This window comes from Vigna unguiculata, chromosome 5 (assembly GCF_004118075.2).
Source record: "Vigna unguiculata cultivar IT97K-499-35 chromosome 5, ASM411807v1, whole genome shotgun sequence".
NCBI classification, from domain to species: domain Eukaryota; kingdom Viridiplantae; phylum Streptophyta; class Magnoliopsida; order Fabales; family Fabaceae; genus Vigna; species Vigna unguiculata.
Genome location: NC_040283.1, coordinates 16,933,904 through 17,045,924, shown reverse-complemented (window position 1 = coordinate 17,045,924; position 112,021 = coordinate 16,933,904). Strand labels below are relative to the sequence as shown.

The 112,021-nt window shown below is 34.7% G+C and overlaps 7 protein-coding genes and 1 pseudogene across 8 annotated transcripts; 6 read left to right on the top strand and 2 right to left on the bottom strand.

Moving 5' to 3' along the window:
- The first annotated feature begins 2,704 nt into the window (after positions 1–2,704).
- LOC114183737 (glycine oxidase-like) lies at positions 2,705–15,421 on the top strand. 2 transcript variants are annotated; one of them, XM_028070861.1, is made up of 10 exons: positions 2,705–2,721; positions 2,886–3,135; positions 4,079–4,228; positions 7,788–8,002; positions 8,157–8,227; positions 8,325–8,487; positions 8,782–8,953; positions 9,369–9,527; positions 9,650–9,738; positions 15,170–15,421. In XM_028070861.1, the coding sequence occupies exons 2-10, from the start codon at positions 2,964–2,966 to the stop codon at positions 15,272–15,274; spliced, it is 1,296 nt and encodes a 431-aa protein (XP_027926662.1). In that variant the 5' UTR covers positions 2,705–2,721; positions 2,886–2,963; the 3' UTR covers positions 15,275–15,421. The 2 variants fall into 2 exon arrangements, with proteins under 2 accessions (XP_027926662.1, XP_027926664.1); XM_028070863.1 differs by having other exon boundaries at positions 2,706–2,721; positions 15,182–15,421.
- A 6,047-nt stretch (positions 15,422–21,468) lies between these two features.
- LOC114183127 lies at positions 21,469–22,871 on the top strand. Its single transcript, XM_028070022.1, has 2 exons — positions 21,469–21,905; positions 22,095–22,871. Exons 1-2 carry the CDS (start codon positions 21,673–21,675, stop codon positions 22,855–22,857), a joined length of 996 nt encoding a protein of 331 aa, XP_027925823.1. The 5' UTR covers positions 21,469–21,672; the 3' UTR covers positions 22,858–22,871.
- Positions 22,872–35,102: 12,231 nt separating this feature from the next.
- LOC114186097 (epidermis-specific secreted glycoprotein EP1-like) lies at positions 35,103–36,548 on the top strand. Its single transcript, XM_028074117.1, has one exon. The coding sequence runs from the start codon at positions 35,103–35,105 to the stop codon at positions 36,447–36,449; it is 1,347 nt and encodes a 448-aa protein (XP_027929918.1). The 3' UTR covers positions 36,450–36,548.
- A 7,751-nt stretch (positions 36,549–44,299) lies between these two features.
- LOC114184057 (cysteine-rich repeat secretory protein 55) lies at positions 44,300–45,310 on the top strand. The gene has a single exon (XM_028071294.1). The coding sequence runs from the start codon at positions 44,320–44,322 to the stop codon at positions 45,094–45,096; it is 777 nt and encodes a 258-aa protein (XP_027927095.1). The 5' UTR covers positions 44,300–44,319; the 3' UTR covers positions 45,097–45,310.
- Positions 45,311–47,316: 2,006 nt separating this feature from the next.
- LOC114184413 lies at positions 47,317–55,067 on the bottom strand (annotated as a pseudogene).
- An 18,756-nt stretch (positions 55,068–73,823) lies between these two features.
- LOC114185805 (cytochrome b561 and DOMON domain-containing protein At4g12980-like) lies at positions 73,824–76,130 on the top strand. Its single transcript, XM_028073725.1, has 3 exons — positions 73,824–74,705; positions 75,381–75,635; positions 75,716–76,130. Exons 1-3 carry the CDS (start codon positions 74,070–74,072, stop codon positions 75,971–75,973), a joined length of 1,149 nt encoding a protein of 382 aa, XP_027929526.1. The 5' UTR covers positions 73,824–74,069; the 3' UTR covers positions 75,974–76,130.
- An 18,954-nt stretch (positions 76,131–95,084) lies between these two features.
- LOC114183295 (60S ribosomal protein L32-1) lies at positions 95,085–96,804 on the top strand. Its single transcript, XM_028070266.1, has 4 exons — positions 95,085–95,271; positions 95,781–95,877; positions 96,207–96,388; positions 96,488–96,804. Exons 2-4 carry the CDS (start codon positions 95,788–95,790, stop codon positions 96,615–96,617), a joined length of 402 nt encoding a protein of 133 aa, XP_027926067.1. The 5' UTR covers positions 95,085–95,271; positions 95,781–95,787; the 3' UTR covers positions 96,618–96,804.
- An 11,602-nt stretch (positions 96,805–108,406) lies between these two features.
- LOC114184144 (serine/threonine-protein kinase OXI1-like) lies at positions 108,407–110,371 on the bottom strand. The gene is made up of 2 exons (XM_028071401.1): positions 109,849–110,371; positions 108,407–109,638 (listed from the first exon to the last, which is right to left on the bottom strand). The coding sequence occupies exons 1-2, from the start codon at positions 110,253–110,255 to the stop codon at positions 108,708–108,710; spliced, it is 1,338 nt and encodes a 445-aa protein (XP_027927202.1). The 5' UTR covers positions 110,256–110,371; the 3' UTR covers positions 108,407–108,707.
- Between the last annotated feature and the right edge of the window lie 1,650 nt (positions 110,372–112,021).

The following is a 112,021-nucleotide window of genomic DNA, read 5'->3' as shown; positions in this document are numbered from 1 at the left end:
CAAGTCATCAACAACCACTCCATGCTCGTCACCTTCGTGCACTACATATCTTAGTTTTAAAACAATTGTATTTATTACAACTTATGAAATTGTCGTTGATTTACGGACAATTGTAATTACTGTTATTGACTCTCTTTTTTTTTTCTTGGGATATAGTTTTTGGTTTATGAATATAGCAATTTTTTTTATAATTGTTTGTCACTGATTAAATTCATTGTAGAATATTTTTGTGGTCAGCAATCCAGTAAAAATGGATTAGGGGATCAGTCCCTTACAATAGATCATATTGTTGTGCAAAATGTAATAAATAGGTCACGATTTAATATGTCAGTGGTGAGCAGTTAATGAATCCAGTTCATATGATGTTTGTGAAGTGTGAATTGTGGACCAATTAAGTCAGAGCAATTTTTATTATGTTTAATATACCTTTCATATATGTTACTAAGGTCATTTAATACACTAAAAATGATTTACATTTAAATTTCCTTAAAAGAAAGCAATAGTTATACTGTTATTCAAAAAGTATGGGTAAGTCACTAGTTAATATGTCAGTTGTCACCAATAATTCAATCCAGAGTTTACATATATGTGAACTGAATTTTATGGACCAATTCTCTTCCACCAATTTTTATTATGTTCAATATACCTTCCACACATGTTAAGAAGGTCATGTAATTCACTCTAACTGGTTTACATGCTCAGTCTCTAACAACAGGCCACAATTCATATTTTTGTGCAAAACATAATGGACAGGTCACCATGTAATACATCAGTGCTTAGTAGTTAATGAATCCACAATTATCATGTCTGTGAGGTGAGTGTTGTGGACCAATTATCCTAGAACAAATTTTATTAGAATTAAATATACCTTTCATACATGTTGTTAAGGTCTTCTAATACACTATAAATGGTTTACATGTGGATTTTCTTAAAATAGAGCAGTGGTTATACTACTATTCAAAAAGTATTGGGCAAGTCACCAGTTAATATATCAATGGTCACCAGTATTTCAATCTCGAGTTTACATATATGTGAACTGAATTTTGTGGACCAATTTTATCCCACTAATTTTTATTATGTTCAATATACCTTCCACACATGTTAGGAAGGTCATGTAATTCACTATAACTGGTTTACATGTTCAATCCCTAATGACATGCCAAAATTCATATTGTTGATCAAAACTTAATGGACAGGTCACCATGTAATATGTCAGGGTCACTAGTTAATGAATCCACAGTTAATATTTTGGTGCAAAATGTAATGGGCAGGTCACCATGTAATACGTCACGGGTCACTAGTTAATGAATCCACAATTAATATTTTTGTGCAAAACGTAATGGGCAAGTCACCATGTAATACGTCAGGGGTTACTAGTTAATGAATCCACAATTATCATGTCTGTGAGGTGAGCGTTATGGACTAATTATCCTAGAATAATTTTTATTAGAATTAAATATACCTTTCATACATGTTGTTAAGGTCTTCTAATACACTATAAATGGTTTATATGTGGACTTTCTTAAAATAGAGCAGTGGTTATACTACTATCCAAAAAGTATTGGGCATGTCACTAGTTAATATGTCATTGGTCACCAATATTTCAATCTAGAGTTTACATATATGTGAATTGAACTTTGTGAACCAATTCTCTATCACTAATTTTTATCATGTTCAATATATATTCCACACATGTTAGGAGAGTTATGTTTGTAACTATTTTACATGTTCAGTCCTAACGACATACAACAATTCATATTGTTGTGCAAAAAATAATGGACAGATCACCATGTAATACATCAAGGGTCATCAGTTAATGAATCCACAATTATCATGTTTGTGAGGTGGGGTTATGGACCAATTATCCTAGAGCAATTTTATTAGGATTAAATATACTTTTCATACATGTTGTTAAGGTCTTCTAATACACTAAAAATGGTTTATATGTGGACTTCCTTAAAAGAGAGCTGTAATTATACTATTATTCAAAAAGTATCGGGCATGTCACCAATTAATATGTCAGTGGTCACCAGTAATTCAATCCAAAGTTTACATATATGTAATGATCACCAGTAATTCAACCTGCCACCACACACAACCATCGAGCTGAATCAAACTAACGGAAAGCAACAACAACCCTAACACCACTCCAAGAACAATAAAAATCTTGGAACGAAATGGGATTTCGTTTAGGGTTCAAGAATAACACCAAAACTTGGAAATCTCGTCTTTCGTTTAGGGTCCAGAGCCTATGTCAGCAGCTCCTCGTTGTAGAAATCACCAATGCCGATTCAACATGAGTTGAAGAAACCGTTGCAGCCTCCATTGGTGGTGTAAGAATCGAGGTGACCTCTGATTATGAGGAGAGTTTCATTCACAGGATGACCCTTGCAAACTAGGTACGTGTTCTCCATGCATAACGCCGACTTCAACCTCTCGAGTCACATTTCGTCTTCTCCATCCTTTGTTCGTGTTCTACAGAAGAGAGAAACTCTAATTGTTTAGGTGTGGTTGAACATTTTCTCCCTTCGCTTTTCACCCGCTCCCACAATGTCTTTGCAAATCAAAACACAAATTAAAAAATTAAATACACATCAACTACCAGGTTACAAAATAAGAGAAAGGACGTTAGAATATCATTTTTCTTATTATAATTATTTTCATTCTGAGCACGCCGACTCCATTCCCAGAATCTGCACTTTTTGTTTTAGTGGCATAATGGTATATTAAATTTATAATTGCCTCTTCAGTGCATGAAAATGCTATTAACCTAAATAATAATTTAGCCTTTTAAAAGTAGATGAACGGTTAATTTTATTTCTATCATTTTCTTTTGTCGGTTACATATATATTTCTTCCCTGTTCACTGCTGTGATCTTGTACAGTGAGCAGACAGAGGAACACTTAAAAGAATAGGAAAATGAAGAGTGAAGAATGGCGATCGAAAAGCAAGCAGACAGAAGATGAGTGAGAGTGCGAGCAACGAAGTTGTGGCTATGGCTGACGCCTATGACGTTGTGATAGTGGGAGCTGGCATCATTGGGTTAACCATCGCTCGCCACTTCCTCATCTCTTCCGACCTCTCCGTCGCAATTATCGATAAGGAAGTTCCTTGTTCTGGTTCCACTGGCGCAGGTATACCAACCTCCATCTCTTATTTCCCCTCACCTTAAATCTAATCAATCTACTTACAATACTAAAAATTCACTTTAATCTTGTAAAAATTAAACTTTTATTTATTTACGTATAGTAATTTCATAATTTAAGAAGCGGTTGATTAATATAAGATTTTTAACATGATATGATTTTTTTTTAAATACCAAATTTTAACAAAAGTATGCCTACGTGTACATACATGCCTATACAAAACTTATTTAATAATATTCTTTAGAACTGTTGAAAAAATAATTCTTATACAGGTTTTTTATATAATTTTTAAACAGATGTAATAATTTATCTCTGCTTTATCGAATTTTATATGATAATTCATGATAATTCCTGCGATATAAGTCATGAGCTTAAGTTATAATTATTGGGTTAAAAAAAATAATTTTTGACACATTCAACCCATTTATGGCATGTGTAAGCATTGGTATAATTACAGAGTGCAGACCAGTATTCACACTGTCTGTAGGTGATGACAATGAAAGCCCATAATAGGTGTTCGTGTGTAGCTCCCATACTATTATTTCCTATAATTCACATATAAGTATTCTGCGTTTAAACTTCAAAAGGTAGTGTTATAAAATCATAAATAACTATTTATGATATATGTAATAAAAAATAATAGTAATATTGTACCATAATGAAAAAAAATAGAATTTTTTCGTTATAAAATATCTCAAGAAATAAATGAGATTGCTACTATTTCTATTTGTAGACAATAAAAAAGTGATTTACATTGAAAATGGTTTATAACTTAATTTGTTTTACCAATGTGAAAGAAGTATGTTGGTAATTGTATATTTTGAAAATGATCATTGTATCTAAGCTTCTTTCTTGGAAAAAAAAAAAAAACTCTTGAACAACGGTCATGAGCTTTTCCAAAGGTATAATGATAAATTTGAGCTGGTTTTAGGACAGGGATATTTGTGGATGATATACAAAACCCCTGGGAGTGCTATATGGGATCTTTCTCAGAGGAGCCATCAACTTTGGAAGATGCTGGCACACAGCATAGAAGAGCAAGGCTTGGATCCTATGGTGGAATTGGGCTGGAAAAAATGTGGTATGTGGTATGTAGTTCTATGTGTCTACAAATTTCTTTGTTTCACCTGCCATTTGGAAGGGAGACATTCAAATGTATCTCAAAATTTGAAGCTGCATATAAAATTTTGCATCTTTAATTGTAAGCCATCAGTGCAGTGTGTGTCTGGTTGTGTTACAGTCATGGTTTTTCCTTTTACATGCAATTGCTTTCACAGCACCTCTATAGAGAGAACTCGTAATCTTGAAGTGCTGACAGTGGAAGAGATTATGTGAGTAAATGCAAAATAAAGTTTGGTGGGATTCAGGTGAGATAAAAATGAAGAAAAAGTTTTAAATGTCTTTAGAAGAGAATGTTTCACGATTACAAAAAAAATCCAACTGCTTGTGTAGGGCTAGAGAACCCTCTTTCTCATTCGTAACAAGTAATCATTATAAGTGCTCTTATTTACTCAAGAGGTATTCTCTTGGTAAAACAAAGAGTGAACTATGGATCTTCTCATACGTTTGAGACTCAACTTATTATTTATTTAATGACAAATAAATGATAAAGAAAAAAAAGGCATAACATTATCTTCATCATACTTAAAAGATATTCTCAAATTCTAATACGTTTTCTTGAAATGTTTTCTTCAATGCCTCAAGTCTTGATCTTAGCAATTTGAACTTATCTTTTGGAAGAGCTTTCGCCATTATATAATGTTAAATGTTCATCAAAACTGCAATGCTCTAATATGATTTCTTCTAATTTTTTTTTCTTCCTTGACTGCATGATATTTCACCTTGATATGCTTTGTTCTTCTATGTTGAATGGGGATTTTGTTATTAAGGTAGTGGTGGGTTTAAAGCTAACTTAATCCTATAAAATTTACTTTGTAAGGTGAAGTTTACTCCCACTTATATATTATAATTTGGTCTTAACTCTAATCTATGTGGAATTTTAACACATCCCCTCACATTGAGGACATCGAGCATGAAAATCGAGGGGTGTCCAATTGTTGGTGGCATGATACCATATTAAGGTAGTGAGTTTAAGCCTAATTCGTGGCTCCATAAGGTAAAATTTGCTCCCTCTTATATACTATAATTTGGTCTTATCTTTAGCCTATTTGAGATCTCTAATACTTGTGATTTTCCCAATTGACATACTGAGTGACTTCATTCTCATTCGGTGTAAAGACTTATTTTAGAAGGTAACCATTAGTTCTAATGTACTATGGCTATTGTAGCTTGTTTCAAATAAGGTAGAGCCTTTTAAAGTTTGTATACCTTTTTATCATTGGTTTGAAATTCCTCTCGCTATTTAACAAAAATTTCTTCCTCAAAAGACTCATTTAGAAAGGCTAACAAGACATCAAAACGAAAAATTTTCCAATCCAACTTTGTATCTAAGGTTGTCAATAATCTTATAGTATCATGTTTAACTAGAGGAGCAAACATATCATAATAGTTTACTTCATCCTCTTGAAAATACCCTTTAACCACCATTCTAGTGTAGTTTTTTTACAAATCCATCAAAGTTTAGTTTGGTTATGTAAATCCACCTTACCAATTACCTTTTTACGTTTGGTTCTATTCATGAGTTGCCATATATTATTCTTCTCAATCTTATGTATCTCCTCTTGCATGGTAGTCTTCTATTCTCCACTTTCAGCTTTTTTAGCATTGTCAATAGGTTTTGTTGTAGATTTCATATCGACTTGAGATAAGACAAATTCATAGTACATAAGTAGAAACAAACCTCATCTTACAAGTCAGTTTTGTGGGGTTGAGTTAGACTTATAAGTAGATGCAAACCTCACCTTACAAGTTAGTTTTGTGAGGTTGAGTTAGATTTAAAAGCCACGTCTTAAGAGTCTCAATTGAAGCTTTCTTCCATCTTCAATATACATCTTATGATGATCTGGTGCCCCTAATGGGTACTTCAATATCATAGTTTGATGTCTATTCATTTGAACCTTCCACTTCAGATCGTTCAATGTCAAATAGACTTTGCCTTGATGATAGATATCCTTCAGAGTCTTTATTTGTACCTCTAAAAAAGTACAAATTTCTAACTTATGATATCACTTACCTCTTACCTCTTTTTGCGTATGCATTAAGGGCATAATAGACATAACAAAAGTCTTTTAAAATTTTCAAGGAAGGTTTTCTATCAAACCATGTTTTGAAAGGTGTTTTTTCTTCTAAGGTCTTTGTTGACAATGTATTTTGCATAAAAACAAAGGTGTGTACTGGCCCAAAAAGTCTTTTAAATACCATTTTCAAATACCAAACATTTGGTTAGTCACTGTTTAAGACCAAAAAGTCTTTCACTCCATTTTGTTGAGGATTCACCAATGCGGTCAGTGTTGTCTTGGAAAATTTTTTATTTTCTTCTAGAGAGGAGATTCTTTACTCAAACCTTTTAGGAAGGCAGACTAAGAGTTTTTCTACCACCATTGATCACTATCACTCAGTTTTTCACCATGCAACCTTATACATGAGACCACCTTTAATAGTCTGTGAATGAACTCTTGGACATTTCATTGTACTTCATTCTGACACTTTCAAACTCTTATATTTATAACTTGCATCCTCTTTGTTCTATCACTTCCTTGAAACTCCTCCTTCAACTGATCCCAAACTTCCTTGACAGTTTCTAGAGTAATGATTCTTGTATGATGGCAAATGCTTTCCCTTTGCCATTTCTTCATTGGGACTTTTGAGTTGTGTTATTGTTAAGTTTTCAAGTAATGGAATTTGAATACTACCATTTTAGCCATATCCTACACACTTTTGAGGTTTCAAGTAAGCCCTCATCTTTGCAACCCACATATGTAACTTCCCACAGAAAATGGGAGGTGAAGGTAACAAACTGTTAGAAGTTATTTTTATTTTTGAGTTTTCTGTTTAGAGGTTTTTATATATGTAAAAACAAAGAGTAAACTATAAGTATTCTCTGACTTTGTGGGAAACAATTTATTTTCATTAAATGAGCTATAAATGATGAAAAAAAGAACCATTAGATGGTAAAATCACAAGATGGTAGCTTGTCATATTGAAGAAATACTCTCAAATTATAACTAATAAGTACATTTAATTTTGTAGGGAGTATTTTAGATGTCTTCTTTTTGTTTGATAGAATGCATCAATGACACATGTGTTCTTGAAGTGTAGGGAACATTGTTCAAAGCCATTCCCTCTTCTATCAAGCAGATTTTTTGGTGCCATGTGGCTACATATCTAAACATTTCCTAAAAGCACTTTTTTGACATCAGAGAACCTCTAATTTGTATGTAAAAAGAGAGATCACTTTCTGTAGATCATGCTGATTTCCAAAGAAATGTAGATCTGCCTGCATAATTCTCTGGGTTAAGAATGATAGAAATTATTATATATGCTATCCTATGATTGTGAGCTTGAGATGCTAATTGGTTGCTATGGATTATCCTGAAACAGTTAGGGTGTGTCTATTGAATCTTCAATAAGTGTCATATGATATGCAGTATGCATAAGGCATTGATATTTATAATCATGGAAATTTAGAGCTCTTTTCCCTACGATCATAACAATGGTGTGGCATATCTTTTGATCTACAGGGAGCCTATTAATTGGTAGAACTGAAGAAGAATCAGACATGCTAAAGGGGTGGGTGAAACAACTTTGTGAAGCTGGGTTGAAAGCAGAGTACCTAAGTAGCAGTGAACTGATTAGAAAGGAACCTGATCTGTTGGTTGACAAATATAGTGCAGCTGCATTTGTACCAGATGACTGCCAATTGGATGCTCGTCGGACTGTTGCATATATTGAAAAGGTTTTGTATTCTTGGTTCATTTCTCCTTCCCTATCTTTTGCTTGCAACATGTAAATAATTATTACAGTGTACATTTTTCTTTCTACCATAAACTTGCAACATAGCTGGTATATGACTTCGGACTCATAGTTACAAATTTACTGCTGTTGTGTAGGCTAACAGGAGTTATGCAGCAAAAGGAAGATATACTGAATTTTACAATGACCCAGTGAAACGCTTCATCAGGTTTAATTTTTTCCCATTCTTTGGGTTGCACACTAACTCTGACACTGAAAGCAGTGAAACAAATTTTGTTTTTTGCTTTGCATCATTCTGTGGTTAGGTCAGATATCAATGGGGAGGTCAAAGCTGTTCAGACTTCCAACAACATAATATACAGCAAGAAAGCAGTTATAGTTGCAGCTGGTTGTTGGACTGGTTCTTTGATGCAAGACTTGTTTAGAAATTGGGAAATGGATTTACATGTTCCTGTAAAACCCAGAAAGGTGTGTTTATATACAGTTTTTGGAATTTTCATTCCTGACAATCCATTCTGTTTCTTGCTTGGAACCAAGGGAATGTGATGTATTGCTTTTGCATTATTATTTATTTTCATTTCAAGAAGCTTATGACTATTGTTTACTTGAACTTTCGGTTTAGAGCCTCTAGTTTTGGGTTTTCTGCTTCCATTTTAGTCTTGTCTTTGGGTATCTTAGATAGACTTCTTTATTTTTAATTTGTAAAAGGTCTTTCAGTAGATTCCTACATTCCTTTTATACATTCTTCTGTTTGGTGTAAAGGGCCATCTACTCGTGCTTGAGAATTTCAACTTCCTTAAATTGAATCATGGCTTGATGGAGGCAGCTTATCTCAAACATTCAACAATTTCTGGTACAGAATCGTCTGATCCTGAACAAAACTTATCTGTTTCAATGACAGCAAATATAGATGCAGCAGGGAATCTTCAACTTGGTAAACTTCTTTTCCATGACCCATATGCATCAGATGATTGCATATGTTGCTTTTGAGTTCTGACTATAATTTATACTGAATAATCTTTTGTATTTCAAAGTATTTCCTATCAAACAGTGTCTATGGTGGCTGTTATATGACTCATGGTTTCATTTGCATGTATACAAGATGGTGTTTTGTTGTTTATTGGGGAACAATGTCTTGGCGTTATTGAATTGTTCAGATGTGCTTTTGGATTGAAAAGTCTTATCTTTTGGATCAACATGACCAACCCTGTAATGATTTTCTTGATAAACAGCTATCTAGTTTTCATGAAACAGATAAACTTTTGCACTTGATGCAAATGCTTCTTTATTAGTTCAGAATTTTAGCAATTCTTTTACTTATTCAAACCAAAATCTTGTCTACTTTCTAGGGAGTAGCCGTGAATTTGTTGGTTTCAACACCGATTTGGATGAGTCTGTGGTAAGTCACATATGGAAAAAAGCTGGAGAATTCTTTCCCAAATTGAAAACGCTTTCCCTTTCAGATCTAAGTGCAAGTAGAAAAGTGAGAACAGGATTACGACCTTATAGTGAGTCACAATATCTCTTTGCTATCTTATGCAGTTGAACAACTGATACAGTATTTACATTTCCCAAATCTATGTACATAGAGACCATGTTATATTTGATTGCATAATCTTTTCATTGTCAGTGCCTGATGGAAAGCCAGTCATAGGGCCTGTGCCTGGCTTGTCAAATGTGTTCCTTGCAGCTGGACACGAAGGGTGTGGACTTTCAATGGTCAGTTCTCACTTCTCTGTTATACTAAATTCTTATGCATGTTCCGAGAAACAATGTATAAACACTTAAAATTATACTTTTCTTAAATTCAAAGTAATCCATACGTTAATTTATACGAAGGGTTAATTGATCCCTATAATACGATTTTGGTTTTTATCTCTTTCTCAAACTTTGATCTTGTTAGGATCCTATGTATGGATGCAGACCTTTTTGCTCACATAGTTCATTGTTTTGTGTCGTGACAAACAACAAATCATGTTGGATAAGTTCACAAGTTTTCCACATTGTTAGTGTGTAGGGGGTAACAGAAGATAAAAACCAGAGATAGAAATCATAATGCTTTATTGATCAACTCAATTGATACAGAGATAGAGACTTAGTTATATAGGGCTAAGCTCTGCAGAGAAAAAGGGAAAAACAAACCCTATAACGGCAACAACAGAAAACTAACTCAACTAACTCTAATACCCCCTCTCAAGGTGGGTTGTGAATATTGATTAAACCCAACTTGGAAACAAAAGCAGAAAAGGGATTAGGATGTAAAGCTTTGGTAAAAACATCAGCAAGTTGATGTTGAGAAGGAAGATGAGAGAGAACAATGAGCCCGTCAACTATCTTTGAACGAATGAAGTGGCAATCTACTTCAATGTGTTTTGTCCTTTCATGGAAGGAGGGATTCTTAGCAAGCTGGATAGTAGATTGATTGTCACAGAAGGTGGGTATAGGCAGTGGAATAGCCAGAGATAATTCGTCAGATATGTATTTTAACCACTGAATTTCACAGGCAACAGTAGCAAGAGCCCGATATTCAGCCTCTGTGGAACTTCGGGAGACAGTGGATTGCTTTTTGGATTTCCACGATATTAAGCAGTGGCCATAGAAAACACAATAACCGGTGACTGATTTGCGTGTTGTGCTGCAGGAAGCCCAGTCTGAATCGGAAAAAGCTTGAAGTCTATGAGGGTTATGAGCAGGATAAAACAGACCCTGGCCAGGAGCATTTTTGAGATATTTGAGGATGCGGAGGCTGCTTGTAAATGAGAAGTTCTTGGAGCTATCATGAATTGGCTGACTTGTTGAACAGCAAAGCTAATGTCAGGCCGTGTATGGGTGAGATATAATAACTTGCCAATGAGCTTTCGAAAAATCGTGGGGTCAGAGACAAGTTCTCCATCAGTGGTAGTCAACTTGACAGAGGGGTTGGCAGGGGAAGGGACAGGTTTGCAACCTGTTAAGCCAAAGTCAGAAATGATATCAAGACAATACTTCCGTTGATTAATAACCAATCCACGTTGAGAACGGGCAATTTCAAGCCCTAAGAAGTATTTCAATTCTCCGAGATCTTTGATATGAAAGTGATCATTAAGATAGGACTTAATGTGTGCAATGGTTTGAATATTTTTCCCAGCTATAACTATGTCGTCAACATATATTAAAAGAGCAGTAAAAGCAGCTGGTGTTTTCTGAACAAATAAGGAATGATCAGCGGAGCTTTGAGTGAAGCCAAAGTGTAATAGGGCAGAAGTGAGTTTGGCATTCCACTGTCTACTGGCTTGCCTTAAACCATATAAAGATTTATGAAGCTTACAAACTAAATTGGTGGAAGAATGGAGCAAACTGGGAGGAGGCCTCATATATACTTCTTCATCAAGGTCACCATTTAAAAAGGCATTATCAATATCAAGTTGATGTAAAAACCAACCACAAGATATAGCAACAGAGAGAAGAAACCGAACTGTTGTGAGCTTGACAACAGGTGAAAAAGTTTCAAAGAAATCAATTCCCTCGGTTTGAGTGAAGCCCTTGGCGACTAGGCGTGCTTTATACCTTTCTATGGAGCCATCAGCTCTGAATTTGGTTCGGTAAACCCATCTGCAGTTCACAACTTTCTTTCCTGGAGGGAGAGGAACGAGAGACCATGTTTTATTTCTTTCAAGGGCATCCAATTCAGCTTTCATAACTCTTTGCCAACAATCAATTTGATTAGCCTCTTTGAAGGAAGTTGGCTCATATGTACCAGAAAGTGAAAGACAAAAAGTTGTGTGAGATTGTGAACAATTAGAATAAGAAAGGTAAGAATGCAAAGGATAGGGAGTACTTGAGGTGACATTAGAGGAAGAAATGGTGGGACAATGATAGTCAGCCAAATAGTGGGGAGGCTTCTTGGAACGAGTAGAAACTCGTGATACACATTCAGTAAGCTCATCAGAATCATGTGATGCAGAACCAATATTAATAATATCATGCTCAGTGGGCTGGATGAAATCATGTGATGCAAATTCAATATTAACAATGTCATGTTGCTGTAAAGGAATACTTGAATTGTCATGCATTGGGGAAACAAAATTTTGTAAAGGAATGATACAATCAAACTGTTCAACAGTGGTATTTGTGTCTTGTGTGTTTGAATGAAGTGTATCATATGGAAAATGGGTTTCATAGAAAACAACATTTCGAGATATGAAAATGATTTTACTTGAAAGGTCATAAAGGATATAGCCTTTGGTACCCGGTTTAAAACCAAGAAAAATAGCTTTAGTTGCCCTTTTGTCAAATTTAGTGCGTCCAACAAGAATGGTGGAAGCAAAAGCCAAGCATCCAAAAACTCATAAATGAGTTAAATCAGGAGAGTGTCCATGAAGTAGTTCATATGGTGATTTTAATTTTAAAAAAGGAGTGGGAAGCCTATTGATAATGTGAGTGGCATGTTTAACAGCAAAAGACCAAAAACAGGTTGGAAGATGAGCTTGAAAAAGCAATGCACGACTAACATTGAGTAAATGTTGATGCTTTCTTTCAACAATACTATTTTGTTGAGGAGTCTCAACACATGTGGTTTCATGAAAAATTCCTTTTGTTGAATAAAAATCATGTAAAAGGAATTCTTTTCCATTATCAGACCGAATGTGTTGTAGTTTCAAATTGAATTGATTTTCAGTTTGCAGAATGAATGAAGGTAATATGGTTTTAACATCAGATTTGAGCTTTAAAGGATGAATCCATGTAAAATGAGTGAAATCATCAACAATAGTCAAGAAGTATTTAAAACCATCAATAGAAGATGTTGCAATGGGCCCCCATATATCTACATGAACTAATTCAAAGAACCTGAGGCTTTTTTTTGTACTATGAGAAAAAGGCAACTTCTTTTGTTTAGCAAAGTGACAAGTATCACAAGGTTGAACATAATCGAAATGTATATCAGTGTATATGAGAGACATGTGTTTCAAAATTTTGTTTGAAGTGTGTCCTAACCTAAGATGCCATAACATAGGCTCTTTATTGGAAACAACATTAGCAAACTGAGGTATAATACAACTAATATGAGAAACTGAATCACATGATTTCTGTTTGGCTGTACTGGAATGTTGAAGGTAGAATAAGCCTCGACACTGTTTAGCTGCACCAATCATCTGAAATGTTGATTTCTGCATGATAAAGCACATTTGTTCACAAAAAATAATCATGCAGTCAGTATATGAAAGGAGTTTAGGAATGGAAATAAGGAAGGCAAAAAAATCTGGTACGTACAAAACGTTTTTAAGAATCAAATTGCCAAGGTTAATTGTGCCAGAAAAGGAAGCAGTGACAGTGGTGTTATTAGGCAATTTGATATGTATAGGTGTGATAGGTGATAAAGATTTAAAAAGAACTTTGGATGGACAAATGTGATCAGTGGCACCACTGTCCAGAATCCAAGAGGAAGAGATGTCACCTGAAGGAGAAACAGAGATTTGCGTTGTGTTTACAGAAGCTGAAGCAGTTTTTGATTGTTGAAGAAGAGCTAAGATAGCTTGATATTGGTCCTTCGAAAAGGTAAACTGGTCATTCGTGTTTGCTTCAACCATTTGAGATTGTTGTGAAACTGTATCAGGATCAACTTCAGCCAAATTGGCAGAGGAGTTAACTCCAGAGGAGGCAGCACGACCAGATTTTTTTGTAGCCAGCAGGAAAACCAATGCGCCAGAAACAGGTTTCAATGGTATGATTTGTTTTCTTGCACTTTTCACAGAATTTAGCATTTCTAGGTTGCTTAGAATTTTGACTCCTGTTATTTCCATTTAATGGTTTATTGGAAGAAACAGATTTGGAAATCTCACCCGATTGAATAGAGAAAGCAGCTGAATCTTGAGGGGAACCAGTGGTGGCCATGGGAAGGAATTCTCTTTCATGCTGGAGAACCATGGAAAAGGATCTAACAATAGATGGCATGGGATCCATAATCATGATTTGAGAACGAACTTGAGAGTAATCATCATTCAACCCTCTTAGAAAACGAATAACACAGTCATCCTCCCTTTCTTTATGTAATTTTGCAAGCAAACCACACGAACACGATACGGAGCAGGTGCAAACAAGAACGCAACGATACAATTCTAATTCCTTCCAGAGAATCTTTAATCGGGTATAATATTTAGAAACACTAGAATCACCTTGTTTACAGTGCAAGATTTGATCTTGAAGATCTGCCACCCTGAATTTATCTGAATGAGAGAATCGGTCCTTAAGATCGATCCATATGTCTCGAGCTGTATCCATCCACATAACAGATTGCTTGATCGAAGCACTCATTGAGTGTATAAGCCAAGACATCACCATTCGATTGCAACGACGCCAGGCATCATGTAGGGAATCGGTGATGGGCGGACATAGAAGACTGCCATTGATGAACCCTTCCTTGTTCTTGGTTTCAAGAGCGACCATCATTTCTCTTTGCCACTGATGGAAGTTGTTTTCGGTGAGAACGGGTGAAACAAGGATGAGTGCTGGGTTTTCTCCGGGGTGGAGGTATAAGGGGTTTGCCGGATTTATGACATGATCCGGAGGGTTTTGGCTTGGGTGAGCCATGGTTGATCAGAGAGAAGAAGCAAAAAGACTGGAAAGGCAGAAACGAAGGAGGGTAATTACCAAACTGATACCATGTTAGTGTGTAGGGGGTAACAGAAGATAAAAACCAGAGATAGAAATCATAATGCTTTATTGATCAACTCAATTGATACAGAGATAGAGACTTAGAAAACTAACTCAACTAACTCTAATACACATGTCAACATCTTAAAAGTTCAGCGTAATTAACCATTTGTTACGTCAAAAAACAGTTAACATCATTGGATGTGTAGGATTGCATCCATGCATTTCTTTCTTAAGTAGGAGAACCTAACAACCTAATATGATCAAAATTTGAGATAGATAAAAAAACAAAATTACATTATAATTTAGGGAACAAAAATATAGTTAATCTTTATATGAATTTCTTCAAAATCTGTTTCTTAACTCAAAAAGTTTATAAATTTCTTGAATTGGATCCTAAAGTAGCTATATAGAATCAACTTACAGTGTATGATAATTTATTGCAAAATCACTTTGTTGCTTGTTAACACTAGCATGCACTCTGAACAAACATTTAGATAATTTTCTTCTGATTATGAAGAAATTATTGCAGGCTCTGGGGACTTCTGAAATGATAGTTGAGATGGTGCTGGGATATCCAGGAAAAGTTGATAGCACTGCTTTTGCTCTGCATAAAGTTGGTTAAAATTTGAAGAACTTATAAGTAATGGCTTAGAATGTGAAGGAATAAGGCCACTTGGAATTCTTATACATAATTTCTGACTGAGTTGTGTTGTGTTCCTGATGAATACACTAGTGACTTATCATTATTATTTGTCAACCTTAGACATCAGAACTTTCTTTAATTTTCTCATATTAACCCTTCTTTAAAGAAGATAATAACCATATGAAAGAGATTCCATAATAGAATTAGGATAAATTATACTTTTTTTTTTTCTCTAACTTATTTCTTTAACTTTTAAAATTTTTATTTTAATCTTTTAAGACTACTTTAAAATTGGCTAAAAGTTGAAACGTAAAGCTGAAATTATTTGATAAAACTAACTTAATAATGAATTTATTTTAAATTTCTTTATTTAATTTCTAAATAAATTAACTTTTAAGTAACATTTGTATAAAAAATTATTTTTGTTATAATTTAAAATAGTTCTCTCTTTTCTAAAATATTTTATTAAAAAATAAATAATACTAACAATAATGGAGCATTAAATCAATAATGTTTAGGAGTGTAACAGTAAAACAGTAATTCATAGTACAATAATAATTTAAAAAATTGTAATCATAAATAAAGTTTGAATATTAAGATTTATTATTTATTATTATTTCAAGAAATAAGATAACAAGATAAAAGCTTTATTTGAGTAGACTATTTAGAAACGTAAATATGAAGAGTTTATCGAAATAAGTTAAAAATTAAGAGCTAACAACACATTATATAATTTTATCTACGACTATAATTTAGATGAATATCTTATCAAATGTATACTAAGTTTGTAAAATGGTTTATTTTAATTTTTATTATGAAAATTTTAGCCTCTCAATATTTTAGACTTTAAATTAATCATAAATTAGTGTATATTGGTTAGATATTAATTTTTTTTATTAATAAAAAGTTCATCTACAAAGTCATATGATGTAAACGTGTAACAAGCCTTGACAAGTGAAAAACATATAATTTAAACATATATAATCATACACACATCAAACAAACTCTATCCTTTGATTCCATGCCACACGACCACCACCATGTTATCAATGTTTTACGCCTTTTGATGAATACCTCAAGATGCACTTGTTGTCACACCTACAAGCCACAACTTGTAGAACACGTGAGGGAACCTGCTACGGACCACACTCTGTAACACCAGGTGGAGTTCCCAATACGAACATAGTTCATAGTGTCCCAAGACTACCAAACTCGTCAGCTAACTACTGAGGAGGACAATCTTCTGGACCCATCCGTATGAGCTATAACTTGCACACTCAGACTGACAACACTCGCCAATCCGAGCCACAACTCAAGGATTTCTCGTGTTCATCCGTCATCCCGAGCCACAACTCAAGAGATGCTATTCTGAGCCATAACTTAAGGAATGCCACATGCTTAACCCTTATCCCGAGCCACAACTCAAGGGATACGTTCTGAGCCACAACTCAAGGAACACTCCACCAAGCCGGTCTTTAAGGTATAACCAAAGCCTTGTAGACCACGTACATAAAAAGCAAACAAGCATTCTACCTCTTTGTTATCGCCTGACGTTGCTCCAAAGTCGCCAAGAGAAATTCTGTTCCAGACCGCCTGGCGGGCACCACACACCGCCAGGCGCCACACGCCTTTAGAGCCTCTGATTCTACAACTATCGCCTGGCGAAACGAACCCTACCGCCAGGCGCCACACGCTTCCAAAGCTATTGTAATTGTAGTTATCGCCTGACGGTCCAAACCCCACTGCCAGGCGCTACACCAGTACAATGAATTGTTCTGATTTAGACACCTTAGATTAGATTTTGATCATTCTCAATGTCTTCACACACCTCGCATAATTACCAACACATAAGTCCTACTCCACGGTCCTGCAACTCACATATCTTATACCTTACTTTCATACTCATCGTCATTGATAGATTCACTCTCTTGACTACACAAGTCCCTTTGATTCAGCTTAGGACAAACCATATTAGTCAACTATAGGCTAGAGTCACAAACAAACTTGAAACCTATCACTGTGTTCAACTTGTTACATCAATCTCTACTCAATTACAAGTAACATACCAATTATACCTTACCTTAGAATTATAACACCTCTTCACCTTATGCGACTCCACCTCACAGCCCAACACTTAAATTAGATTATACCTCATTATTCAACAAGATTCTGGTTTATTTGGACCTCTACTACACTATTATTATATTCAAATCTTTTAACACAACTTAACAATTTAGAATTCCTTCTATTCTCACTCCATGTATTACTTAATCTTCCTAATATCGTAGCCAACATATTTCAACTCTACTTTTACATACCCAAAACTGCCCCACACAAACTCCTTATCTCGCTGCAATTCCAACTACTCAATGTCACTCATCTGGCATTTGGCAGTAAACATGGTGCCGCCAGGTAGTAGATACACATTCTGGAAATTTTACAGAATCTCCTGCACCTTAGAACCTTAAACTCACCATCATCATTGTTTTGCCAATTCATCAAATTTTAATATATAAAAAATCACTCTCAGTCCAATTCACGATAAAATAGATTCCTAAACCCAAGAACCCCCAATTATTCAATCCCTAAAACTAGAATATACCATAATATTCCAATTTCCCCCAATTAACTCATAATCACAACAAAATGTAACAATTTTTAGCATCCAACAATCAACCAACAGTTGCAACTCACTTTCCCCCCGATTAGAATCAACGCAGAAGCCCAAAACATAAAAAATGAGACAAAATTGACTCGTGTCGCTTGACGGGTTCTTATCACCGCCAAGCCCTTCATTCAAAAACCTAGAAATGGGGTAACGAGGTTGTGTCGCCTGACGGCCAATTCATGTTGTCAGGCGATTCTTATCAGGAACCCAGAATTCAACAGAAAATGACAAGCATCGCCTAGCGGCTTTGAAGACTCACTAGGCGGTTTCTGAAAATTTTCCAGAAACCCAGAAATTTAAGTGTTGACAGCAAATAATTCAGGCATAATCAGGCTATACATCATGCAATTAAATTCAAACTATAAAATTACGAGTTCCAGCTCCCCAAACTAAATGTGTACACATCCTTGAGTTCTTGATCTCAATTAACCTTAGCTCGTGATTCCTCCTTCAAGACTCCTTCTCAACTCTCACGTCTCTCTCTTTGCACGCACTCAACACAACCTCACCAACTCACTCTCAGTTTTTGTGCTAATTTTTTCTAGAAAACCCTTCCATTCTCAAGTTTTCAGCCATTTATTTCATTAAATTAATAAAAGGCTTAAATGGTCTTTTGGTCCTAGTTTAGGACGACTTTTTTCACTTTGGTCCTACGTTTGAAAATGTTTTCAATTTGGTCCTACTTTTGGTAATTTTTTTTCAATCAACTCCTTTTCATTAACTCCGTCTATATCGTTAACGGAACAGTGCTAGCGTGGGGATTTTGTGTGACGTGGATACTGTTCAGTGACGTGTCCGTTTGCACTGTGCTGAGCATTTAATTGAAATTGCGAATTCGTTTTAGGGTTAATATCTCATTAAATTGGGTTTAGGTTTAGGGTTATTTATATGGAATTGTGGATTTGGGGGTCGAATTAGGGATTTCGTCCTCGCTTTTTGAAATTGTGGATTTGCGGGTCGCATTAAGGATTCTGGCATTGTGGATTTCGTCGCTCATCTTTGGTCAATCGCTGCGGAGGGAAAAATGATTTCATCGTGAAGGTATGTCCTGCTTTAGGTTATTACTGTTTGTCAGAATTGATTGGGTTTAGTGTTAATGATTAGGGTTTTGTTTATGCATTCCATGGAATCTTTAAATTGTAGTTGCTTTTTCGGTGGTGCATTGTTTATTGTTTTCATTGGTGACCCACCATTTTTAATTGCTTGTGTTGTCGCTATCTGTGGTGGGGTGGGTTTCATGGTTAGTTATCGGTTTGTCGGTTTGTCGGTTATAGATGTAGTATTTGTTCCCCCATTTAAACATTGTTTACCATTTGCAGGTTTTTTTGTGTGTTTTTTGTGTGTTTCCAATGTCTGATGAAAGGTTTAAGGTTGTGGTCCACCACCGTGGTGAATTTGCTGAAAATGAGTGGTGTAAGTATGTTGGTGGAGAAACTACTCATTGGTCATGCGATCCTGCCACTGGAATTATTTTGAAATATTGGGGTCTCTTAAGGAAATGGGGTATCATAGCATAAAGGGGTTGTGTTATTGTGTAGATATGTTGTTGCACCCTTTGAATGATGACACAAGTGCACTTAATATGCTTCATATCACAAGGCATTATGGTGAAGTGCATATGTTTGTTGTGCATGGAGTTGATGAAGCCTAGGTAGATGATAATATAGTGGAACCTGAAGGAGATGCTGGGAGACCTATAGAGAGTGGAGAAAACAATCATGCTGTTAGTGAATTTGAGGTACTAGGAACTAAGATTGTAGTTTGGTCTACTCCACCTGAAGATGTAAGGTCTGCTCCACTTGAAGATGCTAGGAACGAAGAGACTGAAATTGGATCAGACAAAGATGAAGTGGTTGACAGTTTAAGGAGGTGTGCTTCTCCTTCTCCTGAGATTGTAGCTGACGATGTTGTGGGTGAAGGTACTGGGCATTTGGAAGAACAAGTGGGAGTTGAGAATGTGGGTACAGGTGAAGAAGAACTGGGAGTTGACAATGTGGGTACAGGTGAAGAAGAAGTGCGAGTTGAGAATGTGGGTACAGGTGAAGAAGAAGTTGGAGTTGATAATGTGGGTAATCCAGAAGTTGATAAAGGGTTGGATAATATTCCTGAAGGTGATAAAGGGTTGGATAATGAAAGGGATTGTGATGATGAAAGGGTTGAGATTGATAGTTGGATTGATTCTGATGCAGACTGTTTAGGAGATAGTGATGGAGAGGACTAGGGTTGTGGTAATGGAGGTACTGAAGGCGTAGTTGATGTAGAAATAGATGTTGATTATGGTCAAGGTTTGGGGTCAGGTGAAGTTGGTCCTAGTTCACAAAACCATTATAGTGAAGACAGTGCAAGTGAATCAGAACATGATGGGATGAGTAGAGATAGAGGACTGTCTGATAATAGTTGGGAGTCAGAAGAGTTGTGTAGCATTGAAGGCAATGCTAGTGAGACAGGACATGATGGGATGAGTGGTTATTTTGGTACATTTAAGAAACCAAAGTCTATGGCTGATTACAGATGGGAGGTGGGGACTACCTTTGTGGACAAGGAACAATTTGTTGATGGTGTAAGAACGTATGCTGTTCATGCTGGTAGGAACCTGAAGTTTGACAAAAATGACAAGGAAAGAGTGCGGGTGAGATGTTTAGGGGCTCAAGGGAAGTGTGACTGGTCCCTTTATTGTGGATTTCTGGTTTCTTGTCAAACATGGCAGCTTAGGAAAGTTCAAAACCGTCATAAGTGCAGTAGAGAATTTAGTATAAATTTGATGAATTCAAAATGGTTGAGTAAAACCTTAGACAACATATTAATAGAAAATCCTTATTTGAAGCTGGTTGATATACGTAATAAAGCTGCAAGGAAATGGAATACAAAGGTGTCAGTTTCAATGGCTCATAGGACAAAGTAACTAGCAGCAAAGGTGGTTGAAGGATCTTTTATAGATCAGTATAGAAGGATTTATGATTATGCTCATGAGATAATTAGATCAAATCCCGGATCCACAGTTAAAGTTAAAGTGGAAGATGTTAATGATGAGAAGATTTTCATGCGAATTTACACTTGTCTAAAGGCATGCAAGGACAGTTTTGTAAGCTATCGACCCATCATAGGCCTTGATGGTTGTTTTTTGAAAGGACAATATGGGGGTGAGCTACTAACTGCTGTAGGTCGTGACGCAAATGACCAGATGCTTCCTATAGCCTACGCAGTAGTTGAAGTTGAAAACAAAGACACATGGAGCTGGTTTCTGGAGTTGTTGATTGAGGACCTGAGAGGTGCTGATGTATGTAGGTTCTGCACATTTATGTCCGACCAACAAAAGGTAATATGTTTCCATATTTTTTTATGTTCATTGTACTTCTATTTTTGTAATATGAAAACTAACTGACTAGTATATACATAAGGTTTGCTTCCTGCCATACAAGACCTATTACCTGACGCTGAGCAAAGGTTTTGTATGCGCCATTTGTACAACAATTTCAGAAAAAAAGTTTGGAAGCAAGCAACTAAAAAGCTTGATGTGGAAGGCTGCAACCAGCACGCACCCAAGAGCATGGGAAAGAGAAATTCATAATATTAAAGAAGTGAACGAGGAGGCCTTCAAATACCTAATAGCAATACCACCAAGATTAGTTATCAATATCACTAATTCTCCAGATTAACAAAAGATTAACAAATTTGTTTTGGCAGATATTGGTCCAGGTCTAGGTTTACCATGCAAGCCAAATGTGACACGTTGGTAAACAACATTAGTGAAGCCTTCAACAGCGTTATTGTGGATGCAAGGTCCAAGCCAATCATCTCAATGCTGGAAGACATCCGTTTGTATATTATGAAAAGGTGGTCCAAGAATAGATCCAAGGTGCAGAAGTACGAGGGAGATATATGCCCTAAGATACACGCCAGATTATCAAAAGAGTCTGAACAAACTAAGTATTGGATACCAAGGTACTTTTCAATTTGGTCCTACATTAGGTTTAAAATTTTTCACTATGGTCCTAGTTTAGGGTTAAGTACTTTTCAATTTAGTCCTAGTTTAGGTTTAAAATTTTTCACTTTGGTCCTAGTTTAGGGTTAAGTACTTTTCAATCTGGTCCTAGTTTATGTTTATAATTTTTCACTTTGATCCTCCTACAGTTGGTCAGGTCAGAAGTTGTTTGAAGTTAGACATGTCTCATTAATTGGAGACAAGTTCACTGTCAACATAGAAAGCCAGGAATGCAGCTGTAGGAAATGGCTCATTAGTGGGATCCCATGCTGCCATGCAATTGCTGCACTGAACTTCCTCAACTTAAAGGCAGAAGATTACATTCCACATTGGTTCAGACGTACAACATATGAAGAGATATACAACTCCATAGTTCTTCCTGCCAATGGTCAACTTTTTTGGGAAACAACTGCCTTTCCTGATGTTCTACCACCACTTAAAAGAAGGCTGTCAGGGAGACCAAAGAAGAAGAGAAGGCTGGAAGCATGGGAACTTAGAAAAGATAACACCCAAATGAGGCCAGGTGGTCATAGAAAGAGATGTTCAGTTTGTCGCGCACTTGGGCACAAGAGGAACAATTGTCCAGCACTTCTTGTCCATGGCTGTGAAGAACGTCCCACTGAAGCTACAGCACCACAACCAACTCAACCCACACAAAGTGAACCACCACCAAGTCAACCACCTACAACACCCACTCCACTTGCAACACCCACTCCAGCTGCAGCACTAACCCCACCAGTTGCAACACCAACCCCACCAATTGTAGCACCACACCCAACAGTAGCAGCCCCAAACCCACCAGCACCAGGACCACCACCCAACACTGCAGTACAACAGCCCAGCCAACCAACTTATGGAATTAGAAAGATGAGGCCAAAAATGCAAATAAGAAGGCCACCACGTCCATCATGAGATTATTGATTGTATTTTGGGGGAGGGGAATATTTTGTTATGTATTATGAATGTGATAATTGGAAATCAGGATGTACTTTAACAATTTCTGGATTTTGATCACTGATATTTTGATGGAAGGCTTAAAAGCCTAATTAGTATTACATTATCATTTGCACTTTTCAGAATTTTATCTGCCTTCTTCATTTCCACTTTTCAGAATTGTTCGTTCTTCAGTTCATTCAAATTAAACAAAAAATTACAAACAATTTTAAACAGTTAAGAATATGTAATTAAAGATAAAGGAATATCATTCATTCATTCAAGCAATTCTTCAAGATAGACAACGACAATTACAACCCATAAAACCAACTACAATCATTACAATAAGAACACCTATCACAGCTAATGACAGTTGCATCTGTTTCTTCCAGACACGAAATGCATTCTCAATATAAGCAACCTTCTGCCTTTGCCTAGCGATAATGGCATCTCTCTCATTAACACCCTCTTCGTAACACCACTTGAAAAAGTTTCATCCCAACACATCTTCACCACATCTCTGCAACACAAAAAAACCATGAAGATGAAAGTGAAAGACTGAAAGTGAAAGAAACACCCAAACCCGAATAGTAAGAAACAAACATTAAAGTTCGCACAACCCCAAAATTGTTTACCCAAATTCTTTGTAGTTCTAGCTGTGCGCACCACTGCAATGTCTCCGCAATCGCAAATTGGGGGTGACCCTGAAACCCTAGAACCACCATGGCAGGAATTGCAAGTTCGGTGAACCCAGCTATTGCAAGAAGATGAAGATGCCCCACGAGACATTTGTTTTCAGCTGAACCGTTTAATGGAACCCTAAACCACAATGAACACAAACCCTAAAATTCAATTTAAAATCTGGGCTATGACAGTGCAAACGGACATGTCACTGAACAGTATCCACGTCACACAAAATCACCACGCTGGCACTGTACCGTTAATGATTTAGACAGAGTTAACGAAAAGGAGTTGATTGAAAACAAATTACGAAAGGTAGGACCAAACTGAAAACATTTTCAAAAGTAGGACCAAAGCGAAAAAAGTCGTCCTAAACTAGGACCAAAAGACCATTTAAGCCTTAATAAAAAAAATGAAAATGGATTAATTCATGGATTAATGGTCATTCAAGAACCATTACTAGGTGCTTTTCCAACCCTCTTGGCTGCCCCTTCTCACAACTTGGATTTCTAACCCTTTGCATCCATGTCAAAAAGAAATTTGGCAAAAAGGAAAAACTTAATTCATGTCTACCAAGGTTCGAACGCACTACCTTACCAATGTCAAGTCAATGCATAACCATTCAACCAATTCATGTTTAATGATAACCCTTATATATATATATATGTATATATAGGATTTTAATATCACTCATCATAATCAATTATATTATTAAAATAATGTACAATTAAAATAACATACAATTTGGCATACATAGGACTTAAACCCAAGTCCTCTCAACATAACCAAGTATGCTCAATCATGTGAGCTAGTACTATTTCACATCATACAAGTCAACATTTAATGTCATAAAGGCTTCCACTGCCCGCATTTATTAATTAATTAATTATTTAGTTAATTAAATTTCTTAGGTCTTACAAAATATAGGCAGAACCCATAATTGTATGCACTGCCTGGCGGCGCATGAACTGCCACTAGGTGACACATAAGGACAATAGTATATATGCTTTTTGTTCTGTGATTCACGTTCTTGGAGGTTTATTGGGTAAATTTTATGCATAATATGGATTAGTTGGGTAGAAGGTATGGAAAGAAACTCGCGAATGTGATATAAAATTGAATTATATATGATAATGTGATGATTGAGATTATAAGCATGTAAAACCTATGTTTTTCCTTAATTGTGATGTCATTCATGGCCTGCTGGTTACTGTCATGAAATGTAAATTGTAATGTTAGTTGAAAATCAGTGAAGTATTCTTCATTTGGTAAAAGATTAAGTTTAGGGTGAATTCATAACTAATTGAGAAAAGGCGTGATTTTAAATTGTGAAATGTTGGTAAATTGATGTGTGAATTGTGATTCAGCCATATGATTATGACTGGATGAGTTTGATTGATAATAGGAATTGTGTGTTGCGTGTTTGAGGTTCATTAGAACCTGTTCCAAAGTGCCAAAAAGTAGTAGCATTGCGCTACTAGTATGGCACCTGGCGACCCGGGACAAGACGACAAGCGGTAGGGACCCAAAACAGTGGCAGAGGCCATTGTACTCGCGTAGCGCTTGGCAGAAGGGATGGTTCTGCCAGGCGAGATTGGGTTGATATGAGTATTGGAAGGCGCATGGGGCTTGGCATCGGGCGATGCCCACCACGCGGTCTAGAGCTCGATTTTGTCCAGCGACGCAATGGAGGCGTTAGATAATTCCAGGTTCTACACAATCTTGGATGGAGGTCTTGATGCGATGCTTTGTTGGGGACCTAGTTAAGAGTGCAACTTGTATTGGGATAACACGTGGCCACTCAAGGTTGTAGCCTAGTGGTTTTGAAAGTCTAATGGAGTGTGCGAGATCGTGACTCGTACAGATGGATTCCAGAAGATTGTCCTCCTAGGTGTTATCCGACGAGTTTGGTAGTCTTGGAACAAATACGAACTGCAGTTTGTATTGTGGAACTCCACTTGGTGTTGCGGATTGTGACGGTGGCAAATTTATTCTCGCATGTGGACTATTAGGTGGTGGCCTACACTTAGAGGGGTGAGTAGACACTCGTAGCAGCAAAGATCAATAAATATAAAAAGGGTGTAGAATCAAGAGGCGTCTAGAGGAATATGTGAATGTTGAGTTGACAATTGGCTTTTACGTTAGAGTAATGGGTTTAAAATTAGTACTTTATTGTATATTGCATTTCTTTTTATTTGAGCTCACCTTATCTGTGTGTTTGGCAATGATCATGTAACTCGTTACATGAGAGCAGATGTTGATGCAGGTGAGCCCGTGGAAACTTAGAGTCGGAGTGGGGCTACATGGGAGTTTTTACATAGAGATGTTTTTATGAGTTTTATGGATTATTTTGTAATCAGTGTTATGAACAATTTTATTATTTGTAATAGGTGAATGCCTTTATGGATTTTTTTAGGGTTAAATATGTTTTTGGTCCCTTAACTTTCAATGAATACTAGAATTAGTCCATTTCGAAACTTTGGACCAATTTAGTCCTTTATCTTTCAAAATACGTGGATTTAGTCATTTTAATCAAATTTTGTTAAGTTTATTTGACATTTCAAGCGCGTCTCATAATAGTATTTGGCTTAACATTAAAGTAAAAATGTGTCAAATAGTATAAACAACTCAAATACAATCCTGAAGTGCATACGAAACATCAAATAAACCTAACAAAATTTGATGAAAAGGACTAAATCCACGTATTTTGAAAGATGAAAGACTAAATTGGTCCAAAATTTTGAAATGGACTAATTCCAAAATTCACTGAAAGTTAAAGGACCAAAAACATATTTAACCTTTTTTTTTATTTGGCGCGTTTGAAATAAAGTTTTAATTTTTCCCGCATTTTTGGAAAAAGTAATTTTTGGCTAGGATGTTATAGTGTTAGCCGACAAGTTTGGTAGTCTTGAGACAAATACGAACGGTGGTTCTTATTGGGAAACTCCACTTGGTATTGCGGATTGTAGTCCGTAACAAGATCATTCCCACGTGTGGACTATAGGTGGTGGCATGTAGTCGAAGGGCCGAGTAGACACTCGTGGCAGCAAGTATTGATCAATGTAACCATCAAAGGGTGTAGAATCAAGAGGCATCTAGAGGAAGATGTGAATGTTGGGTTTGACGGTTGGGGTTTTCATTAGAGTCATTGGTTTTTATGTCATTACTTTATTATATATTATATTTCTTTTAATTTGAGCTCACCCTATCTGTTTATGTTTGACGATGATCATGTAATTTGTTATATGGGACCAGATGATGTTGCAGGAGGTGCTGGTGAGACTTAGCGTTGGAGCGGGGCAGCTTAGGGTTATTTTTATTCCTATAGCTTTATATTATTTTTCTGTAATTTGGATTTAATTTTGGATTTGGTGATGTAAGGTTGAATTAAATTTTATGTTTTGAACATTTTGGCGCTTATAATAAAGCTTTTATTTCCCATGTTTTGGTAAATGTGTTGAATAAATGGTATCTTTTTATTTATTTATTATTAATTTTATTTAAATAAGTAATATCCGGCTAGGATGTTATATTTTCACAAAGTATGAGGTTGAGAATTTCATTAGTTTGAATGAGTTTAGATTATGTGGGTTGATGATACATGCTATTTCAATTCAATAAAAGCTTACTTTAAGCTTTGGAAGGTGAACCGAAGCTTGATGTAGCCATGGTGAAGAAGTTAAAGATGTTGTTGGAAAAAGGCTCACAGTGCAATTGTTCTTAGCTTTAGTGAGAAAATGTTAAGGCAAGTCTTTAAGGAGAATACCATAACGAGACTACGAACTAAGCTTGAGAGCTTGTAAATGACGAAATCCTTGGTGAACCTTTTATATATGAAGCAAACGTTGCACTCATATAAGATTAGTAGTGCAAAAACTAGATGAATCAACTTGTTGATCCTTGATCTCAAGAATATTAATGTTTAGATTAATGATGAGGATCACACATTTTTGTTATTGTGTTATTTGCCTAAGATTCATGATCATTTAAAGGAAACCTTGTTGTATGGGAGAGAGACGAAACTCAAACAAGAAGTTTGGGGTCATGGCATCTAGTCTTAGATATGACCATCTAGAAATGGGTAAATTGTTTATCACTGATAATAGAGGAGCTCAAAATCAAGGATAAACAATGGTGGAAATACATAGTCTACTAAGTGCTACCATTATATGAAGGATGGACACACTAGAAGGTTTTTTCTAGAGAAGGCTAACAACCTTGATAAATCACCTGGATTTGGTAGACATATAAATTATGTTTATATCAGTGAATTTACTTTGTGGGAGCGAGGGAGAGTGAGACAATCACTTGTTTGCATTTGTTGATTGTGTGTGATGAAGAGCGATGATTTATGATGCACCCAATTTCACTCTTCACAAATTAAAGAGATTTGAAGTGATGTACTATTGAAGTGATGTACTATAGGGGCTCACTACAATGACAACTTTACCCATTACTTTTTGTTTGAATATTGGATAAACTATGTTGTATGTTTTATAAACCTTGAAACGTGCTTTTGGATGATATAAGATTTGTGGAATTACTAGGAATTGGGTGTGGTAATCATCGCGTGACATCCCATTTAATAGAACAATTCTAATAAATAAAACATCTCATAATTATAATAAAATAGAGTCATATGAAAAAGTATATGAGAATTAACCTTTTACAATTATCCAAAATATACTGAATTAGAAGTATCATGGGCATAGAACAATTCCATAATCACAAACTTAAACGTGAAACGATTTGACAAATGATTGCTCATAGAACAAGGAATTACAAATAAAAATGTTCTTCAAAAGGAGCTCAACCTTGAGCAAGATCCAACGTGCCTAACTAAACAATAGCATCTCCATCATCATGGTGATCACCAGGAGTTCCCACATCTGCTCACACCAACATTGGTGATCATTGCAAATAGGAAAAAACCAAACAAGAAACAGACACAAAGAAAAAGGGTAAGCTAGAGAAAAATAATTTTTAACATATAAATAAGCATTTTATAAGCAAGAACAACATGTGATAACAAACAATTCAAAGACCCTCTAACTCAATTATTTAGATATATGTAGTGAGATCAAATTCACGGGTTGCTTGCACTTGTGGTGACTTCTACTACTCTATAGAGCCATTGCTAATGGGTTTCATCCTACCACACACAAGGTTAGTCCATGATCATCTAAGGTCATTATCCTACCAAAGACTAGGACCTCTTGCTACTCTCACCATATGAACCAGTCTACTCTATGTGAGCCTGATTGATTCGTTAGAGTGCAAGGATGCAACCTTACTTAAATCGTTATTTCATTACATACACTATAATAACACCACCATAAAATCTACATATGATACTCATGGAATTATGTCAAGCACATACCACATATATATTTATGTATATTCTCATACATCCATTATCATTACATACCAAAAACAATAATTTCAATCACTTTGCAACACATAAAACATACATGGCATCATACTTTATGATTTAAGGAGTAAATCAATCAATCGTGGAAGCAATCAAGTAATTGAAACAATTTTGTTGTCAATCTTGCTCAAGCTAAAGAGCTCTCGCTCAAGCTAAAGAGTCTCTCGCTCAAGCTAGAGACATCTCGCATGGGCAAGATTGCAAATATAGGGCATTGAAACATCTATGAGTTCTCATTTAAGCTAAACATCTCGCTTAGGTGAGATCACTCTCACTCAGGTGAAAGGCCCTCGTTTAGGCAACAACTCGAGATATAGAGCAAAGATGAGTTTCTGCTATTCTCGCTTAGGCGGAAGCTTCTCGTTTAGGCAAAAACTCCTTGATTAGGTGAGAACAACAGATCCTTACCTAAGCTCACACATGCAAAACTAAAAACTAGAGCAGAAACATCGCACATTTCAATGCAAATCATTTTGAAAACTAATAAACCCTAGCTTCCTTACCTTAACAAATGCTAACCTAACCAAAACTGAGTCCAAACGGAGGAGTACAACAACGCGTCTCCAACTTAAAGAGCTGGTAAACAAGAACAAAGGGAGAAAATAGTGAGGTCTATGACCACAAAACTGAATCAGACCAAAAACTTCGGCATTGAAAAGAAAGGAAATGAAATGATGGTTTTTAGTTCAAGTTACATGGAGGGAAAAACATTTGTTTAGCTCAGAGGAGGATTTTGCAAGGTCCCTATCTCAGTTTCTGCTTCAAAGGAGAGGAAAGAGTTGAAACTGTTTTGGATGCATGAGAAAAATAGTGAAAAGTTGAGTGGGAAAGCTGAAAGGGTTTTCTGAAGTGGAAACAAATGGGCTGGCCTTATGCCTTTTACCAAAGTTGGGCCCAAAACTTTAAAACATAGAAAGTGGGCTTTACATTCTCCCCAATAACTAAAAATTTTGATCTCAAAAATTAAGACTTACAAGAAAGAGGTGTGGGTATGACTCCTTCATATTCTCCTCTAGCTCTCACTCCTCTTATCCTAGACAACCTTGACTAGACTGATGGATTTTCCTCGGAGTTGTTCGATTTGGAGGTCCTCAAAACCAACTTGCTGCACTTCCATCGAGAGATCCTTTCTAACTTGCACATCCTTAACCTATAACACTTGAGACAAGTCAGATACGTACTTTCTCAACTTGGAGACATGGAAAATTGAATGGAGATTAGCCAACTGAGGAGGTAAGGCAATCTCATATGCCACGGGTCCAATCGTTCTCAATATCTGATATGGACCAAGGAGCTTAGGAGAAAGCTTCCTCAAGCAGATAATCCTTCCCACACTAGTGGTTCGGGTCACCCTCAAGAAAACATGATCCCCAACTGCAAACTTCAAAGGTCTCCTTCTTTGGCCAACATAGGATTTTTGCCTACACTGTAAGGCTTTCAACCTTTCCCTCACCATCTGCACCTTCTCGGTGGTATGCATCAAAAACTCTAGCCCAACTAACATCGATTCACCATCTTGGTGCCAACACAAGGGAGTTCTACATCTCCTCCCATACAACGCTTCATACGACGTCATCCGTATGCTTGCTTGGTAGCTATTATTGAAGGTGAATTCCACCAATGGTAACACTTCATCCCAACTGCCAAGATGATCCAAAACACACGTCCTAAAAAAAATCCTCCAAAGATTGGATCACTCGCTCTGATTGCCTATCTTTTAAGGATGATAGGCTGAACTCATCCTTAACCCGCTCCCCAAAGCATCTTGTAGTATCTACTAGAACTTAAAGGTGAAATGTGGGTCTCGGTCAGACACAATACTATTGGGCACCCCATGCAATCTCACAATCTTTTTAATGTACAGCTGAGCCAACTTGGCCATGGACATCCTCAGATTCACTACTAGGAAGTGAGCACTCTTGGTCAAACGGTCCACCACATCCCATATTACATCATGATCTCTCAAAGATCATGGCAGATGGATAACAAAGTCCATGACTATGCTATCCCATTTCCACACTGGTATATCTTATGACTGTAAAGTTCCACCAAGTCTATGATGCTCAACCTTCGTCTTTTGACAAGTTAAACAAGCATATACAAACTACGCCATATCCTTCTTCATACCTTGCCACCAGAAGGTCTCCTTGAGATCCTGATACATCTTAGTCATGCCAAGATGCAAGGTAAAACGACTCTTGTGCCCTTTCTCAAGGATCAACCTTTTCACCTCAACATCGTCAGGTACACAAACCATGCCTCTAAACCTCAGCACACCATCACTACCCATGACAAACTCCTTTGCTTGCTCCAATCCTAGCAACCTTATCACATTTTGCAAGCTAGAATCCACAGAATCCACAGACCGCCTTTCTTTGATCAGACTCAGAAAGTCACTAGATATAGTCATATTACTACATCTAATGAAGTCAACTCTAACACTTTGATCATCAAGTGTGCCACATGCACTGCCTTCCTACTCAAGGCATCAGTTACCATGTTTGCTTTCCCCTGGGTGATATAGAAGTTCAAAGTCATAATCCTTTAAGAATTCTATCCACCTTCTCTTCTTCATGTTCAGCTCCTTCTGATTAAATAGGTACTTGAGGTTCTTGTGATACCGAACACGTGGAATTGTGCACCATATAGATAGTACCTATAGATATTCAAGGTGAACACCATAACTGCCAACTCTAGATCCTGATTGGGGTACTTCTTATCATGCACTTTAAGTTGCCTCGAAGCATAAACCACCACCTTCCTTTCTTGCATAAACACATAACCCAGTCCCCGATGAGAGACATCACAGTAAACCTCAAAAGGTTTACCAACTTTAGGGATAACCAAAACAGGAGCACTCGTCGACCTCTGCTTAAGCTCTCGAAAGTTTTCCTCACACCTATTAGTCCAAGTAAAAAGGTTGGTCCTTTCGGATAAACTATGTTAGTGGCGCCACTATCTTGGAGAATTGTTCCACTTTGGAATGAGTGAGATGTATGTTGTTGAGTGTTGGAGTTCTGAAGGTGTTTGGGGATAAAGTTATTGATGATGATGAAGACTCTTGAGGAGATTTGGTCAAAACATTTCAAAGTTTGATAAGTTGAGAATCTCACTAGTGTAGAAAAGCCTTTTTATACCGGTTCCAGAACTAGTATAAAAATATGCGGTATCAAAAGTTTTCACTTTTCTATATCAGTTCCAAAATAAGTATAGAAAAATCCCTTTTTTATACCAGTTAAAGCCACAATTAGTATATAAAGTTCCACTTTGTATCTCTATAATATGCCTCAATGATGCTGAACGATGAGAGAGGCATGCCAACGACGAACCAGTAGTTCACCACAACCACTTCACATTTGCACACTCGTCGGAGATATGGATCTTGGCCAAGAAAATGTAACCTCCTCCTTACGTTTCACGTGCACTTCACCACCAAAGCAACAACAACGTTGAAAAAGTAGAAGTCGCACACCCATATCGTGAAACCAAATTAGGAATCACTATAGATCCACACATCATTGTGAGCAACCCACAATGCAAAGTTGCAACATGTCGTAGTATTGGCGACCTTGTGATAGAAGCCGCAACCTAGGGTTCCAAAGTGCAACTAGGAGATGCGATCTCCAATGACAACAAGCTTGTGTGGAAGTGGCTTAGGGGCGAAATCGAAGGTGCCCTGTGCGATGAGGGTTTCATTGCTAAAGGCTAGTGCAAGTAACACTTACGGTAGCGTGCAAGAATGGCGAACGACTAAGGATGAGGGATGTAAAGGTGTTGGGCGATGGCTTCTCACAAGGACCTAGTTTGGCAAGGGTTGGACAGTATGGAGAAATGGTGAAATAGGGTGGCAACGGTGAAGTTGTTGACACTACCGTTGGAGGAAGCTAATAGGAGTCTCATTGGAATCAACAATCTAGGACTTTGATGTTGCCAATCTTAGAGTTTGCGTCTGGTGTACATGCGAAAAGGAAGTAGAAGAAAATTGGGGAAGAAGGGACGTGGCCCCTATGTTGTGTTTTGTAATGTTGATCATGTGCGGAAAGTGTTGGGTGTAAAACGTGAGTAGTGGGTAAGGTTTGATGCCTGTGGTTCCAGAACCCTAAAAATGTCATCCTCTTTGTGTTTACAAAAAAGAAATAAAAAACAAGAAACTACTTTCTATACTGGTTATAACTAGAACCGATATACAAAATTTTCTTCTTTATTACAAAAACATTACCATGCCCACTTTCTATATTGGTTATAACTAGAACCACTATATAAATTTTTCTTCTTTATTACAAAAATGTGACCACGCCTACTTTCTATATCGATTCTAATTCCAATAAGTATAGAAAGTCTACAATATTTACAACTACGCCACCATATCACTTTTTATACTGGGTGAATTATAATCAGTATAAAAAGTCGCTATAAAAAGTGATTTTGTACTAGTGTCTTCAACTTCTCTAATGGTCTGGGTAACTGGTCGTCCAAATCATTCGAGTTGTACTTGCAAAAGGTATGAAATTTATGAAACTCTCAAGTTTAGTAATGGTAAATTGCATTAATTCTATTGTTGCTGTCATAAGTTTTTGCATCAATGTAAACACTACAGAAATTTTTTTAAGTAGTAACTAATTTGAGAAAAAAAAATAATTAGTCACCAATTTAGACATCAATTCATTAGGTAGCCAAAATCTTGATAGCTAATGATAATGATCAATTTAAGATTTAATTCAAAAATCAATTATAAGTTTATAATGTTAATTGAACATATTAGAGCAATATATAATAACGCAACCCTAATTTTTCTTTCATTATTACAAGCTCTTCTTGTTCATGCTCTTCTACGGTGCATATATCATGTCCAGTAAAATTGTTATGTATTGTCATCTAGTTATGTCTTGTGGATATAAAATTAAGGTTTAATTACTCGGATGGTACCCACTTTGGTAGGAGTGTGTCAATCAGGTCCCCGCTTTTAAAGAAGCGTCAATTGCATTCAACTTTTGAAAAAATGTCTCAATTAGATCTCTTTCAAACAAAAATTACTAACGTCGTTAATGGCATGCCACATGTAATTATGTGGTTTTTTTAAAATATTTTAATTTTTTTTTGCAAAATTGTTTTTTTGCCATGTGTTAGGTTCCTGGCGTGACATGTGGCAAAACAATGTCACGTGTCAATGTCACTATCAAATGTCATTAGCCCCACATATGTCTACTATGATACCTGTACCTGCGCCGTTAATATGCGGGTATCAAAAATACTCGTACTCGCGGGTAACGGGTATCCATTTTTAATATCCATTTCCTATCCATTGCGGATTTTATCCGCAGATACCCATATACGAATTTTTTAACATCACTGTATACACCTCTTTTTAACATTTTTAACATGTTCATTCAGAATGACAAAGTTTGTTTTTATATTAATATAACTTAGACTCTGGTTCAACTTCAGTTTTATTATATTAATTAATTAACTACTTGTTTTATTAACCGAATTAATTGTGTCGAATTTTTTATTTGAAATTGAACTTGTGCCTTATTGTTGTCTAAAGGACCAAAGAAAGTGTTTTTTTATTTAAAAATAAGTTTCCTTTTTTATTTAAAATTGATACTTTTTTTAAAAGAAAGTATTTCTTATAGTGAATTATGCGCTGTACCATGTTACTACTTATGGATAATGAGCTAGCACGTGCTTATGTGCTTTTATTATTTTTATTTATAATTTTAATACTGTACAAGCTGTCATTCACTTTGTTTTGCTTAAATTAGTATACGTCTCTAATTCAATGTTTTGGTCACGATTTTTTAAATAATTATATTATAATAACTAAATTTTGACAATCTTTTTTAATTTATGTTGTCATTTTTTAAGTATTTTTCTATTTTTTTATATTTCAAATTCACTTATAATATTTCAACTTAAATTATAAAAAAAATTTATCAAAATTTAATTATTATAATATCATTATCCTTTGTGTTTTATGGGAAAGATTGGTACAAACTACTCTCAACTTCAACTTGTAAACAATGCGTACCAGAAAAATGGACTTGGTTTTCAGGTCTAAGATTTTACTATAAATAGAGAAGCAGACTTCGTACGTAACACATCAATTACAACAATGGCTTTTCAGTCCCAACCCAAAACTTTCCTTACCTTAATTGTGTTTTCATTCTTCAGCATCATTGTTTATGCTGCTGTTCCTAAGAATGAGACTTTCAAATTTCAGAACTCAGGTGATCTTGGAGAGTTCATTGTTGAGTACGGTGCTGATTATCGGATGATAAGCATATTCAACTCTCCCTTCCAAGTTGGTTTCTACAACACCACCCCAAACGCCTTCACTCTAGCGCTGCGCGTGGGGCTTCAACGCTCAGAGCAGCTGTTTCGCTGGGTTTGGGAGGCCAATAGGGGCAACCCAGTTGGAGAAAACGCCACTTTTTCACTTGGGACTGATGGGAACCTTGTGCTAGCAGATGCTGATGGGAGAATTGCATGGCAAACCAACACTGCTAACAAGGGTGTTGTGGCCTTTAGGTTGCTTCCAAATGGTAACATGGTCCTCATTGATGCCCAAGGTAAGTTCGTTTGGCAAAGTTTTGATCACCCCACAGATACCCTTTTGGTTGGTCAGTACCTTAGAGCAAAAGGGCCATCGAGGTTGGTTAGTAGGCTTTCAGAGAAGGAAAATGTAGAAGGACCTTATAGCTTGGTTTTGGAGCCCAAAGCTAAAGGTTTGAGCTTGTACTACAAAAGCAAGAACTCTCCTAAACCAACTCTATACTGGTTTTCATCTGATTGGTTCTTCATCCAAAAAGGGTCCTTGGAAAATGTCACCCTCACATCTGATTCCGAGAGTTTCGACATTGGATTTGATTACCAAGTGGCGAATTCTTCCAGCGGTGGCAACGTGATCATTGGCAGGCCAGTGAACAACAGCACCTTGACATACCTCAGGCTTGGAATTGATGGCAACATTAGGCTGCACACTTACTTCCTCGACGTGCGTGATGGTGTTTGGAAAGTTACGTACACTCTCTTTGATAGAGATTCCGGTGAGAGCGAATGCCAATTGCCTGAGAAATGTGGAAAGTTAGGGCTATGTGAAGATAACCAATGTGTGGCTTGCCCATTAGAAAATGGATCTTTTGGGTGGAGCAATAACTGCGTGCCGAACGCTGTGACGCCATGCAAGGCGAGTGAGTTTCACTACTACAAACTTGAAGGGGTTCAGCATTACACCAGCAAATACAACACAGGGGATAGAGTAAGTGAAAGTACCTGCGGAAACAAATGTACCAAGGATTGCAAGTGTGTCGGCTATTTCTACAACGGGGAGAACTCCAGATGTTGGATCGCTTATGATCTTCAAACCCTTACTAGAGTCACTGATTCCTCACATGTTGGATACATCAAGGTGCCTAATTCTGGAGCTACTGCAATGTCGCAATCTGTGTACTTTAACTAATCCCAATAATGGTTTCACATGTTGGATATAATGTTTGTTGCAGGAGAATATCGATGTGTAATCAGTTAAGATGTTTGCAACTAATAACTTATGGTTGATTTGGGCTTAATGTACACTTCTTAATCTTCTCGTAGTTTCCTTATAAAATTGTTTAAATTCCTATGTTGGTCTCACGGCAAGACAAATTATTACCTCCAGGATGGTTAGTTTTAGGGTAAAGATATATGAAAGAATGAGATGGCTCAAATAACAATATACATACACAGAAAATTGTCATATATTAACGAGTTAAGAAATGGCATTTAAAGAGTTTGAGACCGTGTGGGCCTTGATCCTTATACGGTGTTCTACTTTCTCATTTCTGATCAATGTAAAATTTAGATTCACACTTGAATTCCTACAGTGACCAACTTTAAATCATGTTGAGTAGACGATCTATGAGAAAGCTCAATCATGCAATTAGACTCACTACAAGAATGCGAAGAAGTACCTATCATATGTCAGCCATGAAGGGGATGCAAAAGAAAAAAACTAGGAAGTTGTTAGAGCAAGTCCGATCCATTCTAAAATGATAATATAAAATTATTAAATTTTGAAAATAAAAATAAACAAGAAGAATCAACTCCTGAGACACAAAACTGAACAACAGTTAACTTTTATATTAGAAATACAACTTAAACGTAAGCCATACCAGTGCTGAAATAAATATATTTTAAAAAAAATAAGAAACAATGTCAACATTTGGGATGGCTTAACCGACATTTTAAGTTAAAATATAATTTTCTTACTATTAAATTAACAACTTTCTCTTATAATTTTAGATGTTATTTTCTAAATAATTTTTTATTTTTTTATTTTTAATATTTTAAAATCACTTAAAAAATATTATTTTATATAATAAAAAAAATTGTTAAAATTTAGTAGTTAAAATATTATTTTTTTTTAAATTTTATTATTGTTATCGTGAGGACCGAGATGTACTTTAAATTTATCTACTTGCACTCTTCCATTTCTCCAGACTCACGAATTTTAGGATGTCTTCGTATGTATCTTCGACTTGGTTGTACGAATCTCAATTCGATTAGGAGCATGTGAACCGACTCCAACATTTAACTCAGAAATATGTCCCAAATAATAAATATTATAATAATTGAATATATATATATATATATATATATATATATATATGGTGAATAGTATTTATGTGGTTTATGCAATTTTTTGTTTAAATTTTAGTTTATACAAAAGTACAGTATAAAAAAATTGTATGTTTTTAAATCACAGTATTAATAAGAAGATACCATACTATTATATCAACGTTTAAATCATCGTAGACTATTCTAAAAATCTACATAAATTAAATTTTGAGTGTGTTACACATAAGAAAAGTGTTAGCACTTTACGATACTCGTCTTAGGATAGTATCTTTAATTAAATGTGCACAAGGAAACATGATTTTCAAAATATTTAATTTTCTCTAAAAAATATAAAAAAATATGATTAAAAAAATTTTATATATATATATATATATATATATATATATATATTTTAGGCATGACAAAATGTACTCGTTACGTATTTCAATTAAAGAAACTATTTGAGAAAATAATTTAATTTCTTTTATGAACCTGACAATGGTTGACCATAATTCTATATATCTCTATTAAAAATGAGAAATGAAGGATCACATAGTCCTTAAAAGGGAATAAGTTGTTTGAGAATTATTTTTGTTTTTTTTTTTAATTTTTGAAAATTTTATACATTTTTTATAATTTTAATAGATCACATATCCCATCATTCCCGAAGAGAGAGTTTATATAAAAAAAAATTGGTCAATCCCACTAGTGACGACAAAAATATCCATGTCCATGTGGTGCCCGTCGATAAAATCTGTGACAAATAGTAGATATTCGTAGGTAGCATGTATTTTAATACCCGTTACCGGCAAAAAATTAAAGTAAACTTTAATTTATGTTTTATTAAGCTAAATTTAATTAAAATTAAAATTATGTTTTATTAGTTAAATTTAATTAAATTTTATATTTAATTTTATATTTTTATATAATTTTATTTTAAAAATGTATAGCTTTTTTTAAATATTCGCAAGCATCCACGGATACTCGGAGATATTTTTTAATTGAGTACCTGATGTGTAAACAGATGGATTACAAGTGGATTTTGTTGTTGCGGGTAGACATTATCCGTACCTGACCCGACCTGGTTCCATCCCTAAATCCGACATAGATGACCGAACAAAAGAAGTATATTTTAATTCTTTTTTCCCAAGTATTTCTTATACCTTTTAATCATTTAAAAAGGTGTCAAGCAACCCGAGGGTAGAACAAATACCAAAATAATCAAAGAAAAATATATTTTATGATTTTTAGGAAAAGATATTTACTATTTATTTACATTACAAGAATCGATTATAACAATTAAGAAAGAATGAGTGTAGAAATATATATTTGCAGGTAACCAAAAATTTGTTAAAATGACTAGTAGTAGAAATAATGGACCAAAAAAAAAAACTAAAGTTAGGTATTAAAAAGAAATAAATAAATAATAATAGAAAACAAATGTTGGAGTTGTAAGTTTTGAAATGGTTGAAATGCCAAAAGGGAAGGGGGGAGGTTGAATTGGCTAGTTAAAAGATAAGGTGACTTTTAAAAGCCTTAAACAATTCTTAATTGAATCAAATCAACCACCAAGTATGAATGAAAACGCTCTTGAACTGGACACTTTCAACCGATCAAAAATAGAGTTAGCTGATTGATTTCATTAAACAAATACATACATAACCAGTATTGATAGAAACTTCATTTGTTCCGCCAAAGAAATCAACAAGCAGATTGTATCCATGCGAGCGACATGTGCATAAACTTCATCGTAGTATACTCCATGCCTTTGCTTGTAGCCTTTTACAACTAGTCATGCTTGGTATCTCTCCACCTCTCACTAGCATTCTTCTTAGCCTCTCCACTAGTGTCATTCTTCTTAATTGAATTAATCTCATCTTTTGTGGCATGTCTCCACTTTTTATCTTTTACAGCTTCCTCAAAATTTCATGACTCGAAATCTATTTGAAGGAAATAGAATTCTTCAAGGTTACAAACAAGTCACCTCATCAGACCTTTCATAAATGTCACCAACAACATATTTGGCACTTCGATCACTAAGCTTGGATCTTTCTTGTTTCGATACATGGGCATAAAATATACTCCCAAAGACACATAAATGATTAACACTAGGCTTCCTTCCACTCCAAGCTTCTTGGGGAGTTTGATCTTTGAGATTAGATGTTGGGGATCGATTAGATAAATATACTGCATAAGAAACAACTTTAGCCCAAAATCCTTGACATATTTTTAGCTTTCATCATGCTTTTAGCCATGTTAAGAATGGTATGTTCTTTCTTTCAACTATTTCATTTTTTTTGCGACGATCTACGAATAGTCAATGGATGACGAACTCAATGAGTTGCAAAAAATTTAATGAACTCCTTTGAATTAAATTCTCCTCCTCGATCAGATTTCAAAGCTTTGATTTAAAAGCCACTATCCTTTTCATCAAGAGCCTTGAATTTCTACTAAAATCATCCATGAAGAGTAAGAAATATTTATTCTTACTAAATGAAGGTGGATCAATTGGACCATATACATCGACAAGTACAAGTTGAAGAAGCTTAGTTGCTCGTGAGGCAACCACTTTGGCAAAACCTTTTCTAGCATGTTTTCCAAGAAGTCATACTTCACACAATTGATTAGGATTGTTGATTACAAGCATCCTTTTCACCATCCTTTTTCTCCCAAACTTTTAACAACTACAAAGTTTAGGTGCCCAAACTCATGTATCAACACCATGTTTTATCTTGCAAGCTCAACTTCAAACGCTTTGCTTCAATGGTTTTTATATTCAAGATAAAAATTTTATTTCTTCACGTATGCAACTTAGAAATTGAATTTTAATTTGATCTTTAAGCCACAAATATTTATTTTTCATAAGAATCTCATCATTTTTCAAGAAGTTGGCCTAAACTCAAAACGTTGATTTTTAGTTTAGGCACATAAGAAACATCATTAATCAACTTATGACTTCCATCCTTGGAGGAGATTATAATTGTACCTTATCCTTCAATTGGAACTTTCGATGAATCTCCAAAAGACATGTTCCCATTCACATTGCCATCCAACTCCACAAACTTCTCCTTGTATCCACACATGTCATTGCTAGCACCATTATTCAAGTATCACGAATAACTAGCGTTTTTATTTTCATGTTTTAGACATTGGCTCTTCTTCTTCATTAATAAAATTAACTTTTTTCCTCCATGTCATTTAGATGCCCAAGAGAAATGGCCAAGCTTATGACAATTGTAACATTCAACTTTAGATTTTCCATACCTTCTTCCATTTTTGAAAATAACCACAACTTTTTCCTCGTTCTCTTCCACATGCTCTTGATAACGAATAACTTCTTTCTTCATTGTTTGAAGCATTATTACCATTTCCTCTTCCTCTTTGTGCATGATCATTTTCTCTTCCTCTTTTTCCACGACCATGTCCTCTTCCTCATCCTCGTCCTCGTGGACTCTTAAATCCTCCATTATTCTTCAAAGAAACTTGAGCTTTTAAGGCTTGCTCCAATGACTCTTCTTATCTTATCTTCATTCTTTCTTCATGAGCTTGTACAAAACCTTCCAACTCTTCAAGGCTCTTGAAGTCAAGATCTTTAGAATCTGCATCGCACATACCACATAATCGAAATTTGGAGTCAAGGAAGGATCTTCTCTATCACATGAACATCTTCTATTTTATCTCTACATTTCTTCAATTGATTAACAATCACCTTGAGCAATAATTTGAAATTGATTTAGATTCCTTCATCTTTAAAGCTTCAAAGTCACTCCTTAGTGATTCAAACCTTATCTTCTTCACTCAATCGACGCCTTGGAGGGACTTTTACAAAATCTCTCAAGCTTCCTTTGACGCAGTAGGGTAGGAAATCTTCTAAAACATGTGATCTTCCAAACATTGATGGATAAGAGTAAGGGCTTGTTGATCCTTTTTTCTTGTCTTTAACAAATCCTCAATCTCCTCTTTAGATAAACTTTCTTCATCTTGTGGCTCTTCATAGCCTTTTTGTACAATATCTCAAGCACCTTGTAAGCCTAGCAACGCCTTCATACGTAGAAACCATTTTTCACAATTCTCTTTTGTAAGACGAGGAAATTGGAAGGTGGTATACCCATTGCTTACCATCTCTCAATTTTATCTTTTTTTTCCTCTCAACTCTATTTTATTTTTCTGAACTCTCTAGATCAAACTTAGCTTTTGATACCACTTTGTATAGGAAGATGTGAGAAGTAGAAGAGAGAACTCAATTTTCTTGTTTGAAAAGGTCAAGTACAATGGGGTATTTATAGGTGCTATGGAATTTTCTATGAGCTTTTCTACATCCTTCACTAATTAAGACTTTCTAGATATTCTAGACTCTACTTCACTATTGGAAAAATCCAAATTATTGACGAATATTTACCAACAAATTGCAATTCGTTGGTAATGATTAAAGTCATTACTAATGCATATTCTATACATTTCTTTTTCTCAAAGTGTACAATAACAGTTCAGCCATAAGTTGCCACTTTGATAGCTTGTCATCTCCCCCATAAGCAGCTTGAGCAACAACATTTGCAACATTTGTACTCATCTTGTTATCCTCTTCCTTGTTCGGCTGCTAACAAATTTCCAATGTTGATAAAGTGAAGAGTACATATTTAAGCAAAGGCTTGTTGTGCAATTGCACTCAGAGTCGAGACACCTACAATAGTCACAACTTTATAATAGATCACATTTTTCAAGCTAGTCATAATTAAATCTATAAAATCCAAGTGCCCAATCTTCATGTTAACATACACCTAAATAAGTATCAAATAGTTTATGGATTGTCCCTTTCTTGGTGGTTAGTGGTATGGTCCTGTAGAATGATTTATAGCTTAATCACCACTACACTCAATATGAAAGTAACATTTGTTAAGTGATTCTCGTATAGAAAAAGAAGTAACATACAGTTTATGATTTAAAAAAAAATCACATCACCAAGCACCAACAACTTCTAATATCTAATATCAGTGATAAAGTTTCAAAGCAAAATTACATTAAAGAGTACTAACTGTAACACCACGGGCGTGAAATTCTCTTCACATATGTAGATAGAAACATATAAGAAACAAGTATTAAAGCAAGCACATGACAACTTAAACCAAACTCAAACACAAATTCAAAATAGATGTTTTCATGAATTCGATATAATACCATATCATTTTTCTGATGGCATGGAAGGTTTCCTTTGGATTAGAACCTATATAAAACAAAGATTACAGAAAAAATGACAACCAACAGAATTAAATCGTGCACCATATACAAACAATAAAAATGTTTAAGAAATCACTAATGAGAAATAAGAATCCACAACTCATTATATTTTATAGGGATGGTGTTACAGATTTCATAAGATGATCTGTAATTCATTAGAAAGCAAGTTACTTATCCTAGTTAGAATGTTGATCGAGAAAAGTTGATAGAAGCAAGGGTCAAAGTTGATAGAAAAGGAGATAAAGTAACAACCGCTTAGGAGATATAATGAACACTGCTGAGGGTAATGTTTTAAGACAACTATAGAAAGACCTGAGATGTAACCTATTTAAATTTTAAATTCAAAATTTTGTAGCTATCCAAGAATGGTTAGTTAATAGAAATAATTTATTTTGTATTTTACAAGGATGACTAATTGTGGAATAATACTTACATCCTAAGAAACACTGTGAATAGGAAAAATGACTAATCTAATGTTTGACTGATGCAATTTGGATGCAATTTGGACACCATTCATTGATTTATGTTACAAGTTCGTTTATTTATTTTTTTGGTAATTTTCTTGTTGTTGTTTAATCTTGTGTTATTTACTTTGTATTTCAATTTGTGTAATCATCATTCATACCACTTTAAAATTTACCATTTTAGTTTTTGCACTTCGCCCATTCTGTTTTTGTTCTCACTAGTTGCTAAAACCCAAAACAAAAGACATATTGTATGAGTGAGACATGTATGAAATTCTAATCAAAGTATAAGTGAATGCGAAATCGAATTACTTGGACACTTGGATCAGATTAATTCACAATAAACAACTTGTATGTCAAACTAGTCTTGTGGATAGAGGATTACAGAACAACACCCTAGTTAGATCGAAAAACTTGAGTTTATTAATTGAGAAAAAATCTACATCGAGTTGGTTTAGTTTAAGAAAAAATGAAATCAAACTAAATTCTGGATAAGAAAAAACTATAATATTTATTTTTAGTTTATATTTCTCGTATAGAAGTCTTTACGAAACACTTCAAAAATATCTTGGAACATGGTTTATATTAGACGACTCTATTAACAAATAATTAGCATAATTTGTTCGATATATTTTAAAGTTCTAATCAAAACCCCATTTCTAGAGTTAATATTTTGAAAAAAAACAGTAACCATTAAATTATTACCACAATCTTTTTGAAGTGGTTATGTTGCTTCCCACCCAAAATCCTCGAGTGGATTTTTCTAGATATCTTCATAGGAATTTTACTGAGAACATTCAATCCACTCAAACACATTATTGGCTTCATCCCATCTTATGAAGAATATCTGCGATCACTTTCTCCGATCACATAAGTCAACGAAGCATGACAGTGACTCCTGCATCCTCCACTAATCATGGTGCTCACAAGTCAGCAATGTCTGCTTGAAACATTCAACTGAACGTTCCACTATGACCCACCTTCATTTTTCTTCATAATAAGAAGCACTTAGCTCAGCGAAAATGGTAAAATAAAATGATGCATTTCTCACACAAACCCATGTTCTTAATTTTCCTATGCATTTGGGGTGCAAAAGCTGCCGACCCTTTAGGCAAATTCTGCAATAGAAACACCAACATCAGCAGTGGAGGAAAATTATCTGCCAATATCGATAAACTATTGGAAGAACTAGCCCTCAAAACTCCCTCCACTGGTTTTGTTGCCACCACTTATGGAAAAGACCAAGACAAAGTCTATGCATTGGCTCAGTGTAGAGGAGATGTGAGCACTGAAGATTGCTCCACTTGTATTCAAGATGCCACAAAGCAAATCCGTCAACGCTGTCCAAACCAAGCTGATGCAAGGATTTGGTATGACTATTGCTTTCTGAGGTTCAACAACAAGAGTTTCTTTGGTGAGGTTGATACATCTTTTGGTATATTCTATTTCAATGTTGAAAACGTAACTGACCCTGAAGCTTTCAATGAAGAGCTTGGGGCTCTGATGAATCGCATTAGAGCACAAGCTGTGGTGCCTAAAGAGGAAGGGCTTGGGAAGGGAAAATCTGTGTTGTCTCCATTTGTGACACTCTATGCATTGGTGCAATGCACCAGAGACTTGTCTGAATTATTCTGTGCTCAGTGTTTGGCTGTTGCAGTGAACAACTTCCCCAAATTTTGCAGCAATCGTAAAGGGTGTAGAGTGCTATACAGTTCTTGCTATGTTCGATATGAACTCTACCCTTTTTTCTTCCCACTTGATTCTAACAAAACAGGAACTTCGAATGCAGTGAAAGTCAGCGTTTACACTTAAGTACCATTCTGTTGTGAAAAACTGTGTTCATGGTTGCTACTAAACAACCCTTGAACATTGAAATTGCATTTAAAAACACTTTGAAACTGTAATATGTTGAAGCATAAGACGGTGTCTCAATCGTTAGCGTGGATTGAATTCTGTAGTTATATATGTCCAAAAGCTTTGTATGTTGTATGAGTAGACATGTGACACGTCTTGTCTGTTTTAATTACACACATATGTCGGAATAAATTTGTTTTCGAAAATGACAGAATTTTTTTTGTAAAATAAAATTAGTTTATTTTAAAATTTGAAAAATAAGGAATTATATATATATATATATATATATGAATAAATTTCTGTTCAAGAATCTTTTATCGTAGAAAAATAAAATAAAAGGAGTTTTTCATAGACTATAATTAGTTTACGTAAGATTTGTAAAACGGAAGTTTAGAAAAGTTTTACGAAAGGATTTATACAAATTAATTCAGGATTAAAAAGGTTTTGGTACTTTAACTTTAAGTAAAATTTAGAATTAGTTTCTTTTCAAAATTTTGGATTGATATAATCTTTCATATTTAGAAATGCGTGAATTTTAGTTCTTTTAATCCAATTTTGTTAGATTTATTTGAAATTTCAAATGCTTTTCTTAACTAACATTGAAACGAAAATGTGACAAATGGAATCAACAACTCAAATGCTATCATGAAACGCAATTGAAATGCCAAATTAACTTAACAAAATTTGTTTAAATTAACTAAATTAATATATTTATAAAGTTTGAGAACTAAATCAGGCCAAAGTTTCGAAAAGAGACTAAATCCAATTTTTACTCAAAGTTAAAGAATCAAAAACATATTTAACCCATCAATTTATATACAGGTAACTGTAATTTATGAAAATATTTAATTTTTTTCTTTGTATCTTGTATATACTCAAAATTTATATATTTAATCATTGTCACTAATATATTAAAAGTGTATATATATATATATATACTACAAGAAAATGCTTGATTAGTAACTAATTTTAGTGACCAATTTAGATACCAATTTAAAAAATAAAAAATTATATTTGGTCACTAAAAATCCAATTTCTCTCATGCATCCTTCCTCTACCTTTTCTTTAACAAAATTTATTAAAAAGATATTTCCAATGCCTATATGCCAAAGTTCATAGCCATTTGTTCCTATTAATTTTACATCTACATGCTCCATGTAATTTTCTTGCACCTCTTTTAACAACAAAAAAATCAACACGCCAAAGCTATAATGATTTCAACCAACTTACCTTCCAATGGCCTACTTCCCTATCGCCAAAAATCACAATTCCAAGAAAATGAAATTCAATGATACTATTCTCCTCACCACAACATCACAAGATTGTAAGATGATAAAAAAATTAATTCCAAAGTACACCATGAATTAATCCACACAGTTATCTTCCTAAAAAAATCCATTGCCTTTACAATTCTCCCATAAAACCACATCTTAGCTTTTCATAATCCAAACCTCAAATATTTACACATACACAATCACAAAATAACCAAAATTTTGCTTTCCCCCTTCCTCTCAAACCTCATGTTCTCAACTTTTCACCTTCCTGTGTGCATCACGAAATTACCATAAAAAGAAAACCAATACTTCTACCTTTATACTCTAGCCAAGGTTCGAACTCATTACCTATAAGATTCAAACCAACACTCCAAACTAACCAACTATACAATTTTTCTTATCAACCACATGCACAAAAACATACAATAATATCTACACATTTTAAGCATTCAAGAAAATACTTTATAAACATGCCACATGAACTTTATTTAACGTATAAAATATATGTCACTTCCAAAACAATTATAAAATTTAAATACTCTAAATGCACACATCAGAAATCTAACCCTTGACCACTACCTCATGACAAGGCTCTAACCAATTGTGTTACACTTCAAAATTATTATTTATTAATTCAAATAATATATCCACGTGCAAAACTAAACTTACAACATTAAATATTTCTCCTGGGTCTTACATGTTCTTCACCTGCTAAACATTGCGCCAACTCAATTACCTCCTAATAGGTAGGGATACTTACAAGCTTTTAGGGTGCTCTGCTGATGATTATATTTTCATCATTCTCCTTAATGTTTTTTTGTATTTTTATGACACGTGTCCTAAAGATCCCATTACTTGGCTATCCTTGTTCAACCGTCCTGGGATAAGTATTTTAGATGCCTAGTCATTGTCTTTGAAACATTTTAAAGGCGTCTTCTTCAAGGTCGTCGTGAAATCGGCTAGTAGTGCATTATTTTATGATGACAACAAGAACACTAACTTTCCTTTTTACTAGACCGATAACCCCTAGTGTACAAGGATATGTAGAGAAATGAGTAGTCGGCATAAGATAGGTAGATCGTTGGGATCCTAAAAAAAATTCCCATAAGCTGCCTACTAAAGGCTTAGTTAGGGTTTATTTGTCCATCCACCCCCTTGTTGATTTGGAAGGTATCTTACTTAATTTGTTTGTTGATTTCGCTATGTGCATGCTTAAGATGGTTACTTTGTTGATGCTGGTTACACACTCAGAAGGTGAGAAAACTTTGAACATGTTCAGAAGTTTGAGAAATGAGTTTGTAGAAGAAGCCGAGAAGTCTAGAGAACCTAAGGTGTTGAACTTGAAAGGTGCACTGGTGATGTTCGTGAACAGGGCTTCACAAAAAGAAAAGTTGTTGTGCCTGCTCAGATATGGGTAAACAAAGATATAAAGAAGCTTAGAACCGAGCTCTTGGGTCCTAGTTCTTCATGTCAAAGCAAAAAGCCTGAGGTCAGGTTGTTGGATGTGCCAAAAACTAGTGTCCGAAGAGATATAGAAATTAATTTGGACGAAGAAGTGATGAATTCTTTGGACAATATGGAGCCCAACGCCATCATCAGAGCAATAGTGGAGTTCAGCAGCAAGATGTTGGAGTTTAGACGTAGAATTGGCGGCATGCTACAAAAGGAGCTGAAAGATTGGGATAAGGCAAAGATGGCCGAAGACGTTTCCTTGGTGCAAGACAAATATGATGATGATAAAGCAGCTTTGGCTAAAAGGGAGAAGGAGTAGGAGGCTGAGAAGAAATGTCTGGCTACTTAGAAGGTGAGGTGCTTGGATTCAGAAAAAAAGTCCAAAGAAAAGGTGAAGGATCCAGAGGCTGATATCGAGGACTGAAGGGAGAAATATAAGGGTATGGAAGTAGAGTTAAGGGGCTTGAAGAAATATGTGGTGCTAGAGCATATCAACTTTTTCAATAAAGGCTTGAGATAGACGATGTTTTTATACAATGGAGTGTCCATTCAGGATACTCGGTTTGATGTGAACAAAGACATCTATTATAACCGCCTTTTTGATGAGGATGGAATTAAGGCTTCGAATACTGCAAAAGACTCAAAGGCGACTATTGTTGACCCTCTCATTGGGAACGAAGGTGCGGGAAATGAAGAAGAAGAAGTTGTCAATGTGGAATCGTTATCGGTTGTGTTGATGTATTATTCTTGGCCTATGATAAGCTTTTGTTTGATTTAGATTTGTTTTACCATAAACTTTTAGTATCAATCATTTTGGCTTTGTTAATTGGATTCTAAATATAAAAACTTATTTTTCTATCAATAGCTTGTATGGTGCTTTCAATTTTCAGGGTCAAATTCTCTAGTTTTCGTTACTTAACTACAGATTAAAATTGATCGAAATTGTAACGATAAAGGATGTGCGTGATGACGAATGCAAAAAATTTTGTTCAACTTTGAGTCGTTTGGTAGGTAGCGTCGCACACGTACTTATAAGTAAAACAATAAATTAAAACTTTTGTTCAACCAGTATTGCCTAGGTAGACGGTAGGGAACATTCAATAGAAAATTTGTTCAACCAAGACCGCCTAGGTAGGTTGCAGGGAACACATAATAAATAATTTGTTCAACCAGGACCGCCTAGGTTGGTGGTAGGGAAAGTGTAATAAATAATTTATTCAACCAGGACCACCTAGGTTAGCGGCAGGGAACACGTAATAGATAATTTATTCAATCAGGACTGCCTAGGTTGGTGGTAGGGAATGCATGATAGATAATTTATTCAAGCAAGACAACCTAGGTTGGTAGTAGGGAACACATAATAGATAATTTGTTCAATTAGGACTGCCTAGGTTGGCAACATGGAATATTTGATTGTAACTTGTATCCTGTAAGATGATCTTTATAGAAAAAACACTTATTTATTGAAAGGGGTGCCTCGCTAAAAATTCCCTTGCAAAACCCTCCTCAGGAAAAAAGTCCAGGTGAGAAAAAAGAGTACACTTAGGGTTACATTTAACATTGTCTTTACAATTCATTTGGGAAATATTCAACTAAAATAAAATTTCAGATGTGTTACATTCCATGTATTTGGTTTTGGCTCTTTAAATAATTGTTCCAACCTGTTTGGGCCAATTTCAACATCTTCTCGTACCCTGAACGGTTCTTCTCAATTGGCGGAGAACTTGTCCTCTTTCTTCCTCTCACTACTTGCCATCCACCACACAAGAACCCCGTTTATGAATGTTCATGGCTGGAATTTGGAATTATATTTTTGTGTCGCCCTTTGTTTGACCGCCATATTTCTAATATGTATTTTTTTTTCTTGTTGTTTCGTTAAGAGGTCAAGACTTGTGCTGAGACTTTCTTGATTTTGATATTCATAGTAACTTTGTCATCACAATGAGGGTTCACCAATTTCAACTGGGGATATAGACTTTGTGTCGTATACCAAACTGAATGGTGATTCATGAGTGGAGGATTAAGGAGTGCATCTATACGCCCATAGGATTTCTAGTTGTTCTTCTGGCCACCTTCCCTTTGAAGAGTCTAATCTCTTTTTAAGTTCTACCAAGATTACTTTGTTGGCGGCTTCAGCTTAGCGATTACATTGCAGGTATTCTACAAAGCTGGTAGCGTGCTTTGCGCCCAAGCCTTTGAAGAATTCAACCAGAGCTGCTAGCTTTGGCTATTGCCTGGTGGCAAACAAGTACCACCATGCGGTGCATTAGATTCTGGGCATCACCCAGATTTTCTTGTACCTGCAAGAAAACCCTAAAACACCAAAGATTTGACCCAATCACTCAATTTTCACATACAGATAATCAATCATGTTTTCTAGTATTCATATGTATTCAATAACATCATTTGAATAAAAAAATCACCACAATTTTACCAATGCTATCTCATTCTCAATTCATTCCCAAAGCCCTCATGGAACCCTCAAGTTTGTGAATTGAAAAATCACGAAAATACATCAACAATAGTAATTATCAATAATTAATAATAGAAATAACGTAACATAACAAACACAATGAATCTAGAGTATCAACATTCCCCCAAAATTCACCAAATCCAAAAATCGAACAATGTTGTTCGCGACACTTAGCGTGCCTTGATTGCCGCCAAGCGACTCCTAGAAGAACCCATAAATCCTTTTTTATCCACAATTGATCCCATCCTTGCCTTTACCACAAAGAACCCTCACTAGCCCTTTTTGCACTCTTTACGTCACAAAATTATGATCTCCTAGTACCCTCTCTGCTGCCACAAGTATACCTCTCAACAAATCTAACACGCTCAATCACTTAAGCTGCCATTACTCCTTTGCTGTGACTTAACAAACTAATTCTCTTAGAGTTACGTCCAATCTACAATTATTGCTAATTAAAAATTTATTATTTCTTTAAATTTCCTGAGTCTTACAGATAGGATTGTACTCGCTTTCTTCTTTAGTCATGTTGTATAGAGGGGTTCTTGACTCAACATGGATCTCCTTCTCCTTGTCTTTGCCATTACTTGCCTAATAAGTCCCTTATCTCTAGAGTTTTTCCTTAGCTAATTGCATTATTTTGGGTAGGTTAATATGTTAACTAGGAGTTGTTAGCCTAGGATTAGTTTAGTTAGGTTTCTAGTTTAGTTTTGCAAAAGTAGCTTAAGTAGGTGTTTTTAATGCAGTTTTAGTATAATCCTTAGAAGTACTATTACTTAGATCTAGCTTATCATACAATATAGGTTCATAAATAGATAGTAGCATATTAGTTTGGTTCTAGCTTAGATATATAAACTTAGAAGTAGAGTTGGTCTAGTTATAGTTTAGTTTTAGAAGCTTTTATGAAGAGTTTAGTGTGCCTAACATCCATTTTGAGGTTTCTAAGTATGATGCAGAGGTAAAGATCAAGGGAAGCCTACAAATGACCAAAGGAATCTATGAGAAAAATTTGGACCAACCAATGTGTTAAAAAAATGGAAAAGTTGACTTTTGCTGCACGTGTTGACCAAAGTTGACCTAGAGTTGACCTTTTGATTTTCAATTCCAAATGACATGGCCCTTGTGGAGAAAGTTGTATAATGTTAAAATACATTTGTGCTGACCTTTAGTGATTTTAGTTGTAGCATTACATTTATTTGTAGGTTCTAACTTGTTTCTTTAGTCTTAAAAATGTAGAAAGGAGAGTATGCTGAAGTTAATCCTAGCCTCAAGGAGGATTGCTGAATGGGTGTGGACAATGATCAAGTGGGCTAGATGTGGAAAGAAAGCCTAACAGTTGTTCCTGCACGGACAATATTCAGTTATTATGAGGCTCAAACCTTATCTAACCATAGTCTTGAGATTCCTCCCGTATATGCTCCACCAAGTGGCCGTCATATGTTGCCTTATGTAAGTTATGAAATGGACGAGGGTACCTGCATAAAAGAGGCTTCGACGATCAAGTCAGCAAAATCTCTCAAAAGTCAAATCTCATATTAGAGTTCTAATGAATTATGTACATTTAATTACCTAGGTCCACCTATATTTATATCAATGTAATTGTCTTTTTATCACTTTACTCATTTATTCATGGGCCCAAGCTTTGGGCCTCTGATTAAGTTTAATTGGGTTTGACCAGGTCCAATTGGGCTTGACAAAGTGTAATTAGGTTTAACCAAGTTCAATTAGGATTGCTCTATAGGTCCAGTCTCTTCTTGTCACACTACACTTGATTCTACATTTTTCTAAGTTAGGAGAAGTTCGCAAACATACTAGCATTTTGTTTCCCACCCATTGTCTGCTTACTTGTCGTCTATTGAGGGTAATCAGTTAGGCATCTATGTCCACTTTCCTTTTGGTTGGTGGTTCTAAATGGTTCATTATATTTATCATGATGTAGGAGGCCTCCGGTGTATGCGAAATACATAGTGAATGTCTTGTCCTTTAAATAATATGGAAAGTTCTCGGCTTTCTTCATATCCTGAGTATTATTATACCGGTATATATCTGATGTGTTATATTTGTGGATGTTCATGCTTGATTGTGTTTGACTACAATGATCTTATTTATCAAAGGAGTAGATGATCGTACAAGTGTTAGGCAAGATGCACAACACTAGAGAGAATGGTCAACATTGGAACATGTTTGGATTGTCTTTTAGTCTTATGTTTTTCCTTTTCAATAAACTTTATTGTTGTAAAACAATGATTTTCATAGAGATCCAAATCAAGCAAGAATAAAGTTTATTTTAATTATGTAATTTGTGTTAGTCATAGATTTTTGGAAAGCGAAAAATTAGGGTGTTACGGAAATTGAATTCCAATATAAAGTTATAGTTTATAACCTTATTTTTTGCTCAACTCAAATATAGAATTATAGTTTGAAATTGATTTCAATTCGGACTAAATTTAAACATTATTTAATAAGTGATAATTGATATTTAGACACTATAAGTGATTATAAAATTATATTTGCTTATTGTAAAATTTAAAGTCATTATCCATCCATCAACTCGTCCATCGGTTAAACTTACTTTGTTTGTTCCTCCTTATCATACTAATTATATGAATGTCATTTTTTCCTATGTAAAAACCGCATCTAAACACTTGCATCATATCTCTTTCTCAAATAATAACTTGCCATGGATATATGCATTAATCTTTTGACTTGTTAGTGATTTAAATAATTTAACTTTAAAATTACACTTCAGGACAAATCTAGCAAATCCCAACAATATTCTAAAATATTATAAATACATAATATATAATTTGTTGATGGATTTGGTACGAAATTTGAATGAATATATTTGTTACAAACCATAGGAATTACATAATTTCAATGAGTTAATCGGAAAATGATAGAACTTTTGTTGGTACAGGTAAATGAAGTTCTTGATCAATCCAATTTCAAATTGTAGCCATGTGAGGATGTCCACCAATGACTACATCATCCGAAATAAATTTCCTCCAAAACCAATGTGATTTCCAAACTTTGTTCATTTCTTCAATTCGAACATTTCTTGTCTCGGGCATGAGCAAGGCAACAAAAATGGTCATGATAAGCACAAATCCAGCAAAGAAAAAGAAAAGACCAAACTTTAGGTGACAAAGCATGGTTAAGAAAACTTGAGCGATGACAAAGGTAAATAGCATGTTTACAGCAACATTGATGCCTTGGCCCGCAGATCGAACCTCGAGAGAACATATTTCACTAGGAACCAACCACCCAAGTGGACCCCAAGACCATGCATATGCTGCAACGTATGCACATATAAAGAATAAGAGAAGACTAGCTTCTCCATTGGTAAAATAGCCTTCCCCACTGACCCCAAACTTTAGAGCAATCATGATTCCAACAGCAACCTACACATATTATGAACTTCAAATTAGTTGTCCATGCTAGCAAATGACTTTAGTAACAAAAGTGTTATTTTTTCCATATTGAAATAACAAAATTTGTTTATCAATTATGTTAAGTTTTTTACCTGACAAATAAGCATTTGAATGCCCCCTTCGAGGAACAATATCCTTCTTCCAAACTTGTCCACAGAGAAAATGGAAACAAAAGTGGCAACCACATTAACACCTCCAGTGATAACTGAAGACATAAGGGAAGTATCATTACCAAAGCCTAAAGTTCTAAAGAGGACGGGTGCATAAAACATGATGACATTGATTCCAGTGAATTGTTGGAAAAATGGAATCAGAGAGCAAAAAGTGAGTTAAGGTCTGTATTTTGGTTCTGTAATGTTCTTCCATGGATGTTCCACACCTTTGGCCACTTTAGTCGCATTAACGAGGTCTTGGAACTCCTCATCAACATTATCCATGCCACGAATCTTTTTCAACATTTTCTTAGCTTCTTCTTCTTTACCTCTTTCAATTAAGGAGTTAGGGGTGTCACCTAAGAAAAGAGATCCTACACATAACATGATTGCAGGAACTGCACCAACACCTAAAGAAATTCTCCAACCGTTTTCTAGTTTGGCGGTGCCATAATTAATAAGGTTTGCAATCAAGATGCCAATTGTGATCATCATTTGGAATCCCATGTTAAGGGCACCTCTTATCGATGTTGGAGCCATTTCAGACAAATACACAGGTACCGACTATTGAAAATAATAATAAATAACAATGAAAAAGACAAAGGAAAAGTTAAAAACATATTAATCATGAAAATATGTCCATATTCATATAAACAAATTTTAAAGCATTAACAATGACACAAAGCCTCACCTGATTACAATATCCAACACCAAAACCAAGTAATAATTGACCTATGATGAGCATTTCAATATTGATGGCAAAACCATTCAACAATGCACCAACAAGGAAGAATAAACCACCTGCAAACATTGAGGTCTTACGTCCCATCATTCTTGTGGTGGTGGAAGCAAAGAAAGAAGCTACTAATGCAGCAAGGTATAGAGAAGAGGTGAACAAAGTAAGGAGTTCATTGTCAAATTTGCAGTATTGGCTTTCATGGATAGATTCATCTTTCATTTTTTTATAAACGCCCGGAAAGAATTTTATTAAGAATGGTTCCATGGAAGTTACTCCTCCCGTGATTCCGAGATCATAACCAAAGAGTAGACCACCCATGGCTGCTACAAAACATGTGACCAACACGAATATTGTGATCTTGCTTTCATATTGTGTTCCATATTCTACAGTAGCAAAAGCTCCACCTGCCATCTTTAAAAATGTTATATTATAAATAGATATCTTTCTTTGTCTTAACTTTTCTTTCTTTTTCTACATATGAGATTTTAAGTATGAATTTTTTTTATAATCTAAAATATGCTAATAATAACATCTAACGGATGAAAATGAGTTACAAAAATTAAATAACTTCTTTAACAATATTATATCTTTTTAAGCAATTTAATTATTTGTGTCGCTTACATCCTAATCTGTGTGTATTGTTTTTCCAGTTAGAACTAATATATTATTTTAAGGACTTAAGATAACACCTAGTTAGTTAAAATATACAAAATCATTGTTTTACATAACAAGGTTGACCATTAATTGATGAAAGTAATTTATTTTTAAGTTAAGAATATTAATGAAGAAAAGATAAATAAGAAATGTTAAGAATAAAAAGTATGAGTAAGTAAAATGAAAATAAATTGAAAGTAAAATACCTACTTTTTAAATTATAAATTCTATTTAGGATTCCACTCAAATGATATATTTTATTAACATGTTTCGAGGATTTTTAGAAAAGAAAACAAGTTCCAACAAAGCATATTTATACATATTTTACTTGAATAATAATTCATTCTTTTATGAGGGGGTCTTTAGTTTTAGTTCCTACTATTATCACTTCATTATTCCCACCAAACATTTTATCTTTTAATCATTATATTTTATCACTTAATATTGATGATTTCATTGCACATCACACACTAAAACACAAATGAAATGTTTAACAATTAAAATAGCGGTCAAAATTACATATGTCAAAAATTGTTTATGACAATAAAAAACATAAATGCGGGTAATGTTGCTAGAAAAGAAAATAAATTTACTACCAATTAAAACTCGCCACAAAATTACTTGTATCATATAATATTTATCATATTTTGACGATTTAAAATCACCGCAGAAATATATCATATTCTATTATCATTTACCACCTATTAAAAATATTCAACCATAAAAAAATGATTAACGTATATGTTTTTCTAATTTTTAAATTAAAAAAGTTTTTTTTCATTATTATTCATTAATTTTATAATGAATATTGTATTGTCTATTTTATTTAAAATTATTGTGTAAGATGATAATAATAGTATAAATAATTTTACCATTTTAAAAAAATTCTAATTGTACCATATAATAAATATTTATTTTAAAAGAATCATTTGCATGCATCAAGTGTAATAACCTATAAATTATTAGTTTGACTTTTTGGAATTGGTGTTTTTATCATATTATTATTTTGGGTGCTGATGTGCTGAAACACGATTTACTGAGGAATGTATGAATAGTTATGTTTTAAATGTGTATAAACTTTATGTGATTTTAATGATTTTTGTATAAGGGAAATTAATTCGGATTGCTACAAATGAGTGTGTAGTGGACATTAATCTTATTTAGAGATTGATTAAAGCATAATTAAATTAATAAATTATAAAAAGGACATTGTGAAAACGATGTTAAAGGATAAATATTAGCACCGAATTTGTGCGCAACAATTTACGGTAATTAAAATTTGGTGATTAAATTTGTGGGTAAATGGAGATATTAGAATAAAGTTAATACATAAGTTTTTTGAACGTTGATGGTTTAATAGAAGTTAGTCTAACTTGGGATTATTAGTAAAAGGGAATTGAGTAATTAAAGAGTATTTTGACGTGTTTTGGGGTATATTGTGAAATTTAGGTTCAATCTCTTGATATGGTATCAATTGGTGTTTAGAATTGTTTTTCGATATTTAGGAATCATGTTGTTTTGTTTTTTATTTTGGAGCAAGTTTAAGAACAAGGGATTTGGTTGGAGAAGAGATATGAATTGTATTGGTATTTTTGGGTCCAGTTTGTCTCGTTACCGATGGGTGTGGTTATTGAAGTAATAGGTTTCTGGAAGTAATTAAGGAGAACCAAGCACTAGCCAACAATTTAAAAAACATAATTGAAAAGTTGGGAACTAACCAAATTTAAGATTTTAAGACAAGATTGGATGGGATGTTTGGGTTTCGAGGTAGTCTATGCCTACATGCAGATGCACAATTACGGAAACAAATATTGGAAGAATGACATAAGAGTCGCCTTAGTATGCATCCAAGCATGACTAAGATGTGTGAAAACTTAAAGGAATTTTTCAAGTGGATAGGATTGAAGAGAGATGTAGCTGATTTTGTGACGTCGTTTTTAACTTGTCAAAAGGCCAAGGTAGCACATCCAAGACCAGGGATATTGTTACAACTGTTGGACATTCCAAAGTGGAAATGGGATAGCAAGTAGCTTGATTGAGTCTTAGAGCAGTTAGCTTCAAGAATGATTGGATCCCTCTGGGCAACTAGCTCCATGAACTCTTGTTAGTGTTTAGAGGACGTTGAATCCCTCTAGCAGGTAGCTCTATGAGCTGGTATTTTATGTTTGGATGCTTAGGCTCTAGAATGTTTAGTCCATCAGTTAAACTTACTTTGTTTATTCCTACTTACTATACTAATTATATGAATGTGATTTTTTCCTATGTAAAAATTGTATCTAAACACTCACATCATATCTCTTTCTCCAATAAGAACTTGCCATGGATATGCATTGATCTTTTGACTTGTTAGTTATTTAAATAATTTAACTTTAAAATTACACTTCAAGAAAAATCTAGCAAATCCAATTATTCTAAAATATTATAAATACATAATATATAAGAAAAATCTAGCAAATCCTAATATTCTAAAATATTATAAATACATAATATTCAATTTTTTTATGGATTTGGTACAAATTTTGAGTAAATATAATTGTTACAAACCATAGGATTTACATAATTACAATGAGTTAATTTGAAAATGATAGAACTTTTTGGTGGTATAAGTAAATGAAGTTCTTGACCAATCTAATTCAAATTGTATTCATATGAGGTTGTCTACCAATGACTACATCATCTTAAATAAATTTCCTCCAAAACCAATGTGATTTCCAAACTTTTTTTCATTTCTTCAGTTCGAACATTTCTTTTCCCAGGCAGGAGCAAGGCAACAAAAATGGTCATCATAAGCACAAATCCAGCAAAAAAAAAAGAATAGACCAAACTTCAGGTGACAAAGCATGGTTAGGAAAACTTTGAACAATGACAAAGGTAAATAACATATTTACAACCACATTGATGCCTTGACCTACAAATCGAACCTCAAGAAAACATATTTCACTAGGAACAAACCATCCAAGGGGGCCCCAAGACCATGCATATGCTGCAATGTATTCACATATAAAGAATAAGGGAGATTAGCTTCTCCATTGATAAAATAGTATTTCCCACTGACCCCAAACTTTAGAGTGATCATGATTCCAACCGCAAGTTACATATAATATGAACTCGAAAAACACTTAGATAATTTCTTTGGAATCACAACACTAAACTCCTGTTACTCAAAAAGGTTATTTTCAAAAATAGTTAAGAGCTCTATAAATAGATTTTCAAAAATTAAGTCAAGAAATTAAAAAGACAAATTTCAACTGCTAAATATAATCGATTTATGATAATCGATTATTTTATAGTACTTTTTAAAAAATGTTAATTCTCACTGATAATTGATTATCCTCTAGGATAATCAATCATTCCAAATACTTTTCTGAAAACCGAAGAACATTCGTAACGATCGATTATTATAAATGATAATATTATCACAGTATGTTTTGAAAAAATAACTTTTCGAAACGAATTATGTGCTAGCTGTTGTTTTTTTCGAATTCTAATCTAACTTAAACAATCAGTACACTAACTTTATTATTACAAGAGGCTTTAAACAGTAATAAAATAATCTTCCAATATTTTCTCTAAATCCATTGCAATTGTCATCGTCAAAATCTTTGCAACACAACTTTTCTTGTTTTGCCAACACAATCTTCGTACTCTTTTCCATCAAAACAGGAAGGCTTCTTGATACCACTCCTACTGTAGTCATTTCCTCTCAATCTTGTCAACTGAGAAACATCTCCTCACACCAAGTCCCTCACGACATGCAAGAATTAGGCTTTTAAGAGCCAAATTTTGTACTTGTATTTAGGTTATTTAAAAATATGAAAAGAAGAATTTAAAAATATAGTAAAATACATAATTTTTAAATAAAAATTGATAGATATTTTTAAACTAGAGATGGTGTAAAAATCTTTTAAAATACTTATATTTTGAAAAAAAAAATTATAGAAATGAAAATTTCAAAAGTATGGCAAAAAAAACTAGAATTTTTTAATAAAAAATTATAAAATTTTTAAAATAGAAAAACTATAGAATTTTCTAACAAGGTTTTATTTAAAAAGAAAACTAGAAATATAAAATTATAACAAAATATAGATTTTTCCTTTATACTTTTTCTATTTCAAAATTTTTATAAATTTCTATTAATTATATTTTGTTTATCAAAATAAATAGGATGAGATAGTAAAAAGCTTGAAAATTATGAAAACAATTAAATACAGCATAAGTAATAAGAAAGAATCAATGTTTTATAGTTTTTTAAAAGAAATTAAGATAAAAAAATAATTTTAGATAAATTAAAGAATAAATGGAAAGTAAAATATATGATAAAAGGTCTATTATTTAGATGTAAAAATATGTCTAGTTTGTTTTTGAGTTCAGAAAGATTAAGAGGAAAGAAAGAAATTGAAAGTAAAAATTTACATAAGTCGAGAAGAATTTGATAAGTTAAACATTCTTTACAATAATAATAAGTTTTGTTGTGCATTTCAAAAGATAATCAATTATATATTTTATATAATTGATTTTCATTTTAATATTTATATTATAATAAAATAGGTAAATTAAAATAAAAATGTTAAATTTTATTTTAATTATACTTTAAAAAATTAGTTTAAATTTTAAATTAGTTTTAAAAAAAATTATAATTACTTTTTAAATATATTAATATATAAAAGAGCTTTTATATTAAATTAATCAAGTAATTTATAATCGTTTTATTTATTTTCACTTTCTTTTTTAATCTAAACAATTTTTTTTCTTATTTATATTTTTTATTCCCTCATATTTACTTTTTAATCCAAACACAAAAAGAAAAAAAAAATAATGATGGAACGAGATAAAAAGAGGAAAAGAATGAAATATTAAAAAATATATCTTAGCCGTTGACTAAAAGAATAGAGATCTGACGCTAATCAAGTTATTTCTCATGGTGTGAGACATGGAAAAGAATACACCCTAGCCTAGCTTACTCTTTTGTCCTTCTTTTCAATAATATGTAAGTTATAAATCCAACTAAAAGTTTTTAAAGAACTTTTAAGTATATAAGGGTAGTCATCCATATAATCTTTTGGGTGGAGTGAAAGAAATAAAGAAAAAAAAAAAAGGCAAAATTAATGAAAAGAAAGTAACAAATAAGATAAAAGATACAAAAGAAAATGAAATATAAAGAATAATTTTCAAGTTTAGGTTCTTTGTTGGTTTTTCTCACGTTGTTTAGCCTTAAAAATAATTTTGGTATATTCAATATATTTTAAAATATTAATATATATATATATATATATATATATATATATATATATATATATATATATCAGTAGATTTTAAAGACATATTAAAAAAAATAACATTAAAAACTGAACAAAAATTCATAATGTTCTTTATATTATTATTTTTTTAAGATGAATGTTTAAATTTTTAGAAGATAGATTAAAAAATATATAATTTTTTATTTTATTTTATGAATGGTTACAATGCACTTAGTTGGTTAAGTGAGTAGTAGGGTAAATATGGTCCCTTTGGGTCATGCATAACAAACACTATTGACCCTTGTGATAAACTCCACACATCATGCCTTAACATGCACTCTATCATTATTTTCACGTGTTGATTTCACACCATCACTCACTAGTGGCTACACCATCAAGTATATTTGGAAAATAAGGAAATAACAACAGTCATGTTGTTTACCATTGCCATTCACACCAACCATTATTCAAATTAAATACTAAAGCTTTTTCTCTACTTCTCTTATATTAAAATTTATCATAAAATATATTACTATTCTGATTTTACACCGAAATGAGTAAAATCCTTATTTTAGATCTTTTAAATAATATTTTTAATATTAATTTATCTCTATTAATTTACTTATAAAAGTATGTTTGATAATAAAATTTTGTTAAATTATTATAAGTGACTATTAATTTCTACGATAAATTCTTTTTTATTAAAAAGGCTTAGTTATTAAATTTGTTTTTGAGTTTAATTGTATTTTTTAAAGTTGTCCGTTTAATTTCTATAAGCGCTAATTTGTTTGAAAAAAATAAATAAAAGATCGCTTTTACTGAAAGATGGTTAAAGATTTTTAATATATATATATATATATATATATATATATATATCATAAATACCAGGATATAACTTTAATAAGATTTAAATCATTTTATAATTTTGTATAAAAACAAAATCGTATGATCGTCTTTTTACCAAATAGTTGCCAATTAAATATGAATATAAAATTACTTAAATTTGCTAAATTCATGGAATTTGAGTTAATGAGAAGAATCAAAATGCGATGTTAAATAAAGCGAATCATTTTTATCGAGGTCAAATAAAATAACTTATTTCTACACTGATAGATAGTTATAGAATATCTCTTATGTTTTTTTTGTTTCTGGTGTAAATTCTGTTTCCTTTTTCCATTTTTCTTGGCTTGATCCTCTTTATATTCAAGTCTTTCTTGTATCCTATTATATGATTGGAATTTACGAAACTATTCCTCTTTCTTCTCTTTCTCTCTGCACCAGTTCACTTACACACACCCTAATGGTTTTTATCAAGGTCAAATAAAATTACTTATTTCCACACCCTAATAAACCTTGAAAATAGAGATGGTGAATAAATATGTCCTCTAGGTATTGTCCAAACTTATCCCCATTTTTTAAGAATGAATTTCTACATTGATTGTGTATGGGTATGGAGCATACCTGACTATTTTTATTGGATATAGGATGGGAATACAAATGTATATATTTGCCTTGTCACCATAATATTCATCCTCACCATATCTCATCCCGTTTAACTTATTAAAATACTCATAGTCTAATAAGTAACATTATATATGTAACATCCCATTTTAAATAGATAATTTCAATTTAAATGAACGCAACATATATTAAATATTCAGAGAGTACGGAAAGACAGAATATGACGTACACAGTACCCCAACATATCCATAATAAAAGGAAGAGGCTCCACAGGCCTAAACAAGGTACAAAAACTCGCCAAGAGCGAGAGAAACTACTAATACTACTAAACTCCAAACGTTGAGGCCCCCATAGTGAGCCTAATAGTCGTTCAAGATATCATCAAACTGCAGCATCTCTATTATCACCACTGCCAGAGGTTCTCACATCTGCTCACATCAACAAGGTTGATGATCATCGCAAAGGAAGAAACCACACACAATCATACAAACAAGCGAAAGGGTAAGCTAGTGTAACAGATCCTTATATTATAACACTCAGCAGGTAAATTCAAAACCAATCATAATTAACAGACATCCACACATGATATACCCAAACCACTTATGGCTTTTAGACTTGATTAATCCGGATACATACGATGAGGCACCACCACCAAACTGTGGAAATACGTCCTAGCAGTGAGGCATCACCACGAGGCCTTCGCGGAATTACATCTTTACATGAGGCACCACCACGAGACTGTTCGTCGCTCAAAAAAAATACAGCAGCTCGCCTAGGCGAGCGCTCGAGCAGAAACCTGGCGAGTTCCCACTATTCTCACCTGGGCGAGATGAGCTCGCCTGGGCGAGTATATCGGTTCTCACCACTGTTCAACGCATGCTCAAATACAAACTCACTCATGACAGCATCCAAAGCATTTTTACATCATCATAAGCAACATACTAGCACCAGAACTCGAAACAGAACCAACACATACAAAAAAGTGAATCAAAACGCGAAGTCTAGCTTCCCTTACTTGGAGAGGGCTTATACGAGACCTCGACACCAACTGCGGAGTGCAACAGTTCGAGAAGTGGTCTCAAAAAATGGAAGAACAGCGGGACAAAGGAAGAACAAAGTTATTATGGAACCCTAGAAGGAAGAACATGAAAATAAGCTTTAGGGAGTACAGGTACGAGCTTGAGAAACACTTACATGGAGCGAAAACAAAGCTGAGCTTGAGAAATCTTTGGCCAAGATCAGAGTCAAGCCCTAGCAGAGCGTCCTGAAAGGAAGGGGGTAGCGCTTAGGGTTCTGTTTTGCAAGAAATGAATCAGAATTGGAAACCCTAGCAGCTTTAGGGCCTTAGCACCCTATGGGCCAGCCCTTAGGCCCAACAGATTAAGGCCAACCCTTAAACATTAGGGCAGAAGTAAAACTGGGCCTTACATTCTCCCCAACAACAAAAATTTTCGTCCTCGAAAATTCATCGATATGATAGAAAGAAAACCACATTTTCCTCACGCCCTCCGACAACCAACACCCAGACATGACAGATATGATGACTCTAATACCTATAGTCACTGGAAACTTTACCTTGGTGCTATGCAATATGTGTTCAACAATGTAAATTGGTTTAGTCACTACACTTGAACTAACTTCCAACTTGCAACTTTAACATTGGAATTGCCCCCTCATACTTGCCCAACTAACTTGTACCTAAAATAATGACTCACCCACCATATGCACTTCCTTACCTCCTGTAGATTTTTATCAAAGTCTCAGGTCACTTTAAGTCTCAAACTAAAGCATGTTCGTTATCAGTTCCTGTCACCTTATTCACTCCTTTATGCATCACTCCACTAGCTTGATCACGATTGAGTTCTAGCCTACTGCCTCACCATCAACACTCTTGACCACTCTTATGCATAACGACACTCATAACATCTTACCTCCTTTATTGACTTCCACCACTAGTAGCAAGGTCCACAACCAAGTCGTTCCATTCCCAAATTAAGCTTTCCTCTGTTACAACCACCAAATTCATCTTGGCATCTCACCTTCATTTCTGATTTACTAACTTGTAACCATCATTCTCCAAAAGTCTTAGAACCATGTCTTCCTTGACTTGAAATTTCTAGTGTGATATATACCTATCAACTCTAAGATACTTCTCAAACTAAGATTTTTCTGAATTGCTTTTTCTCCAACCTTGTTGAAAGACTCACTAGTTCTAGTCAGATGACTAGACTAATGAAATCTCCCCACACATTCTCTTTCCAACCCAAACACTTATGTTTCTCAACAAACCCTCACTCTTATCTCATCAAATCAAGGATCTTGAATTCCCTTCTTCGACTGAACATTTACTCTTGCTTTCTCACTTCCAAGTTGGCACCCTAACTTAAAATTATAACTCAAACCATCTCCTACTTCTCTTGTATAACTTTCTCTGAGTAACCCCATAATTCCAACTCTAAATGATCACTGAACATGTTCACTTGATACTCATAAGAATGACACTTTCGCTGTTTATGAAGAATTGGGTGTCATAGTAATCATTAAGTCATGAGTAAGATAGTTCTTTCCACACACCTCTTACCCTTCATAGGTATCACTTCCCACCATCCCACTGCGCTACTCTGATCACACACACAAGTCACTCATTCATTCACTCAAAACGATGTTCCTCCCACGTATGCCGTGACAAGGAAACAATCATCGCTGAGAAACCTTCCTCCAAAACCTCTACGGAACCTGCAAAACTCTTTGGACTCACCTTTTATAGTCTTAACGTCCCATTTTCTCAACATCGTATCTACCCCTTTATAAACCATATGTCCTACTAGACACTACAACCTTTGTCAATCCCCTTTCTTACCCATTCCAAAGACCTTGTTCACACTTGGAAACTCGCCGCTAAACCTTAACGGTATAGCTAACATGTTTGAGATTGCCTTACCTTCACCACGTTTCTACTCTTTACAACCATAGGCCCGAAAGGCCAATCCTCTCTTATCCAACGCTTTCCCTTGAACAATTTATTCAACCACTACCTCTCCTCTAATGTTCACCAACCTTGCAGTCATCCTTGTGATTATAATTAGTATAAGCCACTACTTCTCCAATATCTCCCCCATTTCCATATTTACTCCAAATTTATAGTAGTAACCATTTCATTAGGAACTATTGTCACAGGTTCTTCCTCAGACACCAACGCAGAAGTGAATTCCACCACACCAATGTCAAAACTCTAGTACTTGTTTCATAACACGTCTATAATCCTTTCACCATTTAGATCCCTTTCGTCTATTATTCCCTTTCCTTCGTCAGGTGTTTTTGATTCACATGAAGCTCTGCCCCCACTATTTAACTTGATCCATACTTCATACGCAACCACTGGCTCATCTCTTTTTAATCTAAGAACACCACCTCGTTGGTTGTACCAGCTCATCGGAGCGAGATTGAGAAAACAACTGATTCACTCTTGAGACTATGTTCCAACCTTACAAAGGGAATAATTCGAATTGGGTTTGAATTTAAATACTTTGATCACCACGAAGGCACCACACAGCCGAGCAAGTCCCCACTTGGTCGCAATTGTAGCAAAAACCATCATCTCGATCGCAACCCCTTCTTAAAGACAACCATGACTCCTTTACCATACTGGCGACACCAAGGAGTAGACGATCCCAAGAAATTCGGCTCTTAGTCCAAGCATCACTTCGTAAGGTGCATCTCTGGAGGAGATTATTCGTGCTAACCACTTTAGCATTAACCATCATAGACACCATGTCAACCACTCAAAACATTTCTTCCCGCTCCCTCCATCATGGTGCCCCGACATCAGTTGGGTTGTCCTTCCATACGAGAATAACCTTTAAAGGTGTGTCCCTCCCTCTGGTACGTGAAATCTTCCACTTATACCCAAGGTCAGATGTCCTACTCATGTGAACTACTTTTCCTTGAAACATCCCACTATCGATTTGAAAAGGCCCATCATCACCTGTTGACTATTAACACTAGTATGAATTCCTTATACCACTTCTTCCCTAATCATAAATTGCTCTTTTCCCTACTTAGGAACGTCATCTTTCCCAACTGATCAGTGGACCCTTCTCCATCTCAGCCTCTCACTAGAGGTTTTCCATCCTTTTGCACTTCACGGTCTCCTCCTTTCTTAGCTTTCTGGTCGCCAAGCAACCTCTCCACTTTTTGCGATCTAAAATTTGCCAACTGTTCTTCTTCCACTACTCCAAGAATCATTAGGTGTGACCATATGACTATATTCAATGACACTTCTCCTAACACTGTATGCATTTTCCATGACTCTGAACTTCAACATTGTCGGGATGTAGAATCAAGTTGACTTTCGCCAAACAATGTGGCACTCGCATGTACTGCTACCTTTCAGTGTTCTAAATCTTTGAATTCAACTTCTTTTAGAAAACTTGTAGTATTTGTTTCCGAGAGTCTATCCTTAAAGTTCCCTCTTGACCAAACGTTATTTTGTGAACCCTAAGATCTTCTCCGGTTTATTAACCAAAAACTTATCTTTCCTTGCTCAGTTATATACACCATACATCAACTTCTTATCTCTGAGGTTGGACGTTATCTCAAAGACCCCATCCGACACTTGTAAAGGTGAGCAGACCAAGTTGACATTCAATCTGCTTTCCCTTATCTCCGTAGACACTAGCCACAAAGCACAAAGGCACAACAAGGCAAACTACTTCACACAAAGCAACACTCTATCACTTACAGACAACCAACCCTTTTTGTCGGTCACCCTTCTTTCCCCAAACCATTAGAGTTAAGAAAGGAAAACATCCTTTAATCTAGTCATGAGTGTGCACCCTCATTACTCTATCAAGGCGTTTTCTGTTCTTAAAACTTTTGGTTTCACTGACAAACTCCACTAGACATGACTACTTACACCTACGAGGCATGACAAACCCACAACCTCAAGTCATCCTAAGAACGAACTGCTATGATACCATTAATGTAACATCCCATTTTAAATAGATAATTCCAATTTAAATAAATGCAACATATATTAAATATTCAGAGAGTGCGGAAAGACGGAATATGACGTACACAATACCCCAACATATCCATAATAAAATGAAGAGGCTCCACAGACCTAAACGAGGTACAAAAACTCGCCAAGAGCGAAAGAAACTACTACTACTACTAAACTCCAAACGTTGAGGCCCCCATAGTGAGCCTAATAGTCGTTCAAGATATCATCAAACCGCAGCATCTCTATTATCACCACTGCCAGAGGTTCTCACATCTGCTCACATCAACAAGGTTGATGATCATCGCAAAAGAAGAAACCACACACAATCATACAAACAAGCGAAAGGGTAAGCTAGTGTAACAGATCCTTATATTATAACACTCAGCAGGTAAATTCAAAACCAATCATAATTAACAGACATCCACACATGATATACCCAAACCACTTATGGCTTTTAGACTTGACTAATCTGGATACATACGATGAGGCACCACCACCAAACTGTGAAATTACGTCCTAGCAGTGAGGCATCACCACGAGGCCTTCGCGGAATTACATCCTTACATGAGGCACCATCACGAGACCTCCATGGAATTACATCCTGGCCTTGAGGCACCACCACAATACCCCCGTGGAATTACGTCCTTATGTTGAGGCACCACCATTGACTCCCCCTAAGAGGGTTCATGGAATTAGGTCCTATTGTTGAGGCACCACCGGGGACTCCTCCGAGAAGGGCCTGTGGAATTACGTCCATAAGATGAGGCACCACCACGAGCCCCGCTACAAGAGTCATGGAATTATGTCCTAAACCACCCTTACTCATACATTACCAATCAATCATGAAATTCCTATGCATACCCTTAACATGTCATTTAGTATGAGTGATCAACCATCAAATATATCTCATGCCAAGCTCATTTCCAATTCATTTGTTCTCACCCATAACATACATAGCACATGCATATCCACCCCCCTTTGTACTTAATAAGTCAATGAACCAGCCAATCAAACAACCATTAACATTCAAGAGACAAAGCATAGCAAAAACCCAAAAGAGGTCTCGCTCAAGCTGGAGTCCTCGCTCAGGCGAGAAGAGTGCTCTCGCTCAAACAGCAGAATCTCGCTTAGGCGAGACTGCAACAGTGGCTCCTGGAAAATGCCGCGAGCTCTCGCTTAGGCGAGGCAGTCTAGCCTGGGCGAGACTGTTCGTCGCTCAAAAAAAATACAGCAGCTCGCCTAGGCGAGCGCTCGAGCAGAAACCTGGCGAGTTCCCGCTATTCTCGCCTGGGCGAGATGAGCTCGCCTGGGCGAGTATATCGGTTCCCACCACTGTTCCACGCATGCTCAAACACAAACTCACTCAAACACAAACTCACTCATGACAGCATCCAAAGCATCATGACAGCATCCAAAGCATTTTTACATCATCATAAGCAACATACTAGCACCAGAACTCGAAACAGAACCAACACATACAAAAAAGTGAATCAAAACGCGAAGTCTAGCTTCCCTTACTTGGAGAGGGCTTATACGGGACCTCGACACCAACTGCGGAGTGCAACAATTCGAGAAGTGGTCTCAGAAAATGGAAGAACAGCGGGGCAAAGGAAGAACAAAGTTATTATGGAACCCTAGAAGGAAGAACACGAAAATAAGCTTTAGGGAGTACAGGTACGAGCTTGAGAAACACTTACATGGAGCGAAAACAAAGCTGAGCTTGAGAAATCTTTGGCCAAGATCGGAGTCAAGCCCTAGCAGAGCGTCCTGAAAGGAAGGGGGCAGCGCTTAGGGTTCTGTTTTGCAAGAAATGAATCAGAATTGGAAACCCTAGCAGCTTTAGGGCCTTAGCACCCTATGGGCCAGCCCTTAGGCCCAACAGATTAAGGCCAACCCTTAAACATTAGGGCAGAAATAAAACTGGGCCTTACAATATACATATATATATATATATATATATATATATATATATATATATATATATATATATATATATATATATATATATATATATATATATATATATATATATATATACACACACACACAGACATACACACTACACACTTTTATATTTATTTCTTCTATTTATTTGGCTTATCATGAAATTCATCTACATCTTCAAGATATTTTTCTTCTTATTACAACATTTATGCAATTATGTTTAAATGATGTATGTCAATTAAATATTTTTACTATTTTTTAGTATTTTTATTTATTGTATATTTTATTTTCATATGGAAATGTTTATCACTCTCAATTTAAATGTTCAATAACATAAACTTTTTATTTACTAGGTTATATAGAGAATTGATCTTCTTTATTATATTATTATTAATTTTTGTTTCATTTGAAGAACTTTTGTGTTTCGCTAAAACAATTTTTGCTCTCTCTCGGTTATCGACTAGGCTAATATTTTAAAAGTTTTCTTAGATCTCTATAGTATTTTTCATCTTATCATATCCTTAATTATACATTTGTTTTTCTTTGTATGATTTCATTCAATGGTCTCTCAAATTATTTCTAAGACACACATATGATAATTTTTTTTAATATTTTTATTTGTTGTTTATTTTTATCATATATAATACTATTTTTATATTTTTATATAATTTTTTTATTTTCTAAAATTCATTATCATACGTTTACTTGTATCATTATAATTGTATAAATAAATTTTATTTACTATAATATAATAATTTAATGTAATTGCCATGTATCATTTTTATCACTATCCAACTATATTGAAGTTCAAAAGATTAAATAAAGAGGTTAAAATTCTAATACCTATTATTTTAATCTTTGTTATTTGTATGATTTTGATCAAGTATTATAACTTTTATTAGTATATTTATAAAAAAGAGAGAGATTTAATTAGAATTTAAAAAATTGAAGTAAACATACATTTAAAATATTTTTTTAATTTGAACCTTTGTTTTTTCTTATATATTTTTAAAAATATTTTTAAATTTTATCAATTTTAATAAATGTTTTGGTTCTGATCAATTTTATTTAGTATTTTAATTTGAAATGACTCAACTATAATTTTTTTTTCTAAATATTTGAAATTAAAGAAACAAATCTCCTTTTAATATTGAATATTTGATAACATTATGTTTCTTTTATCGTAATTTTGTATCATTTTATAAAAATGAATTAATTGATACTGAAATAGTAAGAAAGTGGGTACAGGTACGACTAAGAATATATACTAGTTACCTAGTAGGGATGAGGATGAGATGAAAAATTGATACCCATTGGGTTTGGGTATGACAATGAATTTTTTGTCTCAAGATGAGTATATGATAGTAGGGGTGGCAAAATGTCCAGTCCAACCCGTTTTGGACCGGCTTGTCTGTTGCCCATCAAAAAGTAGGTCGGGGCGAGCTGACTCGTCAAATAGAAACGGGTAAATAATCATAACTCATCTTGTATAGAATGGGCTAACAGACTAGTCGAGTTGGCCCATCAGTTTTTTTTTCTTTTTTTTAAATTTTATTAACTTTTTTAATTTATATCAAATTTATATCAAATTTTTTTATTTTTAAAATTTGTTTATATACATATAAATTAATATTAAAAGTATATTTAATCAAATAAAATATTTTTAAACTTTTAATTGATTAGTTAATATTTTTATTTGATAAATTAAAATAATGATTATATTTACATATTAAATTACTCAATTATAACTAATAATTGAGATTTAATTTGTAAGTGTTAATAATTTAAATTACAATACTATTCTATATTACACATTTAAAAACTATAATATAAAAAATTAATCTTTTTAATTATTTTTATTTTATGTTATTTTTTAAAAATAGGCCAATGGATCGGAACATGCTTGCCCATATTTTGGCCCGTCAAATTGACAGATTGGACGGGACGGATCAAAACGGGCTGACGAGTTGAAATCTTCAACTCAATCTGTCCCTAGAGCTGTCAAAATGGGGTGGAACCCGCAAGTCAACCCGACCCACCACGTGTTTGAGTTGGGTTGGGTTGAAATTTTTTTACAAATTTTAATACGGGTTAATTTTTGACCCAGCCCACCTAGAACTCGGCTCACCTAGGTTGAACCCGTGGTGAGTCAGGTTGGGTCACAAACTCACAAATAAAGGATCACATAAGTGTTTTTTATTATGTTGGATTTTGCATTTAGGTCGGGTTAGGTTGTTTTTTTAGCCAACACATTCATATTGTTTTGATTTTGGTTTGTAGTTGGAGTTTAGCATCCTTTTGGGTTGCATTTGGATTCTATTGAAGTTTATTTAGATTTTAATCAGAATTACAATTTAGTTTTTTTTGAAGAAAAAAAATTGTATTTTTTTAATTAAGTGAATCAGTGAGTCAACCTGATTAACTCACCAACCCTTGGTGGGCCGGATCGAGTTCAAATTTTTTTGGCTCGTTAATAAGTAAAGTGGGTTGGGTTGACTCACTAAGTGATCAACTCGTGGTGGGTCGAGCCAGATCGGGCCGAATTACCTGTTTTGACAGCTTTATCCATCCCTTTTAACACAGATTGGCGTGTTGACTTGTTAGACCCAACCCATTTTGTCACCCTTGTGTAATAACAAAATTCATCCTCAACCGGTCCTATTACCATTCTTATTTGAAAATAGAACGATATTCTTAAATCACGTGTCATTAAAGAATAGTGCTTAAATTATTAAATTTTAAGAATATTTATACCAATCTTTATTTTTCATTGATTGAAACTTAAATTTAAAAGAACATAGCAATTAATTTGTTTCCAAATTTAATAAATTTATATTTTAATTTCATGTCTTAATTATAGAGAAATATTTAATAACGTATTTCCAGAAATTTAAAAGAAAAAGTAAGGATATTATATGAAAATTGACGCCAACAAATCTTAAAATTAACAATTAAGAAATTAATTAAAATTAGGTTTAAATACTTTCAATGTTTTTGTGTGTATTTGTTTTCTTTGAACTTTTTAATCAATTTTTCATGTTAGTTAATTATAAAGGTCTTAATTTATTGTAAAAAAAAAATCAACTTCTTAAAAGTCAAAGTTGTTTTCTATATCAGTGTTTAAATAAAGGTATTTAACTTAAAATTTAGATTTTAATGTATCTTTTCTCTTTGTCTTTCGTAATACACGACGTTAGCTAATAATGTTAGGTTATTGAAATTATTAAATTTAAAAGACTTACTATTAAAGTAAGTTTATAGTTTTATAATGAAATTTTTTACCTGATTCTTAAATATAAAATTTGTGACGAAAATAATATGAATGCATTTCAGAAAAAGAACTTTTTATCAATATTTAGAAAAATCGATGAGTAATAGAGAAGGAGAGAGATCAACAACACATAAGCTTCTGTCTGCTTATTGTATGTTGATTCTTCATAATACCTTCAGTGAATGACATACTACATCTATTTAAACTAGAAACAATTGATCTTTGATTCACACTTACAAAACTTGTTGTATGTATTAAAACTTGGTATTATTTGATATCTTCAAAATTTAACATTTGAAATACTAACACAATAAAATAATTAAAAAATAATTTACATATAAATGATTTCTAGTCTCTAAACAAAACAATTCACGTGGTAATCCAAAAATATTGTTTATCACAAAGGCGAAATTAGGATTGGTAAAAAAAGTTTGAACTAAATACATGACTAAATATAATAAAAGAATTATTCAAATATTTATTGCATTAATTTTAAGTTAGAAAAATAAACCACTCTTAAGTAAAATTAATAAAGCTAAATTTGATTATAATATATGAAATTAAAAGGTATGATAATTCCTAATAATTGAATTAACATGTCAAACTAGGGATGTCAATGGGGCGGGTAGGGTACGGGTAGTAGCTCCCCCGTACCCTACCCGCTGGATAAATATTTGTTCCGTACTCGTATCCATATCCGTCGGGTATCCATTATGCGGGTACCCGTCTATTTTTTTCATATCCGCGGGTATCCACGGGTATCCGCGGGTATTTACAAAAATATTTTAAAAAAGGTTAATTTAACCATAATTAGTGTTTAGATCAACAAGTCCCCTTTCTCCGATTGATTCTTGAAAAACAAACAAATAAAAAATCACTACCAATTTATATTGTAGTTTATTTTTTAATAAAGTATTAAAGAAATTACTAATTTCATCAATGTCCACCTCTTGCAACATTGTATAAAGTTTCATGTTGTCCAATTTTAATCTAGAAGAGCCTTAAAACATAAGAAGTTCAGTAAAAATTTCTAACAATCACTTAATTAAAATATTTAAGTAAAAGTGTTAATTTCATTACCTTCCATGTTGGTCCATAACCAGTTTTAGAGACACATCAATACCTCCACAGTATATGGAAGTAATTTATTCATTTGTGGGGTAAGAATCTGACCATCATTATTAGATGAAGACTCATAATTTTGTTTGCTAATATATATATATATATATATATATATATATATATATATATATAAGGTAAAGTTTAGCGGGTACGGGTATCCACGGGTACGGATACTATTATACCCGTACCTGCCCCGTTAATATGCGGGTATAAAAAATATTCATACCCGCAGGTAGCAGGTATCCATTTTTAATATCAATTTCCTACCCGTTGCGGGTTTTATCAACAGATACCCACGGGTACGGATTTTTTTGACATCCCTATGTCAAACCATGATATAATTCAACATAATTTAATTTAATTCTTGGAAACATTTTACAATTTAGTTTATTTCTATATAAAACTCCTAAAAAAGAAAATATAAAATATACATGATAAGGATGGAAAATATTGGTTGGGGGTGATATACATGACAAAGATGGACCTTCATTTATTTGCGGTTTCTCCTTCTTCTTCATATTAATGCATTGTTTTGCACATAAAACATAACAGTTTCTTTCTGCATTCGCGTGTTCTTAGCTTTCCCTTAATTCCCGACCTTACATTCTTAACTTCACCAACTCATCTCCTCACCAAACATAACAAAACCTACTTGTCTTTACTATCTTGTTCTCTCTAAAACCCACTCTCCCTTCTTTCTCCTCTCACCACCACCAACACCAATGACTTCACCGCCTTCTCCAACGCCTCCTCAACTCCTCCTCCTCCTCTTCGTCCTCGCCGCCAGCGCCGCCACGCCCTCCGCCCTCACCTGCACCACGCAGAGGCTCACCGACTCTGCCAACAAGCTTTTCGCCAACTGCGTGGACCTCCCCGTGCTGAACTCCTTCCTCCACTGGACCCATGACGCCGCCAACGCCTCCCTCTCGGTGGCCTTCCAGGCGGCGCCGCCGAGCCCAGGAGGGTGGGTCTCGTGGGGGATCAACCTGAAGGGGGTTGGCATGGTGGGGGCGCAGGTGCTGGCTGCGTTCAAGGGCGGCGACCGCGGCGCGGTGACGGTGAACACGCTTGACTTGAAGTCATACAGCGACATTGTTCCCGGGAAACTGTCGTTCGACGTGTGGGATATGAGGGGCGAAGAGGTTGGAGGGGTGATCAGGATCTTCGCGAAGGTTAAGGTTCCGGAGAAGGTGGAGAGTGTCAACCACGTGTGGCAGGTGGGGCCCTCCGTTACCGCGGGGAGAATAGATAGGCATGACTTCAAACCCGCCAATTTGAATTCCAAGGGTATTCTTAGCTTCACTGGGGAACAGAGCAATGTTGCCCCTGCTGTCGACCCCATCACCAAGAAGAAAAATGTGAGCTTTTCTGTTTCTTTTTTTTTTCTTTTTGGAAAAGGAAAAAAAAGTGTGTTGTTTTGTTCTGGTGGTGGTGTTTTGGCAGCTTTAATTTTGACTATGGGGTTGGTTATCATTCCTGACAAAAAATTCTAATTGTGATGGGAGAATACGAACCGCGACTGTGTTTGTCGTGGAGAAATGGGTTTTTTCTTTGGTTTAAGAATGTGGGGTTTTTGTTTTTATTGCGAATTTCTGGGATGTCGGAAAACGTTTTTTTTTGGATGGGAGGGGTCGATTTTCTGAATTTGTTGATGCACAGTTGTGGTTTTGGTTTTTAATTGGTTTTTGAGATTTCAGAAAGAAATGAAAAACAGGGCTTTTCTGGGTTTTTATTGGTTGTTGAGATTTCAAGGAAAGAAGGTTTTCTTTTTTTTTTTTTGGTGATTTCGGAAGGGGGTGTTTTTCTTTTGTTAATTCTTGTATGGCCAAGTGTGAATTTTGGGCTTTGTTTTTCTTTTTCTTTTGTGATTTTGGGGAAAATAAAGGTATTGTTTTGGTTCTGATCTGTTTTGACTTGTTTACATTTTTAATCCAAAAGGGTGTTTGTTTGTTGACTTTTGTGGGTGTTGAAGAAAATGTTTTTAGAGTTTCCGTTGTGTTGGATAGAAATGATGTGATTTTGTTGAATGACAGATTCATGGAATTCTAAATGCTGTGAGTTGGGGTGTGCTGTTTCCCCTTGGAGTGATGATAGCAAGGTACATGAGGAGTTTTCCATCTGCAGATCCAGCTTGGTTCTATATCCATGTTGGTTGTCAAATCTCTGCTTATGCCATTGGTGTTGCTGGATGGGGAACTGGTATGAAACTTGGAAGCCAATCAGAAGGGGTTCAGTACAGTGTGCATCGCAATCTTGGAATTGCCCTCTTTTGCTTTGCCACTCTACAGGTAAATCACATATTCTTCTTCTTCACATCTTAATCCATTAAGGATGAAGTTTAAGGCTGTTGGTGTGAGAAATTTTGCAGATTTTCGCATTGTTCTTGAGGCCAGTGAAGACTCACAAGTACAGGTATATATGGAACGCGTATCACCACTGCATTGGGTACACTGTGGTTATCTTGGGAATCATCAACATATTCAGAGGCTTCAGCATCTTGCATCCTGAACAGAAATGGAAAACTACTTACATTGGAGTGCTCATTGCGCTGGGCGTAGTTGCCTTATTCTTGGAAGTCATCACATGGATTATTGTGCTCAAGAGAAAGTCTAATAAGTCTCCCTAAACTTATCATCAATACAACACTGCACAAACCCAAACCCATATTTGTGATTCTTCCCTTCACTGAACTTGCTCTTCCATTTACCCCTTCTGTTTCCTTTTCTTAAATTTATCACATATCTTTGTATAAGCTTTGGTGATTATAAAGTATAGATTTTTCATTTGGTGTTGGATTACTTTTAAGTAATCTTTTACCGTGCCAATACGCAAAGAACTCTTTGATAGACACCAGACGATAAAAATCAATTCGACTGTGCGGAATTTCATTGTCCAGCTACATTACAAACCAAACTTGGCCACAACTATGCTGGTCATGGCTTATAATCCAAATGAAAGATTCCTAAAATGGATATTTCTCAGCGTGTGGTTGATGCAACAATTGAAAATGATGTTAAGAGATATGTTCATTAATTGAAAAGACAACTATTAAAATTTAAATAATTATGTATTTAATTTAATGTGGAGCGGTTTTCAATCTTAATTTGTTTTTGTTTTTACAGTTACCGGGAGTTACTTTTGGTAAAGTCAATACTTATATGATAGTGATTAGTGATTCCCACCATGTATGCATCAGAAAACTCATGAACATAAGTGATTGCAATAATTTCACATAATTTATTATGAGAGAAAAAGTCACAATTCTACTTAAAATTCTCAATTAGCTCTTGACAACTTTCTTTACATTGTCGGAAAAGATGAAGGTGGAAAGAGCTCATTGGCTCATGCAAGATTTGAGGTAACCTTTGCTTTGTTAATTGACCAAAAAACATCACACTTTTGTTTAACGTTAAGCTTTTTCTTAACGTTATCTACCAAACCATACTTTATCTTAATTTGATTGTATAGTTTCCCTAAAGTTATGGTCCCTCAGGGACAGCAATGTTCACTGCACCCTTATCTCCACAATCGCCACAATCCCAACTAATGCTTTCGCTTTCGTTACTCATGCTTTTGTTGCTTTCCCTTTAATCATAACCTTGTTTTATGAGATTCCCATGCCATGCCATGAGATACATAATGCATAATGCATGCACGAGATATATAATGTATGATGCATTTATAAGGATAACTTATCTATGATTACACTACAACTAAGAACAAATCAATTAAAAATTAAAAATAACATAAATTTATAAATTTATCTTATCTCATCGGATTAAAAATCATATAGAACTCAAGCAAACATCAAAAAGTAGTTGACCAACATGCAAACCAATCAAACACACTAATCGTTGATATTGAAGATCGATCGACATATGTTTAACGCAGTTCACCACCTTAAACATTGTTAGCATGAATAAACTAAATAATAATAGTAAGGTATTATTGGGTGGCAATTAGGATAGTGGTACGTGAAAAACTCATTACAAATAATATAAATATATGATTCATGCATGTAAGGCCCCCTTTTTATTTTCTGCTCCCTTTTAAGGGTTGCCCTACAGTAATGGGCCTAAAGGCCGGTCCATAGGATAAAAGTCTTTCATGTTGCCCTAATTCTACACTCATTTTCACTCCTTCACAGAAACGTAGTCGTCTCCCTCCGCTGCCAAAAGAGCTCTGCTAGGGTTCGCTTCCTCATCTCGAACAAGTCCGCTCAAGCTCAGTTTTTGGTCTTCTGCTCCATGTAAGTGATTCCCAATCCCATGCCTGTTCCATGTAAGGGCTCTTTTCTGTATTCCTTCACTTAAGGTCCCGTAATAATGCTATTTTGCTACTGTTCCACCAGTGTCCAGTCCATCTCTCGAGCTGCAGTGCTCCGCGGTCCAGAGTCAAAGCCTCGCGTAACCCCTTTCCAGGTACGGGAAGTTAGGGTTTTGCGAAATAATTGATGTTCACGTATTTTTTTGAAATGTATGTGTAATTTGACGATCTGTACGCTGTCTTGAGTGTGTGAAATATGCTATTGAACTGTTTGGCTGTATTTCTGGCCTGTTACGCGCCTGTGCAGTGGGCGAGGACTGATAATCTCGCCCAAGCAAGCTATCTCGCCCAGACGAGGTGAGCTGAGGCTCGCTCACTAATTCTTGCGCAAAAAGTCGTCCAGGCGACCAGCTCCATTTATTTGAGCGAGCATCTCGCCCAAGCGAGGAGGGTCTCGCCTAAGCGAGATAGTGCAAGGGCCACTGTTCCAGGATTTCGAGCTCTCACCTAGGCGATGAGGTCTCACCTGAACGAGAGACTCTCTCGCCTGAGCGAGAATTCTCTGCCTAAGCGAGGGGATGAGCAATGGTGCTGTTTAATTTGGTGTTCCTTTCTGTTTTGGATGGTTGACATGTGATTAATAAGATTATTGCATGATGGTATGATGGGTTGAATATATATATATATATATATATATATATATATATATTGTATATATATGTATATATACATACATATATATATATATATATACATATATATACATACATATATATACATATATATACATATATATATACATATATATATATATATATATATATGTATATATGTATATATACATATATATACATATATATATACATGTATATATACATATATACATATATATATACATATATACATATATATATATATATGTATATATACATATATATACATATATACATATATATACATATATATGTATATATACATATATATGTATATATACATATATATGTATATATACATATATATATATATATATATATATATATATGATGAGGGGGGAGGGCTCATATGTGATGACGGGTGAGAGTGGCATTACGTGAATATTACATGAGTGGTTAGATATGTATGTGATTACAAATCGGGTATGAACAACGATGAACCTTGGTGGTTGGTAATTTTGTGGCATGTCATTGACCTGAGGGGAGATGTTTCCTCAAGGTTGGTAATACGAGCTGGTACGGATTGACATGTGATATATGGGGTTGTCTATGGATGTTGGTATGAATCTTCCCTGCATGGTGTATGTGATTATTTCCTTGCTGATTTATGATTGTTAGTCTGTGTCAGCATGTAATTCCTTAGGGTCTCTAGGTGAGACCTCCGGGGCTGCACTTCAGTGGTCGGGTCGTAATTCCATGACCCATGTTAGTGGGTGTCCATGGTGGTGCCCCATCTGTATAACTAGGTAAGGATTCAAGTTAAGGTTGCATCCTGACACTCTAAGGAGCCAGTTAGTCTCACTTAGAGTGGACTGATTCCTGTGGTGAGAGTAGCAGGAGGCCTGAAATTCATTAAGGGTTAACCTTGTGGTGAGGGAAAATTGATCCATCGTAACACTTGTAACATATTTCTCAGGGGTGAGCAGCTCGGGGGTGAGCAGAGGTATCCACCACAAGTGCGGGCATCCGCTGAATCCGACCAAGTTATACGTATCCGGATGAGTCGAGTCGAGTCGTAGTGTATTGATTGAGAGTCATAACATGCTTGAATGATGTATGAAAATTGAATGGTGAGAACTATATTTTGACTGTATGATATATGTTGTTGGCACTAGCTTACCCGCTTTATTGTATGGTTGTCTTGTATGTGGTTATTCTTTCTTGCGATGATCATCAATTTAATTGATGGGAGCAGATAGGCGAGGTTCCAGAGGTCAGCAAGGAAATGGAGATTTTGCTGCATAGTCCGCGTGGACTAGTTTATTTTTCTGTACGAGTTTATTTGGGGTTGTGACCCATGTATCTGTTCGTCCTTAGATTTATGCACTCTGGTTAACTTTTTCTCTAGTTTCTTTTGGGCATCGTGGTGTGCCATGGGTTGTATGGAGTTGAGTTTAAAACTCCCAGACCGCGCGTTTATGTTATCTTTCTCGTAACATTCCTTTAATTTCACGTACTTAATTAAATGGGGTGTTACATTTATGGTATTAGAGCGGTCATTTCTTAGGTCTGTGGAGTTAGGTTGTCCGCTTAGCTTTCTCTGTGTGTCTATGCGTGCTTAGTTAAAATTCTTGCCTTTATCAAGCCTAACCAAGTGATTTTCTGTGTGCCAGTCAACTATGGCACCTCCTCGTAGGACTTCGCAATCGTCCCAGGGTGACGTGCCCGATATCGCCAGGGCAATCGAGACAATGGTAGCTGCTATGACGCAGCAAAGTACAGTTATGATGCAGCAGCATGAGGCATCTATGCAGCAACAGGCGGCGTCGCTTGAGCAGCAGCAGGCGATGATGCAACAGATGGAAGCTGCGAGAGTAGCTGCTGAGGATGCTCATCGACAGCATATGGAGGCCCTCCGCCAGCTGGAGGAGAACAGGGCGATTGCCCCTGTGTTCGGCCCTGAGCCACGGCCACCAGTCAGGGAGTGGAGTCTAGAAGACTTCCTAAAACACCATCCCGTGAAGTTCAACGGGAAGACTAGTCCAAATGCAGCCGATCAGTGGCTAAAGGATCTAGAGAGAATCTTCGATGCAAAGATGTGTCCAGCAGATAACAGGTTGGCCTTTGTCGTCTACATGCTGACCGGGGAAGCTGAACACTGGTGGATGAGCATGAAGTCCATCATGGAGGAGAGAGGGAAGCCTGTGACTTGGGAGGCCTTCCGGGGGAAGTTCCTCTCCAAGTACTTTTCAGATAGCGTCAGATATGCTAAGGAGGTGGAGTTCCTCCAGCTCACTCAAGGGGGGAAGTCTGTGACGGAATATGCTGAGAGATTCAAACACCTCAGTTGCTTCTATACTCTGCCGCTTAATGAGGAGTAGAGATGCTGGAAATTTGAGAACGGCCTCAGGGGAGATATTCGCTTGATGGTGGCACCCTTGTCCATCAAGGATTTTGCTGCGCTGGTAGAGAAGGCCAAAGTAATGGAGAAGATGAAGAATGAAGTTGAGGGCCAGAGATCTCAGCAGCCTCAGAGGAGTGGTGGACCATCTGGGTCCAAGCCCAGACATGACGAGCGGAGGAGACCGTATGACAGACCTCCCCATCAGCCTCAGGGGTCTAGGGGTCTTTCTCCCCAACAAGGTCGAGTGCAGTGCTACATATGTGGGGGCCCTCATCTGAGGAGTGCATGCCCGCGTATGGAGGGTTATCGTCGGTGCAACAACTGTGGCAAGGAAGGCCACTTTGGGAAGGACTGTCCCAACCTTGCCAGGGCAGCAACACGCCCTCTAGTTCAGACTTCCCATCAGCATCAGAGGAGGGACAGAGGCAACAGGCCTCAGGCGACAAGCAGGGTGTATGCTATGACAAGAGCAGAGGTGACTAGTTCAGGTAACTTGGTTATGGGTTGCTGCTTGATAGCTGGTGTGTCTTGCTGTGTATTGTATGATTATGGAGCAACACACTCCTTTGTGTCAGATAGTTGTGTGAAACGTCTGGGTCTGCCAGTATGCGAGCTATAGTGCGAGCTTGCGGTATCTACTCCGATGTCGGGATTGGTCACGACGTCATCTGTGTGTGCTAGGTGTCCAGTGGAGGTAGAGGGACGCAGGTACAAGGTAAATCTAATCTGCCTGCCTCTGCAAGACTTGGAAGTAATCTTAGGGATGGATTGGCTCTCTGTCAATCGTGTCCTTATAGACTACCGGGAGAAGAGGTTGTTGTTTCCCGATTCAGAGGAGCTCGAGTTGGTATCCCCTCAGGGGGTAGTGAGGGGGAGATTCAGAGTGGCGCGCAATGCTTCACAATCTTCGCCCGTATGGAGGTGGGGGAAAGAGAGAGACCATCTGTCATACCTGTGGTACATGAGTTTGAAGACGTGTTTTCGGATGAAGTACCAGGGTTGCCTCCCAGTAGAGAAGTGGAGTTCTCTATTGACCTGGTACCAGGGACGGGTCCGGTATCGATGGCTCCATATCGCATGGCTCTGGCCGAGTTAGTGGAACTCAAGAAGCAGATAGAAGAGCTGATGGAGAAGCAGTTTATCCGACCCAGCACTTCACCGTGGGGAGCACTAGTGTTGTTAGTAAAGAAGAAGGATAGGAGTTCACGTCCGTGTGTGGACTACAGGCAATTAAACAAGATGACCATCAAGAATAAATATCCGCTCCCGAGGATTGATGACTTGATGGATCAGCTGCATGGGTCATTAGTGTTCTCGAAGATAGACTTGCGATCGGGGTACCATCAGATTTTGGTGAAGGCCGATGATGTGCAGAAGACGGCCTTCCGATCCCGGTATGGACACTATGAGTACGTGGTTATGCCTTTTGGTGTGACCAATGCTCCCGCAATGTTCATGGACTACATGAATCGGATTTTCAGACCCTTCTTAGATAAGTTTGTCGTAGTCTTTATAGACGACATCCTTATCTATTCTAAGACTCAGGAGGAGCATGAAGAACACCTGAGGATGGTGCTTAGTGTTTTCAGAGAAAAATAGTTGTATGCCAAGCTGTCCAAGTGCGAATTCTGGATGGATGAAGTACAGTTCTTAGGGCATGTGATATTTGCACAAGGCATTACAGTAGATTCGGCGAAGGTCGAGGCGGTGGTTAAGTGGGAAAGTCCTAAGTCTGCTACACAGATCAGGAGTTTCGTGGGGTTAGCCGGCTACTATAGGAGATTCATAGAGGGATTCTCCAAGATAATGGCGCCTCTGACATTGCTTACTCGGAAAGACCAACCCTTCACCTAGACGGATAAGTGTGAGGAGAGTTTCCAGGAACTGAAGAGGAGACTGACCAGTGCACCGATACTAGTGATCCCAAACGTGGGGAAGCCTTTTTAGGTCTTTTGTGACGCGTCTCATCTTGGACTTGGTTGCGTTTTGATGCAAGAAAAAAAGGCGGTGGCGTATGCCTCGAGACAGCTTAAGGTGCATGAGCGTAACTACCCCACTCATGACTTAGAGTTGGCGGCGATAGTTTTTGCCTTGAAGATCTAGAGGCACTATCTTTATGGTGCTCAGTTCCGAGTGTTCAGCGATCATAAGAACCTCAAGTATTTGTTTGACCAGAAGGAGCTGAACATGAGACAGAGAAGATGGATGGAATTCCTGAAGGCGAATGTGGTGGCGGATGCCTTGAGTAGGAAGACAGTGCATACTGCACACCTTATGATTAAGGAAGTGGAGCTGCTGGAGAAATTCTGAGACATGAGACTACAAGTTGAGTTTGGATCCGAGTCCATTAGGTGTAGTACCCTTACTATATCTAGTGACTTCTTGGGCTCAGTGAGAGATAGACAATTGTTGGATACTAGTTTAAACAAAGTCAGAGAACAACTTGGGTCAGACGAGGTTAGAGACTTTGCCTTGGGTGATGATGGTATGTTGAGATTTCAGGGCAGAATCTGTGTACTTAATGATGCAGAGGTGAAGAAGTTGATCCTTGAGGAAGGGCACAAAAGTCGTCTTAGCTTGCATCCTGGCATGACTAAGATGTACCAGGACCTCAAAGACACCTTCTGGTGGCAGGGAATGAAGAGGGATGTTGCCCAATTTGTATCAGCCTGTTTGACATGTCAAAAGGCGAAGGTGGAGCATCAGAGACCCGGTGGGATCCTACAACCCTTGGAAATACCAGTATGGAAATGGGACAGCATCTCCATGGATTTTGTAACCCATTTGCCATGAACTTTTAGAGGACATGACACCATCCGGGTGATAGTGGATCGGTTGACCAAGAGTGCCCACTTCTTGGCAATGAACTTGAGAATGTCAATGGCCAAGTTGACCCAGCTGTACATCAGAGAGATAGTGAGGCTTCATGGGATGCCTTCGAGCATAGTTTCCGACAGAGACCCACGATTCCCGTCTCGATTTTGGCAGACGCTACAGGGAGCAATGGATAACAAGCTCACCATGAGCTCAGCTTATCACCCTCAGACTGATGGCCAGTCTGAGAGGACGATCCAGTCATTAGAGGATTTGTTGAGGACATGCATATTAGACCACCTGGGAGCTTGGGATGAGATATTGCCTTTGATAGAATTTACCTACAACAACAGTTTTCATGCGAGCATTGACATGACGCCATACGAGGCTCTTTATGGCAGGAGGTGTAGGACTCCTCTTTGTTGGTATCAGGATGGAGAGGCAGTGTTGGTTGGACCAGAATTGTTAGAGCAGACCACCGAGAAGGTGAGGATGGTGAGAGATAGGATGCAGGCCTCTCAGAGTAGACAAAAAGCCTATGCGGACCGCAGGAGGAGGCCTTTAGAGTTTGCAGCGGGAGATCATGTATTCTTGAGGGTGACCCGAACCACGGGCGTGGGAAGGGCTCTCCGCTCAAGGAAGCTTTTGCCCAAATTCCTTGGCCCATATCAGATCACGAGGAGGATTGGGCCGGTGGCTTATGAGATAGCCTTACCCCTGCAGTTGGCGAACCTTCATCCGATATTTCATGTGTAACAGTTGAGGAAGTATGTATTCGATCTGGTCCACGTATTGGAAGCTAAGGATATACAAATCAGAGAAGACCTCACTGTGGAAGTACCCCCCATCGCTTTGGAGGAGAGCAAGGTTGAAGAACGTCGTGGGAAGACGGTCAGTCTCGTTAAAGTTATCTGGGATCGAAGGATAGGTGACTCGACGTGGGAGTTAGAGGAGGACATGAGAAAATCACATCCACATCTGTTTGTCTGGTGAGTCTTTATTTTCAAGGTCAAAAATTTTCTTGTTGGGGAGAATGTAAGGCCCCCTTTTTACTTTCTGCTCCCTTTTAAGGGCTGCCCTACAGTAATGGGCCTAAAGGCCGGCCTATAGGATAAAAGCCTTTCATGTTGCCCTAATTCCACACTCACTTTCACTCCTTCACAGAAACGTAGGCGTCTCCCTCCGCTGCCAAAAGAGCTCTGCTAGGGTTCGCTTCCTCATCTCGAACAAGTCCGCTCAAGCTCAGTTTTTGGTCTTTTGCTCCATGTAAGTGATTCCCAATCCCATGCCTGTTCCATGTAAGGGCTCTTTTCTGTATTTCTTCACTTAAGGTCCCGTAATAATGTTATTCTGCTATTGTTCCGCCAGTGTCCAGTCCATCTCTCGAGCTGTAGTGCTTCGCGGCCCAGAGTCAAAGCCTCGCGTAACCCCTTTCCAGGTACGGGAAGTTAGGGTTTTGCGAAATAATTGATGTTCACGTTTTTTTTTTAAATGTATGTGTAATTTGACGATCTGTACGCTGTCTTGAGTGTGTGAAATATGCTATTGAACTGTTTGGCTGTATTTCTGGCCTGTTACGCGCCTGTGCAATGGGCGAGGACTGATAATCTCGCCCAAGCGAGCTATCTCGCCCAGGCGAGGTGAGCTGAGGCTCGCCCAGTAATTCTTGCGCGAGGAGTCGCCCAGGCGACCAGCTCCATTTATTTGAGCGAGCATCTCATCCAAGCGAGGAGGGTCTCGCCTAAGCGAGATAGTGCAAGGGCCACTGTTCCAGGATTTCGAGCTCTCACCTAGGCGATGAGGTCTCGCCTGAGCGAGAGACTCTCTCGCCTGAGCGAGACTTCTCTGCCTGAGCGAGGGGTTGAGCGAGGGTGCTGTTTAATTTGGTGTTCCTTTCTGTTTTGGATGGTTGGCATGTGATTAATAAGATTATTGCATGATGGTATGATGGGTTGAATGTATGTATATATATATATATATATATATATATATATATATATATATATATATATATATATATATATATATATATATATGATGAGGGGGGGCTCATATGTGATGACAGGTGAGAGTGGCATGATCTTACATGAATATTACATGAGTGGTTAGATATGTATGTGATCACAAATTGGGTATGAACAAAGATGAACCTTGGTGGTTGGTAATTTTGTGGCATGTTATTGACCTGAGGGGAGATGTTTCCTCAAGGTTGGTAATACGAGCTGGTACGGATTGACATGTGATATATGGGGTTGTCTATGGATGTTGGTATGAATCTTCCCTGCATGGTGTATGTGATTATTTCCTTGCTGATTTATGATTGTTAGTCTGTGTCAGCATGTAATTCCTTGGGGTCTCTAGGTGAGACCTCCGGGGCTGCACTTCAGTGGTCGGGACGTAATTCCATGGTCCCTGTTAGTGGGTGTCCATGGTGGTGCCCCATCTGTTAACTAGGTAAGGATTCAAGTTAAGGTTGCATCCTGACACTCTAAGGAGTCAGTTAGTCTCACTTAGAGTGGACTGACTCCTGTGGTGAGAGTAGTAGGAGGCCTGAAATTCATTAAGGGCTAACTTTGTGGTGAGGGAAAATTGATCCATCGTAACACTTGTAACACATTTCTCGGGGGTGAGCAGAGGTATCCACCACAAGTGCGGACATCCGCTGAATCCGACCAAGTTATACGTATCCGGATGAGTCGAGTCGAGTCATAGTGTATTGATTGAGAGTCATAACATGCTTGGATAATGTATGGAAATTGAATGGTGAGAACTATATTTTAACTGTATGATATATGTTGTTGGCACTAGCTTACCCGGTTTATTGTATGGTTGTCTTGTATGTGGTTCTTCTTTCTTGCGATGATCATCAATTTAATTGATGGGAGCAGATGGGCGAGGTTCTAGAGGTCAGCAAGAAAATGGAGATTCCGCTGCATTGTCCACGTGGACTGGTTTATTTTTCTGTATGAGTTTATTTGGGGTTGTGACCCATGTATCTGTTCGTCTTTAGATTTATGCACTCTGGTTAACTTTTTTTCTAGTTTCTTTTGAGCATCGTGGTGTGTCATGGATTGTATGGAATTGAGTTTAAAATTTCCAGACCGCGCGTTTATGTTATCTTTCTCGTAACATTCCTATTTCACGTACTTATTTAAATGGGGTGTTAGAATGCATATGTGAGGTTACATTCATTATAGCATCTAATATGTATGTATTCGGACAACTACTAGATTAAGCATCAAAATATCTTCTACCTATCACCAGAACATGATTGGAACCCCTAGCATTAAATTTGTGGAAGATTGGAATAACCTGAAGACTGAATCATTAAGAAGTTAAGAATGTCTAACCTTTCTTGAAAAAACATAAACTTCGATTTATAAATCAGTTTTATAAAAATAAATTAGATTTAAAATTTAATTCTTAACATATTTAATTGAAAATAAGCCATGAAGATTAACAATGCACCATAATTAATTTCCTATAAGTATTTGATAAAAAAAAACCTTTTCTTTCTCTTTGATCTTCACATATTTTAATATCATCTAGAAATCTCTTTCGATCCTCTTTTTCAACTTGACCAACCACTCTGGTAATCTAAATTTCAATACAAGTCGTGGAAATGTTAAGATGATTGTGCATAACTAAAGCTTTACACGTTTCATTATTGTTGTTTAACTTGCTTTTTCTTTTTCTTATTATTTAATTTGGATAACTAGAATAAAATAATCAAATAAAATTCTGGAGCTTATAAACAAAATTAATTAATTGATAAAGTAAAAAAGATAGATAGTTCTAACACTTCTATGCCAGTCAACTCATCTTTTATTGAATGGTTTTTCTCCCTTGTTAAAAAATCTCTCTCTCTCTCTCTCTTACTCTCTCTATTTCTCTCTCTCTTTTATATATAAATATATATTGTGTGTCATAGTATAATAATACTTTATAGTATCAATCCTTATCATATGTTCTCATAGAACATATTTAGAAGCCAAGAAATAGAATGAAGTATAAAGTATGGGTTAAGTGAGTTCTATGAGAGGGGGTTCGAAAACACAGCACTGAAAGGGATAGTGGTGGTCACACTGATCTTGACCTTTGCCTGGGGCATATTGTGACCATACATTACCTTTGTTTTTATTTTAATGGAAAGCCTATGTTTTGGACATTTATTATGATTAATTTTCACTTTTAGCATAATAACACAAAATTATCACAGAATGCAACACTTATACTTTTATTTAAATTTTAGTTATATTAATTAATTTTAAGCTTAATTAAGCTTCAAATCCTTCATAAATTTTAATATTTTTAATTGAGTTTATATTAGTTTTTTTGTTAATTAGATAATAAAACTGTTATTCCTGTCTCCGCGCGTTAAAAAATGCAAAATTTTGTAATTAATAAAATGATAAATAAATTTTATTATTGTAATAGTGCTCTATGTTATTTACAAAATTTTATACTTTTTAACATGTAAGAAAATAACAAAATAACATAATAGTCGCGTCATTCTATTACTGAAAAAATTTAAATAAAAAAAAAACTTGAAAAGCATAAACAGAAAATTAATAAAGACTAAAAAAAAATTTATAAGAGACTTAAAATTTAATTGAATCTTAATTTTATTGGTAATTAAACGATTTTCTTATTGCGTAAAATAATTTATCTTAAATATGACAATATATTCATAGTAAGGTTCTGTAAAATATTTTCAGTCAACGGTTCTGAATTAGTTATATTTTTGAACAAAATATGCTGATTCTCCTGGATTAAATTTTTTTTAGTGTTTTGGTTTATTGATTAATTTTATTCAATTAATAATATATTTTGAACTAAAATCTTTGCAAAACCCAAAGTCACACATTGTTATTAACATGGATTGAAACTCTCTCCTTATAGTCCTTACTTCTCAAATATGTGGATCCATTATAATTTAATCTATAAACAAACATGTTGTAAATATTATATGTAGCAAAATAATTTTTTTTTTCTTGTATTTGTTTTTATTGAACATATGATTTAAAATTGTAATTTTATCTCGATAAAATAAAGAAATAATTGTTAAAGGTGAAAGTATTATTAAGTTGGGTAGTGACATCATTACCGCGTCACTGTTTGGTCACTTTATAATATCTAATGTTGTAACATCATTATGATTGAGAGAGTTTGTTTAGACATGATAGTAACAAATTGACTTTTCAAAATTTCATAATTATAATTAAGAAATAAAAAAAGGAGATATTATAAAATGTAAATGGTAAAACAAATAAAAAATGTAAATGGAAATGATAAAGGATGGAACTATACAACTAATATAATTTGTATAAATTTTTTGTTAACTTACAGTGATACTGGGTAGGATCAGATATCATCATATATGTTCTACAGAAATTATCCGGTTACGTGTTCGTCATTTGTTAAAAAATATTCACAATTTTCTTTTAATATACTAAATATTCTTTCGGTGACATTTGTAATCGGTGAATAATGATTAAACATTTCTAATCTTAAGGATTTCTCTAAATATTCTTTTAAGTTATACATGACACTTTATTATTACATGATAAATTATTTGTTAGTATTTCTTAATAGAAAAAGTTGAACATAAAACTTCTCTTACCCTTTTTTTTCTAACTTTATCACTAAGTTAATTTTATATTTTTATTTGTCGTCAATTGATGAGATAAATTAATAAATGTCGCTAGTACCGTATGAATAATATTGTCATATTAAAAGGTATGATATCAACTCACCCCTAAAAACCAAACTCAATATTAGTTTTCCACTATAAGAAAACATGAAAATAACTTCCATATATTAACTTGGCATGGTGTAGGAAGCAAATAACATTCCATTAACGTTTATTATAAAGAAGCAAAAGAAAAAAATAAAATACAAAAAAGTTAGCATGGGCCTAATCCACCCTTAACCCACTCTAAAATATTATTTATAATTTTAAAATAATAGAAGAAAAAGGTGCGGATGAAAAAAAAAGTACACCACGTGTAGACTTTTTAGTGGCATATATAATAAGTCACACAGTTATATTAAATTTCTAAAATTTCGTTATAAGCCACGTGTCGTTGTATAAGAAGTGCATTATATTAGGGACAGTATAGCGTGACCTTAGCCCACGCTAGCTATTAATTTGGATATAAGAGTTTGTTCGACGCAAAAGAAAACATAAAATGGAAATATTATTTTATTATAGAAAAGTTGAAAGTTGTATTGTAGCAAACGTGATGTATTATTTTATTCAAGAAAGCTGCACTACTTTTTCTTACTCCCGGCACTTTGTTGCCTCCTATCTTTTCGCATTCCACACTTTTATCTCATTTTTAGCCATTTTCCTCTCTCTCTCTCTCTCTCTCTCTCTCTCTCTCTTTCTCTCTCTGTTTCCCAGTTTCAACCTTTTTCGCTCCAGCTTCTTTTATCTCATTTTTAGCCATTTTCCTCTCCCTCTCTCTACTTCCCAGTTTCAACCTTTTCCGCTCGAGCTTCTAGTCTTCTTTGCGCAACACAGTCTTGAAAAGAGGCTTCACTTTTCCCCGTAGTAGGTCGCAGCTTCGAGCTTCGAAGACTAGTTCACGAGTTTGTGCTGTCGTTGTGAGGTATGCGTTTGGAACATAAACCCTTGTTTTTTTGTTTCTTTTAGGGTTATGATGATCAACCATGAATCTGAATGATGTTTTTCATGTTCGAAATTATTGTTTGAGGTGATTCCCATTTCTGTTGAGGGTGTGTGGTTTGTGTTTGACAATGTGTGAATGGGAAATTTAGTGTAGTCTTGCATTGTTTCTCCGTGCTAGGGAAAAGTTTAGGAAAGAGTTTTAGAAAAGAGAAGATTTTTTTTTTATCTCTGGTGAATGAAAGAGTGAGTATATAGAAAATGGAGAGGAGTTGTGTGGGTGAAAGAGAAAAGGCGTGAGACTTATGTAGGGACAATGGTGTGCATTTATTTCATTTGTTCTTACATATTCCAAACCAATCTTTTTGCCGCTGCACCAACATGACTATTTTTCCTTCATTATCTTTTCTTCATTTTCTAATTTCACCATTTTCTCATCCCTCAACATGACTATTACTAAAGTCATTTACTAGCATGGGCAACTAATTTGAAGTTCATAATATGTGTAGCTTGCTGTTGGAATCATGATTGCTCTAAAGTTTGGGGTTAGTGAGGAAGGCTATTTTACCAATGGAGAAGCCAGTCTTCTCTTATTCTTTATATGTGCATACGTTGCAGCATATGCATGGTCTTGGGGTCCACTTGGGTGGTTGGTTCCTAGTGAAATATGTTCTCTTGAGGTTCGATTTGCGGTCCAAGGCATCAATGTTGCTGTAAACATGTTATTTACCTTTGTCATCGCTCAAATTTTCCTAACCATGCTTTGTCACCTGAAGTTTGATTTTTTCTTTTTCTTTGCTGGATTTGTGCTTATCATGACCATTTTTGTTGCCTTGCTCCTGCCTGAGACAAGAAATGTTCGAATTGAAGAAATGAACAAAGTTTGGAAATCACATTGGTTTTAGAGGAGATTTATTTCGAATGATGCAGCCATTGGTGGACATCCTCCCATTGCTACAATTTGAAAATAGATTGATCAAGAACTTCATTTACTCGTACGTACCAACAAAAGTTCTATCATTTTCCAATTAACTCATTGTAATTATGTAATTCCTATGGTTTGTAACAAATATATTCATTCAAATTTTGTACCAAATCCATCAAAAATTTATTTATTATATATTTATAATATTTTACAAAATATTGCTTCGATTTTTCTTGAAGTATAATTTTATTCTTAAATTATTTTTAAATCATTAACATACAAGTCAAAAGATCAATGCATATCCATGACAAGTTGTTATTTGATAAAGAGATATGATGTAAATGTTTAGATACATTGTTTGTCTAAGAAAAAATCACATTCATATAATTAGTACGACAAAACAAAATAAGCAAGTAAGTTTAACTAATGGATGAGTTAATGGATGACGAACACTTTGAATTTAACAATAATTAAATATAATTTTATGATCACTATTTAAGTATCAATTATCACTATAATGTTTAAATTTGAGCAAGATTTAAATTAGTTTCAAACATGTCTCAACATTCATTATAATTATTCATAAATTCCTTTCGACACACATTAATTATATATATAAATATATAAACAAATAAACGAATAAAGTTAAATATGTTTTCGTACTTGTAACCACTTTCATATCATTAACACAATGCCTTCTTGGCTGATTGCGTACAATTTTGCCAAATATGTATTAGTAGGAATGCTGAAGTAGGTCAATTTCTAAAATGTTTGGACTCTATGACCATTCTCTGTATTTTGCGACTCCAACACTCAGAATATAAAATATTTGTCAATTTTTTTTATCTGACAACAATAATCATACAAACATAGGTTTATTCTCATACTTTTTAATTATATTTTTTATACAAATTTTGTCATTCCAACGTACTGTTTATTATATTTTCTTCTATATTCAATTTAAATATATATATATATATGTATTTTCATATTTTAATTTTATTTTTATATTAAATTATTCATTATTTAAATACTTCTTATTTGATATTTTTGAAAAGTTGTTTTTTATATTTTATAATAATATATATCTGACTGTTTAGTAACGTTTGATTCTAACATAAAAGAAAATAAGAGTTTAATAAATTTTTGTGAGAAACATTGCACGGTCATGTAAAACCAATATAGAATTAAGTGTTTTAAAGACGAAAATTATTATTTTATTGGATTACGTTAAACATAAATTTAAATGTGAAAAAAAAAGATTTTTAAAAATTTGCACCGGAAAATAATATTTTTAAATTGATAACATTCGAAACAATAGCGGACCTTCTAAGGTCCGTAGGGGCATGGCCCCAAGAATTTTTAAATTTTTTTCAAAGTGTTTTTAAAATATTTTTTTAAAAGTTTTTTAGATTGATTTTTATTATTTTTATAAAATAAAATATTTAATGTTAAGAAATAATAAAATAAAAAATAAATATAATACAAAATAATAAATTTATTGAGATGTTTTCTTCTTGTTTTTAGTTCTCATTGTTCTTTTGTAAGATAAAGAAAGGTAACTCTTTTTTCTCTTGATAGAAATATATTAGTTTAATATTTAATTTTTTTATGAGTTTTTTTGTATATTTATTTTTTTATGAATATAAAAAGAAAAGTTATGTATTATATGTTTATTCATAAGCATTCTTTATACGTGACTTGATTATCATAATTATTTTTAGTAATTACATCTTTCAATTTTTAATAAATTTTGATAAATTATTTTTTAGTCTTATTTTTTTTAAATAAGTATATTGATGAGAAATAAAACAATAAATTTGTTTTTTTAAGTAATAAAGGGAGAATACCTTAAAGATGAAAATAATACAAATTTACTTTTTTACCTATCTTCAGGAGCATGATACTAAGAATTCAATGATTGGATTAGAAAACCATTCTTTAATATTCAAAGAATTATAATTATAATGTTTCATATTAATTCTTTTGAATTATTAGCGGAAAGTTTCATATTAATTCTTTGGAGTTTATTATAAGAAAACTTTCTCAAATATGAGAATATTCAGGGAAAAAGATGAACTTAAAAAAACATATTTAAAATAAGTTTCATATCAAATACACCTTTAAAACTATCATTTTGTTAAAAAAAAAAATTACAAAGATATTTCAATACTAAATTATATATACTTTATTATATTAGTAACAATAATTAAATATATGAAATTTGAGTATTTTGGTCCCTTCAAAAATTTTGATCAAGATTCATCATTGATTTGAAAAAAAATCAGATTTTACGCTTATGTGAAATAGTGATGTATTGTTATTATTATATTCTTATGTATTGTATATATTTTTAAAATTTAATAAATGTTTTAAAAACCGTTTTGTTTAATTAATTTCACTTAAGAAAAAATTGTACCATCATTTTAAAACTTTGCTTGACCTGATTTTAATAATTTCATTTCATTCTTCAAAAGTCTTTGGACTTCTTTCATCTCGTTGTGGGAGGTATCTTTAATGCTATGTGGAAGAAATATTAGAAGAAATCATTCATGTCTTAAAGAATATATTATTTCATCTTTGTTTCATATTTTTATTATATTTTTATATTTTTCATTAAAAATAACTTTTCTCAATATTTTTTTATTATATATTGTAAATATGGACTTTAAAACTAAAGCATAAAAAAATTGAAAAAAAAATGAAGAATTCTAATTTTAAGTCAACAAATACCGTTCAATAGATCTTGGGAGAAATCTTGTGGAGGAATTTGTGTTTGGATCAAATACAAATTAGTCTATCATTCAAGCAACATCTATTTTATTTATGTGTTTTTTTCTGAAAATTTTTATTTTAATTATATTAGGATTCCTAAAATTAAATATTCAAATATGTTTTTTTTAACATAAATAAAATTTTTAAGTAAATTATTGTTTTAAAAATCTTATTGTTTATGATATTCTTTTAGGAATTCAATCTAAGCTTTTACAGTAATTTATTTATTTATTTAATATTTTATCATTTATATTTTTTTGTCTTCGTGTTTCATTTTTATTTATTTTTTATTATATTCTAATTATAATGTTACATTACTGCAAGTTCGAACACTCCATATAGTAAATGTATTTATTAAAGTTTAGCGGGTACGGATATTCACGGATACGGATACTATGATATCTGTATCCGCCCCGTTAACATGCATGAATCAAAAATACTCATACCCACGGATAGCGGGTATCCTTTTTTAATATCCATTTTCTATCTGTTACGGGTTTTATCCGCAGATACCCACGAGTACGAATTTTTTTGACATCCCTAATTAATCTTTTTTGGGATATTTTTTAAGTTTGAAATACAGCACGATAACTCATTATACATGATTGATTCTAAAATAAAAAATAGAAGATATAATTTTTGTTATATATAAGTTTTTTTTTATTTAGGTTATAACCAATGTCATTTTATTCTTCTTTCAAAGTAGTTCATCGATATATCTATTTTAATTGATTATAAATGGTGTCATGAATCCAAATTAATCTTAATCGACAATATTATAAACTATAATCGATAAAATGTCTTATTCTAATCACTCGGAACAAACTGTAAAATAACGTTTGAATGTGATGATATTAGATCTAACCAAAACATTAAAGTTCTATGATTGTTCTTTCTAATTTCTAGTATTACTGTTATTTGTAATAAAAAAAATTATATTTTAAAAAGTCTTGTGCAGGTAAAAAAATCAGTGCTTTCAAATACACAAGTTTTTAAATCAAAATATGCATAAGTGAATTATTATTCTCAGTAATGCATATTTTTCTTTGAAAATAAATTATACAAAATAAAATACATTGTTAGTTTTTCATGGGAAAGACAAATTTCATTGAACGAAAATGCATTTTCATTTTCTTTATTGGTCAACAGAAACCCATTTTAGCGAAGAATACTTTTGTCAAAATAAAAATACAATGCATTCTAAATGTGAAAAAGGCTATGCAAATAATAAAGGCCCAGGTCCGTTTCACGAAGGTCCGTAAGACCCATGAAGCCGGGCCCAACCTAATCGTATAGGTTCATTTAGTTTCCGAATCATAAGGTGCACTATATTTAAAGTGGGTCCAATAGCACCGAATCATTGCCCGTTTATATATATATTGCACTCTTAAACCCTAATTGCCAGTGCCTCCGCTTTCTCTCAGCCTAGTTCTTAGAGGAACACCAGTGCAAGCAGGTATGAGACACTTGTTTCTTTACAATGGTTACTGTGATGTTATTATTTGATTTGATTCTGATTATGTTCTCGACGAATTTCATACGATGTGAAGCCATTTTTGTTTGACCTAAATTTATGTACCCAAAATTTCATCTTTGCTTAATTAACATTCTTTATTAGAGAAATGCCGACATGGGTTGAAGCGAAAACATCTTTTGACGTAATATTCAACTTGAGTTTTTTCAATGCTTTTCGATTACTCGGATTTGTATGAAAACTGAGTGTTTTAACCAAATTTGGAATCAGATTTGAGATATTTATTAAGTTTAATGGCCGATTTCGGACATTTCTAGGTTTTCTGATACTTTTGTGCCTTGTATTGCACAAAGTTATAGTTTTTATTTGTATTAGTATCATTTTTCTTTAAACGTTAATGTCCCTGATAACCTTTCCGTAAGGTTTGAATGTCTCTTTTATTTTTGCAAAGTCAGTTTGTATGTTAAATGACATTGATTTGTGTTTATTAGAGACAAGATGGCTGTTCCCCTACTAAGCAAGAGAGTTGTGAAGAAGCGTGTCAAGAGGTTTAAGAGGCCCCAAAGTGACCGCAAAATTTCCGTGAAGGTATGTGTGCTTCATTAGTTTAGTTTGCTTGTAAGTTAGTTTCCTGGAGATTTTCAATGTTGTGTGTCTTGATAATTGCAAAGGGTATGCTTTTAAATGTTTAGATATTAGAGGATTGAACATTGGATGACTTTCAGAGTAAGCTTGGATGTTTCCAATTTGTTATTCCCATTGCTTTTCCGCTAACATCATATAATTGCCAGATTCCATTGTATGATTGTTTTCATGTTTTTTATATGCTTTGTGTTATATGTTGGTCAATAATCTTGAACATCATTGGTTCCAAGGTATAATAACACTTAGACCATTTATACTATTGTTGTATGCAGCCTAGCTGGCGCAGGCCAAAGGGTATTGATTCACGTGTGAGGAGAAAGTTCAAAGGATGTGTTTTGATGCCAAACATTGGTTATGGTTCAGACAAGAAGACCCGTCACTATCTGCCTAATGGATTCAAGAAGTTTGTTGTTCACAACGTCAAGGATCTTGAACTTCTGATGATGCACAACAGGTATTAACTGGTTGTTGTTTGCATGTAAAAATTTCCTCGTTACCCTTTTGTTGGTACATTATGTTCCTGACTTAGTTAATGTGGTTGATGTAACATCAGGACATACTGTGCTGAGATAGCACACAATGTGTCAACCAGGAAGAGAAAGGAGATTGTAGAACGTGCTGCACAGTTGGATGTTGTTGTTACCAACAAACTTGCCAGGTTGCGCAGCCAAGAAGATGAGTGATTGCTGTTGCTAAATCAAATAATTTTGCTGTTATCGTTTAATGTATGGACTTGGATAGAATCTTTTCAAAGTTATTTTTGTGTTATTTTATCGTTGTTTTGGATTAAGAGTTTTGACTAGTTGTGTTATAACTTGTTTGAATCCTTCATTAGTCATTTTATGCTATATTCCTTTGTTTCCTTATGAAGCTGCATGAGTTGGATGCATCGTTCTCTGGACTTGTTTTGAATGATAGTGTTAAAGAGTTGTAGCTTGATGATTAGGTGTTGGTTACAACGTAGAGAAGTGCCCTGGAATGTACTATTTAAAATAGCTGGAAGAAAAGTGAATCATTGACATTCCTTGGCATAAGAAAATCGAATTAACATTCCTTTGAAGAAAATCTAATTTACTTTGCTTGTCTTCAAATGATTTTCTCAACAAATACTTGTTACACTAAATTAGATGTAACCTGTACATTATAATTTATTAAAATTTTCTCCATTAACATTTAAGAAATACATTTTATTTTAAATATATAATTAAATTAATTTTTTACAGAATCGAGAATATAATAAGATAAAACGCGAGTCTATGAATAGGAAATTTCCCAGTATCTTTCAAGAAGCTCTTGCATTCTTACAAATACTTTGTAGTTGTTTTCTTAGAAACAGTTGTTGCTACAAGGCCTTTCCTTTCATATCATTTGCACTGTTTTCATGTTTCATCTATAATCATAAGATTAGATGGGGTGAAAATGAAAATTGATGTTTTTTATATTTTACGAATGATTCAAGTGTATTATTTGGATTTGTTGCTTTTTGTAGCTAACAAAAAATTAGGATTCCCAAATTGTTATCTATTTTAATTTTTATTTTAAAAATGACATATCGGTTTTGATATACAAGTTTAACGAACTAGGTAAAACGGACTAGTGCCACATCTAGCTGAACTCGTTTTTGTCATCCAAAATATTTTTTGACCTTTGAAAATGATGACACGAGATATTTTCTCAATAATTGGTGTCACCCATATTAGTAATTTGATCAATACAAGTTCGACGTATATAAATTAAAAATAGCTGTAATCAACTTTAAACCGTAAATCAGTTATAAGATGAAGTTATTCTCGTTCGAGGATTTTGTGTTCGGTCTTTTATACTTAATTTTGTTGAATATCCAATATAAATTTTAATTTTTTGCTTACAGTAATTTTCAAGTCAAAAAATAATCATATCGGGAAGGATAAATGCGGTCTCAAACGTCTAGTTTCCGATGTACATGTATAGATAACATGTTGGGTGATAATTTTTCTTTTGGTTAAATGTGATTTTGATCATAGAGAAAATTATTCTCTCATTTAAATTTGGATTAATTTAGTGTCTTGTGTTTAAAAACTTGTGGATTTAATTTTCTTAACTAAAAATTTTTCAAATTTATTTTTTATTTTGAAATGTGTCAAAAGGTGTAAATTCAAATAAACATGTTTGAAATGTCAAATAAACATAACTAAGAACTAAATTTATGTATTTCTAGAGTTGGAGAATTAAATTGAACCAAAATTTCAAAATATTTCTAAAGTTGAGTACTAAATTGAATCAAAATTTTAAAAAATAGCTAATTTTAAAAGTTGAGTTAACCTTTTTTTTCCTCATTCAGCAAATATTATGATAAAATGAAAAATGTTATTTCCCAAAATTTTAAACAAACGTGTACAACTAGTATGATGTGTTGTAGCAAACTTAACTATCCATTCTATGTTGTTATAACAAAATCTATCAGGAAGTTTTTTTTATATTTTCTATTTTTTTAATAAATATTTGGTTTAATAGATTATTTTCTTAATATTTATTGAGATTATTTAATATGGTCTCCTAGATTTTTTTCAATTTAATTTTTTATTTTAGTTAAAATAAGTTAATATGATAATTTCTATTAGACTAACATTGACGTCAAGAAGAGAGTAATGATTTACATACACATGACAAATTATTTGAAATACTAGTATAGTAGTATATTGACATATGAGAACATGTCAAGTTTGTTTCTTTTATATAACTATTCTTCTCTATCTTGTCTTCTTTTATCCTTGATTTAGTTGTATTCAAAGTTGAGCATGACACTTGCCATACTATGTTCTTAAACATCTCATGCTCCTATTTTTTTCTTGTCTTTGTGTTGAGCTATAACATCCTCCCCAAATAACTATTCTAGTTTCCTAATATTTCATTCACAAATGTCAAATGACACCAACTCACTTCCTTGAACTATATTTATCCAACTAGCCATCTCAATATTTATTTACTTCCATTCCTATACCAAATCTATGTTCTTAGTTTTATCCATCTCAATATTTATTTACTTCCATTCCCATACTAAATCTTTGTTGTGCCAAAAGTAATCACAAAACAATTAAAAATTATAACTCTGCAATTAATTGTTAAGAAGTGGACTTTAAGCCTAACTCAATCCCACAAAACCAACTTATAAAGTGAGGTTGTACCCATTTATATACTATAAACTCATTTTATCTCTAATCGATGTGGGACTTTCAACACACTCAATGTATATACATCTCGAGCGTGAGACTGAACATTAAATGAGTGGTCTGATAGTGGCCTGATAGTAGGTGAAACAATATGTCTAAGAAATAACAAATCTCACTAGGATAAACTCTAATAATGATCCTGATATCATGTTAAGAAGTGGACTTTAAGCCTAACTCATCCCCATAAAATCGACTTGTAAGGTAATATTTGCACCCATCATATACTATAAACTCTTCTTATATATAGTTAATGTGTGACTTCCAACATTAACTAACTCTACATCTTGTGATCTCCCCAAGACAAAAATCTCTTTTATCAAAAAAAAAAAAAAAGAAAAGACAAGGGTTTCCATGAATTTACGAGATGAGATTTGAGGAAAGAGAAAGCAATCCATGGAACACTCCAATATATCCCTTTTTCATCTCTTTGGAAGCCTGGTCCAAATAGGAGACATCTTCATAAAGGGACATATAATCAAGCTTCATCCAATCCCTAACCATCTCTCTCATCTTCTCAATACACACCTTGATGGAAGCTCCACATTGAAAATAGGCCTAACCATAATCCCTAAATGCTCACTCCCCTCCTCAACCTTCTCACAACAACAAAATTTGCCTAAACTTGAGGTTAGATTAATCAATTTGTAGGCCATATTGGATAAATACACCATGTTAGATAAGCACAGAAATAAAAAGCCAACCAAATATTTACAATGTCATCTCATTTATACTATCACATTATCTCTTTCTAAATAGTGTCAATACTAATTCAACGAAATACATCATAGTGATTTCTTTAAAAAAAAAAAGACTGAATTTAAAACAAGAAAATTTGATAGATCACAATGAATAACTTCCATAAATAGTATGACAAAAAAACTCGTTAAACCTAAACATTATTTTCACTATCTCTAATAGGGGATCAAAGTTAGCCAGCCTAGTTCACATGGGTTGACTCACTACAAATAGAGTTAAAAATGAGATAACCCAATTCATCACATTTTATAGTAAGCTAGAATTTTTATAACTAAGTTCAACCCACCAAGGATTGTTTCTTTAGGAGGGTTAACTCAAGTATATTTTGATCTCCCAATTTATTTTATATATTTACTGTAATACAATTAAAGTGAAATAATTTAACTCATTTATTTATAATAGTAAAATTAAATTGTTCAATATTTCACCAAATATTATAGTAAAGATAGTAAGTGGAAACCAAATATTAACTTATATATTTGGACAAACTAATAAATTAAACATTTAAACTATTCAAAAATTATTAAACAACATTGTAGTATTTAAAAAGATCAAATTGTCAACCTTCATAACTGGATATGGTAAACAATTATAGTAAAAAATTGATAAAAAAATGAAAACAGTTATTGTTAGTAGATACGTTCAAAATTTTCGTATGTAATTTTTTTTGTTACCCACAGACACAAAATTATTTACAAAAAAAAATTTGTATATAATTTTTTGTAGATAATAGAAAATTTCTTGTAATTTCAAAGTTAGATTAAATTTGATCTTCACTTATAAAAATCATGTTTTTTCAACCTAGTACTCATGGTAATATAAGGTAATATTTACATAATAGGATGTACATACAATAAAGTTCCTTGCTACTAATTGACCAATAATATTGTGACACAATGTTTGATAATTGGATTTCCATTTTAACATTTGAATTCTATTGATTCACTTCAAGAATTTTCTTTATCTTATTTTTCCTTTCCATTGTAATTTCAATATGAAAAAGAAAATATGTAACTTTTTTTTTACTTATTTTAAAAAAATTGTAATTAATTCTTTGATTTATTTTAAAAGTTAAGTAATATAATTTTGAGTAAGTTTTTTTTTTTTAATTTTCTGAATTTTTTTAACAAAATAAAAATACAAGGAGTTGATTTGAAGTATAAAAGATATTTGTTTCATTGTGGAGTTTGTGTATATATTTATATTTGGGCCTAATTCATTTTGTTGGTCTTTAGTTGAGAGAGTGAAAATTTAATTTATGAATTTGATGTGTAAAAAAATTGAAAAATAAAAGAAATAAGTTCTATTGAAAGAATAGTAATGAACATTAAATCCATTTAATAAAATTGATATTGTTATTACATTACAATAAACACATACCAATGTCAGCATTATTGTTGTAGTTCTTCTTTGTCTCTTGTTCAACAAGTGGGGACTATCAGCATTATTGTGTTTTACTTCATTAAACTTAATTGGAGTCAACCATACTTGTTCGTTGACCATTCTTTCTCAATATCACGTAACTTTGGATTCAACCCAAATTATTTCGATTGTGTTGAATAAGTGAAGGCATATTCATCCATTCCCATCAAAAGTTTAATTACAGAATAAAAAATCATCATGGGTATTTTATGTCCTGTAGAATAGGCTACACTGCAAAATAAAAGGCTTTTACCATGAAATTTGGCAATTGGAAATAATTGTATAACAATCTTTCGATTATCAGATTAGAATTCCAGCAAAGGGTTTCTAAATCGATTAAATACCATTACAGAAATGAACTCATACATTCAACAGGGGTAAGAGGTAAGAGCATATGAAAATAAATATCGTCGAATGCATGAACTTTGTTCTAAAAGGAATACATCCCTTACCCATTTTTGCTTGGTCAAGTGTCATGTGCAAAAGTGTGATCAAGAAAATTAAATTTGATGTTAAGTGATTCTTTCTCCCCACTTTCATAACTGATCAATGTCTTACATTACATGGTTAGATTAAATGATTAATGATGTGATTGACATTTTCAAATTCATTGACTTCCTTATCGTTACATCATAAATGTACGTTTCTTTTATATTTTTAATTAGCAACATTTTTTGATCTTGTGTACAACTTGCACACTATTAATAGGACTTATGGAGTTTAATTTCATCCATTTAAATATCAGGATTACTTATCCATAGGATCAAATTTCATATAAAATCTTCACATGCGACATAAAATACTGGGAAGACCAATCATTACTAATTTTTCATGATGAAATATGGATCAATCAATTCAGAATAAGTTAAGAAAATGTTATTAATATCACAATGAAAGTCATAATAAGAGTACTTATCCATTTCGTCACTAAAATTTCATGCTTTGTAATTTCCTTCTATTACCATCATCAAAATTTATTTACTTAACTACCACTCATTCTTTACAATTACAAATATATATTATCATATAATATATTACGAAATTTATATCAAATAATTAAATAACAGCATTAATAAAGAATAATAAATGATGATTAATACTTTTTCAATACATGCAATACATAATTAACAAAATTGCAAAATAAATCAAACAAATTGTGAATTACTTTATTAAATACACTTCAAAACAATTTCCTGTATTTTTTATTTTGTTAAAAAATTCTTAAAATTAATAAAATTTAATCAAAAACACATTTCACAACTTTTAAAATAAATCATTCAACTAATTTCAAATTTCTTTAAATAAGCGAAAAAAAAATCTTCGTTAACACAAATTTGTATCTCAACAAATAAAAAAAATAAAATAATTTGTGAATCCTCATACAAAACTCCTTTTATTCAATTTTCATATTAATAGATGTTTCTGTAAAAAAGAAAAAGTAAAAATAGAGCACAAAATAAAAGCACAAAAGTATGCATAATTTTAGTGTAAAAAATATTATATTATTCACACCATGCGTGACTTTTAATATTTAAAAAATAAATTAAAGTCTTTAAGTGAAGTTGTGAACACTAAAAAACGACTTTTGATTTAAAATAAAAAAAATCAACTCATGCTTCTGTCACATGACTTCAGTGTGTTTTGATTGTAACGGAAGTCGTGCACAAGAATGACAAGTTCTAATTTTGAAAAAAAATAAAATTAGAGTCATTTTGAGTGTATCTTTTTCTTCACTAAAATCGTGTACCCTATGCACAACTTTTCATTTTGTAACATAAATTGAAAGGCACGATTTACACGCACAACTTCAGTTAATCAAAAATATAATTAACATAAACAAAATCGTGATTAGGCTCCACAACTTCTATTCATCCAATTAAAGAAAAGTAACTATTCAAGGATCATAAAGCATAAAACATGAGGCTGTAAATTAATATTCATGATGCATGGAACATGACTTCAGGCCTGAAGTTGTTCTACCTAAGTACGACTTGTTAAAAAAATGATATATATATATTTTTTAAAATCTATCAATTCTTGTAAAATTCATGTAAAATTATGCCAATTTCGTAAAAAATTGATAACCCACTCATTATTAGCATGGTTGGATGCAAGGTGGCATTGTCATTAATGCATTTTTTTCCCACTACATTTTATTAACTTTTAAAATCATTGCAGAGAAATATTTGTCAAGAAAAAACCTTGGAGAGCCACTTTGATAAGCAGAATAAAAAAAAATCGAATATTCCATGGTCTGAGAGAGAGTATTGAATATGCCTCTATCAGAATTTCATCTTCATGGTAATGATCAACAATTGATGTCTCGGGAGAGGAAATGTGTGAATACAGAAGCAAAACAGAGAATAGGGAAAAAAAAAGGCAATGAGAAGCTGCGAGAAGAAAAACTTTACTAATTGTGTTACTGTTGCACAAAAGTAAAAAGAAAGTATTTATACATGGATAAAATACATATAACTGACAGTAATCAAAACTTATTAAAGCTAAGAGCCCCCCTCAAGCTGGGAGTACAAGTTTAACATTCCCAGCTTGAAACATATACTATTGAAATCAACAGGAGGCAAAGGCTTAGTAAGAATGTCAGCAAGTTGTGATTTGCTTGACACAGGCAGAAGCTTCAGCAATCCATTGTTTATCTTTTCCCTCACAATATGACAATCTATCTCTATGTGCTTAGTTCTCTCGTGCATGACTTGATTAGATGCAATTTGGATAGCCGATTGATTATCGCAGTAAAGGACAGCAGGACTCCTATGATTAATTCCAATATCATCAAGTAGGTATTTTAACCATTGAATCTCACAAGTTGTGGCAGCAAGGGCCCTATATTCAGCCTCAGTTGAACTTCTAGAAACAGTAGGCTGCTTCTTTGAACGCCATGAAACAGGAGAATTCCCAAAGTATATAATGTAACCTGTCACAGACTTTCTTGTCTCTACACATCCAGCCCAGTCTGAGTCACTATACCCCTTCAATTGAGCTTCACTGTTGGCAGCAAGGAAGATACCATTTCCTGGAGTTTTCTTCAAATACCTTAGGATTCTCATGGCAGCTTGTTGATGTATACTAGTTGGTGCAGAAACAAATTGGCTTAGATGTTGGACAGCATGGGTGATATCGGGTCGTGTATTTGTCAGGTATATAAGCTTCCCTATCAGTCTTCTATAAGAAGAAGGATCAGGAAGGATGTCTCCCATATCAGCAGCAAGCTTGTGATTCATAGGAGTGATGGCTGGAGCGCAGTTCATCATTCCTGCATCTTCAAGAAGATCTAAAACATATTTTCTTTGACACAAATGAATTCCTGTTTTATTTCTAGCAACCTCTAATCCAAGAAAATATGTTAAATCTCCAAGGTTTTTAATTTTGAAAGTTTCATTAAGGAGGTGTGTCAGCTTTTCTATCTCAACTGCATCATTTCCAGCCAAAATTATGTCATCCACATAAACTAATGCAATAGTTATACTATTGTCAGTACGTCTAAGAAACAATGAGTGATCAGCATTAGATCTAGCATAACCTTGCAAGATAAGGAAAGAAGACAGTTTTTCATACCATTGTCTGCTGGCTTGTCTTAGCCCATAAAGAGACTTATTTAATTTGCAAACCTGTCCAGCACTGCTGTCCATACCTGGTGGAACCTGCATATAAATTTCCTCATGCAATTCTCCATGCAAGAATGCATTATTCACATCTAACTGCTTAAGGTGCCAGTCATTCACAGCAGCAATAGAAAGTAAAAGTCTAATAGTGGTAAGTTTGGCTACAGGGGAAAAGGTGTCAAGAAAATCTAGACCCTCTAACTGGGTATAACCCTTAGCAACAAGCCTAGCCTTGTATCTATCTATGCTCCCATAAGCCTTCCTTTTGATTTTATAAACCCACCTACACCCTATAGCAATCTTACTTTGTGGCAAAGTAGTGACAGTCCAGGTATTATTACTTTCTAAAGCACTAATCTCATTATGCATGGCTTCTATCCAATAAGAATGTTTACAGGCTTCATTATAGCTTCCTGGTTCACGGTCAGCATCAATGGAATTAACAACATTTTTAAAACTCAAAGACAGTTTGTCATAACGCATGAAAGAGGAGATAGGATACTTGCTACTTAAAACGTTTTTATTGCTAGCAGAGTTGATAGTTACCTCATAATCCTTAAGATAGGAAGGCAGATTTCTAACCCGTGTGGTGTGAGTGTCTTCCTGAATAAAGTCTGAACTGGTGCTTGGATCTTTATCAGCAGCTGATTGGTCTCCATCTGACAAAGGAGCTTCACTGTCACCACAGTAATCAAAACTGTTGTACATAGGTAAGGGAAGTTGTTGTCTATCCTCATTGTCATCATCACGTTTCCTATAGGGAAAAACAGTTTCATAGAAAAGCACATTTCTGGATATAGTGACACTGTGATTTTTCAAATTAAAAACTAAATATCCCTTTGTGTTGGGCTTATATCCCAAAAACAATCCAGGACTGGCTCTAGGATCAAGTTTCTTCCTCTGTGCAGTAAGAGTACCGGTATAACATAAACAACCAAACACTTTAATATCAGAAATGTCACTCAACTTATCATACAATTTTTCATAAGGTGAAACATTATTAAGATATGGAGTGGGAATTCTATTTATGAGATAAACAGCATGTTTCACAGCAAAACACCAAAATTGTTCACATAAGTTTCCTTGAAAGAGTAAAGCTCTAGCCACATTAAGAATGTGTTGATGCTTTCTTTCAGCTATGGCATTTTGCTCGGGTGTCTCAACACAAGTGGTTTGATGAATGATGCCACGGGAAGCATAAAAACTATCCATTTTAAATTCCATACCGTTATCAGATCTTATGCATTTAACTACTTTCTCAAATTGAGTCATCACAAGTTCGATAAAATTAATCAAGCAATTCCTAGCTTCAGATTTATTTTTCAAGAGAATTACCCAAGTATAACGTGTGTAGTCGTCAACAATGGTCAAAAAATACCTATTTCCATTCATTGAAACACTGGGACAAGGTCCCCATATATCCACATGAATCAAGTCAAATTGGCACTCAGCCCTAGATTTGCTATTAACAAAGGGAAGTTTTCTCTGTTTTGCCAGATGGCAAGTGTTACAAACAAAATCATTTCTACTACTAATAAAACGATATTGCCTCTTCATTATTTCAAGTCTGCCAGCAGACAAATGTCCCATCCTTAAATGCCATATATCAGCATCATCATGAAGAGAAGTAACATTCAGGCAGCAAGAATCAGTATTTTCCAAACTAACAACATATAATCCAGCGTCAACATCAACTATACCAATCCTCTCTTTGGTCTTTATGTCCTGAATTATACAATATTTTGAAAAGAAAATTAGTTCAAAATTGTGGTTGGAAACCAACCGTGATACAGAAATAAGGTTGTAGTTAAAGTCTGGAATGTATAAAACATCTTGAAGAAAAAGTTTTTCACTAATTTTAACAACTCCTTTGTGAGTAGCCCTAACATTCCTTCCATTAGGCAGTTTAACCATGACAGGAATGACAGGATAGTAAGACAGAAAATTATCTATGCAACAGGATACATGATCTGTTGCACCAGAGTCAAGGATCCAACAACTTTTATCTCTATTAAAGCTGTTAACCGTAAAGACTTTACCTCCAAGCTTACCGTTCACACAAGTGTTGATGGAGCTAACTTGATTATTTGTGGGTTCAATGTTACCATCAGTCTCAGACTTCTGTATCATCTTCAAAAGGGTTCGATATTGCTGTTGTGAAAGTTTCAGATCACCAGTACTGTCAGAATTGTGTGGCACTCCAAAACCATTTCCTGCATTCTCATTGGCATTTTCTCGTACAGCTTCAATGCTATTCGCACTATTCCCAACAGCTACCCTTGAATTATTGGATTTGAACCCAGGAGGAAACCCGTGTTTCCTGTAACAATTATCCACAGTATGACCTGTTCTTCCACAATGCACACACATCTTCTTGCCCTTATTTTTGTTTTCTTGACCAGGAAACCCATGTTTTCTATAGCATACAGCCTCTGCGTGTCCTGGACGCCCACAAAAATGACAAGCATTGGAATTGACAGAATTTATGGAGCTAACATTGTTAACTTTGGACTCATTCTGGACAGCGTCTCCATTGAGTTGCCTCTCCTGCTGCAACACGTAAGAGAAAATCTTGGCTATGGTAGGTATGGGCTCCATTAACAGAACATGAGACTTCACATTAGAGTATTGATCATTCAACCCGTTCAGAAACTGCATAGCCTGGTCCTCTCTCTTTCGTTGACAAATTAGGGAAAGAACTCCACATGGACACTTCTCCTTGCAGGAACACACAGGGTCGGGGCGAAAATTGTCCAACTCGTCCCACATGATACGTAGCTTGGTAAAGTACTCTGTGATAGTAAGGTCGCCCTGTTTAAGGGCAGCAGCGTTAGCCTTCAATTCAGAGATGCGAAACAAATTTCCTTGGAAGTATCTGGACCTTAAATCATTCCAGATGTCCTCCGCATTTTCCATCCACAACACACTTTGACGAATTTGTTCAGAAACCGAGTGAATAATCCAAGAAACCACCATCTTGTTGCATCTTCTCCAAGAAGCATAATCTTTATCTTCCCTTTTTGGTTCAGACAATGTCCCGTCCACAAACTCTAGCTTATTCTTTGCGCTTAACGCAGTCTCCATCGCTCTGCTCCAAGAATGGTAATTGTTACCATCAAGAACTGGAGAAACGAGACAAGTGGCTGGATTTTCGCTAGGGTGAATGTACAAGCAACTATCCACAGATGTGGCTTGAATCTTTTCTTCTGCCATCGATGAAAGAAGATAAAGGAGAAGCAAAGCTCTTCGACAAGAATCTAGGGCAAGAATCGAAGAAAAAGACGAAGAATCCAGAAGAGAAAGAATCAATCAGAGATGGCGCAGCAGAGCTCTTCCTACGAAGAGCTCTGATACCATATCAGAATTTCATCTTCATGGTAATGATCAACAATTGATGTCTCGGGAGAGGAAATGTGTGAATACAGAAGCAAAACAGAGAATAGGGAAAAAAAGGCAATGAGAAGCTGCGAGAAGAAAAACTTTACTAATTGTGTTACTGTTGCACAAAAGTAAAAAGAAAGTATTTATACATGGATAAAATACTTATAACTGACAGTAATCAAAACTTATTAAAGCTAAGACCTCTGACATTATTTGCTCATTCAGTGGTCGAATATTTTTCCAACAATACTTTGAACTTCATAATCTTCTTTTCAATAGAAGAGAGAAATAGAAGAAACAACAAAGTTTACATGAGTTTCACATAGACATAATCCACTTAAGATAAGTTGCAGATGAACAAAATTACATGAAGAAAAACATGAAATCAAAAAATTAAAAAATTTTCATCCTTAGAAGAATTTTGATTTAATTTGTCAACCCACACATTTTTATTAGTTTCCTCCTTTTTATCATTTTCCTCCTTTGGGGTTTCCTCTTCATTATTTTTTGCTTCCCCTTTTTTTGTTTTATCTTCCTCCTCTTTACTCTTGGGAAAAAATATTCCATGAACAAACGATTCAACATCCTTCTGTGAAAACCCTAATGAATCCTTTATCTCATTCTGAGGAATATACGGTGGACGTGAGATTTCCAAGATCGTATCCCACTGCACCCCTTTGAAGAAATCGTGCCTCTTGATCTCGTTCACCTGGATCCTACGGTTAGGATCCTTGTGAAGCAACTTTTTAATCAAGTCCCTCAAAGGCGTTGTTGCACCTGATAAATCGGGTTCCTTCGTTATGATACGATGAAACGTTTCTTTCCTATTGGCGCCCTTAAACGGCGTCGCTCCGTAGATCAACTCGTACAGAACAATGCCCAATGACCACCAATCAACGGCGAAGTCGTGTCCTTCTCCGGAGATGACTTCCGGTGCCACGTAATCTTCCGTTCCGACAAAGGAGTTCGACTTTTCCACTGAGTCCGACATGCTGCGACCCGTTGGGATGACGTTGAGTTGACTCGGGATATCTGAGTCGTATAGGGATATCCCTGAATGGCAGTAACAGCTGAATCGTGATAGTCGTCGCTTCCTCCGATCCTTCTCCTTCTCCGGTGGCGAGTCAGAACCCGGCGATGAGTTGCTACTCGACGGCGAAGTTAAGCGCAGGTATAACTTCTTGGAAAGGTCAAAATCCACTAACATTATGTGACCTGATTCTTGGATCATGATATTCTCTGGCTTTAAATCTCTATACACTACTCCAAAGCTGTGCAAATACTCCAACGCTAGAACCAATTCTACTGCATAAAACCTTTGCACAAGAACGTGTACCATCATGATATTTATAATTTTCATTGTAAAGAGGTAATAAAATATACTAAATGTGGATTTTTTTTAAATGGCTGTTTCTGCATCTAAAAATGATTAAAATAATTGGATTTTGTTTCAATGGCTGAGCGGTGGAAGAGGATTGAAGATGAAATTTAGAAATGGGAAAAAAAAAGATGTGGATTGTTTGTACCTTACGGTTTCTTCGGAGAAGGTCTTCTCCGGTTGCTTCTTCCGAAGCAAATGGAGGGTTCCGCCGTGGCAATAATCGATTGCGAAGCCGGTGAGTTGGTCGGTGTCGAGGGAGCCTCGGAACCTGGGCAATAGCGGGTGATCAAAACGACGTAGTATGTGCCTCTCGAACGACACCCTCTTGCACCTTCCCTCGTTCCTGTTCTTCTTCCTTAGCAGCTCCTTCGACACCACCTTCAGCGCCAACCAGTCTCCGCTTCCCCCCGCCTCCACCCGCGCCAGGAACACCACGCCCTTGGCACCGCGTCCCACCGCCGACACCACCTTCAGGTTCTGGAAGTCCAGCATCTCCCAGCGCCGGCTACGCTCTCCGCCGTCGCTGCTGCTGTCGCTGTCACCGCCGTACATGGTTGTCCGGGCACCGAGAGAACCCCCGCACGGACTCTCGGGTGAGATTTGGCTCTGGTTTGTGCTTAGGGAAGCCTTTTATAGTCTTCCTTTTTTGCGCGATGATGTGGGTGGTTTTTATTGGTGAATTTGGGTGTTAAACGGAGTTATTTTATAGGATGGACCCTACATCGGTCTAGAAGGGTCAATACGCGTGAATAATCTAAAAGCGAGGTTCCAAGCTCATGACACCATAAGACACCGTAGGAGGTTATTTTAAGAAAATCGATTACCCAAACAAGGAAAATGCAAAATGGAACACGCGTCATATTGCTTAAAATACATTTTTCAAATTCAATCTATTTTTTATTTTTATTCTTCTGCTTCAATTCAGCTGTCATTATTTAGAGAAACTAATAAAATTTTAATGATTTTTCATTATGTTTCAAGTATATAAATTTAAATATTTTTAATTCAATTTTTATTAAATTTTCTTAATCTTCTTACTATTTGAAAAGTTTTAACATAAGTCTGTTGTTTAATTTTCGTGTTAATCAAATAATATAGCTGATATTTTATTCTGATATCTTGTTTATTTATTTTTATACGTTAGATCATATGTTTAATATGAAGTGATATTGCAATTAAATGAATGTTACATGTCATTACATTAATAATATTTTCTTTTATTCAATATGTTTTTAACTAGAATAATAGTCATTCGTATTTTTATATTAACAATCAGATCATTTCAATCACAAAAATTTTATTAACAAAACAGAGATACATAGTAAAAAATAACACTCGTGTGTGACAAGTAAAAACTAAATGACAAAAATTCAATTAAAAAATATAAAAATTTTAAATGTTCAACATAAAAAATCTTTTAGTAAATTAAATAAACAAAACATACTCAAATTTATTAAGAATTTAAACTTAATTAAATCATTAACGAGCGACAAACATCATGTATGGTTGACGTAAATGTTGTAATTTTATTAACTTTTTAGAGTTTTTATATCGCAGTATATGTCTCAATTCCTGTGCACCCACTACATATAAACACGCGGTGACATTTTTGTAATTAAAGTCATCTTTTATGTCTCGGTTGTTATACTAACCGAGGCATATAGCTTAAAAAATTCTACAAATTCGCGATGTTCCTAGAATTTGAAAATTTTTACCTACTTTTATGTGTCGGTTCTTTTATAACCGAGGTAGTAGGGACCTTATGCTTCGGTTCTTCTGTCAACCGAGGTATATAAGAAGACAATATGCCTCGGTTTCGAATTAACTGAGGCAATATGGTTTCGTAGGGTTAAAAACAAAAACCAAATCTTTTCACAACAATGCAAACCTTCTGCGATTTTCTTCTTCTTCGAGCATCCCCCACACAACATCGCAAATATTTTCTTCTTCTTCTTCTTCCACTACACCCCAGTCGTTCGTTCTGGCTTCACCACCGTTGCATCGCCCTACACCATGGAGGAGGTTGTTCCGTGGCCGCCGTTGCATCTTCTTCTTCTTCGAGCAACTCCACTACGTTGCTGCATTTTTGTTCTGCTTGCACCGCTGCTGCACCGTCGTTGCACTGCCAATTCACCGTCGACGAGATTGTTTCGGCGTCGCTGCTTCTTCATCTTCTCCGAGCAACCATCACGAAGGTTCCACTGCACGTAGGGTCTTTTGGTAGAAGAGAAAATGGGTTTCTAGTGCAGATTTGGTGCAATCAGTTTTGGAAGTTTGGATTTGGTTTTTGATCTTGTTTCAAATCTGGAGTTTTGGAT

Bases quoted from the DNA above. Each gene is read 5' to 3' on its own strand.
- LOC114183737 (XM_028070861.1), top strand. From the start codon at position 2,964: ATGAGTGAGAGTGCGAGCAACGAAGTTGTGGCTATGGCTGACGCCTAT. The intron at 3,136-4,078 runs GTATACCAACCT...AGCTGGTTTTAG, and splicing joins TTCTGGTTCCACTGGCGCAG to GACAGGGATATTTGTGGATG. The intron at 9,739-15,169 runs GTCAGTTCTCAC...CTGATTATGAAG, and splicing joins AAGGGTGTGGACTTTCAATG to AAATTATTGCAGGCTCTGGG.
- LOC114183127 (XM_028070022.1), top strand. From the start codon at position 21,673: ATGCAAGCCAAATGTGACACGTTGGTAAACAACATTAGTGAAGCCTTC. The intron at 21,906-22,094 runs GTACTTTTCAAT...ATCCTCCTACAG, and splicing joins ACTAAGTATTGGATACCAAG to TTGGTCAGGTCAGAAGTTGT.
- LOC114186097 (XM_028074117.1), top strand. From the start codon at position 35,103: ATGGCTTTTCAGTCCCAACCCAAAACTTTCCTTACCTTAATTGTGTTT.
- LOC114184057 (XM_028071294.1), top strand. From the start codon at position 44,320: ATGATGCATTTCTCACACAAACCCATGTTCTTAATTTTCCTATGCATT.
- LOC114185805 (XM_028073725.1), top strand. From the start codon at position 74,070: ATGACTTCACCGCCTTCTCCAACGCCTCCTCAACTCCTCCTCCTCCTC. The intron at 74,706-75,380 runs GTGAGCTTTTCT...GTTGAATGACAG, and splicing joins CCATCACCAAGAAGAAAAAT to ATTCATGGAATTCTAAATGC. The intron at 75,636-75,715 runs GTAAATCACATA...GAAATTTTGCAG, and splicing joins TTTGCTTTGCCACTCTACAG to ATTTTCGCATTGTTCTTGAG.
- LOC114183295 (XM_028070266.1), top strand. From the start codon at position 95,788: ATGGCTGTTCCCCTACTAAGCAAGAGAGTTGTGAAGAAGCGTGTCAAG. The intron at 95,878-96,206 runs GTATGTGTGCTT...TGTTGTATGCAG, and splicing joins ACCGCAAAATTTCCGTGAAG to CCTAGCTGGCGCAGGCCAAA. The intron at 96,389-96,487 runs GTATTAACTGGT...ATGTAACATCAG, and splicing joins CTTCTGATGATGCACAACAG to GACATACTGTGCTGAGATAG.
- LOC114184144 (XM_028071401.1), bottom strand. From the start codon at position 110,255: ATGTACGGCGGTGACAGCGACAGCAGCAGCGACGGCGGAGAGCGTAGC. The intron at 109,639-109,848 runs GTACAAACAATC...TCTTGTGCAAAG, and splicing joins TTCTCCGAAGAAACCGTAAG to GTTTTATGCAGTAGAATTGG.